Source organism: Lepidochelys kempii, chromosome 20, assembly GCF_965140265.1.
Source record: "Lepidochelys kempii isolate rLepKem1 chromosome 20, rLepKem1.hap2, whole genome shotgun sequence".
Taxonomy (NCBI): Eukaryota; Metazoa; Chordata; order Testudines; family Cheloniidae; genus Lepidochelys; species Lepidochelys kempii.
Window position 1 is genome coordinate 19,909,938 of NC_133275.1, and position 134,566 is coordinate 20,044,503.

Sequence of the window (134,566 nt, forward strand, 5' to 3'; positions counted from 1 at the left end):
ACCACCACCACCCGCCTCCTTCTCTTGGGAGTGGTGGTCGTGGAACCCCCAACCCTAGGACAAAAAGAAAAGGAGGACTTGTGGCACCTTAGAGACTAACCAATTTATTTGAGCATAAGCTTTCGTGAGCTACAGCTCACTTCATCGGATGCCACAGTATGCATCCGATGAAGTGAGCTGTAGCTCACGAAAGCTGATGCTCAAATAAATTGGTTAGTCTCTAAGGTGCCACAAGTCCTCCTTTTCTTTTTGCGAATACAGACTAACACGGCTGTTACTCTGAACCCTAGGGCAGTGCATCTCATGCCTTCCAATCGGCGGAGTCTCCTTCTGCTCCCTTCCCTCAGACGTATCATCTGGTCCCTCTCCGCATTAGTACCTGTTGAGAGAACGTGAAAACGGTTACTTACCTGTATCTGCCCTGCTGGTACATGGACGTTCCCCTTTTTTCTTCTGGAGGTCACATGATGCCAAATTTCTTCACCATCCTCCTGTCCCCGATGTGCAGCCTGCTCTGAACCTTCAGAACCTTGTGCCCATAGAAGCCTATCCTGACATCTGTCCAGGAAATCTTCAGTTTCTCTTATGCAACACAGGGTCGATACCTGTTGCTCCAGACCTTGAACCTTCTCTTCCAATATGGCGACCAGCTTGCACTTTGTACAGACAAAGTCGCTTCTGTCCTGTGGAAGAAAGACAAACATAGCACATCCAGTGCAGGTCACAATAGCTGAACACCCCCCATCCATATTACCTTCCTTCTACGAGCTTCCTCAGGAGTTGTAGTAATTACTCAGAGACTTCGGCAAGATGTAAGCCTAAGCAGGCTCTCCCCAGGCGAACTCCCAGGCAAACTCCTTCTGTTACCTGCTGTGCTGTTCGCTGCTCAGCTGGTTCGCAGCTGACTGGCTTTTTATACAGTCAGGCCCACTTAAGGCTCACCTGGAACAAAGCACTCCCAGTTCCATCATTGGATAAGAGGCAAGGTCACCTCATGGGGTCCGTAACTGGTTAAAAGATAGGAAACAAAGGGTAGGAATAAACTGTAAGTTTTCACAGTGGTAAATAGCATAAATAGCGGGGTCCCCCAAGGATCTGCACTGGGCCAAGTGCTGTTCAACATTGTGATGGGTTGTCACCCCCGGATGCAGTCTGGAAGCTGTGGGAACCGCTGTGCCCCTCTAACCTCCCAGCGGGGCTGGCCTTTCCGAAACTGCTCTGTTGGTGACTCACAGCCCCTTCAGGCCCTGTTATCACCCAACAGGGCAGCAGGTGGCGCCACACACCCAAACTGAGCTACCTGAGTGCCTTACTCAAAAACAGGCAGGAGATGACAGGCAATTTTCCAGCTCCTCCACTTTGCACTAGGGTGACCAGATAGCAAGTGTGAAAAATCAGGACAGAGGGTGGAGGGGTAATAGGCACCTATGTAAGAAAAAGCCCCAAATATCGGGACTGTCCTTATAAAATCGGGACATCTGGTCAACCTACTTTTCACCCTTGCTGGAGTATAAACCCAGAATTATACCATTTTACACTGCACAGGGATCTCTGTGAAGTAAGCTTATTAATATGTTTGCTCTCCCCTCAATGTGGGGAAAATATGCACAACACGCTGGTGTTAACCAAGCTGCGATTTTTCTCAGACACTTCACTTAAAGGCACACTGGTTTAGATTAAAACATAAAACAAGTTTATTAACTACAAAAGATATATTGTAAGTGATTATGAGTGATAGCAAACAGATCAAAGCAGATTACCTAGTAAATAGACAAAAATCACAAATTAAGCCTAAAATACGAGAAAGATTGGATATGAATTAGCAAATTCTCACCCTGGCTGGTGATACAAGCAGTCCACCAGGTTCTTTTAGCCTGGGACCAGCACTTCCCCCTGGTTCAGTCTTTGTTCCTCAGGTGTTTCCAGGAGTTCTCTTGTGTGGGGAGTGAGGCCCCTAGATGATGTCACACCCCGCCTTATATGGTGGTAATCCTTTGCCCCAAACACAGTTCCCAGCTCTGTTTGTGAAAAAATACAGATATCAAAACGAGGTTCAGTGTCCTGTGATCTGGTCACCTGCCCTTGCTGAGTCAGAGCAGCCATTACTTACAGGCTGTCTGGAGGTTCTCAGGAAGGCTGACCAGGTAGGGGATAAGCTTCTCCTAAGGTCTATTGTTTTTCCCAATGGCCTGTTACCCTGAACGGTGCCTTCACAACCGGCTGTCCAGACTGGAAGCCTTTTGCCTAGGGAGTGCTACCCAGGTGTAACCACATTTGAAATACAAATACCTAGTAATTATTCATAACTTCAGATACAAAAATGATACATGCATACAAATAAGATAATCCCATTTAGCAAATTATAACTTTTCCATAGACACTTGACAAGACATATCCTGTACAAAATGCATCATAATTATGTCATAATTGGTCGGCGATCCCTTTCTTTCACAGGTTTTATTTTTCATGGGTCCTTTGGTGACTGAAGTGTCTGACAGGTGAAGTGGTCAACCAGGAGTCCCTAGTCACAGACACACATGCAGGCGGTGACGGCATGATGGTCATCATGTGTCCCTGGACTGGGATAGGGGGGCATTTTCGGCAGCAGCAGTCATGACTGAGCAGGCCTTTTTAGGAACCCCTCTGCTTGCCCCATATGGGGAAGGGGCTAGAAAAGGTGCCCCAAACATAGACTATCCCACCATACCTGACTGGAGATTCATGTTCAGCGGGATCACTCCCAATGCGGTCGAAAAACAAAAATGTTTCTTGCAACTTGGAATGTCCATACCCTACAAGACGATGCAAAAAGTAAAAGACCCAAATGCAGACCAGCAGTTGTTGCCTGAGAAGTCTCGAGGTACAAAATCGACATTGCTGCTCATAGCGAAACAAGACGGGCAGATGAAAGCCACTTGAGGGAAGAGGGCGGTGGTTACACTTTCTTCTGGAAAGGAAAACCAGCAAGCAACAGGTGAATACATGGTGTTGGCTTTACAATCAAAAACCTTCTAGTCAACCGCCTGACTGAGCTCCCCATTGGCATCAACGAGAGCCCTACGACCCTCCGCATACAACTGATCAATAAGTCATCTGCCACTATCATCTGTGCATATGCACCAACTCTTGACATTGAAGAAGAACAGAAAGCATCCTTCTACACTGTCATAATTATATCATAATCATGCAGCTATGAAGAATATGGGGGTGCAATGTCACAAACATATTCATCAATGACCTGGGAAAAGGGGTAAACAGTGGGGTGGCAAAGTTTGCAGACAAAACTGAATTATACAACAGTTAAGTCCAAAGCAGACTGCGAAGAGTTACAAAGGGACATCACAAAACTGGGTGACTGGGTAATAAAATGACAGATGAAATTCAATGTTGATAAAGGCAAAGTAATGCACATTGAAGAACACAATCCCAATTATAAATTAGCTGTTACCACTCAAGAAAGATCCTGCGGTCATCGTGGATGGTTCTCTGAAAACATCTGCTCAGTGTGCAGCAGCGGTCAAAAAAGCGAACAGAATGTTAGCAACCATTAGGAAAGGGATAGATAATGAGACAGTAAATATCATAATGTCACAATATAAACCCATGGTACCACCTTGAATTCTGCGTGCAGTTCTGGTTGCCTCATCTCAAAAAATATATATTAGAATTGGAAAAGGTACAAGAGGAGGGCAACAAACATGTATCAGGCCAGGGGATGGAACAGCTTCCATATGAGGAGAGATTAAAAAGACAGGTTTCAGAGTAGCAGCTGTGTTAGTCTGTATTCGAAAAAAGAAAAGGAGGACTTGTGGCACCTTAGAGACTAACCAATTTATTTGAGCATGAGCTTTCGTGAGCTACAGCTCACTTCATCGGATGCATTCAGTGGAAAATACAGTGGGGAGATTTATATACACAGGGAACATGAAACAATGGTTGTTACCGTACAGACTGTAAGGAGAATGATCAGGTAAGGTGAGCTATTACCAGCAGGAGAGCGCGTGGTGGGGGGACGGACGACCTTTTGTAGTGATAATCAAGGTGGGCCATTTCCAGCAGTTGACAAGAACATCTGAGGAACAGTGGGGAGGGGCAGGGCGGGAATAAGCATGGGGAAATAGTTTTACTTTGCGTAATGACCCATCCACTCCCAGTCTCTATTCAAGCCTAAGTTAATTGTATCCAGTTTGCAAATTAATTCCAATGCAGCAGTCTCTCGTTGGAGTCTGTTTCTGAAGTTTTTTTGTTGAAGAATTGCCACTTTTAGGTCTGTAATCGAGTGACCAGAGAGATTGAAATGTTCTCCGACGGGTTCTTCAAAGAGATTGAAGTGTTCTCCCCCGCTCTCCTGCTGGTAATAGCTCACCTTACCTGATCACTCTCCCTACAGTGTGTATGGTAACACCCATTGTTTCATGTTCTCTGTGTATATAAATCTCCCCACTATATTTTCCACTGCATGCATCCGATGAAGTGAGCTATAGCTCACGAAAGCTCATGCTCAAATAAATTTGTTAGTCTCTCAGGTGCCACAAGTCCTCCTTTTATTAATCAGACTGGACTCTTGCATCTGAAGAAGTGGAGTTTTTACCTACGAAAGCTTAGGCCCAAATAAATCTGTTAATCTTTAAGGTGCCACCGGACTCCTTGTTGTTTTTGTGGATACAGACTAACACGGCAGCCCCTCTGAAGACTGGGACTGTGTATCTTAGAAAAGAGGTGAGTAAGGGGAGATATGATAGAGGTCTATAAAATCATGAAGGATACGATTCTGTCACAGAGGTCACGGTGACTTTCCGGGACTTCCATGACTTCTTCCTGGGCAGGGCTGGAGCAACCATCAACCCCGGGGCCACTGGAGCAGCGGCCAGCAGTCAGCCCTCAGCCCACCAGAGCAGTGGTCCACTGGCCCCTGGAGCAGTGTTCCCAGGGCTGAAGCAGCATCTGGGGTTCGGTCAGCCCCCCGGGGGCTGGAGCAGCAGCCAGAGGTGAGCCTCCAGCAGCATTCTGACTGTTAGTCCGGCCCCCCCAGGGTATTTTTGTAAAAGTCAGGGATAGGTCACAGGCTTCCATGAATTTTTGTTTATTGCCCATGACCTGCCCCTGACTTTTACTAAAAGTACCCATGACAGAATCTTAACCTTAAATATCATGACTGGTGAGGAGAAAGTGACTAGGGAAATGTTACTTACTCCTTCCCATAACACAAGAACTAGGGGTCATCGAATGAAATTGTTAGGCAACAGGTTTAAAATAAACAAAAGGGAGTATTTCTTCACCCAACGCACCGTCAACCAGCGGAACTCGCTGCAAGAGGATGTTGTGAAGGCCAAAAGTATAACTGGGTTCAAAAAAGTATTAGATAAGTTCATGGAGGAGAGGTCCATCAATGGCTATTAGCCAAGATGGTCAGGGATGCAACCCTGTACTCTGGGTGTCCCTAAGTCTCTGTCCGCCAGAAACTGGAACTGGATGACAGAGGATGGATTGCTCAATAAATTGCCCTGTTCTGTTCATTCCTTCTGAAGCACCTGGTACTGGCCACTGTCGGAAGAGAGGATACTGGGCTAGCTGGACCACTGGTCTGACCCACTATGGCCATTCTTGCATTCCCTCAGAGCTCTGGTGAACACAGGGGCTTTGCAGCCTACCCTGGTCTGCAGAGCATGGGAGCTGCTGGGTGCTGGGCTTCTTAGAAAATCTTGTCCCACTGGTGGGCGCTGAGCACTTTGCAAAGCCTGCCCTTTGTGCCCCTGAATATCCCTGCATTGCAGCAGGATGGGCCCGCCTTGCTGTTACTTACCTGGGTTGGTTCCACACTCAAGGAAGCCGGGGCAAGAGGGGTTCCGTGTGCACGGGGCCTTTGAGCACCAAACTATGACAGACAGTTCCCACTTTCGTCACGTCCCCTTGGGGTGGGAGCAGTAGGGAAAGGGCGGTGGGGGAGTGGTGTCCTCCCCCTGGGTCGGAGGGAGCCCTTGGCTGAAACTGAGCTTGTTCATCCTGAAGCAGCTGCTGATGGCTTCTCCCCCAGCGTCTCTGTGGGCCCTGTGAGCTGGCGACCAACAGCCCTGCTGAAACTCGCATCCTTCCGTTCCATGGCTCCAGACCCCAAACAGCAGGAGGACTGCAGGTCGGGATTGAGGGGCACTGGCAGAGCTGTGTGGGGAGGTTAGCAGGGGGCTGTGGGTCAGGAGGTCATTGGCAGAGCTGGGGGGAGCATGGGTGTAATGGCATGCTAAACTGTACTATACTGTTGTGCCACTAGGTGGCGTGTGTGTCGCACGGTTTATTAAGCTAACCTCCGCTGTACCCGGCAGAGCGTTAAAGGATTGCAAGGAAGACAGATCTTCTGTGTATCGCTCTGAGGTGGAAGCTGGGTAGCCAGCCCACATCTGGTACACTTACCCCAGGTCAATTGGCACTCCAGATCTTATGCCAAAGACAACGCTGGCCGCCAATTGTATAGTAAACTAACTAAAGGCTTATTAGCTAAGAAAAGAAAACAAAAATTATTAAGAGATTAAAGCAGGTGAACTATACACACTGGTGAGTCACAGCTTGTAATGCCAAATGGTGGCAGAGATCTCATAAACAGCCAGTTTCCCGAAAGTCTTTTCAGGGTACCCAGATTGTCTCTGGGGATCCCTGCTACACTTCCCTGCCAGAGTCCAAACAGTCCAGAGATGAAGGAGCTTTCCTTGGATCCCTTCTTATAGCTTCCTTTCACAGCAAACAAGCTGTCAGGGTCACTACCCAAGTGGGCTTTTCCTCTGATGACGGTGAATGAGGAATACACTTAGAGTCTTTGCCCTCTGGTCATCACACACAATGGCCACTTGCTTTGAAATTAGCACTTTTCTGTGAAAGTCCTTCATTAGCATTCCACAACTTCTTTGCTGGGTTATTTAGTTACAGGGCTATAGTCAGTGTAAATGTTCCCTGCTGCATCATAACAGGATACCGGGAAGTGAAAACATTGCAAGTAGCATCCCATTAGTTTTATGAAGTCTAAACCCTAAATACACTCTTCTACCTTCAACAATCACTTTGATCTATACTAATACACAAGTGAATTGGCCTGAATACACTCTGGCATGAGCTCGACTGCCAGTGTCACATTTTATACATCAGAGAATTGTGGTTCAGGAAAGAACATGTTTTCACCAGAGAATTCAAGGACCAGAGGAAAATACCGGATGTGTTATAAGGGCTCTGCATACATTGGCTGAAAAATGTGATTCTGAAACTGCAAAACATGTAAATGCCAGAGACAAGCTGGTTATTGCGTTAACAGATAAAAATCTTCCACAACAGCTACAATTAAAAGCAGATTTAACCCTACGCAGAGCTATTCAGATAGCAAAGAGTGTGAGCTGATGAGGCAGCAAATCAAAGAGCAACTTGCCAAACAAAAAACTAACTTAGAAGTGTTAAAATATGCAGTGTAAGTGCTACAAGTCATTACCATTAGACATCTGAGGCAAGGAGAAAGAACTCCCAGGCTAAGAGGGACAAATTCCAGTCACACACCAAAGCCTAACAGCCTAAATGCACAAGATGTGGAAAAATTCATATCCCTCCCCTACCCCACCACTTCTCTGCCTCCTCCCCTGAGCTCCTTCCCCTCCCTCCTGGAAACCACTATGTGCTGCCAAACAGCTGTTTGGCGGCGGGAAGCGCCTAGAGGTAGGTAGAGGAGAGGGGACGAGGCGCGCTGGGGGGGGCAGCGTGGTAGGGGAGTTTGGCGGCTGCAGAAAATGACTGGAGGGGGCAGCGGGGAGCTTGGCGGGCCGCAGCAAATAGCTCCGCAAGCCACATGCGGGCCGCCTGTTTGAGACCCCTGATCTAGACCATCCCTGACAGGTGTTTGTCCAACCTGCTCTTAAAGATCCCCAATGATGGAGATTCCACAACCTCCCTAGGTGATTTGTTCCAGTGCTTAACCACTCCGACAGTTAGGAAGTTTTTCCTAATGTCCAACTTAAAACTCCTTTGCTGCAATTTCAGCCCATTGCTTCTAGTCCTATCCTCAGAGGTTAAGAAGAGTAATTCTTCTCCCTCCTCCTCGTAACAACTTTTTATGTTCTTGAAAACTGTTATCATGTCCCCTCTCAGTCTTCTCTTCTCCAGACTAAACAAACCCAATTTTTTCAATCTTCCCTCATAAGTCATGTTTTCTAGACCTTTAATAATAATTTGTTGCTCTTCTCTGGACTTTCTCCAATTTGTCCACATCCTTCCTGAAATGTGGCACCTAGAACTGGTCACAAAACTCCAGCTGAGGCCTAATCAGCGCAGAGTAGAGTGGAAGAATTACTTCTTATTGTGATGGGTTCGGTCACAGAAAACCCCTTGGGACTGTCACCTGATGTGCTGAAATTGCCTCTGAGCCCATCTTCCCTGCCAGCTTGGGACTCCAGAACCCTGTCTTGTTGAGCCAGACATGCTAGCCTGCTGCCTGACAGACACCGGGTCTGGTCCATGCCCCCAAAGCTGCAGGCTTAACTGAAAACAGTTTAGCAGGTTACCTATCTCCCAGATGCCCAGTTCCCAATGGGATCCAAACCCCAAATATATCCATTTTACTCTGTACAAAGCTTATACAAGGTAAATTAATAAATTGTTCACTCTCTATATCACTGATAGAGAGATATGCACAGCTGTTTGCTCCCACAGGTATTAATCACTTACTCTGGGTTTCTTAATTAACAAAAGTGATTTTATTAAGTATAAAAAGTAGGATTTAAGTGGTTTCAAGTAATAACAGACAGAACAAAGTAAGTCACCAAGCAAAACAAAGCAAAACACTCAAGTCTAAGCCTAATATATTAAGAAACTGATTACAGGTAATATCTCACCCTCAGAGATGTTCCAATAAGCTTCTTTCACAGACTAGACTCCTTCCTAGTCTGGGCCCAATCCTTTCCCCTGGTACAGTCCTTGGTACAGTTAGTTCCAGCAGACATCTCAGGTGGTAAGCAGGGGTTTTCTCATGATTAGCACCCCTTTTGTCCTGCTACACCTCCTTTTATAGCTTTGGCACAAGGCAGGACTCTTTTGTCCCTCTGGGTCCTCACCCCTCCTTCTAAATGGAAAAGTACCAGATTAAGATGGATTCCAGTATCATGTGACATAGTCACATGTCATTGTAAGACCCCTAGTCTCCATTCTTCCTGCACTGTCCCACATGTACACAGGAAGGCTTGCAGGTACATAAACCATTTACAACTAATTGTCCTAGTCAGTGGGAGCCATCAAGATTCTAAACCACCATTAATGGCCCACACTTTACATAATTACAGTAGGACCTCAGAGTTATACTTCATATTTCTAGGTTCAGATACAAGAATGATACATGCATACAAATAGGAGGAATATATTCAGTAGATTATAATCTTCGTTATGATACCTTACAAGAGCCCTTTTGCATAAAGCATATTCCAGTTACATCATATTCACACTCATAAGCATATTTCCATAAAACATATGGAGTGCAATGTCACACTTGTGTCTTGCTTACAATACTCCAGCTAATACATCCCACAATGATGTTTGCTTTTTTTGCAACAGTGTTATACTGTTGACTCATATTTAGCTTGTGATCCAGTATGACCCCAAGATCCCTTTCCGCAGTACTCCTTCCTAGGCAGTCATTTCCCATTTTGTATGATGACACAAAACCTGCCTGGAGAGTGAAACTAAAGATTCATGGCAAGACTATTGACTTTAAATTGGCTCAGGAGCAGATGTCATAGTCATCTGAGAAGGGACTTACAATAACCGTCAGCCCCGCCCAGAGCTGAAGTCACCAGACACAGCCCTGACTGATCCTGGAGGTATCCTGAACCGTATGGGCCAGTTCACCACAGAAACAACTTACAAAGACAAAAGCTTTGCATTCAGAGTGCATGTGATCAAACAATCAAAGACCAAGAACCTTCTCAGCCGCAGCATGGCAGCCATGATAGACCTAGTGAGGGAGGTGGAAGAACTTGATGGCGTATTTGATGATATTGGACTTTTGCAAGCACATCCAGTACAACTCAACTTACGAGACCATGCTGAACCATACAGTGTACAAACACCTCTACCAGAGAGACCTTGGAAGAGAGTAGCTACAGATTCATGTGAATTCAGAGGACATCATTAGGTAGTCATTTTGGACTATTTCCCCAGGTAGATAGAAACCATGTAGTTGAAAGACATAGAATCATGGAAGAATCATAGAAGCTTAGGGTTGGAAGGGACCTCAGGAGATCATCTAGTCCAACCCCTGCTTGAAGCAGGACCAATCCCCAATTTTTGCCCCAGACCCCTAAATGGCCCCCTCAAGGATTGAACTCACAACACTGGGTTTAGCAGGCCAATGCTCAAACCACTGAGCTATCCCTCCCCCCGCATAACATGTCACATGGTATGGAGAAACTGAAGTGCCCGTTTGCTCACTGTGGTATTCCAGAACAACTAGTGATGGACAATGGATCTCAATTCACTCCAGCAGAATTTAAATAATTCCAAATGAAATATGATTTTGATTGTATTACTGGCAGCCCACATTACTCACAAATGAATGAAGAGGGTGCGAGAGCTATACAGACAATCAAGAAAATCCAACAGCAGGAAGATCCAGTCCCTTGCTCTTCTGAGCTACAGAGCAACACCAATCGTGGCTACTGGATACAATCCAGCACAACTCCTAATTAGGAGACACCTCAGAACTACTATTCCAGCTGTGGGACAGATCCTATCTCCAGAGTGGCTGGACATGAAGAGAGTAGACAAATCAGAGAAAAGGGCAAAAAGACTCTACAAACACTTTTACAACAGATGTCACTCAGCGACCTGCTGGGTCTAGAACCTAGTGACCTTGTTTGTGCCAAATAGGATGGGGGAACAGCAGGACAACTCCACCTAGCATAAAGAAAAGGAATTCAGCACCCAGATCATATGTGATTGAGGCCGATGTCTACAGTTTGTTCCTCAGCCAGAGCAATCGATACAGATGGTGGATTCAGAAGAAGAGGTAGACTCAAGGATTCCAAAGTGACCCCAGGCAGTTGTTGCCGCTAACGGACAGCCAGATGAACAGGTTGTTATGCGTTCAGGTTGCCCTCACCCCTCTGCACCCCAACCCCCTGGCCCAGCCCATAGCCCTGTCCTGCGCCCAAACTCCGAGGCAGAGCACCTCTCCCATTCCCTGCAGCACAGCACCCCCTACGGCCAGCACTGCCTCAGGAGAGGGCCCCCCCTTCCCTCCAGCACAGCGCCCCTTACTACCAGCATTGCCTGAGGAGAGAGCCCCCCCACACTCCCTGCAGCACAGCGCCCCCTACTGCCAGCACTGCCTCAGGAGAGAGCCCCCCCCCCCCCCAGCAGTGGCATTTCCTGTAACCATCTCCCATCTGAAGACACAAGAGCCTCTTTAGCTCCCAGCAGCCACCAGTCAGCTTCAGCTACCAGCCCCAATTCATGGCACACACAGGGGCCCCCGGGCCTAGGTGTGGGACTGGTGTTTGCCTGGGCAGGGGCAGGGTGCTGGGAGTGGGGGGGGGCCTCTCTCCTCAGGCAGTGCTGGCAGTAGGGGGCGCTGTGCTGCAGGGAGTGGGAGGGGCCCACCCCAGTGTCAGATGGCCTTGGGGAGAAGAACTGCTGGACTCTGCTGGAACTGCAGGGGAGCTGGGGGTGCGGGGGGCATCACCAAGAGGCCCCAACGGAGCCCAGGGCGCTGCATAGACACGCAGTCAGACAGCCCCGGAGTGGGGCTGGGGCCGAGACCCAGGGAGTCGCGGGAGGCTTTGGAGGGGGTGCTGCGCCCTGGTGCACACTGGAGCTGAATGCCAGGGAGAGCTGAGGCCCCAGGGAGTCAGCCCAGGGGCTGGCAGGAAGACCCCGGCTGGACTCAGGTCTGCATTCGGGGCTCGTCTACACTATGCTGCAGCGACCCCACCACAGCACTGAGTGAGGCCACTGCCTGCTCTGACAGGAGAGTATCTCCCCGTCCGGTGGCTCTGGTGACGGGAGAAGCCCTCCCATCACCGGGGTGTGTGTGTGTGTCGGATCTCCCCCCCAACCGTGTGATGTAGTTGTTCGGGCAGACATTTGTAGTGTAGACCAGGGTTCAGCCCCGGGGTGAGGGAGGTCCTTGGCCAGTAGGTGGCAGCATCCCCTCACCAATCCCCAGAGCTCTGGAACAATTTGTATAGTGGGGATGCTGAGAGCCATTGAACCAAACTGTAAATCCTGGATAGACTGGAAACCACTTCAAGCCACGGGGTGTGCCAGCACCCCTAATTCCAGCACCAATGCCGATCCCCCACCCAGCCACGTCTCCTTTTCCTCTGTAATGTGTCCGGGCAGTCGGGGCTGAGGGGGCGGCTGGGGGCAGTGCGGCGGCTGGGGGGCACCCGGGCTGTGTCCCCCATGGGCCGTGGTGGGGGCAGGGTCATTCCAGACAAATTGTGGGGGACAAGCATCTGTGAGTCCATCAGATCCTGGAGAGTCAGGAGCTGGGGGGAGCAGATAAGACCTATGAAAAGTTTGGGGGCGGGGACAACAGCAAACGCCGCCCCTGGATAGAGGGGCTCCCAGATGGGGAGTGGGGCTCTGCGGTGACACATGCCAATGGGGGGTGGAGGGTGTCCTATGCAGTGAGATGCTCACGTTTGCTGCAGCTGTGGGGTTCGGGGGGGGGGGGAGGGGGGCTCTGAGCCACCAGGCCCTGCCGGGCAGGAAGGCCCAGGTGTACATGAGATGGGAAGGGGTGCTGGGGCTAGTGAGGCCCAGCGTGAACTGACCTGCCCTGAAGGGCTCTGGCTGATCACACACCCAGTTCAGAGCACTGCAGCATTTGCCCCAGCTCCCTACTAGGGGCTGAATGTTCTTCTCTGTGGCCCCCCAGTCCCAAACCCGCCAGACACTCCCCTTTGGGCTTTGCTACCCTACGATCTGCAGCTGCATCACAGTTTGCATTGGGGCAAGGAGATGCCGCCCCGGTACTAGGCTGGCCCCCGGTACCACAGCATTGGAGCCTCTCCATTGTCTGTGGCCTCAAGCCATGCACGCCTGTATTATGGAGGGGAACTGAGGCACAGGGAGTGAGGGCTCTGTGGCAGAGCGGGGATTTGAACTGAGAATTCCCATAGTCCATGCCCGTGCTTTGACCACTGGGCTGCCCTTCCTCACCACAGGGCAGGGGCAGTGCCTGGACTGGGGTCACCATTCTCTGGGGGCAGCAGAGCTTTCTACTTGGGGGCCTGGGAATGGAGCAGTTATGAGGGGAAGGGGTCTCAATGCTCCCCGCAGGAGGGCGTTGCAGGGTGGCAGTGCTGGGGGCCCCCAAAGAGGCTGGTTTGTTCTCCAAGGGAAGCAGGCACAAGAGGCGCCAAGGGAAGCGTGGGCCATGCCAGCCCCCAGTGTGGGAGTCCCGGCGAGCACTGTTGGACCGACACTGTCACAGCCCCATGTCACCCCTACTGGAAAGCCAGAGGTGCCGGGCTCTGCAGGCGTTGCTGAGTCACTGGAAAATTTATGGGGAAGGAAACGTCCTGCCCGGAATCTGCAGAAGGAAACAGAGTTGATGCCACATCCCCTGGGGCTGGTGTCACCCTCCCGGCGACAAGAGTCTCTCATGGGCCAGCGGGAACATTGAGTCTCTTCTCCCTTGACCAGCAACACCAGGCAGGGTCATGTGGGACGTGACCCTCCACAGAGCCTCTGGGCTCAGCAAGACGGGAACGGGGGCAAGTTTTGTGCATGTGAAAGACAAACAGAGAATCCCCTGGAGTCTGGAACTCCCTGCAGCCCCCCAGCTTAGCCTAGCTCTGGGCTCCCCCTCCCCCCAGCTCTGGCAGTGCCCCTCAATCCTGACCTGCAGCCCCTGCTATCCCATCTCTGGGCTCCACCCCCCCAGCTCTGCTGGTGCCCCTCAGTCTCAACCCGCAGCCCCTGCTATCCCAGCCCTGGGCTCCCCCCAGCTCTGCTGGTGTCCCTCAATCCCGACCTGCAGCCCCAGTTATCCCAGCCCTGGGCTCCCCGCACCCAGCTCTTCTGGTGCCCCTCAATCCCGACCTGCAGTCCCAGCTATCCCAGCCCTGGGCTTCCCCCTCCACACAGAGCTCTGCGGCTGCTACTCCTCAATCCCAACCCACTGCCCTCTCCTCTCCCAGCCCCAGGCTCCCTGCCCCATGTCTCCTTCTTGAGCTGAGGCCCCTCTGCGGTTCCAGTGCTGGGCCCCTCCCGGCCCACACTGAGGCTGAACTGGGCTGTTTCATGGTGGCACCGAGAGTCCTGAGGCTGCGAGCACGCGCTGTGCTGCCAGGGTCCCTCCTGCGGTGCTTTGGGATCTGCCCTGCCCCCAGCTCTAGTCTCTGGGGGGGTCAGACTTGGGCAGACAGCAGGGGGCTCAGAAAACCAGGTGGGGCCAGGCTGTGAGCAGACGGACCCCGTCTCCCTGCGCAAGCGGCCCTCAGCCGGGGGCCAACAGCAGCTACAAGGGCTGGGGCCATGACGTCCGGGTCCCCCTCATGGAAATCAGATAAACCAGCCCTGCTCCCTTCTGCAGGCGATTCCCATCCCCCCTCCCCCGACACAGAGTCCTCCTGGATCCTCCCTCCCCCTCACGCAGAGACCTCCTGGATCCCCTCTCCCCCACATGCAGAGACCTCCTGGATCCCCCCTCTCCCACACTAAGAGTCCTCCTGGATCCCCCGCCCCTCGCATGCAGAGTCCTCCTGGATCCCCCTCCCCCGCACGCAGAGTCCTCCTGGATCCTCTGCCCCCCGCACGCAGAGACCTCCTGGATCCCCCCTCCTCTGCATGTGGAGTCCTCCTGGATTCCTCCTCCCCCGCACACAGAGTCCTCCTGGATCCCCCCATACCCTGCACACAGAGACCTCCTGGAACCCAGACTAGGGAAATCTGTTATCAAGGACAGAGAAGGGCCCAGAGGACTCACCAGATCTAAACAGGTTTCAGAGGGGTAGCCGTGTTAGTCTGTGTCAGCAAAAACAACGAGGAGTCCTTGTGGCACCTTAGAGACTAACAAATTTATTTGGGCATAAGCTTTCGTGGACTAAAACCCACTTCATCAGATGCATGGAGTGGAAAATATAGTAGGCAGAATATATATACACAGTACATGAAAAGATGGGAGTTGCCTTACCAAGTGGGGGGCCAGTTCTAATGAGACAATTCAATTAAACTTCCCCGTTCCCCAACTAAAACCACTCCAGTGCATCATCAAGCATCTACAATCTATCCTGAAGGATGATCCCTCACTCTCACAGACCTTGGGAGACAGGCCAATCCTTGCTTACAGACAGCCCCCCAATCTGAAGCAAATACTCACCACCAACTACACACCACACAACAAAAACACTAACCCAGGAACCAATCCCTGCAACAAACCCCATTGCCAACTCTGTCCGCATATCTATTCAGGGGACACCATCATAGGACCTAACCACATCAGCCACACTATCAGGAGCTCGTTCAAGTTCGCATCTACCAATGTGATCTATGCCATCATGTGCCAGCAATGCCCCTCTGCCATGTACATTGGCCAAACCGGACACTCTCTATGCAAAAGAATAAATGGACACAAATCAGACGTCAAGAATTATAACATTCAAAAACCAGTAGGAGAACACTTCAACCTCCCTGGACACACTCCATAACAGACTTAAAAGTGACAATTCTTCAACAAAAAAACTTCAAAAACAGACTCCAATGAGAAACTGCAGAACTGGAATTAATTTGCAAACTGGACACCATCAAATTAGGCCTGAATAAAGACTGGGAGTGGATGGGTCACTACAAAAAGTAAAAACTAATTTCCCCATGCTAATTTCCCCCTACTGTTACTCACACCTTCTTGTCAACTGTTTGAAATGGGCCACTGTGATTACCACTGCAAAAATTATTTTTCCTTCTGTTGATAATAGCCCACTTTCACTTCAATTGAATTGTCTCATTAGCACTGACCCCCAACTTGGTAAGGCAACTTCAATCTTCTCATGTGCTGTCTACTTATACCTGCTTACTGTATTTTCCGCTCTATGCATCTGATGAAGCGGGTTCTAGCCCATGAAAGCTTATACCCAAATAAACGTGTTAGTCTCTAAGGTGCCACAAGTACTTCTTGCTGTTTTTGCAGATCGAGACAGATATGCAAAAAACCCAAGTCAGGATACCAGGAGTTTGGGCAGACTCTATCTCACTAAGCACCCAGCCCAGACAAACCCCAAACTCTGGTGTCAAACATAGCCCCTCACAGAGTAGCAACCTTTTTCCTACCCCCAAGCTTTCGCTTCCTCACCCACCCAGAAGCCATCATAAAAATGTTTCCTTAAAACACCCCACTCAACTCAAACTCTTTAGTACCCATTACTTGTCTCCCAGGGTGTCCCAAAGTTCCCTGCCCAACCAAAGCCCAGGGGTTGTATGGTTGGGGTGACCTTTCCCACAAGGCAGACATGATATGACGCCAGGGCTCTGTGTTGGTCACAACTGGGGTAATGGTTTATTTTTAAAAGATATGTTTATAACAGACACAAAAATGCAACATAAACCACCAAACTTGGCAGGTGGAATTATGGGTAAATAACATGGAAATAAAGCTGACCACCCCTGCCATTCCCCTTCTCTCCAACATGGGGAGCCCTGAGCTGCTTGGGTCCTGGCCTTCCAGCCTCGGGGCACAGATACTCAGTGTAGCCCTGGGCCGGCTTCTTGGCCCAGGCCCGTGGCTCTCTGCCCACGCAGTGCAGAGCATTCCCCTGAACATCCCCTGCCATGTCCTGTGCTGTTGCTGAAACACCCGCATGCCCTGGGCCTGTCATGGTTGTTTCCTGCCGGCCAGGGCTAAGCCCATGATGGTGCAGTTGCTTCCCATTTCACAACACCGAGGAGTTTCAAAAGTGACAGAGGGGCCCATGACAGGGAGATGGGTGACGCTGGGGCTGGCCAGAGCCCAGGCCCCTGCTGGGCAAGGACACTCATTGGCACTGGGCCCCTCTGCCAGGAGTCCTGTGCCTGAGGCTGGCACTGTGACCATTAGGCAATGCTGCTTCTTGTAGAGTCCTGTAGCCCAGCTCCTGTCCCTTGCACTCCGATGCCTCTGGGGTAAGGGTAGGGGATCTCTGGCTTAGGCCTGTGTCACAGACTCCCAGGTCATGCCCACCCTTGGCCCAGTGTGGTCCCTGGGGGGGAACCCCCTTCAGTGTGACAGCCCTTCTCGGGGGTCCACTCTCTCACAGGGATCCCCTCCACCTCCTGGAGCCGCACCTCTCTGAGCCTTAGCACAACTGTCTCTCATCATGGGCCCCCTCCAGGGAGTCCCCTTGCTCTGGACCCCCGGAGCCCCCACTCCCAGAGGGAATAATGCAACCCCGTTCTCTAGACAGGAGTGATTCACAGCCAGCTTAACACAGGAGGGTTTATTGAGCGTCTGAACCCAGCACAGGAAACTCTCAGGGCCCTCAGGCCTGGCCTCCCTCAGCCAGGGGTGCAAGTGAGCCGGTACAGGCCGGTACTGCATACCGATAAGAACCCGCCCCGGCCCATACCCAGCCCACATTAGAGCACGGCCGCGGCCTGTCAGCGGCCCTGCTGGTAGGGTCCGTACCGGCAGGGCCACCAACGGGGGGTGCAGCAACATTAAAGCATTGCCAAGGCAAAGGACCCTGCAGCGCTTAAATGTCCCTGCCCTTTTGCCCCCCCCACCCCCAGCAAAGGGAGCAGCTGCCCTGAGGCCGGCTATTTAAAAGGGCCCGGGGCTCTTGATGCTGCTGTTGCTACTGCAGCACCTTTAAAACAACACGGGAGCCCCGGGCAGTGCGGGCCAGGTGGCCTGGAAGGGCCGACTGGGTTATGCTGCCCCCCAGCCCCGCCCCTTCTGCCCGAGGCCCCGCCCCTTCCAGGGGCAAGAGCCACCCCGCCCGTACCGGTTAAGTGTCCTCAGTTACTTTCACCCCTGCCCTCAGCACAGTACATGTAAGTCTCCCTTGCATCCAGGTGGGCTCTGATGGCTCCCTCTCTCCCGTCCTGAGACCCGGCTTTCCAGCTGGGCATCCGATATCACCGGCCCCAACAGCTCCTCCCCTGTCCTTTGTCTTCTGTCCCAGGTAAACAGGGTCACCTGGGCCTCCTCTCCACCATCCCCTCTGGCTGGAACTGGCTGGTCAGGTCACCGGGATCCTCTCTCCACAGCCCATTGTCCTCCCACTGGCCAGACCCAGCTGTGACTCCCGAGCTGGGCCTCCTGGTCACTGGGTCACCAGTCGTTGGGGTATCCGTTCTCCAGGCCATTCGCTAGCCCTCTGTAACAACAAACTCCCTCTCCCATCACCTTGTTAAACCAATAATACCCAGGGAAACTGAGTCCCACCCCCTCGGCATGCAAACCATTGAAAAAACCAAGAAAAAACCAAGAAACCCCCCCCCACTTCATCACATCTCTGCCCCCTTCGCATCTGAACTGAGAGGTGTCACTTAGCCAGCGCTCTGGGAAACTCCAGGGCTCCCCACCCGGTGATAGCATTGGCATTCCCCCTCCCATGGACCACCTCCATGTCATAACCCTGGAGGAGCAGGCTCCATGTCAGCAGCTTGGCATTAGCCCCTTTCATTTGGCGCAGCCACGTCAGGGGCGAATGGTCAGTGTACACAGTGAAGCACCCCCCAGATAGATCTGGCTGCAGGTTTTTAAGGGCCCACACCATGGCCAGGCGTTCCTTCTCTATGGCCGCATAGTGCTGCTCCCGGGGCAGCAGCTTCTTGCTCCAGTACACAGTGGGGTGTCTCTCCCCCTTAGTATCAGTTTGCTTCAGCACCGCACCCAGCCCCATGTCTGAGGCGTCGGTGAACACCAGGAAGGGTTTGTTAAAATCCGGGTTTAGCAGCACTGGGCTTTGAATGAGTGCCCCCTTCGGTGCACAGAGAGCCTTCTGGCACTGCTGGGTCCAGACCATGTTGTCCGGCTTTCCCGTCCTACAAAGCTCCGTGAGGGGAGCTGCCAGGGAGCTAAAGTGGGGCACAAACCTCCGGTAGTATCCTGCCATCCCAATGAAAGTCTGGACCTGCTTCTTACTCTGGGGAGCGGGCCAGTCCTTGATTGCCTCCACTTTGGCCGGCTCCGGCTTCAGGTGACCGCTCCCCACCTTGTGGCCCAGATATGACATCTCTGCCATCCCCACTTTGCACTTTCCAGCTTTTCCTGCATCCTGGAGGTGACCCAGCACCCCCTTCACCTGGGACACATGGTCCTCCCAGGTTTGGGTAAATACACAGATATCATCAATATACACTAGAGCAGGGGTTCTCAAACTGGGGGTCAGGATCCCTCAGGGGGGTCATAAGGTCATTACATGGGGGATTGCGAGCTGTCAACCTCCATCCCAAACCCCGCTTGCCTCCAGCATTTATAATGGTGTTAAATATATTAAAAAGTGTTTTTAATTTACAAGGGGGGGTCGCACGCAGAGGCTTGCGATGTGAAAGGGGTCGCCAGTAAAAAAGTTTGAGTCCCACTGCACTAGAATAAAGTCCTCCATCCCCCTTAGTAACTGATATACCAGGCACTGGAAGGTGGCAGGTGCCCCCTTGAGACCAAAAGGCAGAACCAGGAACTCGAAGAGCCCTACTGGGATGGCGAAGGCAAACTTCACCCTGGCCTCTGGGTCCAAAGTCATCTGCCAGTAGCCTTTGGTAAGATCCATGCTAGTGAGGTATTGGGCAGCCCCCAACTTATCTAGGATCTCATCAATCTTAGGCATGGTGTAGGCATCGGACATGGTGATGGCATTGAGTTTTCAGCAGTCCACACAGAACTGGATCGACCCGTCCTTCTTGGGGACCAGCACCATGGGAGAGGCCCAGGGGCTGGAGGACGGCTGGATCACCCCGAAAGCCAGCATGTCTCCAACCTGCTCTCCAGATCCTGGGTTGTTTTCCTAGTGACCCTGAATGGGGAACACCTGATGGGAAGGTTGGCTCCCGTCTCCACCCGGTGAACAGCCAGGTTAGTGAGCCCAGGCCGGCTGGAGAACAGCTGCCGGTGTGAAGGCAGCACCTCTCTGATCTCTGCCTGCTGGGCAGGGATTAGCTGGTCTGAGAGGAGAATTGATTCCAGCGAGGGGTCAGCCCCTACCTCAGGGAGGAGTCCCACCGGGGGATCCTCTCCCTTCTCCTCCCACTGCCTACACTCAGCCAGCCCCAACTTCTCCCTGGCCCAGTATGGCTTCATCATGTTGACATGGTGCACTCAGTGGCGGTGTGCCCGGATGGACAGTTCCATTACATATTTCACTTCATTTACCTGTCTGATGACCTTGAAGGGGCCGTCCCAGGCAGCTTGCAGCTTGTGCTTCCTCATGGGGATGAGAAGCATCCCTGGTCCCTGGTAGCATAGGAGCAGCACGTCGGTTGTACCAGACCTTCTGCTTCCTCTCTGCCCTTCCTAGGTTTTGCCTGGCCAAGCCCATGAGCTCCGTGAGCTTTTCCCAGAAGGTCAGTGCATACTCCATCAGAGGAGGTCTTCCTCTCCCACTCAGCCCTTATCAAGTTGAGGGGTCCCCTCACTCTCCTCCCATACAGCAACTGGAACGGGGTGTGAAGAAGTGGGACTGTTCTTAATGTTTCCTCTGAACAGTGTGGGGGTGCCTCAGTTTCCCCTATGCAGTTCTTAAGTATGTAGGTGGTGGGGTAAGGGTGTATGATCATTGCAGAGCCCTAGAGGGCAGGTGTGTGCAGGAGTCTGGACACAGAGAATGGCCGACACCCTGTTTCCTGGCAGCTGATGGCCTGGGGCCTTCCCCCCTGCAAGGTGAGAGCTAAAGGGTTGGAGAACAAAGGAATCAGGTGACCTCCTGGCCTGGGAAAGGGACAAAGCCCAGAGGAGGAGGGGCTGGAGGGAGTTTCAGTTTGGGGCTGGCTGGGACATGGAGTGAAGTGCAGGCTGTGGTTGTCTGGCTCACTGCCCCCCAAAATGGACCCAGCTGAGGGGTCCTGTTCTCTGCACCTGCAAACTCTGTTTTAGACCATGTTCCTGTCGTCTAATAAACCTTCTGTTTTACTGCTGGCTGAGAGTCACGTCTGACTGCGAAGTTGGGGTGCAGGGCCCTCTGGCTTCCCCAGGACCCCACCTGGGCGGACTCGCACGGAGGGGCAGAGGAGGCTGAATGCTCCGAGGTCAGACCCAGGAAGCTGTGTGAGCTGTGTGTCCTGAAGACAGGCTGCTCACAGACAGGAGACTTCCCCAGAGTCCTGTCTGGCTTCATGGGGAGCAGTTCCAGAGCATCGCCCAGGGACTCTGTGACATGGGGAAAACCCTGTGGATTCCTGGGGCACTTCCCTGTATGTGAACAGCAGGTGGGTTAAATACTTCTCCCAGTCCTGTGGGTGCTGGTCCATAAAGGTTTTCAGCATCATCTTTAGGGTCCCGTTGAACCTCTCCCCCAGCCCGTTGGACTGAGGGTGACACGCCGAGGCCCAGGTGTGTCGGACCCCACACTTCTCCCACAAGCACTGGAGCAGGGTTGATATGAAGTTGGACCCCTGGTCTGTAAGATCCTCCTTGGGGAACCCCACTCTGCTGAAAATGGTGAGCAGCACCTCTGCCACGGTGTCTGCCTCCATAGACGACATGGCCTCAGGGTAGCACGTAGCGAAATCTACCACCACCAGAATGTGTTTCTTCCCCAACTGGGTTGCCCTGCTGTGGGATCCTGCACCGCTGTGGCCAGCAAGGGCCCTCAGCTTCTTTAAGGAGGGATCCTCCTGCGGCTTCATCTGGAATTCAGCTCCTGGGTTTGAGGGTACAGCCCTGGTTGGCGGTGCCTCAGTTTCCCCACCTTGGGACAGAGGCTCCAACCCAGCCCTGTCAAGCCCTACCTTCAGTGCTTCGATCCCACGTCCCTCGCTGGCACTGGAACCAGGTAAGGACCAGGGAGCTGTGAGTGCCATCTGGCCAGGCCTCCAAGTCAGGACCCATTAGCACCTCGGTAGGCAGGTGATTGTGCACCACAACCTCTTTGGGTCATAGAATCATAGAATCATAGAATCATAGAATATCAGGGTTGGAAGGGACCCCAGAAGGTCATCTAGTCCAACCCCCTGCTCAAAGCAGGACCAATTCCCAGTTAAATCATCAAGGGTCATCATCAAGGGTCCCTCCTTAGCCCCTGATTTCAGGTGTATCCTCACTACAGGCACCTTGCGGGGGGCCCAAACACTCCTCTCAGGGTCACATATGCATCGGGTGCTCACTGGTCTGGGTCCATCACCTGGGGCCATGCCAGTGTCACCTCTGTGCCCATGTCCCAGAACCCAGGATGCTCCCTCCCCTGACCTCAATGGGGATGACGTGGCAATTGTTCCCCGGGGCCTGTCCCACCCTCACCCAGTGGATTGAGTATGGGCGCTCTGGACCTGGAGCCCTGCCTTCCCTTGCTGTCCTAGCCTGGCTGTCCCCTCCCCATGGCATAACCCTATTCATTGCGGCCCCCTGGACTGATGGTGCCCCCTCTCGGTGGGCTTCCACCCAGTTGACACCCCACGGGTTCTGCTTGCCTGCCATTTCCTTCTTCTTCAGGCATTGCGTCACCTTGTGTTCTTTTTGGCCATAGTAATTACATTTCAGGTCCCTCAAGTCCCACGACAGGGGTAAGCCCACCCGGCCTTCATGGGCACCCCTGAGTTGGGCTTCCTGGAGTCCCACCCTTGAGACATCTCTGTGTGACTCCCCTTCTGAGTCCCCAATGTGGGGGATCCCCCGATCTGCTGTCCACAAACTCATCTTCCAGTGCCCCCGCACTGCGCAGATCTTTAGGCTTCTGGTCCACTAACCAGATCTTAAGGTCTGGAGGGCAGATGTCATACAGCTGCCCCAACCCTACCAGGTTACACACCTCCTCTGCGGTAGTGGCCCCTGTGCCCTTCCCCCACTTGCGGAGATATTCCCCCAGCAGATTGGTGACCTCCTTGTAGGTGACCCTTGGGGTCTTGCGTACACCCCGGAATCGTTTCCTGTATGCCTCGGGGGTCAGTTCAAATTTCAACAGCAAAGCCTGTTTGAACAGGTCATAGTCCCCCCTCGCCTTTATGGCCTGGGGACCCAGCAGGAGGGTCAGAGAGTGGAGCCTGTCTGCTGGGTCAATCTGGTTCAGATCACAAGCCTTCTCAAAGGGTCCCCCTGGGCTGACTGGGGAGTCAGGTCCAGTAGACTCCTGGCTGCTACATGGACTGCCCCCACGACTACTCCCCGGCTCTCTGGGCACCCTGGGAGCCCCCCTGGGATCTGGAGCCTGTTCCTCAGACTGGTCATTCTCTACAAGCTGAGCCATCAGCTGCTCCTGAGAGACCCTCCCCATGCTCAGCCCTCTCTCCCTGCACAGACGTGCCAGGTCCCTCTTACGGAGCGGGGTATAGGACATTCCTGCGCTGGTTCATTCAATTCCCTCGTTTTATCACTGGCAGCCACTCCCTGCAAAGTGCCTGCGCTCACAGCCAGCCGTCTACAGGGTGCATCCGCCAACCATCCTCTGCTACCACGTTGTCATGGACTCACAGGTCATGCCCACTCTTGGCCCCATGCGGTCCCTGGGGGGAACCCCCTTCAGTGGGACAGCTCTTCTCGGGGGTCCACACTCTCACGGGGATTAAGCCCCTTCGCCTCCTGGAACTGTACCTCTCTGAGCCTTAGCAGGCCTGTCTCTCACCATGGGCCCCACTCTCTCTGGACCCCAGGGGCCTCCACTCCCAGAGGGAATAATGCAACCCTGTTCTCTAGACCAGCACGACTCTCAGCCAGCATAAAACAGGAGGGTTTATTGAGCGTCTGAACCCAGCACAGGAAACTCTCAGGCCTGGCCTCCCTCAGCACAGCACATCTAGGTCTGTCCCGCATGCAGGTGGGCTCTGGCGGGCTCCCTCCTCCCAGCCCGGAGATCCCTCGCTTTCCAGCTGGGCATCCGATATCACCTGCCCCCAAGCTCCGCCTCTGTCCTTTGTCTTCTCTCCAGGTAAACAGGATGGCCTGGCCTCCTCTCCTCTCAGCTGTCTTTTGTTCCCCACTGGCTGGAACTGGCTGGTCAGGTCACCAGGGTCCTCTCTCCGCAGCCCATTGTCCTCCCACTGGCCAGAACCCAGCTGTGACTCCCAAGCTGGGCCTCCCGGTCACTGGGTCACCAGTCGCTGGGGTATCCATTCTCCAGGCCATTCGCTGGCCCTCTGTAACAACAAACTCCCTCTCCCATCACCTTGTTAAACCAGTAACACCCAGGGAAACTGAGTCCCACCCCCTCTGCATGCAAACCATTGAAAAAAACCAAGAAAATCCCCCATTTCATCACAGCCTGTTAGTAAACTTGGAACGCAAGAATCTCATTCCCCTCCTCTCCCTGCCCTGTGCAATATGCAAGCCTGGGGACACCTCTCCCCACCCTGTCAGCAGAGAACAAAGGGGTGGATGCAACTCGGAGCCTTGTGCAATCTCTTTGGGCAAGTCCAGGCCACCCATGCAGCATGGTGCAGCGACGCTGGAGCAACACACGGAGGGAGGGAGGGGGGCTAGAGCTGACTGGAAGCTCATAGGGGCTGGGGGCGCCAGGCAGCTCATGCAGATAGTGGGGGTGGGCTGAGCTGGGGATGCTCTGCCAGGTTGCGTGTGTGAATCTCACTCCCCAGACATTAGGGGACACCCAGCAACAGGGCCCCTGCCCCACAGAGGGGAGCTCCAGGGGGCATTGCGGCTGCTTCAACAGCCCCCCCGCCCCATGCATACCGTGTCATGCCCCTAACGGACCCTGAACCTGACTCACAGCAGCTGCCATCTCTGGTTGTGGAGGTGGTTCCAGACTTCAGGGGCTCTATGTGGGGGCAAGTGTCAGGCCTCGGGCGGGGAGTGGGGGGTGGGCTGTGACTGGGGGTTCCAGGCCTGGGGGCAGGCTCTGGTGGGGGTCAGGTTACAGGTCTTGGGGGCTCTGTTGGGGGGTCCAGGCCTGGGGCGCAGTTCCCTGCACTGGCAGAATGATGCACGGGGGTGTGTGGCTGGTGCAGAGGAAACAGGTCTGTGGCCCGTGCCCTAGGGGTGGCTAGGCAGGCACTGCCATCTCTTGCCAGGGGCCCAGGCATCAGCAGGCAGTGGAGAGAGCGGGCTCAGCCCCTGTTTGCTGGCTGCATGGGCCCAGAGTGAGCCCCCAGCCGGTGATGACCCCTGAGTTGCACTAGAGAGGAAGGAGGTGGGACTAGCAAAGAACTTTGGTGGGGGCTGGGAGGGGGGTCCTGAGAGGCAGCAAGGAGAGGGAGGTGATGGGGGTCCCAGCAGGATCCCCAGGGGAACGGCCCTGGCTGGGCTGAGCTTCCCGCTGGCTCAGAACCAGGTGCCATCCCTTTGGCTTCAGCCTGTTTGTGCCCGAATGGACGTTGTGCTCCCGAGGCCACCTCACAACTGACACACCCCAGCCCTGTGCCAGGCATTGTTCCTCAGGGCTGCCACCTGCCCTGCAACCCCTTGCATCAGCCTGCCTGGGGACTGGCAAATCAGGGCCATGTCTCTCTGTCAGCCTGGGGCGGTGGGGGTGCTTGGCCTTGGGGCCCAGCTCTGCTCTGGTGGACCTAGGGGCCAACCTTATCCCACAGTGAGTGGGGCAGGAGCCTCTCCCCATTAATCATCAGGGCAGGAGTCCTCTTTGTGGATAAAGAGGCAGCAACGGAACAGGATCTAACTCCAGTCCTCCCTCCCTCCCCGCGCTGCCCCAGTTCCCCCCCCCCCCCCGCACAGCCCCAACCCCCATCCCTCTGTGGCCCAGCCCTGCCATGGGTCCCATTCCCTTCCATATTTACTCTCCGTCTAGAGCTGACAGTCCCACACAAAGCAAAGGCTCGCCATGGCTCCCTGCCCCGGGGCCCATCCCCCACAGCGAGGCACTGTGGTCGGGGGAGAGGCAAGCCAGTCCACACCTCCCCCCGCCCCAGCCCTTCAGAGAGTTTGGGGTTCTAGGCAGCACATAACCAGCTGGAGGCCCCAGGCTGAGGGCAGAGCAGTTGGTATTGCCTTGGGGTGGGTTGGACCTAGAAAAACCCAGGACCCCATTAATATCCTGTCAGGGTTCCCTCCCCACTCTGAACTCTGGGGTACAGATGTGGGGACCTGCATGAAAGACTCCCCTAAGCTTATATTCCACCAACTTAGGTTGAAAACTTCCCCAAGGCACAACTTCCTTTCCGTCTCCTTGGACAGTATTGCTGCCACCACCAAGTGATTTACCCAAAAATTCAGGAAAGGGTCACTTGGAGTCCCTAGTCCCCCAAAATATCCCCCCAAGCTCCTTCATCCCCTTTCCTGGGGAGGCTTAAGAATAATATATCAACCAATTGGTTTTAATGTAAGTACAGATCAGACCTTTTATCTTTAGGACACTAAAATCAATCAGGCTCTTACAAGAAGGACTTTATTATAAAGAAAAAAGTAAAAGAACCTCGGCAAAATCAGGATGGAAGGTAACTTTACAGGGAAATAAAAAGATTTAAAACGCAGAGGACTCCCCTCTGGACTTAGCTTCACAGTTTTAAAAAACAGGAATAAAACTACCTCTTAGCATAGGGAAAATTCACAAGCTAAAACAAAAGATAATTTAATGTATTTCCTTGCCCTTGCTTACAATTTTTGTAATCTTCGATGAATCATTTCAGGTATGTTTCAGGAGATGTTTTACCTGCCTGGTCTCTCTCTCTGCGTTAAGAGAGAGAACAAAAAAAGAGAGCACAACCCCCCCCCACCCCCGATTTGAAAGTATCTTCTTTCCTTATTTGTCCTTTTGGTCAGGTGCCAGCCAGGTTATTTGAGCTTCTTAACCCTTTACAGGTAAAGCAATTTAGTACAGCTTCCCAGGAGGGATTTTATGTTACCCTTATCTCTGTGTTCATGACATATCCCCTCCCCTTCCCATCCCCTCCCCACACTTGGTGCTTGGATACGCACATAGCCCAGACCTATGGTTGGCCCCGGCCCCAGGCCTCCCCACCCCACAGCCAATGGAGGGCTTGTTCACTGGCTGGGAACAGGCAATGCAGCCAATACTAGACACACAGGGATAGAATCATAGAATCATAGAATATCAGGGTTAGAAGGGACCCCAGAAGGTCATCTAGTCCAACCCCCTGCTCAAAGCAGGACCAATTCCCAGTTAAATCATCCCAGCCAGGGCTTTGTCAAGCCTGACCTTAAAAACCTCTAAGGAAAGAGATTCTACCACCTCCCTAGGTAACGCATTCCAGTGTTTCACCACCCTCTTAGTGAAAAAGTTTTTCCTAATATCCAATCTAAACCTCCCCCACTGCAACTTGATGGTGGATGGATCTGCTTATTGAGGTAGTGATAGAAAAATGACGAGGTGTAAATCAGGAACAGACAATAAATAGAGCTGGGAAGGCAGGGCCCAGCCAGCCTCCACCACCTCACCAGGCCAAGGATGGTGGGTAAAGGGACAGTCCACGCTAGCACTCTGCGAAGGCAGTGCAGAGCCCATAACTGGCGGCCCATGTGGGGCAGGGCTCAGCACCAACCTGCCCCTGCCACCCCCCTAGAGACAGGGCGGTGCTCTTGCCACCAGCAGGAGGCACTGGGGCAGGGCAAAGCTTGCATCTGGCATGAGTCTGTGCTTGGGTCCAATGTCCTCCCCTGGGGCAAGACAGGATATGGGGTCCCCCAGGGGGGCAGGGCAGCACCAAGGCAGCTTTCTGATCTGGGGCAGCCCTGCCCCCTGCGACCCCAGCCCTCAGAGGCACCGGAGGCGGCGCGAGATGGTGGAGATCACACGCGTGTAGGCCTCGCGGAACTGGCGGTTCATGGCGGCGTACAGCACGGGGTTGATGCAGCTGTTCAGCCAGGTCAGGTTGGCGGACACCATGTGCAACCATGTGGGCGCCCGGTTCTTGGCATCGAAGATGTTGAGGAGGAGGAAGGGGATGTAGCTGAGGACAAAGAAGAGGAAGACCACGAAGCACATGCGGGTGACCTTCCGGAACTCCTTGTTGCTGTCCTTGGGCTGGGAGGGCAGGCTTTTGAGCTTTTGAGCTGCGGGGGCAGGAGCAGGGGCAGGGGCGGGGGCAGGGGCGGGGGCAGGGGCTGGGGTGAGGGCTGGGGCTGGGCCATTTTCCGTGACCAGCGTCTTGGAGGTGTGGCCCTGCTCCGAGATGCTGGAGGGCTGGGAGACGCCCGTGTCCACGCCGCTGTCCAGCTCCACAAACTGGCCTGGAGTGGCCAAGCTGGCCCCAGCGACATAAGGCCCCTTCAGGCTGGCCTTCTTCAGCTTGTAGCGGTCCATGGCGTGGGACGCCCCCTTCACCTTGCGGTGGATGAGGAAGTAGAAGATGCCCACGCAGCTGAGGCCCACCACAAAGTAGAAGGCCATCAGGATAGTGCTGTAGGGCCGGCCCCTGATGCGGTGGAAGCTGCAGGTGCAGACCTTGGGCACCAGCACGAAGACGGGCCAGAGCGGGGCGAAGCTGGCGAAGCCGAGGACCCAGGCGCCCAGGGCCACGAGCCCCACGCCCAGGCGCGAGAAGACCCGGTTGAAGAGGGCTGGGTTGGCAATGAGCACGTAGCGGCTGACGGCGATGAGGCAGAGTGTCAGGATGGAGACTGAGTTGGAGACGAAGAGCAGCATACCAAAGACACGGCAGAAGCTGGGGCCGGCCCGCCAGTGCAGGTGCAGGTAGGAGTCCACGGAGAAGGGCTGCAGCACGGCACAGTACAGCAGGTCGGCCAGCGTCAGGTTGACGATGAGCAGGTTAAAGCGGGTCTGCACCTTGGCGTCGGCCGCAAAGGCCAGGAGGGTCAGCACGTTGCCCAGTGTGCCCACCACGGTGACCACCACGCCCCAGCTCACGGCCACGTAGCGGTACCCCACGATGGATGCCTCATAGCATGAGAAGTTATCCATGGTGATGTTCGCCATCGTCTCAGGGAGCGGGAGGACCGGGTCTCGGGGAGGGGTCAGGTCCTGGAGCACAGTCTTGGCCTAGATCCTTAGCTTCTAGGAACTGAAGTAAAAGAAAAGGGGGTCAGGCAAAGCACAGCCCCCTGCCCCAGGGCCCCTCCCTGCAATGCCCCTGCTGAGCCAGAATCAGCCACACATTTAAAGTGTCTCCCCCATCTGGGGAGGCACAGACAGGAAGGACATCGCATAGCTGTGCCCCAGGTCACCAGGGCTGGGGGCACCAACTGGGCTGGGCCAGCTGGGAAGAGGCAGCAGGGCAGGACATCCCTGTGCTCTGTTTGCCAGCCACAGCAAAACCCAGGCCAGGGCATGAGTTAGGGTAGCCAGAAGGCTCCTGTCCCTGCACCCCAGCTGGCTGGGCCCTGGCAGCCTTGGGTCTGGGGAGGGTGAGCTGCTCAGCTCAGGTCCAGCTCAAAGGGAGCTGTAAGCAGAGAGGGCTGGGAGAGCTGGGGTGGAGGTGAGGAGAGGCAGGACGGAGGAGTCGGGGGCAGGGAGGGCAGAGAAAGGGGGCACAGATCCTCCTATTAAAGTATCTGGGGATGGAGCCCATCCTGACTCATAAGCATCGGGCCACTAGAAACATGGAGGTCTTTCCTGGCTGCTATAAGCTGGATTGGCCTCCCCCATGGCTGGGACCCAGACCCCTCCCCAGGGCCCCACCGCCCTGACATGGCTGTATAGTTAAAGAGGCAGCACATCCTATTGGGCGGCCATGGGGCTGGGACTTGGGACCAGCTCCATTTCCAGCTCTGCCACTGACCCGCTGAGTGCCCATGGACATGTCACTTTCCTGCTTTGTGCCTCAGTTTCCCCTCCCCCTTGTGTCTGTTCAGATTGTGAGCTCTGGGGGGCAGGAAGTCTCTCTCACTCCATGTCTGTTCAGCACCTGGCCAGGGAGGCTGTGATGAAGTTGGGGATTTTTGTAGTGTTTTACATGAATAGCGTGTGTGTGCCTCAGTTTCCCTGTGTGCTGCATGTTTAACAAGGTGGTGGGAGAGGGTTTGTTGTTGCAGAGGACCAGGTGTGACCTCACGTAGCAGCCGGGACCCCCCAACAATGGCCTGCAGATGGGGAACCCTAACAATTGGTGACTAAGAGGCCCACCCCAGCTTGGCAGTCAGCAGATTCTGACCAGTGGGAGGACAACGGGCTGAGGAGAGAAGACCCCGGTGACCTGACCAACCAGTTCCAGCCAGAGAGAGGGCCCCAGCAACTAATTTACTTGGGACGGAAGACAAAGGTCGGGGAGAAGCTGTTGGGGCTGGTGATATCGGATGCCTCGGCTGGAAGGAGGGGGTCTCTGCGCCAGGAGGAGGGAGCAGCCAGAGCCCACCTGCATGCGGGACAGACTTAGATGTGCTGTGCTGAGGGAGGCCAGGCCTGAGAGTTTCCTGTGCTGGGTTCAGACGCTCAATAAACCCTCCTGTGTTACGCTGGCCGAGAGTCACTCCGGTCTAGAGAACAGGGTGGCATTATTCCCTCTGCGAGTGGAGGCCCCGGGGGTCCAGAGCGAGGGGACTCCCTGAGGGGGCCCACAGCAGAGACAGGCATGCTGAGGCTCAGAGAGGTGCAGTTCCAGGAGGCGAAGGGGCTTAACCCCCGGGAAAGAGTAGACCCCTGAGCAGGGCTGTCGCACTGAAGGGGGTTCCTCCCAGGGACCGTATGGAGCCAAGAGAGCACGAGTCCTGTGAGTCCGTGACAGAGGCCCCTGTTGTGATGCACCATTTCCCCTCCAGCCACAGCCCCGGGCCCCACACTGCCCCGGGTTGGGGAGAGCAGGGAGCAGATGCTGGATCCTGGGCAGGCCTGGGCAGGACCCTGGAATAATGCACCAGTGAGCGCAGGCCCCTGGCAGCCTCCCCGAAGGGAGATCAAACACGGCCCCATTCTTTCCACCCTGGGTCTAATTGGGGCGTTTCCACGGAAACCGATGTCTCAGATGTCTGCAGAGCAGACCTGGCTCCGCATCCCTGGGCATGCCGGGGTGTCAGGCTACCTGGGGGGAGCCCCATCAGCCTGGACCCAAGCGCCCTGCTCACACGCTCCAGTGAATGCACAGGAATCTGCACCCCTTTCCCCGGAGGGCATCATTACACGACCCCCCTGCCCCGAGCTCACCTCGTCGGGTGCTGCACAGACGCAGCCTGAGACAGTCCCTGCCCCCAGAGCTCAGTCTGAATAGACACAGGGAAGGGGGCAGGTTCTGTGACCCTCTGGGGAGGAGACATGCTCCCTGGCCTGGGGGGGTTCTGTCTCCTAGCTGACGCAGAGGACTCGGGGCTGGCACAGTGTAGGAGACCCCAGCTGTAGTGCAGCCTACTCCAGATCTCGCTCTGGCCTTTGCTCTGCAGCCACCCCGAGACCCGGCCCGTTCGCCCCACCGGGGCCCGCTGGCTCGAGTCCAGAGGGCAAAGCCCTGGCTCTGTGGTGGTGGTGGGGGGCATGGCCCCGAGAAGGATTCAGTGAGCAGCAGGGACTGGTAACAAGGATCCTCGCTCCGTAGGAACAGCCCCACTGAGCCCAGAGCCGCGTGCGAAATGGACCAAGCATCATACGGAGAAGCCCAGCTGGCTCTCCGGAGCAGGCTCAGCTCACACCCCAGCTCAACTAGCCTGCTTGGCAGCCAGGACTGGGGCCTGCTCCCCTCACACCAGCTCCCATCTGGGTGCGAAAGGCCAGATTCCCATCTCCTCCCTCAGTAGCCCCCTTAGCCCATGAGTCACCGCACTGGGGACGTCATGGGCCCTGGGCACCCTGAGTGCTGCCCCTTCCCCAAACCCGATGAGCCGCAAGGAGCGGAGGACTCTGGCAATCAGGCAAAAGGCCTAGGAGACCAGCCAGCCCCTCTCCCTCCCACGGACCCTGTTTCCTAGCCACCCCATAGCCTGCCATCAAACCCGGTGCCTGCCCTGCCTGCGCCACCCTCCCTCGCCCCAGGCACGGTGCCCGCTCTGGCTGCAAGAGTTCCCCCGCAGGGCTCCCAGCACCATCAGCCAGAGCCGGTCCATGACCCAGCCCCTGCACAGATCTGATCAGCGCCAATGCTGGCTGCACACCGCCCCCTGCTGGACCACCCGGAGGCACAGGGGCTGCACTATGGTGAGCCCAGCCCCGCACGGCTAGGCGCAGACCATCCGGGAGGGTCAAAACCTTACCAAGCCGAGGGGCAGATGTGTCCAGCTGTGCTTGGAGCGATCTGCCGGCACAGCCTCGTCCGCCAGCTATTTATGGGCTTCACGCCCCGGCAGCAAGAGAGAAAAGCCCTGAGTTGCCAAAGCCGGTGAGGTAACTTCCTTCTTCCTGGGTGCTGGCGTGAGCTGCAGGGCTGCAGGCTTTGGAGAGAGGAGATTGAACACAGCAGCTGAGGTTGGGGTGGAGGCGTCAATCACAGCTGAACACACAGGGCTCCCGAGAGCACCAGGGCAAATGCACTGTGTTGGATTGGCGGCCTGCATGGTCCCTGCCAGAAGGGGGTGCCGGGGGGCTCAGGGGGCTGGTGCTTGCAAGGGGCCCTGGCAGGGGGCAGGGCAGGGCTGGGCTGGCTACGAAGGGGTTCAGCGCTGAAGCGGCTGCCTGCGGACACCCCGTGGCTCTGCCTGACTCCTGGCTGTGGGCCTGCTCTGGCAGGGTCCCCACACGGGGTTACCCTAAGGTCTGGCCTGCCCCAGCAATCACACAAGGGCCTGGCAACGAGCCAAAGCCCCAGCCCTCCCTCCACACCCCACGCCGGGGGAAGGTGAGATGTGGCCCAGCCAGCCCTTAGCCGAGTGCCGAGCCCCCACGTTAGACTGGCCCATTACAGAGCCTACAGGCAATTGCTCAGGGCTCTGCCCCGGAGGGGGCGGATTCTGTCTGCTGGGGGGCAAGGCTCCCCTCCTGCGGAGCCCCTTACTGGCCCCCTCCCCAGCCATGGGGCTGCATGGGAGGGGGCAGCAGGGTTGGGAGTTATTTGAAGCCCTGTCATGGAGTTGTGGGGTTGCCAAGGGGTGCCAGCTGCCCCCCAATTGCTGTCAGCAGCTCTTGTACCCCCTTAGGCCAGGGTTCAGGAGCTGCCACGTCCCGAGAGCTGACGGGCCAGGCTCCCCCAGGAGCATCTGCAATTGGCAAGAGGCTCCAAGGTGCAGACACCCCCAGCAACCCCGGTGCTCAGAGCCAGGCTTCCCCTCAGGGGAAGAGAGACCCCATTTCTCCAGCCCCACCCCCTGCCAACGAGCCCCAGCCACATGGGTGCCAGACACCACAGCGCCCATGGAGCTCAGCAGTGCCACCCGCTGGCAAGCCCCAGCCAATGAGTGGCTGGGCAGGGCAGCTCCAGTGCCCTCCGCCAGCAGCTGCCATTCACACACCTTGGTGGTTAGCGCCAGCAGGGGGCAGCGCAGCCTGCGAGCCCAACTGGTGTGAGTACAAGATCCAGGGCGGCTGTTGGGTGGTTAGAAGCAGGGATTGGCACCCAGGATGCCGGGGTTCTATTCTCTTAGAGAGAGGCAATCAGGACTCCTGGGTTCTTTACCCCACTGACCAACCCCAGGCGAGTCTCTTCCGTCTCAGGCCCAGCTACCCAGCTGGCTCCCAGGGGCGAGACACAGCGGGCACTCTGCCACTCATGCCAGGGCTCAAAGCGTGGGAGAAGTGCCAGTGAAATAACCCACTCAGCAGCAGGGGAATGGTGCCCAGAGCTGGCTCCCAGGCCTATGCTCTAACCATTAGGCCGCCAGCACTCACAGGAAGGTCCGACAAGAGCTGTAAGAACCAGTCAGAGACCCTTGGGGGAGAAGGGCGAAGCGCTGGTGTCCCTGGGAACTCCCCCAAGGGATGTGAGAGATCCCTGACAGGGAGCTGAGCACCCTCCCACCCTGCCCCCTACTTCCCTTCCCTTGTGGAGCTGAGCACTCCCTGCCCCCCACTTTCCCTTCCCCTGTAGACTGAGCACCCCTCCTCCCGACTTTCCCTTCCCTTGTGGAGCTGAGCACTCTCCACCCCACCCCCCCACTTATAGCTCAGTGGTTTGAGCATTGGCCTGCTAAACCCAGGGTTGTGAGTTCAATCCTTGAGGGGGCCATTTAGGGATCGGGGGCAAAAATTGGGGATTGGTCCTGCTTTGAGCAGGGGGTTGGACTAGATGACCTCCTGAGGTCCCTTCCAACTCTGATATTCTATGATTCCCCTTCCCTTGTGGAGCTAAGCACCCCCTGTTCCCCCCCACTTCACCTTCCCCTGTAGACTGAGCACCCCCTCACTTTCTCTTCCCTTGTGGAGCTGAGCACCCTCCACCACACCCCCCACTTCCCCTTCCCTTGTGGAGCTGAGCATCCCCCATCCTGCCCCGCCCTCCACTTCCCCTTCCCTTGTGGAGCTGAGCACCCCCTACCCCACCCCCACCGCTTCCCCTTCCCTTTTGGAGCTGAGCATCCCCCATCCTGCCCCGCCCCCCACCTCCCTTTCCCTTGTGGAGCTGAGCACCCCCATCCTGCCCCCACTCGTCTGCCCCCATTTTATTGCCCCATGGGCCATGGCTCTTAGAACAGAGCCTCGAGGGAGGTGGCACTTGGAGCTCATCCACATGGCACAGCAGCCCTTGGCCAAAGGGGCATTGCAGCCGGAAGGGGCCCGTCTCTGCAGGGTTTGGTGCGGGTGACTGGTGATTTCCCAGCATGCACTGGGGCACTAACCCACACGCTGCCCAATGCATGGCTCAAGCTGGGTTTGCCATAGCTGAGGGCACCCAGACCACTTCCCCCTTCAGTTGGCTGCACGGAAATCCAGCCGGCCGCATGCTCCAAGAACTTCTCCCACTGCTCTCCGCCTGCGGTTCGCTACAGGCCTGCTGAGTTCTCTTTAGAGAACTGTTTTTAACCAGCGGAAACTCTTGGGCTCCCAGATGAATTAATGCCAGTAAAGCACAGATTTACACAACACATTAACCTGCGGAACTGCCTGCCACTGGGACTCATTGAGGCCAAAGTAGCACGGTTCACGGAAGGGCTCCATGTGGATGCTGTGGACATGCACATTTACGCCAGAGATTTGGATATAGCCATAAACCCTCGTGTGCCAGACCCAATTTTTCCAGGGCCCTCAATCGGCTGGGACCCCTGGGCATGGGCCCTGTTGGCCCAGTGGCTAATCCACCGCCACTGCCTGCAATGCCCACCCCACTCCACAGGCCATTGCCGGCTTCTAATATTAAATGCATGGGAGCCTGCAGTCTTCCTCATGCCACAGGGAGCCCACCCAGGGGCCCTACCATGTTCAGCGCCCACCCGGGGGCCCTGCCACATCCAGCACCTGCCACATCCAGCCCTGCCAAATCCAGCACCTGCCCGGGGGCCCTGCCACTGTCAGCGCCAGCCCAGGGGCCTGCCATGTTCAGCACCAGTCTGCACGCCCTGACTTCGGGGGCTGGCATTCTACCTTGTTGCTGGTAAATGCTCAGTGGCTGCATCTTGGGCACAAGCTCTAAACCCCCATGTGGCTCCGGCCTTGATTTATGCTGTTGCTATATTCTGGTTGTCTGTAGTGAGCCTCTCTGGGGCTGGCCCATGTGAAGGATAAGCGCCTACTACTGCTGCTAGCTGCGGGAGTTACTCTGCTAGCTTATTAGGGAGCATGGTGCCCTAAGGGGCTGGTTTGGTCCCCACTAGTGACCCGAGCTGGGGGGTTTGTGTCACCAGGGTATCCCTTCACGTGGGCTTTGGGGCATTCAAGCGTCCGATTGGCTGGGGAGATCTGTAAGGCTTTTCTCCAGGCTGTCCCCCGGCAGGGACGTGAGGGTCCCAGGGAGTTGGGGGCCTCCCCTGTGAGGAGTATCTGGGCCTAGGGGAGCATCCGCAGGGCCCAGCAGAGTTAGCGCTGGATCTGTTGGAGGGCCCGGCCTGCGGCTACATTGGCTTTGTTTTTATAGAATCATAGAATATCAGGGTTGGAAGGGACCACAGGAGGTCATCTAGTCCAACCCCCTGCTCAAAGCAGGATCAATCCCCAATTTTTGCCCCAGATCCCTAAATGGCCTCCTCAAGGATTGAACTCACAACCGTGGGTTTAACAGGCCAATGCTCAAACCACTGAGCTATCTCTCCCCCCCCTTCACTGGGGGCACCAGCCTTTGCTGACTCCCCCGCATGGGCAGAAGGCTGGTTCTTCTCCGGACTTTGCCCTTTGCAGAGGGAGCTGGCGTGGGCCTGGTGGGTCGGCCCAGAGTGCCGGGAGAGGCTCGCGTGCTGGGGGGGGGGGGTCTCAGAACCTGGGGAGGCTGCATTTCTTTATTTGCCTTTGAGTTGGCATGAGGGGGAAACGGAGTAACATAAACAAACCCAGTGCTGAAGTGTGTCTGTCCGGCCTAATCCAAACGCATTCCACAGTTTGTGCCACGTGGCACTGGGCTGAGCGCAGCATGGGCCCCGCCCGAGTCCAGCTCCGAGCTCCCCTGACCCCCCAGAGCCCCCCGGGGGCCAAACACAGCACAGGCCCCGCCTGAGTCCAGCTCCTAGCCCTGCCAACCCCCCAGAGCCCCCCGCGAGGCTGAACACAGCGCGGGCCCCTCCCAAGTGCGGCTCCGACCCGCCCTAGGCCTCCCACGCGGCACTGGGCTGAGTGCAGCATGGGCCCCGCCCGAGTCCAGCTCCGAGCCCCCCGCAGGGCCGAGCGCAGCACCAGCCTTGCCAACATCCTGCTCCAAACCCCTGCCCCAGCTGCCCCCCCAGTGCCACCCCATGGCTGCTCAGTGTAATAAGTGTTTTCACGCCCTTCCCCCAAACAGCTCCGGCTCCCCCAAGCTACAGCCTGGAAAAGGACACGCTGAGATTGCTGGCAATGGTGGCAAGGCCCTTGGGGTGACCACGCAAAGGCCTGGCCAATAAGAGCAGACCCTGGCTTCCCCCACCGCCCCATCTGCCCACATGCTGTGCCCTGAGCTGCCCCTACCCCATCTCACACTGCTCCTGCCCTGCAATAACCCCCAGCCCACATGGCCCCATGCCCAGCTATGGTGGAGGGGACTTGCCCGGCCGCAGGCTGAGACGTGAGGTAGGAGGCAGCCCTGGTCCCTGAGAGTGGTTCGCATCTGATGGCCACTCAGCAGCAAGGAATGGGGGAGCGGGGTGCCTCAGGCCAGTTCCAAGCCACCAGGGCATCAGGGCAGGTCCTGGGGCCTGGCTGGCAGAGATGCCAGGACTGAGTGGGCCGCCAAGGCTCTCTGGTGACGGCCCTAGTGACGGGCCGAGATGGGAATCCCGCCGTGGGTCTGTCCCAGATCAGAACCAGCAGGTTGGAGGTAGTGGAGGCGTTTGGTTTTGAGACCGTCAAACCGTTAGCGCAGGAACCAGGGACCAGCCGCTCCCCGGGCAGGACGTGCTGCCCACGGAGATCAGGGATTCCTCTCACATTTCTACGGGTAACATCTCAGCCAATTAATCCGATCACCCGGCGTGTGACAGCTAGGACTCCCCAGGAGAACGGGAACGGGAACGGGGATACAAACCATTTGCACTGGGAGCATTTGGCCTGTGAGGAGCTGAGCGGGCCAGGGCTTCAGAACCGCAGGGAACAGTGTTTCCTTGTGCCCATCCCCGGCTGAGGCTGGCACATCCCCAGGGACCCTGCATGTGCCGACGCCTGCCTGTTCCCGGAGCCCTGCCGGCCGCCTGCCCTGTCCTTTCGGGGCCCCCCCACAGTCAGAGCGTTACCCCCACATGCCAGCTGAGAGCCTGGGACCTCGGGTGGAGCCAGACTCCATGCTAGCCCAGCCCTCCAAGTGGTGTCTCTGCAGAGGGCTAGGGGTGAGCCGCACCTCACCTGGGACTGTCAGCCTCGCTCCCCCTCCGGCCTCGACCCATCAGCTGAATCTCAGGCTGTGGCCAGTGCCCCACACCCCCGAGCAGAGCTCGCAAGCCCACAGGAAGAACACTCCTGTGGTTAGGGCCGGAAATCAGGGGACCTGGGCTCTATTTCTGTCTGCATCACATGCTTCCTGCTTGACCCCTGTCCAGCCACCTCACACCGGGAGCAACTGAGCATGAGCTCAGCCCGGTGCCCAGATGCTACAGCGATGGGCCACAGGACAGCCTACAACAAGCAGCACTCACCATCCAGCTGGGGCATTTGCCTCCAATGACAGCATGGGTGCCCCCTGCAGATGCCGCCTAGGAAAGCACCTCCAGTCCCAGCGCTGGGCCTCCCCTCTGTGCCCCCCAGCGTGGGGCTGAGACGACCCGATGGCAGGCACGGTGCTGTGGTAGCTGCTCGCACCAATCTCAGCCAGCGAGGGGTGTGGCAGGGGAGGGGACAGGTTCTGGCAGAACTGGAAAAACCACCCTGTGGGCTTGCCATGCCCAGCTCGGTTCTAGGTTTAATTGGAACCCGGGGCACCTCCCAGCTAGGAGCCCTGCCCGGCCCCTGGCAGGTGGGGCTGGGACCAGGCACTTCCCATTCTGCAGAGGGTGAGCCGGCTTTCTTGCCTCTTTATGGGACAGAGGCCACAGGTTGTGGCTTTTTTTTTGCTTGGCTTTTCACCCAATAAATCTAGCTCCTTGTTTTCCCAGGACTGTCAGGGGACAGCTGGAGAACGGGTGGGGTTCTGGCCCTGGGGCAGCAGGAGCCAAGGTGGGCAGGTTTCACTCAGCATCAGCCGTTCTGCTCTGTTCAGGGGCTGCGCAGTGTCAGCTGTGATTTAACTCAAACGCCCAGTGCACAGTGGGAGAAAAGATCTCTGTGATAAAGTCACCGAAGGGTGGGGCATGCCACGGGCCTTCATCACAGGGCCCGTGGGGCCCAGGGGGCGGTCGAACCTTTAAATTGTGCTCTCTACTATCAACGTATATGGTTTTGGGGGGCAATGCTCCTCAATCGACCCCAATTCTCCCCATGTTTTGGAGGCTGTCTTGACAGCAAAAAAAGTCCTCTGGTGGCCACGTTTGAGAAACACTGGCCCAGTGGCTAAAGCAATGGACTGGGGCTCAGGACACTGGGTTCTAGTCCTGGCTCTAGCACTGGCCTGCATGGGGAGCTTGAACGTCACTTCCATTCTGCGTGCCTCAGTTTCTCCAGCTGTACAGTGGGGATAATGATTGTGTGTCCCACTTGGAAAGCGCATTCAGACAAGAGCTCCGGGTTGTTATTATAATTCTGCCTCATCATGAAGCCACCCAATTGGGGCCCAAACCCCACTGCCTTTCTCTGGCAGAGCCCTTTAAATAACTGACCTGGTGACTGTCCAGCCTAGTGGCTCTGTCTGGCTGGATCGGTGGTGTTCATAGAATCATAGAATATCAGGGTTGGAAGGAACCTCAGGAGGTCATCTAGTCCAACCCCCTGCTCGAAGCAGGACCCATCCCCAACTCAATCATGCCAGCCAGAGCTTTGTCAAGCCGGGCCTTAAAAACCTCTAAGGAAAGAGATTCCACCACCTCCCTAGATAACCCATTCCAGTGCTTCACCACCCTCCTAGTGAAAAAGTTTTTCCTAGTATCCAACCTAAACCTTCCTCACCGCAACTTCAGACCATTACTCTTTTGTTCTGTCATCTGGTACCACTGAGAACAGTCTAGATCCTTCCTCTTTGGAACCCCCTTTCAGGTCATTGAAAGCAGCTATCAGATCCCCCCTCATTCTTCTCTTCTGCAGACTAAACAATCCCAGTTCCCTCAGTCTCTCCTCGTAAGTCATGTGCTCCAGTCCCCTAATAATTTTTGTTGCCCTCCGCTGGACTCTCTCCAATTTTTCCACGTCCTTCTTGCGGTGTGGGGCCCAAAACTGGACACAGTACTCCAGATGAGGTTTCACCAATGCCAGATAGAGGGGAATGATTAGGTCCCTTGATCTGCTGACAGTGTTCCTACTTATACAGCCCAAAATGCCGTTAGCCATCTTGGCAACAAGGGTACACTGTTGACTCATATCCAGCTTCTTGTCCACTGTAACCCCTAGGTCCTTTTCTGAAGAACTGCTGCCGAGCCATTCGGTCCCTAGTCTGTAGCAGTGCATTGGATTCTTCCATCCTAAGTGCAGGACTCTGCACTTGTCCTTGTTGAACCTCATCACATTTCTTTTGGCCCAATCCTCCAACTTGTCTAGGTCCCTCTGTATCCCATCCCTACCCTCCAGTGTATCTACCTCTCCTCCCAGTTTAGTGTCATCTGCAAACTTGCTGAGGGTGCAATCCACACCATCCTCCAGATCATTAATGAAGATACTGAACAAAACCGGCCCCAGGACCAACCCTTGGGGCACTCTGCCTGATACCAGCTGCCAACTAGACATGGAGCCATTGATCACTACCCGTTGAGCCTGACAATCTAGCCAACTTTCTACCCACCTTATAGTGCATTCATCCAGCCCATACTTCTTTAACTTGCTGGCAAGAATACTGTGGGAGACCGTGTCAAAAGCTTTGCTAAAATCCAGAAATAATACGTCCACTGCTTTCCCCTCATCCACAGAACTAGTTATCTTGTCATAGAAGGCAATTAGGTTAGTCAGGCATGACTTGCCCTTGGTGAATCCATGCTGACTGTTCCTGATCACTTTCCTCTCCTCTAAGTGCTTCAGAATTGATTCCTTGAGGACCTGCTCCATGATTTTTCCAGGGACTGAGGTGAGGCTGACTGGCCTGTAGTTCCCCGGATCCTCCTTCTTCCCTTTTTTAAAGATGGGCACTACATTAGCCTTTTTCCAGTCGTCCGGGACTTCCCCTGATCGCCATGAGTTTTCAAAGATAATGGCCAATGGCTCTGCAATCACATCCACCAACTCCTTTAGCACTCTCGGATGGAGTGCATCCGGCCCCATGGACTTGTGCTCATCCAGCTTTTCTAATAGTCCCGAAGCACTTCTTTCTCCACAGAGGGCTGGTCACCTCCTCCCCATGCTGTGCTGCCCAGTGCAGTAGTCTGGGAGCTGACCTTGTTCGTGAAGACAGAGGCAAAAAAAGCATTGAGTACATTAGCTTTTTCCACATCCTCTGCCACTAGGTTGCCTCCCTCATTCAGTAAGGGGCCCACACTTTCCTTGACCTTCTTCTTGTTGCCAACATACCTGTAGAAACCCTTCTTGTTACTCTTAACATCCCTTGCAAGCTGCAACTCCAAGGGTGATTTGGCCTTTCTGATATCAGTCCGGCATCCCCGAGCAATACTTTTATACTCCTCCCTGGTCATTTGTCCAATCTTCCACTTCTTGTAAGCTGCTTTTATGGTTTAAGATCAGCAAGGATTTCACTGTTAAGCCAAGCTGGTCACCTGCCATATTTATTATGCTTTCTACACATCAGGATGGTTTGTTCCTGCAACCTCAATAAGGATTCTTTAAAATACAGCCAGCTCTCCTGGAATCCTTTCCCCCTCATGTTATTCTCCCAGGGGATCCTGCCCATCAGTTCCCTGAGTGAGTCAAAGTCTGCTTTTCTGAAGTCCAGGGTCCATATTCTGCTGCTCTCCTTCCTTGTATCAGGATCCTGAACTCGACCATCTCATGGTCACTGCCTTCTGTCATAGTGCCATGGCAGAGCCCCTCGTAATGCAGCCGAGCCTAGGCCCTGCCCTGTGCCACAGAGTTCGACCCAGGAAATGCAGCCAGCCCAGGCTCTGGGAGCCAGCCTTCACGCAGACTGGCCTGATTGCCACAACGGAAGTGACCAGATCTGGGTGGTGGTGTCAGGAAGAAGACAGCTGGGACACCCAGGGCAGGGACCTTCCCCCAGCGATTCCTGCTTCCAGCCCTGATCTGATGGTCGAGCTAGAGTGTGTTCTTTAGAAAGAGCTGTGCAGTCTTGAGCTGAAGACACCAGGGGCAGGAACATCTACTCCTCAGTGACCTTGGATTGGGGAATGACCCCCCCAAGAGTGTCGCAAACTGTATGTTCACGGGACTTCTGCTGGAAAGCGGCTGCTTCTGGGGTGGGGGCAGCTTCTGGGATCCCTCTAATTGGAGGGCATTGCTGGGGCCTCGCTTGGCAAGAGGGATGCCTGTTCTGCTGCATTTGAGCACGTGATCTCTGAAACCGGCTGTGCAACACCTCGGGGACTGTGGGTCCTCTCCAGCCAGGCTGAATGCCAGCTCTGCTCCTCCCGCCCCGTGAGATGCTTGTGGCTTTTTGTTCCTTTGCATTGGCACAAATCGAACCCACAAGGGTTAATCGAAGGGTCGAGGGGTTGGAAAGGCAGGACCTGAGTCTGCCTCAGAGGGGCCAGGGCTCCATGGAGGCATTCCAGACGGACATCAGAGCCAGGGAGGCTAGAACAGAACCAGGCCTGGGAGGTGGGTAAATAAGCATCATTAGCTCCATTGTACCAATCGGGAAACTGGAGCACCGAGAGGGGATGGCCATACAGCTGAGATGAGAACCAGAAATCCTGGCTTCCAGGCCCCCACTTCTCTAACCATTAGACCCACTCACTTCCCAGAACGCAGAATAGAACCCGGGTGTCCTGCTTCCTAGCTCCCCTGTTCAAACCACTAACCCCTACTCCTCCCCCCAGCTAGTGGGATGTAATTCATCTGTGTGAATGCTGGCCCTGGCATGGAAGTGCTCCTCCAGTCCCAGGGTGGGCAGGCTGCCTGGGCATGCAGCTGAAATGAGTGATTGATGGGGCCTATAGATCCGGTGTCTCCACCAGGTGCCAGTACACACAATTTACGAAGCAAATGAGCAGGGGCAGGCTGGCTGACAGGCCCTGACCCAGCCATGGGTGGGGGAAAGGGGGGGGGGGGGAGAGGGGCTGGCACATGGCCCCACTGTGGCTTGGAGACACAGGGAAGGGCGTATGGGCTCCATATGCCCTGAGAGACCCACACAGCTGGCTGGAGATGAGGGGCTTTGATCACAGGGGGCAGGGGCTGGGGAGATGCTGATGCTGGGTTTGTGGGCTCAGAAACTGGAGTTGGGTGGGGGGCAGGAGCAGGCCAGGCCTCTCCCCACAGGCAGGACCAAAAACAGCTGCTCCCACCTGATGCCCGCTTGGCGTGAGTCGAGTGCGAGGGCCTCAGCCTAGCTCCTGATGAGACAGGGGCCCCTCCCGGCACTAATCACCCACTGCCAAGAGGCCAAGGCCTGGCTGAGCTGGGGGTGGGACCCCCGGGTGGGTCCCGGCAGGACAGGGCATGAGGGAAGACTGGGGCTGTTGTGCCCACAGGCCCCAGGGCAGCCCAGTGTCACCAGGTGGCACTCATGGCCCATTGCTGGGTCCAGGCTGTGGCACATGTGTCCAGGCCCCTTCACTCCCTCTGGGGCTGGGCTGGGGAGCTGCCCCCATTCAGACCTGTTCTCCCATGACTGGGCGGGGGGGGGGGGGACGGGGGACGACTCAGCCCCTGGGCCCATCCCCCAGGACCGTGGTTGGAGGGGGAGCCCTGGAGGGGCCTGGCTATGAAGGTGGGGAGGGGCAGGGGACGTCTGTATGTACTGTGGGGGAAGGGGTTGGGGGCATTGTCTGGAACACTGTGACAGCGGGGGGGGGGGACAGTTCTGGTTCTGACCTGGGTGGGGCGAGGAGTCTCACAAGCCCTGAGAGCTGGGGGGAGGGGGCTCTCTTTTCCCTGCAGGTGCTGGTGCCACCTGGTTCTTGGCCTGTGTGGGAGGGCGGTTCCCCAGGGTCCCGTCCCTGCTCTGGGGCCATCATTGCAGAGCTCAGGAGTCCGAGCTCACAGCCCTCCCCCCACTTCCGCCACACTCTAACCCAGTAAACTCCACTTCCGGCCCTAAGCACTGGGGAAGAACCCAGGAGTCCGGTCTCCGCCCCCTGCTCTAACCACTCTTCCAGGCTCCTTCCTCCCTAGTGCGCTCACTGGGGCGACACTGCCCCTGCGCCTTGGGGTATTAGTGCCGCCCCAGGCACTGCTGTCAATGTTGTATAGGGCAGCAGCGCCACCTGCTGGAGGGGGCATGAATGCAGGGCCCGGCTTTTAGGGCAGAAGCCACCAGGTGCCCATGTCTTTGCGTGGCCCTTAGAATCAGGGCAAAGGGGCCAGCACCCGACTGGGGCATAAGTGGGAGGGAAGGGGGCATGGGGAGGTGGGCACTTCCCAAGAGACCTCCAGTGTGGGGCATCTGGTTACTCTGGCGGCAGCCTGGTGGGATCAATCCCTGCCCTGTCTTCCTGGTCTCACTCCCTGCCAGCTAGGCTCCTTGGGGGGGAGGGTCTCAGAGTCAGTCCCAGCCTCCACCCCCCAGGGCTCTGCTGCCATCCTGGGCTGCTGAGCGTCGTCTGTCCCCTGAGTGCCAGGGTCATGCCCACCCCATCACAGAGGAGCCCCAACAGGACACTGCCAGGCTCTCCAGCTGGGCCTCTGGCTTGTATCTCCTGGGCCCCACTGTGTGCCTCCCAGAGGGGGGGCATTGCTGCCCCCCTGCTCCCCAACCAGCCAGTGGAGCTAGGAGGGTGCCAGGGGCCAGTGTCTCTCTGCAGCCTCTCTGGGGGGTTGTGACCAAATGCCCTAGGCACCTGCCCAGCTGCACCCCTGCCCCTAGGCACAACCCACTGTGGCCTCAGCACCCTCTAGGGCCAGGTGATCCTGCCAGGCCTGGAGTCACATTCCTTCCCCCACAGGCAGGGTCTGGCCTTGGAGCTTAGAACGGGCGCAATGTGCCCGCATGTCTGGTGCTCAATGGATGCAGGGACCGGCCATGCCATGGGCAGGGATCTGTGTACACAAGGCAGAGCCCAGAACCAACCAGCAAGCACCATTCAGACCAGGGCACCAGCCACTCACAACCCTGCTTGTGGGAGGGGAGTGGGGGCTAGTGGTTAGAGCAGGGGAGGCTGGGAGTCAGGACTCCTGGGTTCTAGCCCCAGCTCTGGGAGGGATGTGGAGCCTAGGGGGTAAAAGCAAGTGGGTGGTTGGAGGGAGAGGGGCTGGGAGCCAGGATTCCTGGGGACTGGCCCCAGCTCTGCCACTTATCCTTGGCCCAGTCTCAGGCCTGCTCCATGCTCCCTTAAGCAAGATTAAAGCTCCCACTTTACTGCCTGGGGCTGCTGTGCTTGTGGGGATGCTACAGGCCAGCTCCTCTGCTCCTTGCCTCGGGGGAATCGGGCATTGCCCCACAGAGCCAGCAAGAGCTGAACCGGGCTCAAGGCCCAGACAGGACCCCAGCGTCCTGGCCCTGCCAGGTGCAGTGCAGGCTCCTCGCTGGGGACCATGGGGCCTGGGCCAAATTTGTCTTGTGGCTCCCAGTGCGTGGGTTACTCCTTCACCTCCTGTACTGGGGCTGGGGGCTCCTGGGTTCTAGCCCTGGGTGGGTGCAGCCTTGACCATAGAATATCAGGGTTGGATGGGACCTCAGGAGATCATCTAGTCCAACCGACTACTCAAAGCAGGACCAATCCCCAATTTTTACCCCAGATCCCTAAATGGCCCCCTCAAGGATTGAACTCACAACCCTGGGTTTAGCAGGCCAATGCTCAAACCACTGAGCTAGCCTGTAGAGTCCCAGGGAGCTGAGTGGGGGTGGGGTGGAGTGCCGGGGGGGGCGCTATAGGGCACAGGGGCCAGAGCAGTGACAGACACACACAGCTAACCTGGGTATTGTGGAGTCAAACCTTGAACTTTATTGTTGTCAGGGTGCAGGGGGCTCGAGCGGAAACACATCAGTGTCACGGCGAGAATCCAGCACAGGACGGACAGAGAGACATTCGGGGTGGAGGCAAAGCCTGGGAGGGTGGTGGGGGGCGTGCAGGATCTCACCCGAGTGCCCCGCGGAGGACAGTGCTTGGCTGAGGTAATGCAGGGAGCATGTGCCCTGGACCCCACCCCAGCAGAGGCGCTCATCAGGCCTAGGGCCCCCCCCCTTGTCTATTGCTTTTGCTTTATCACAGTTTTGCTGGAGGGGTTGGGAACCGCAGGTGTGAGCTCGGGGGCCTCTGATGCTGAGCTCTAAGCCGGTGGGGGCAGGGGTACAGGCAGCGTGGGGGACTCAGGAGCCCTGGGCAGGAGCAGGTGTCTGGCCTGGAGCCTAACCCCAGCTCCCTGCCCCCAATTGTCCCGGGGTGCTGAGCTCTGAGGCATTCCTCCCCCGCACAAACCGTGGGCTGGAGCGGGGGGGCGTGCAGGCAGCAGTCAGCCCCATCAAGTGCCTGCCCCACAGCTAAGGAGATAGAGGGGCAGGACCCTGACCATGCAGCGCGTGGCCCAAGGGCAAGATCAGACCCCAGCCAACCCCTTGGTGGTGGAAGCTGGTTCGAGCCCCCATCCTGGGCCTGGAGCGGACGTCCCTGGCCCCACAGCTCAGATCAGCGTCCCCTGCGTCAGCTGAGACCAGCGTCCCACAGGGTCAAGGGGGCCATGGAAGCTGAATCTCTCCAGACAATCAGAGGCCTGCCGAGGTGTCATGGGCCCTGCACTGCTGGGGGCGGAGGGCAATTCTCCTCCGGCAGCCACGGCTTTGGGGGCAGTGACTGTCACCCAGCGGGGGGTGCTAGCCTGTCACACAAGCCCTTTGCTGGGGGACCACCAGGCACCAAAGGGGCAACCATGGGGACCAGGCCGGGGATAAGGATGAGGGGCTGTTTTGGTATTACCCCCCACATACCTGGCACTGCCAGCCCTGGGCATTTAAGGAGTGTCTGGGATTTAATGGCTGGGGGGCCTAGTGGGGGAGGGGAGGAGGGCTGGTTAATCTCCCGGAAATGACCTGGCCTCTCTGGCTAAGGCTCCCGCCCTGGTCAGGCTGCTGGCTCACAGCCCCCCTCTGAATGGCTTCCGGTGGCCCCGTGGGGGGGGTGGGGACATGCTGGGGGGCGGCCGCCATGGTAACGGCATCACAACAGCCCTGTGCAAGTCTGCGTCTGGGGCAGCAGTTTTCCAGCAGCACTTGGAGCTCCCCTGGGCACCCCCCACCTCTCTCCTGGGCACTCTATCCCTTCCCCTGCCCCCCGATGGGCACCTCCCATCCCATCCCTACACCCTGCCCCCACGAGGGGCACCCCACACATCCCTTTCCCTGATGTGCCCCTGTCCCCCCGATGTGCCCCCATCTCCTCCTGTGGCCCGTCTGCACCCTATCCTTTCCCCTGGCACCTGATGGGCACCCCATCCCTTCCCCTGGCCCTCAAGGGGCACCCCCTATCCCCTGCACACTCTAACCCCAGCCTCTCCATCCCATGTATTTGAGCTAGGGTCTGGCCAGCAGATCCCCTAACATGGGCGGTGGGAGGGGAGGTGTCCTGGCTGGAACTTGGGGTACCACTTGCTCCCTGGCACAGGGACCCCCACCCCCCTCCCTGTTGGGGTAGCAGGGGCCCCACGGCAGGGCAAAGGGTGATTCAGCTTGTGCCCATTGCCTGGGCTGAGCCCCTCAGGCCATGGGGCAGGGGGCATGGCCAAGGCCTAGCGTGGGCTGCAGCCCCAGGGAGGCGACAGCCGGGTACCCAAGCCACCCAGGCTGGGTTCCCCTGCTTCACTTGGATCAGACCCCCAGGGTCCAGCCGGGGCTCTGCCCCTGCAGCATCCGAGCAGGTGCCCCACAGCGTGCTGCTTGGGGGGACCCCCATCTAGTCCTACCCCACAGGGCGGCCAGCCCCAGCCCCCCACCCTGCCAGCTGGAAGACCCCCCTCATTCTCAGCACAGCTGATAAAATCATCCAAGCTCGGGGCTTCCCCTCAAAGGCTGCGCTCACGTCGCCCACTCCTGGCCCCAAGGCAGGGGGCTCAGGCCAGGCCCAGCCAGTGGCTCTGGGGGGGAGGGCGCTACCTCTAGACACAATGCTCCTGCTCCGAAGGGCAGAGGGGCGGGTGTGGGGGCACAGTGTGGGCCGCAGGCTGCTGGCCGGGGGCCGTGGTGGGCAGTGGGAGGAAGCACGGGGGGGGGGGGCGCTATGTACATGGGGTGGCCCAGGCCCCAACGTTATTGCAATGGTGTCCGTTCTCCTGGCGGGCCGGATGGGCCGCGAGCCCGGGGTGGACGGGCATCCCTGGGCTCCCAGCTTCGCGCCTCTCAGTGCAAGTTGACATGGCTTGTGTGTCTGGGGGGCTCCCTGCCCCTGCGTGGATCCTGCTTGGGGGCTGTAGGGAGCCCCCCAGCTCTGGGAGGGACGGGGGTGCCTCCCCACAGAGAGATACAAAAGAGATTGCTTGCGATCAGTTCCCTGAGGTACAGGGGGACCTTCCCCCCAATCTGGGGTCACCCCCCAACCTGACACTCCATGGAGTCTGACGGGGGGGGCTTCTCCCTTCCCCCGTCCTTCTCCCAAGATTCAGATCCCCCTCCACCCTTGGTACTAGGGAGAAAAGAGCAATGAAGGGGGCTGTGGGGGTCCCCTCGGCCACTTCCCCGGGGGGCCCAGCACTTGTGCAGAGTTGGCTGGGTCTGGGGGGATGGAGCTGGGGGGGCAGGCGGGGGATGGGCTTGTCCCTTTTCTTCTGGGGAAAAAGGATCCGAATTCCAGTTAAAAAGCCACAAACGAAAGGCCCCAAGCCCCGCCCAGCCCCTGCCCAGCCCCGGTAGCTTGGGCGAGCACCAGGCGGGTCCAGCGGAGGTGGGCATCGAGGGGCACGGCGGTGGGCATCAGTACGGTGAGAAGAGGATGGGCCCGTGAGCAGTTCTGATGGGCCCCGGGGCCGGACGCAGCAGCGGGTGCGTCAGGGGGGGCCCTTGCAGGAGTGGGGGCGTTGGACGCAGAGTCAGGGGGGCAGAGGCCGCGGCTGCCATCGCGGCCGCCATGGCTAAGGGGCTGGGCAGGAGTCCGGCCGCCAGCGACTTCGGCAGGTCCTTGGGGAAGGCCAGGGGGCCCTGCAAGAGAGAGAGAGGCGGGCTCAGGGGGCACCCACAGAGAGCGCCGGGTGTGGGGGGGCACAGAGAGTGCTGGGCTGAGGGGGCACCCACAGAGAGTGCCAGGCATGGGGAGGAGGGGCACCCACAAACACAACACCGGGCTGGGGAGTGCCCACAGACAGAGCAGTGGGGTGCCCACCCATGGGAGCCGGCCAGGACAGGCCAGGGCGTACAGGGGGCCATATTTGTCAGCCACCCTCCAGCTGCCTGCCCACTGCATCCATCCGTCTATGGCACCCATCCGTGTCCGTGGCTTGCAGAATACCCGTCCGTCCATCCGTCCATCCATCTGTCCATGGAATCTCTACCTCTAACTACCCGCCCTTGCTGCAGTGCTCCTGCCCCCTCGGCCCCTGCACTCCTAGGAAGCTCCAGCCCCCCTCGTGACCAGCCCCAATTATCTATGCGGTTGGGCCCAGCAAGGTGAAGGGAGCACCCCCCAGCCTCTCAGCTCACCCCCACTCCCACCCCCCAGCCTCTCAGCTCTCCCCCACCCCCACCTCTCAGCTCACCCCCACTGCCCTCTGCCTTTCAGCTCACCCCCACTCCCATCCCCCGCCTCTCCGCTCTCCCCCACCCCCACCTCTCAGCTCACTCCACCACTGTCCTCTGCCTCTCAGCTCACCCCCACCCCGCCTCTCCGCTCTCCCGCACCCCCACCTCTCAGCTCACCCCACCCCTGCCTCTCAGCTCACCTCACCCACTTTCCCCAACCCCCGCCTCTCAGCTCACCCCCCCCACTCCCCCCCGCCTCTCAGCTCACCCCCCCCACTCCCCCCCGCCTCTCCGCTCACCCCCAGCTCGGCTGAGCTGCGCTGCTTCTTGTGCCGGCTCAGCAGGGGGTTGGGCTTCCCGGCTACCCCATCCCGGTGTCTCCGGCTGGAAATGTGCTGTGGGGGGGAGGAGAGAGTCAGAGCCCTGCCTTGAGCTGCTAGACCCTGCTCCCCTCCCAGAGCTTGGCATGGAACCCAGGAGTCCTGGCCTCAGTCCCCTGCTCCAACCACTAGACCCTGCTCCCCTCCCAGAGCTGGGCATGGAAACCAGGAGTCCTGGCCCCAGCCCCCTGCTCCAACCACTAGACCCTGCTCCCTCCCAGAGCTGGGCATGGAAACCAGGAGTCCTGGCCCCAGCCCCCTGCTCCAACCACTAGACCCTGCTCCCCTCCCAGAGCTGGGCATGGAAACCAGGAGTCCTGGCCTCAGTCCCCTGCTCCAACCACGAGACCCTGTTCCCCTCCCAGAGCTGGGCATGGAAACCAGGAGTCCTGGCCCCAGCCCCCTGCTCCAACCACTAGACCCTGCTACCCTCCCAGAGCTGGGCATGGAACCCAGGAGCCCTGGCCTCAGCCCCCTGCTCCAACCACTAGACCCTGCTCCCCTCCCAGAGTTGGACATGGAACCCAGGAGTCCTGGCCCCAGCCCCTGCTCCAACCACTAGACCCTCCTCCCCTCCCAGAGCTGGGCATGGAAACCAGGAGTCCTGGCCTCAGCCCCCTGCTCCAACCACTAGACCCTGCTCCCTGCCCAGACATGGGAGACCGGTCTGCCACCACCCCACATGCCCTGGGGGTAGGGGCTAAGGGGGAGGAGTGATGGTGGGATGGGGAGGCTGGGAGGATATGGGGGTCCCCAGCAGTGCCCCACCTGTTTGAGCTGGATCTCCGAGTTGACCTTGACGTTGCAGATCTCACAGTGGAAGGTGCGCTCCTGAGCATTGGGGTCCTGGCTGCCTGGCTCCCCGCTGGCCGTGGGGCCCAGCCGTGGGTATGCCTTGATAGGCCCCAGTCCGCTGCGTGCCTCCAGGATGGTTTTGTGCTTGGTACCTGGGGGGCGGGGAGGGGAGTAAGGGGGACAGTGGTGGGAGCAACCCGGCCCTATGACCAGTGCTCCCACCCCACTCCCCACAGCGCCCTCTGCTGGGAATGGCTGGGGCTGGAGGAGCAGGAAGCTCCTTGTACAGCCAGTGCTCCCGTCCTGCTCTCCACAGCGCCCCCTGCTGGAGAGGCTGGAGCCTTGATTAGTTTCACTTTGGATGGGCTGAGTTTGCTGGCTCTTTGCTGGACCAATCAGAGGGCAGAAGCCCCCTCCCCCCGCCCCGTCTTGGCCCCGTGCTCAGCTCAGACACAGCCAGTGGCCCAGGCCGGGGCAAGTCCCTGGGGCTAGGGCTGCTTGGCGTAGCACGGATGCTCCCCACAGAAAGTCCCTGCTCAGGAGCCTGGCTGCCGCCCCTCGCACGCCCAGTACAGACCGGGCTACAGGCAGGGGGCACGTGGGGAATTCCCTGGGCACTCTCTGAGGGGCGGGAAGCTGGTCACAAATGTCCCCTGCCCAGCTCACTTGCCCCAATCCACAGCTCACCCCACTCTGCTGTCCCAGCCCTGGCTCCCCACACACACAGTTGTGCCAAAGCCCCCCAATCCCGACCCGCAGCCCCCTGCTACTGTAGCCCTGGCCTCCCCCACACAGCTCAGTCAATGTCGCTCAATCTCAACCCACAGAGACCCTTACTAGTTGGTGTGCCCGCAGGATAGATGGGGGCGGGGTACGGCTGTGAGGGGGCGGCTGGATGAGCTGATGTGGGGGGCTAGCTGCACAACTGGGAGGTGGCTGGATGAGCAGGGTGTGGCTGGATGAGCTGGGGGGGCTAGATGAGCTGGGGGGTAGCTGTATGAGCAGGGTGTGGCTGGAAGAGCTGAGGGCGGTGTGGGCTAGAAGAGCCGGGGGGCTGGACGAGCGGTGTGCGGCTGGATGAGCTGGGGGGGGGGGGGCTAGACGAGTTGGGGCATAGCTGGATGAGCAGGGTGTGGCTGGATGAGCTGGGGGGGGGGCTGGACGAGCTGGGGGGGCTAGACGAGCCAGGGCGTAGCTGGATGAGCAGGGTGTGGCTGGAAGAGCTGGGGGTGGTGGGGGCTAGACAAGCCAGGGGGGCTGTATGAGCGGGGTGTGGCTGGATGGGGCTAAGCAAGCGTGGGGGCTGGATGAGCTTGGGAGGGGTGGCCGGAGGAGCTGGGGGGGGTGGCTGGACGGGAAGCACGTTACAGCTGGGCAAGGCGGGGCCGGCTGGGCTCACTGTGGCCCTTGCTCTGTTTTTCCAGGGCTGGGAGCTGGCGCGGGGCAGGAAATGCGGGTCCCCTGGGCTTCGGGAGCTCAGGCCAGGGCCCAGGCCCGTCTCTCTGCCAGGCTCTGGAGGCCCAGCCCCGGCTGCTTCTGCAAATTAGAGGCTCCAGCAGCTGGGCATGCTGGGAAATTCCAAACTGGTAAAGAAGGGCTGGGGTTGCAGGACTCAGGGAGAATGCTGGGGGGGTTGGAATTGAGGGGCATTGGCAGAGCTGGGGATTGGGGGGAGCCCAGGGCTGGGCTAGCAGGGGTTGCGGGTCAGGATTGGGGGCACTGGCAGAGCTGAGGGGAGCCCAGGGTAGGGCTAGCAGGGGTTGCAGGTTTGGATTGGGGGCACTGGCAAAGCTGGGGGATGGAGCCCAGGGCTGGGCTAGCAGGGGCTGCGGGTTGGGATTGGGGGCACTGGCAGAGCTGAGGGGAGCCCAGGGCTGGGCTTGCAGGGGGCTATGGGTTGGGGTTGGGGGGGCATTGGCAGAGCTGGGGGGGGTGGAGCCCAGGGCTGGGCTAGCAGGGGCTGCGGGTCGGGATTGGGGGCACTGGCAGAGCTGAGGGGAGCCCAGGGCTGGGCTTGCAGGGGGCTATGGGTTGGGATGGGAGGGGGGCACTGGCAAAGCTGGGAGGGGTGGAGCCCAGGGCTGGGCTAGCAGGGGTTGTGGGTCAGGATTGGGGGCACTGCAGAGCTGAGGGGAGCCCAGGGTAGGGCTAGCAGGGGTTACAGGTTTGGATTGGGGGCACTGGCAAAGCTGGGGGATGGAGCCCAGGGCTGGGCTGGCAGGGGCTGCGGGTCGGAATTGGGGGCACTGGCAGAGCTGAGGGGAGCCCAGGGCTGGGCTTGCAGGGGGCTATGGGTTGGGATTGGGGGGGGCATTGGCAGAGCTGGGGGGGGTGGAGCCCAGGGCTGGGCTAGCAGGGGCTGCGGGTTGCGATTCGGGCACCAGCAGAGCTGTGTAGGGAGCCACATAATTACATAGAGTTCTGCCCTAGGGCATGTGCCCCGGGGCTGCTCCTGGTCTGGGAAATGCCCAGGTTTCCCTGCTGGCCCGGTGCTGCCCTGCACCACCCTGCTCACATCCCTGCTTGTGGAACCTTGGAGCTGTTTCAGAAAGGACCTGAACTTTGCTGCGCAGCACCGTGCGGGGCGCAGCACCGTGCGGGGCCCAGCCCTGGGGCAAGGCCACGGTTATTTTAGTCTCTAGAAACACGGCAGCATTGTTGGGCCTGGCAGCACCCGGCAGAGCAGCCCCCGCAGGACGAGGCGCCACATGGCCCCTGCTGGCACAGCCCAGGGTGGAGCCCCCGCCCCCCAGCCCTGTACCTTTGTTGTGAGCCTCCAGCTGCGACAGGGAGTTCACGGCCACCTTGCAGAGGGCACAGTACAGCAGCTTCTTGGCCTTCTCCTCGTCTGACTTGGAGGCCGCCCCTGGCCCCACGCTGCCGTTGCTGCTGGGCACAGAGGTGTCGGCGGGCGCTGATGCCACACCCCCCTTGGCCAGCGGGCCCCTGGGCTCCTGGCTCGCTTCGGCAAAGGAGGCCTGGTAGGGCGGCATGGCCGGGACCGGTGATGCCAGGTAGGGGGGCTTGAAGGGCGAGGTGGGCGCTGAGGGTACTGTCACCCCCAGCCCGTTCTGCGGCTCGGCTGCAGGAGAGGAGAGAAAGTTCAGAGCTCGTGTGGGGTGGGGAGCCAGGCAGGACTGTAGGCACAGCTGGATCCTCGGGGTCTGTGCCCCACGGTAGAAGGGTAGAAGGGGTCAGCCCGCTGGGATGCCTGGATGCGAGATGGGGACCAGGGCAGGCTCAGCAGCTGTGCGGCAGGGAGAGGACTGGCTGCAACCTCTGCCCCCTGCATCCTGCCAATCCCTGAACACCCCACAGGTCCCTCCCCCAGAGACTGCCCATGAGGGGCCAGCTGGGGTTGGGTGCAGGACAGGTTTTGGGGCACCAGGCTGGACCATACATGTCCGAGCCTGGGCTCCCGGTGCCCTCGCTGTGCCAGGCACCTTGGCTTGGAGGGAAAAAAGGGAGAAGAGACACGTACGTGCAGAGGGGCTCCAGGGCAGCCCAGCTGCTAGTCCTGTCCCCCCAGCCATGTCCTCCCCCTCCCCATTCCACAGCCCTCAGGGGCCAGCGGGGCCGTGCCTGGGCCCTGGCAAAGCAGCTGTGAGGTCTGGTGGCCAGGAATGAGCTCAGGGCAGCCATGTGGAAGAGCTGCCAGCGGTGGGGGTGGGAGGAACTTGCTCCACCACTGGGGCACAGGGCCCTGGACCCATTGCATCCATGGGGGTCTCTGCCCCCCAACTGGAACCCCTGCATGGGGGCATGCCAAGAGGAGGGGGATGAACCCTCTGCCCTCACTGGCATTCGGGGGCACCCTAGGAAGTGGGTCAGGAGCATCGTCTCTGCTCTGCAGAGGAGGAAACTGAGGCAAGGAGAAGGGAAGTCAGGCAGGAGCAGAGCTAGGAACAAAACCCAGAAGTCCTGGCTCTCTTGGCTCCCCCCTGCCGCTAACCACTAGACCCCATTCCCCTCCCAGAGCCAGGGATAGAACCCCACCCCCGCCCCCATTCTAAGCACTTTCCCACTTCCCTCCAAGGGCCAGCCTGGCTCAGGGTTCCTGTACCCGGCCCCGAGGAGCTGGGACCCCAGGACCAAGCCCATGGGCCTGGCCTGGCCGGTCCCCTCCTCCCAGCAGGCTGTGTCAGTGAATCCCAGCATGCATTGCTCCATGGCGATGCCCATGCCCCCGGGCGCATTGGAGAAATGCCCAGGTTTCCCAGCTGGCACTGGGGCACACAGACATCCCACTGTTGTGCTGCCCGTGGCGACAGGCCCAGCGATTGTCCGGGCGCAGAGATCAGCCCCAAAGCAAAGCCGAAGGTGACGTCCCCAGCCTAGGGGCCTGGAGGGCACAGACCCCTTGGTGCCGGGAGGAGGGGACCCCTGGGAACCCTTTACAGTGAGAGGGGACAGACATTGGGCCCAGCCACCTCTGCTCACACACGTTCCCCATGCTGGGTGCCAGGGCTGTGGGGAACAGGGCCTCCTTGGGGGTTCAGCCCCTCCTAGCCCCCTGCGACTCAGAAAGGCTGGGAGCTGCCCAGCCCGCTCCAGGCAGCGCTGCCGTGGGAGGGGGACGGGGCGGTGCTCAGCATGGCTGGGGTGGGGTGGGGGGGTCAAGAGCCATGGCGACGGCGGATCAGGTCTGGGACTGAGCGAGACAGACAGACGCTGAGCAGGAGCCGGTGCCAAGGGCAGGGCCCAGCAGCAGCGCAGACGTCCGCCTTCCTCGCTCCCCCACCAGGGGCTGCTGGCATCCGCCAGGGTCCAGGGGCCGACCTGCTGCCTCCAGTACAGCAGGGTCCAGCAGAGGCTGCCAGCGCTCTAGGGCTTTACCTCCCAGAGCTTCCCCCGCACTGAAATGCAGCCACCTCTGGGGTGGGGCATGGCAGCTGGCTAACAGTGCACAACAGGCTGCCAGGAAGTGAGGACGGATGCTGGCATCCACAGGGAAGTGCGGGGGGCTCGGACGAGACGGGCTGAAGAGACACTGGAATCTGGCCAAGACACGGGGGACTCTGAAGAGGGCCAGGGAATCTATTATGGCCCCGAGCAGTCAGGACACTACAGCTCATCCCAAGGATGGCGCCTTCCGCAGCCCAGCGCCCCTTAGCGCCATGCTGGGATCAGCCCTGCCTGAGGCAGAGCGCCCCTGCTGAGCCCCTCCTCCCCGCTCCCTGCAGCCCAGCACCCCCGAGCGCTATGCTGGGGTCAGCCCTGCCTGCGAGTGGAGAGCGCCCCCTACTGAGCCCCCCACTGCTCCTTGCAGCCCCTGTAGTGTTTTGCGGTGGGCTCCCGTGCCAGCCCTGCCCCTGCTCAGCCTGGCCGCCTGCCTGCCCCACACCGCAGAGGGAGGGATCTATCACTTAGCACGGCTGGGTAATGCCATCGATCGGCTCCGCGAACGAACCTGCCCAGGCCATGGCAGAGCCCACAGCGCCTTCAGACGGGCTCTCCCGGCTCTCCTGGGCCCAGGTTGCCACAAATACAGCCCCCCCAACAGCTAGCCTCCCCCCCCCAGCGTTGGCCCAGTCTCCTTCCCCCCCAGCCCAGCCCCCCCCACTACCTAGTCTCCCCCCCGCACTGGCCCAGCCCCCCGCCCCACACACGCCTAGCCTCCTCCCACGCTGGCCCAGTCTCCTTTCCCCTCAGCCCAGCCCCCCGTATGACCCTCCCCATACCTAGCCTCCTCCCACGCTGGCCCAGCCCATGTCACCCTCCTTCCCCACCTCACCCAGCCACCCCATACACTCCCTGCCCAGAGCTGCCCCCCCGCCCCCCCCAGCACAAGGCCCAGAGTGCGATTTCTGCTCTATAATTCATGGGGCCCCATTAAACTTCCCCTCCGCCCCAGTTCCACTCATGAGGAAAGTTTCCAGACCCAGGGCACGCAGGGCAGCACGGCTCCGGTAACCAACTCACATGGGGTGGGCGCTTGGAGCCGGCTGGAAGCACCCATGGGCCCACTGGGGTCCCACAACTGGGGCACTAGCAGCAGGGGGTGATCCCTCCTCCCCCCCAGCCTCCCTGTGCAAGGAGCTAGGGCAGAATGGAGCAGGGGCTGGGCCCTGTCTGGGCTCCCACACCAGTTTATGGGGGGTGGGCAGAGGTTTGGGGGGAGATCTGCTAACACTGGGGTGCTGCCAGGAGGGAGGAGAGTGACTCCACAGGGGGTGCCCTCCCCTCCATCCAGGATGGCCCCAAACCAGGGCAGACATGAGAGCACTTGCCCCACAGCCCTGCCCTTCCTGCCCCGCAGCTTTGCCAGTGCCCCCAAGTCCCCTGCCATCCCAGCCCTTGGCTTCCTGCCCCCAGCTCTGCCAGTGCCCCCCAGCCCCCTGCCATCCCAGTCCTGGCCTGGCCTTCCTGCCCCCAGCTCTGCCACTGCCCCCCAGCCCTCTGCCATCCCAGTCCTGGCCTGGCCTTTCTGCCCTCCAGCTCTGCCAGTACCCCCCAGCCCCCTGCCATTGCAGCCCTGGGCTTTCCGCTCCCAGCTCTGCCAGTGCCCGCCAAACCTGATGCCCCCGGGCCCCTCTGTTGCAGCCTAGTTTGCTGTTGGCTCTAAGGATGGGATGCTGAGGGGAGAACAGGATCTGGATCCGGTCTGTCCCCTCCCTGCCGCCCCCATGAACACGGCGCCAGCTGCAGGTGCAAGCCGTGACCTCAGCCTTGGCAGTGGTGTGGGGATGGGCAGGGGTGTGGGGGGGAGGGCACGAGTTCATTATCCGGTAGCACCGCAGAGCCAGGCTCTGCAGAGCCACCCGGCTTCCGCAGAGCCACCCGGCTTCCGGGCACCACACAGCTCCATTACCCGCCTGTTGCAACTGCAATCAATTTTTAATTTGATGCTATTTAATTAGCCGCCTGGCTCGGCTGACGAGCCAGCTTGGGTTTCCACTGCAGAGGGAGCTGCCCCAGAGCTGGACTTGGAGGATGGGCGGGGCTGCCCTATGTGGGGTTGGGGATGGGATGGAATTGCTCCCTGCTCCCAGGGCACCGTTGCTGGGCACCACTGAGCCGCCGACGTCCCATCCCAGAACCAGCCGCATTCCCACCCGTCAGTGCAGGCTGGCGGCTGCCGCGCAGGGCACTGCTGGGACTGCCCCCAGCCCTGTGCCAAGAACAGGTCCTCCCTGAGGCACTACTGCTGTCTGGGGCAGGATCCCCCAGCCCCCCAACCCCAGGGATGCCCCATTACCCCCTCAGGCCCCAGCACAAGACCAAGGGGGTGGGGAAGGTGCTAAGGGGAGGGTGAGCACAGTGTGTGATCAGAGCTCCCATCTCCCCGCCGGCTGGTGGGGACATGGTTGCCGAGGCCCCAGGGGGGAAGTGGGAAAGGCCTGTGGGGGGCGGGGGGCAGGGATCACCTGGCTTGTCCGAGTCGCTCTCACTGACGCTGGACATGGGGCTGCCCACGGGTCCCTGCTTGTCGCCCTCGCGGGGCCCCGACTCCTTCTGCCGCGTCTTGGCCGCCTCCATGCCCTTGACGCGCCGGGCATGTCGGTTCCCCTTGTAGTGTGCCTCGGCCTGGCTCTGCGGGAAGAGGGGGGTCAGGGCGCCCTGGGAAACCCCGGCAGAACGGCCCCCACCCTGCCCCCATCCTCCCTTGCCCTGCCCTCCAAGCTCCCCGGGCAGTCCCCCACATCAACCCCCAACCTGACACTTCCTCCACAGTGCGGGCCCCACATAAACCCCTGACCCTCCCCCCAGAGTATGCCCCCCCCACATCAACCCCCGACCCTCCCCCACAGTGTGGCCCCCCCAACACCAACCCCCGACCTGACACTTCCCCCACAGTTCGGCCCCCCCCACATCAACCCCTGACCTTCCCCCCATAGCTCCCTGACCTACCCTTCCCCTCAGCAGCCCCCCAATGCTGCCTACAACACACACCCACCCAGTTCCTTGGCCCCCTCACCCCCACAACGGCTGACAAGTTCTCCCCCTCCATCAACCCCCCTCCATGGAGATCAGGGGCTGGTACCACTATCACACCCCATCTCACTTCATGCACATCCCCCCAGGGGCCAGAGCGTGTGTGTGTGTGGGGGGGGGGAGGCGAGGAGTCCGGGGGGCCCTCCCTGCAGCCAGCACAGACCCTTGGGCCCCTTGGGGCAGAATGGGCCCCAAACGCCCCCAGCTGGCCACACCCCATCCTCAGCTCCAGCCAGCTCAGTGCCTAGGGCCTGGCTCAGCACCGTGGGGGAGCAGCCCCTGGCCTGCAGGCAACACAGCACGGGGCTGCGGAGGCGCGGGGGTGGGGGGGCATGGCCCTGGGTCAGGAACACACAGCTCTGCCCCACCCAGCCCTGAGTGTGTGTGACCCAGACGCGCCAGCCCGCCTGCCACCTCCGCCAGCTGGGCAGTGTGGAGAGGGGGGGCAGGGACCCACTGTCAGAGCTCAGACCCCCAAGGACACACAGACGGGGCGGTGCTTCCAGAGCCACAGGCCAGAGGGGAGCATTGGGAGTAGCCCCCCCCAAGGGTCCCGGAAAAGGGCCAGAGAATCCACACAACTCATAGCTCCCCACTACCCCAGTCCTGGGCTCCCCTGCCAGTTCCATGGTGCCCCTCAATCCTGACCTGCAGCCCCCTGCTTTCCCATCCCTGGGCTCCCCCTGCCAGCTCTATGGTGCCCCTCAATCCCGACCTGCAGCCCCCCACTACCCCAGCTCAGGGTCCCTCCCCAGTAACTGGAAGCAAGGCTGGCTGGGGGGGAGGGGTACACAATTCCCTCGCTCAGTCATTGCTGGCAAGACCCTGCCATGAAGGATCCCAGCTGGGAGCTCTGACAGCCTGGGGCAGGGGAGGGTCCAGCACATTGCAGCCAGAGCAGCTCCTGCCCCCATGCAGCTCCCCACTGGGGCCTGGAGCACTCCGCAACTGGGCCAGAGGGCAGAGCCTCGGGATCTAGTGGATAGAAAGGGGGGCTGGGAGCCAGGACTCCCGGGTTCCATGCTCTGCTCTGGGAAGGTGAGGGGCCCACTGGTTAGAGCAGGGCAGTGGGAGCCAGGAGAGGGAATGACTGGGGTGCTGCTAACGCCCTGGGGTGGATGTGCTGCCTTCACAGCACCCGCACATGGTAGAGGCTCTTGCTGCAGCTACGCCCAGTTTGGATTCTCTTCTGCTTCTAACGAGTCTCGTTGTTCTGGGGCTTGCTCCCGGGGCGCCCTGGGAGATCCCCTGAACCCCACCCTGCCCAGCTGGAGAGACATGGCCCTCCCCAGCCACACTGGCTACCAGAGCCGGCAGAGGCCACCCAGGGGCAGAGATGGGACTGTCCTGGGCATGGGACAGAGAGCTGGGAGTGTGGGGTGCTGAGGAGGAGCGCTGGGCTGTACACTGCTCGGAGGGGGCGCTGGGGGGGAGCGCTGGGCTGAATGCTGCCCGGAGGGGGCTCTGCGGGGCAGCACTGGGCTGTTCCCTGCCCGGAGGGGGCGCTGGGGGGGAGCGCTGGGCTGTACCCTGCCCGGAGGGGTTGCTGGGGGGGGAGCCCTGGGCTGTTCCCTGCCCGGAGGGGGGGCTGCGGGGGGAGCGCTGGGCTCTACCCTGCCCGGAGGGGGCGCTGCGGGGGCAGAGCTGGGCTGTTCCCTGCCCGGAGGGGGGCGCTGCGGGGGGAGCGCTGGGCTGTACCCTGCCCGGAGGGGGCGCTGCGGGGGGGGGAGTGCTGGGCTCTACCCTGCCCAGAGGGGGCGCTGCGGGGGCAGAGCTGGGCTGTTCCCTGCCCGGAGGGGGGGTTGCGGGGGGAACGCTGGGCTCTACCCTGCCCGGAGGGGGCGCTGCGGGGGGGACGCTGGGCTGTACCCTGCCCGGAGGGGGCGCTGGGGGGGAGCGCTGGGCTCTACCCTGCCTGGAGGGGGCGCTGGGGGGGAGCGCTGGGCTGTTCCCTGCCCGGAGGGGGCGCTGGGGGGGAGCGCTGGGCTGTTCCCTGCCCGGAGGGGGCGCTGGGGGGGAGCGCTGGGCTCTACCCTGCCCGGAGGGGGGGCTGCGGGGGGAGCGCTGGGCTCTACCCTGCCCGGAGGGGGGGCTGCGGGGGGAGCGCTGGGCTCTACCCTGCCCGGAGGGGGGGCTGCGGGGGGAGCGCTGGGCTCTACCCTGCCCGGAGGGGGGGCTGCGGGGGGAGCGCTGGGCTCTACCCTGCCCGGAGTGGGTGCTGCGGGGGGGAGCGCTGGGCTCTACCCTGCCCGGAGGGGGGGGCTGCGGGGGGGAGCGCTGGGCTCTACCCTGCCCGGAGGGGGGGCTGCGGGGGGGAGCGCTGGGCTCTACCCTGCCCGGAGGGGGGGCTGCGGGGGGGAGCGCTGGGCTGTTCCCTGCCCGGAGGGGGGGCTGGGGGGGAGCGCTGGGCTGTTCCCTGCCCGGAGGGGGGGCTGCGGGGGGAGCGCTGGGCTCTACCCTGCCCGGAGGGGGGGCTGGGGGGGAGCGCTGGGCTCTACCCTGCCCGGAGGGGGTACTGCGGGGGGGAGCGCTGGGCTCTACCCTGCCCGGAGGGGGGGCTGCGGGGGGGGAGCGCTGGGCTCTACCGTGCCCGGAGGGGGGGCTGCGGGGGGGAGCGCTGGGCTCTACCCTGCCCGGAGGGGGCGCTGGGGGGGAGCGCTGGGCTGTTCCCTGCCCGGAGGGGGGCTGCGGGGGAACACCCGGCTGTAGCCGCCCTGGCAGAGGCTGCTTCCGGCCGCACTCAGCCTTGTTTATTTATCCCAGGACTCAGCGCCCCCACTCCACATGGGGTCACAGCCTGAGATGTGGCTGCAGGCACAGCTGGGAGACAACAACAAACCACAGCTCAGCTAATCCCCAGCCACGGGCCAAGGGCCCCCGGCACAGCCCCCCCGCCCCCAGCATGCAGCGAGGCCTGAGGACAGCGCTGCGAGTCCACAGCCCCTGGCTGCTACTGGGAGAGGGACGAACCCTGGGGCACTGCCGGTGCCCCTCAATCCCGACCCGCAGCCCCTGCTATCTCAGCCCTGGGCTCCCGCCCCAGATCTGCCGGTGCCCTTCAATCCCGACCCGCAGCCCCTGCTATCTCAGCCCTGGGCTCCCCCCAGATCTGCCGGTGCCCTGGTGCTGCTGGCAGGCCGTGGGGCTGGCCATGGGACTGGCTGTGGGGCGTTGGTGCCCGTGGGGAGATGTCACCCGTTTTCGGGTCATGTTTCCGAGGGTTTAAACTTCCAGTGCCTTGTGCCAAAGGACAGCTGTGGCAGCAGCCGCCCCCATCCCCCACTGGGACTGGCACCCTTCACCCTGGTGGATACCCGCTGGCCCCACACTGCACCCCCGGGGGACGAAGGGCTCTAAGTGCATCCTGCGGGGAGGAGATCCCCCTCCCGCACCTCCTCTGGAGCGGCCAGCCGGGGGCTGGGAGCAGATCCTGGCCTGGCTGCCGGAGCAGACAGGAATAACAGCTGCACTGACGCAGGACAATGCTGCGGGGGGGAGGGGGGGCGAAATCTCTCCTGCTGAACTAGGTCTGCACAGCTGGCCTGGGGCAATGCAGGTAAAGTGGTGCCCAGCCTGCAGGGGGCACTGCTAGCCCCTGGTACCCTACTCCCTGGGCTCTGCCCAAGGGGCCCAGCCTCGGACGTGCCTCGCCCCAGCTGGACCTCACCACCAACCCACTCCAGCCCAGCTCGAACCAGAGAGCAGCAAATAACCCCGCCCCCGAGACCCTGGCCCCAGGGCCAAGGGCCTGACGCAGTGGGGAGCGGAGCCGGGGCAGGGCTGAGCAACAGAACAGAGCCCAGGGGTGCTCGGAGGGGTGGGAGCTCAGCAAGGTGCGCTTTCCCCTCCCAGTCAGTGCTGACCCCGGGGTGCTGTGCTGGGGGGAGAGGGCTCGTCGGGGGCTCTCCCCTCCTGGTCAGGGCTGACCCTGGCGCTAGGGGGCACTGTGCTGGAGGGAGTGAAGGGTGGGCTCAGTCGGGGGCACTCCTCTCCCTGTCAGTGCTGACGCTGGGGCGCTGTGCTGGGGAAGGGGGCTCGTCGGGGGTCTCCCCTCCCGGTCAGTGCTGAACCCAGTGCAAGGGGGCGCTGTGCTGGGGGGAGGGGGCTCGTCGGGGGCTCTCCCCTCCTGGTCAGTGCTGACCCTGATGCTAGGGGGTGCTGTGCTGGAGGGAGGGGGCTCGTCGGGGGTCTCCCCTCCCGGTCAGTGCTGAACCCGGCGCAAGGGGGCACTGTGCTGGGGGGAGTGGTGCAGGGCTCGGTCAGGGGCTCTTCCCTCCCAGTCAGTGCTGACCCCTGGGCCGCACCCTGACTGCTCCCTGCATGCACCCCCCGCACCCCCCCCCCCACGCTGCCTGCCGGACAGCACTTTCCGCACGGTCCCACAGTGCTCCTGGGCAGGGCAGGGTGACTGTGGATCCGTTACAGGCAGGGAATGTCAGGCCCAGCGCGGGGCCAGCACCAGCCAAGGTCACGCTGAGCCAGCGAGAGAGCTGGGAAGAGAACCCCGGTGTCCTAACCCGTGAGCTTCCACCAGCCAGCGTTCCCCTCCCAACCTCCCACCACCCTGCTGGAGTCTGAGGAGGTGGAGCTGAGTGGTTAGAGCGGGTGAGGTGAGCCAGGACTCCTGATCCTATCCTTGTTCTGTCACTGAATTCCTATGTGCTCACACACGAGCCACTCACTCTGTGACTCAGTTTACCCCCTGGAATGAAGGAGGGATCAACAGGGCCAAAGGAACAAGGATTTAGAGTGAGCCCCAGGGGGAAGGTCAGTGTCAGACAGGGGCCAGGCTGTAGGGGGAGGGGAAAGGGTCTGACCCCATCCCACCCACTAGGGAACACACAGGACAGACAGACGAGCTCTCAGCAGCTCCCACGTCCATTGGTGGTCGAGGAGCCAGCCGGGTCTGAACAGTCCCCTTCCTGGCCTGGCGCAGCTTGGCCTGGCCCGCCCCTCCTGTGAGACCCAGACCAGCTCTGCCATCCCCCACCTTGGGTCACGTCCCTGGGGTCCAAGCAGAGCCGAGCCCTCATCAGCCCTGTGACCAAGCGGGAAGTTTGGGTAATATTTTTAAGAAGCTGAGCTGTGCCTCAGTTTCCCCTATGTGCAACACTGCTCCCTAGTGATGGGGGGAGGCCTGTGTGCTCTCAGGGCAGGCTAAGATGCAGGTGGGTATCACCGAGCTGTCTGGGCCTTGATCTCCACCTCAGGGCAAACCCAATTGCCGTGACATGGCCACCTAGCAACCAAGGCCCCAGAGAGAGACGGACTCCCGCCTCTGCAGAGGGGGCTGAGCCCCTCCCGCTCGGGAGCCCAGGCTGGGGCTAAGTGCTGGCTGCTGCAGGAGTGGGGGGGTTCAGGGGGTTCTGAGGGGCTTGGGCTGCCCACGATGGACTCTGCTAGCCAAGGACCCCGGTCCAAGTGAGCCAAGAACCCTGCCTGTGTGGCTGCGCCGGCCGGGCATCCCTGTGGTGCTGGCCCACAGGGTGAAGGCCCTGAGGTCCGCAGTGAAGCCGTGTGGCTTGCCCTGGGGGAAGAGTGACACCCTAGGGGTCTGGGTCACTGAAGGGGGCCTCCCGGAGACTGGTCCAAAGCTGGGGCCACAGCACCCAGCTGTGGATCTGCGATAGGTTCTGGGTCCAGCTGCCTTGGGGCTGGCGATCCCGGCTCATGGGGCAGGGGGCCTTTGCCAGGAGCTGATGGAGCAGGGGACTCACCTCTGAGTTGAAGCGGATCTGGCAGACGTTGCAGGAGATGACGGGGCGCCGGGCCTTGCTGAGGGGTGCACCGAAGGTGTGGTTAATCACCGCCTTCTGCACTGGATCCATCTGTGGGGAGAGTGATGCTGTGAGGAGCCACGGGAGCCATGGGGAGCTGGGCACCCACAGAGCCCTGGGCACAACTTTGGGGGCTCTGCCTGCCCCACCCTGGGGGGTCTCCTCCTGCAGCAACTGGGGGAACTGCTCCCAGGGAAGCTGGACTAAACTCCCATGGGTGGGTCTCTCTCTCCAACAAGAAATATCACCAACTGGGGCCCTGCTGACCATTCATAGAGGGAGCTCAGTGACCCACCCCAGCTACCCCTGGCCCCACCTCCCAGCTCTGCCAGTGTCCATGGGGCAGGGTGGTAGTGGAGCAGGGGATGCAGCCAGCAGGCCAATGCATGGAGGGAATGGACCCCCGGCCCCTCCCACCACATGAGCTCCAGGGGTCGCCCCATTAGCTGGCAGAAGCAGTAGGCTGTTACCTGCCTAAACATTAGAAGACATTCAGCCAGCCGGTCCATTCATCATCTGCAGACAGACTGCTCCCTCCCCTGCCCATGTTGGGCTCCCCTGCCCCCTGAGCAGCGTACAGCCCAGCGCTCCCCCGACAGGGATGCACGGAGTCTCTGTAATGGGCCAGCCCAGCCCCTAGATCCAAACAGCTCCCCCGCGACCCAGCTCCACCTTGGGCCCCTCCCTCGCTCCTGGGGGAGCTGGCAGTTCACCCTCCCTCCAACCACAGCCCCCGCTGGCTGCTCCCCTGGTACACATGCTGGCTCGCTCGCAGCTTCCCCTTCCCCAGCCACTGCCCCCTTGCCCCAATACACATTGGCAGCTGCCCCTCCCCCCCAGCCACAGTCCCCCTGCCCTCCCCCAATACACACGCTGGTAGCTCCCCCTCCCCACAACCATGGCTCTCCTGCCTCCGATACACAGTCTGGGGGCTCCTCCTTCCCACCCAGATACACACCCTAGCACCCTGCCCTCCCCAAAGCCTCCAACCTAGCACCTTGCCCGCCTCAGCACCCCCAAGGGCCCAGCTCTGCCCCTGCTGATCCCCAGTGCCACCAGCCCTGCCACCTGCGCTTCCCCAGCCCCACCACTTTCCATTTGCTGCAGTAACTGGCGCATATTAAAATTCCAGCTGCAAACACATCCTATGATTGCAGGGAGCGGGGGCGGGCGCCAGTTGTGGGTGCCGGGAATGGGGATGTGCCAGAACCGGGGGGCTGGCTGCCGAGATATAGGCCCCTGCAGGGACCCCGCTATCTCACCCCCACCCCAGGGCAGCCTGCAGCTCCTGATGCTGAAGTCCGGGATGGGAGCTCAGGAGAAGGCCTCGGTTGGCTCAGTCCCCTCTGGGAAGCAGGGTCGCCGGGCAGGGAATGGGCAGGGAACATGCAGCCGCCCCAGCCCTGGAGGAGCTGGTAGGGGCTGGATCCAGCTCCAGGCTGTGTCTGATGGGAGGCCGGACTTGCAGGGTGTCCCCACAGATCCTGCGGGCCACTTCCCTCGCTCCAGCATCCCAGGCAGGCTCACCTGCCCCAGGGCCCATCACCTGCCCTAATCCCCCATCACCCGCCCTGAGGCCCCTCACCGCTCCAGGGCCCATCACCATCCCTAGTCCCCCATCACCCGCCATGGGGCTCCTCACCTGCCCTCGTCCCCCATCACCCACCCCACGGCCCATCACCTGCCCTCGTCCCCCACCACCTGCCCCTGGGCCCCTCACCCCCCAAGTCTCCCATCACCCACCCTGAGGCCCCTCACCCACCCTAGTCCCCCATCACTTGCCCCTGGGCCCCTCACCTGCCCTAGTCCCCCATCACCTGCCCCGGGGCCCATCACTGCCCTAGTCCCCCACTGCCACCCCAGGATGTGCTGACACCCAGGGGTCTGGGCCCTGCTTGCAGGTCAGACTCCTCCCAACACACTCTGTTGGGTGCCACGATACCGGCTGCCCCAGAGGGAGGACGGGTCGCACAGTCGGTCAGGGGTACAACTAGGAATAGAACCCAGGCATCCTGCCCCCAGCCCATCCTCTGCTCTGACCATTAAACCCCACTCCCCTCCCAGAGCTGGGATAGATCCCAGCAATCCTGACTCCCAGCCCTCTGCTCTGTCCACTAGGCCTCACTCCCTCCTAGGGCAATGCCTCAGTCCTGGGAGCACCCCGAGACCCATTGCTTCAGCCCCACACATCACCGTGCACTGAACGCGCCACTTTCCCATTGGCCGTATTTTGTTTATTCCAGCTTTTACCCCGAATGATTAGCGAATGCAGCGCTCTGGGTGGTGACAAAGCCGTGCGACGCTGACTGGCTGGCCAAGCGCCCCCCACCCCTGAGCCCAGCGCTACCACCCCTACAGAGCCTGGTCCTACCACCCCCCACGCCAGAGCCCGGTGCTACCATCCCACCCCCCAGAGCTCGGCCCTACCACCCCCCCCCCCCGAGCCCAGCGCTATTACCCCTACAGAGCCTGGTCCTACCACCCCCCCATCCCAGAGCCCGGTGCTACTATCCCACCCCCCCAGAGCTCGGCCCTACCACCCCATCCCCCCCAGAGCCCAGCACTACCATCCCCCACCCCAGAGCCTGGCGCTACCATCCCCCCACTCCTCCCTGAGCCCAGCGGTACCATCCCCCCCACCCCGAGCCTGGCACTACCACCCCCACAGAGTCGGGGGTGGGGGGCACCTTGTGCTACAGGTAGATATTCTGGAGGGCAGGGATAGGATACAGAGGGACCTAGACAAATTGGAGGATTGGGCCAAAAGAAATCTGATGAGGTTCAATAAGGATAAGTGCAGGGTCCTGCACTTAGGACGGAAGAACCCAATGCACCGCTACAGACTAGGGACTGAATGGCTAGGCAGCAGTTCTGCGGAAAAGGACCTAGGGGTGACAGTGGACGAGAAGCTGGATATGAGTCAGCAGTGTGCCCTTGTTGCCAAGAAGGCCAATGGCATTTTGGGCTGTCTAAGTAGGGGCAATGCCAGCAGATCGAGGGACGTGATCGTTCCCCTCTATTCGACATTGGTGAGGCCTCATCTGGAGTACTGTGTCCAGTTTTGGGCCCCACATTACAAGAAGGATGTGGAAAGACTGGAAAGAGTCCAGCAAAGGGCAACAAAAATGATTCGGGGACTGGAACACATGACTTATGAGAAGAGGCTGAGGGAACTGGGATATTTAGTCTGAGGAAGAGAAGAATGAGGGGGGATTTGATAGCTGCTTTCAACTACCTGAGAGGGGGTTCCAAAGAGGATGGATCTAGACTGTTCTCAGTGGTAGCAGATGACAGAACGAGGAGTGATGGTCTCAAGTTGCAGTGGGGGAGGTTTAGATTGGATATTAGGAAAAACTTTTTCACTAGGAGGGTGGTGAAACACTGGAATGCGTTACCTAGGGAGGTGGTAGAATCTCCTTCCTTAGAAGTTTTTAAGGTCAGGCTTGACAAAGCCCTGGCTGGGATGATTTAACTGGGGATGGGTCCTGCTTTTGAGCAGGGGGTGGGACTAGATGACCTCCTGGGGTCCCTTCCAACCCTGATATTCTATGATTCTACACCTCCAGCCGTCTCCAGCACTACCATCCAGCGTTCTGTGCCAGGGACCCCCAACCCCCTGGGGGCCAGAGGTTACATCCCCTCCCAGCATGACTAGGCCAGCCCCCCAACCCTCCTTCCTGCACACATAGCCCTGTCCCTCCCACTTCTGAGCACACACAGGCCTATCTTCCCCCACCCCCCTGCAGGCATGGACCTGTCCTGCCCACATAAACCTCCTCTGTCCAGCACACCCCAGCCTGCCTCTCCCCCAGCCTACACCACAGCTTTCGCCCCACGGCTCTCACCCAGCACTTCTGACCCACCCCAGCCTGTTCCTTGCTCCCCCTCTGCTCCTCACCTTCTCAACTGCCTGCTTACCCCCCTCCTCTGCCTGACTCTCCCTGATCCACTCCCTGGGGAAGGAGGGGTCCCGCTACATACACCCCCCGAATTGATTTTAATGGACTTCCACAGTACTAGCTACCTCAACCCCCCCTTAACCCCATGCTGAAATGCATCTGTTTCAGGGGTGGGGCACAGCCAGCGTGAACCGCACACAGCATCGCTGCACAACAGACTAGGGCAGGACATGAAGGATAGTGACGTACCTAACTGAAAACACAGGGGGAGATGGGATGTACCCACCCAGCTTGTTCGGGAACACACAGGGGATCTGCAATGGTCAGAGGTGACTGGTGCCCCGCTTTGACAACTCATTTGACAACTAGCAGCCCTGAGCCCCATACTGGGACACTGGGTTCAGCCCCGACTGTGAGGGCACAGCGCCCCCTGCTGAGCCCCTGCCCTGCTGCCTGCAGCCCAGCGCCCCCTGCTGAGCCCCCTACGCATTGCCTGCAGCACAGCGGCCATAGAGCTGTGCAAGGTTCAGAACTGACTACAATGGGAGAGCGCCCCCCTGCTGAGCCCCCACCACACTCCATGCAGCACAGCGCCCCCCAAGACTATACTGGGTTCAGCCTTGATTGGGAGGTGAGAGCGCCCCCTGCTGAGCCCCTGTCCGGACCTCTTCAGCACAGCGCCCCCTGCTGAGCCCCCATCCAGCCCCCTGCAGCACAGCGCCCCCTAGCACCTCACCATGTTCAGCTCTGAGTGAGGGGAGAGCGCCCCCTGCTGAGCCCCCAGCAGATGGGTTTTCCTAGCTCTCCCATGCAGGCAGGGATGCCAGGTGCCCTGCTTAGCTCATGAGCTGCCCGTGGAGGCTGAGTGGCCCCAGGAGCTGGAGGGGCTGGGGCAGGCGATGCACTCGGCTCCCTGCAGTCGCAATCTCCCCCATGCTGAGCGCTGGAAGGTCACCAGGGCAGCTGAGCCATCGCGCTCCCAGCCAAGCCGGGCAGCTGTTCCAGCATTCGCTAGCGCGAGAGGAATTTCCCTCCTTGGCCCTGTCCTGCCCTTCCCAGCAGCCCGGGAGGAGAGGGGCTGCTCTGCTGCTCACGTGTGGCGAGGGCTGGAACTCAGGGCCAGCCCCGGCTTTCGGGACAGAGCCGCGGCCGGCCTGGCTCCTCTCCTCCCCAGCCCCTGGGAGCTCGACTCGCTTCACAGGGCAGCTGTTCAAACAGCTCCCAACAGCACCCCCACCCACTTTAGGACAGGAAGTGAAGAAGTTCCGGAGCCAGCCGGGAGGATGGGGGTGGAGTGCTGCTCTCAGAGCTGGAGTCCAGCCTCTCCCCAGGGTTCACACCCCAGCGCTGGGGAGGGGGAGCAGCAGCATCCGTGTCTGCACAACCAGAGCTGGGGATTTAAGCCTCAGCTGCAGCCCCAAGTGGTGGGCTGGGGTTGGCCTGGCTGGGTCACCAGCACCCCTCTGAGCTCCCGCTCAGCCCCCAGATCTGGCCATGAACCCGGGGATCCAGCCTCAGGAAAAGGTGCAGACAAAGGGGAATGGGGGAAGGCTGGCCCAGTGGTTAGAGGGCTTGCCTGGGCTGTGGGACAACGGGTTCAACTTCCTGATCTGCCACAGACTGCCCTGGTGGCCCTGGAGACTCAGGCAGCCCCTCTGGGCCCCAGCTCCCCTCTGGGACATGGGGATGACAGCCCTGGCCAGCGTAGCCCAGTCCTATCCTGCCCTGCCCAGCTCAGGTCCTGCCCAGCCCAACCTCACAGGAGAGTTTGGGGATAAAGCCTGTGATGCATCCAGATGCCACAGTGACAGGGGCCATAAGACAGAACTGAACAAAGCACAATTCTGTACTGTATGGAGGACAATGCCCCCGGCCCCAACCCAGGCTGGGCACACCCTCATGCTCACACCCCACCCCACGCTGGGACCCTCACAGCCCAGATCCTCCCCGACACATCCCACCAGCCCCACCCATGTTCCTTGTAACCAGATAAGCAGCTGCGACCCAGAGACCTATTAACTAGGGCAGGGAGGCGGGCAAGGAGCCAGGACCCTGGGTTCTATTCCATGCCCAGCAGGGGAGGGAGCGCAGCTTTGTTGTTAGAGCAGGGATGAGTCAGGACTCCTGGGTTCCCTTCTTGCCACTGCCCTGTTGTGTGACCCGGGGTGCTGGCTGCAGGGCCCCATGGGGCGGCTGACTCTGGAAAGGAGCAACGGGTCGGATTTGGCCAAACTCAAAGAGAACGTCTGTGGCAAACCCAGGTCTCCTAAACAGACAGAGGAGCGCGCTAGACACAAGGCCACCCTTCCTCTCCGAGGGGAGCACAAGGGGAGCTGCAGGGCAGCCTCCACAAGCCCCCACAACAAAGCCTGGGTATGGGCCTAGCACTCTCTGCGCCAGGACCCAGAGGCCGTCTCGCTGCAGGCTCCTGCAGTCCTGAGCCGAGGGCGCTGCCTACGGGCACGTTTCCCTCCCAGCTCCATGCAGCCCTGGGCGGTAATTTGCACATGCCCCCTTGGCTCCCTGGCCACCTGTCTCCTAGTATTTAATTCCCCCCACCCCTCCTCAGGTCCTGCTGATGGGCAGAGCCAGGAGCACTGAGGGTTAACCACGGCAGGCAGATTTCCACTCAGCTAATCCGGCACGGGGCTCCCACAGCAGACTAGGGGGCGCTGAGCCATGGGGCACAGGGCCAGAGCGAACATCTGCACGCTCCCTCCCAGGGGATTAGGGGGTTTATCTGGTCAGAGGCCACACCCAGCCCACCCTCCCCGACACAGCCAGCTCCCCATGGATCGCCCCTCCCAGCACCCCCACTACAGGGTGCTAGTTGGGGTGGGGGGCAGAGACCAGAGATTTCTGCCTCCACCTCATCTAGCCTTGAGTTGAGGCAACCAAGCACCCCCTGTGCCCCCACCCACCAAACTGGCCCCCGTCCCCCCCCAGCCAGCCACAGCCCAGGCTAAAACAGAGAGAGCTGGGGGGGGGGGAGGGCAGCAGCCACAGTAATGAGCCTTGTATGTTCCCTGCAATGGATCTTTGGCTCCGCTCCGCTGCACCCCACAGAGCCCCAGCTCCACTCCCCCTGCCCCACGGAACCCAGACCTGCTCCCCCCCACCCCGCCGAGCCCTGGATCTGTTCCCCCCACCTACCCTGCCTTGTGGAGCCCCAGCTTTGTTCCCCCCACCCCAGGAGCACTAAGGCCTCTGCCAGAGTCACCTGCACTGGAGGAGGGAGGTGCACTGTCAGTCCGGTGCAGCCTGGAAAGGTGACTTTGGGAGCCTGCAGATCCAGCCCATGCAGTGGGGCCGCTCGGGGGTGAAAGGATCTGGCCCTGGGGGAGGGATGCCCGCTGGCTGCTGAGGGAGAAGGATGCATGTGTGGCAGCAAAGCCTGGAGGCCCCAGACCTGCAATGCAGGGAAGGGAGCAAGCTCTGGGGCTGCCAGGGCCCTTTCACACCGACTGCAGCCTCTGGGTGGGGATCCCTGCTAGCCCACACCCCCAGGGCCGAGCTCCCCACACAGCTTTTGGCCCCTCGGCTGCACCAAGCCCAGCACCAGCTCCCTCCACTGGGGGCCCTGGCCCTGCTGCTCCCAGACCAACATCCCCTTCGGCCAGGGTGAGGGAACCCTGGTAAGAGGGGACCATGCCCATGTCCTCCACGTTCCAGTCCAAGGTCACACAAAGCCAGTGGCAGAGACAGGAAAGAGTCCTGACATGGCCCCTGTCCTCACCACCAGCCCAAACTGGAACAGAACTGGGTCCAGGAGCCTTGGCACCTCGCCAGCCTGGCCAGCAGCGCGGGGACACGCTGTTCCCGCTGTGCCCCTTCCCAGGGCCGAGGCCAGCCAAGGGGTGCCGAGCTCCCATCCACCCTGGGAAGGCTCAGCCGCTCTTCCTGGTCCGTCCCGCAGCATGGAACTAATCCCCGCCCCGTTGTCAGTTCTGCCCTAAGCCACTGGGTCACAGCCTCCTCCCCTGGGCAGACGAGGGGCTTACCGAGAGTCTCAGCCCCCCTTGATCTATAACTGTCCTGCATGCTCCAGGCCCCACCCAGGCATTACCAGCCCCAAGCTGGGACTAGAACCCAAGCCCTCCAGCTCCACAACACAGCAGCAGTAGCAGGCCCAGCCTCTAGAGGGCAGCACATCTCCTACATACACAAGCTGGGATATCACAGGGACCCTACCACTGGGTCCTGCACAGACCCACCAGGGCTGGGCTGCTCCCATCATTGGCAGGATGTGTCAATGGCCCAGCCGGGGGCAGTCCCCTGGATGCTAGTATCACAGGGGCAGCCAGCTCCCACAGCCCTGCCCGTCTTTCCACCCACCCTTAGGAAAGGAGCCATGTCCTTCCGTGACAGTGAAATCCAGCCTAGGGCTCAGAGGGTCCTTCCTCTCTCTAGCCACGACGGCCCAGTCCTGGACTCGCTCCCATGGGAAAGCCTCCTGCCACGTCTCGATTAGCAGCCAAACACTTTCAAACCTCACTGGATGGGCATAAGAGCTGGTGCCCGTGCCATCATGCCGGCCTTGCTGTCCCCCCATCTCCCCGCCTAGCCTAGCAGCATGGCCCAAGTCCCGCACACAGCCCTAGGGCTGGGCTCAAACCCCCTCCCCGCCTGGCCCAGAGCGCCAAGGGGGAATTTTCAATAATGTTTTTAGGAAGCCCCTGTGTGCCTCAGTTTCCCCTGTATTTCACATGGCTACTGAGTGGGGGAAGGGACTGTTTGCTCTCAGGGCAGGCAGGGAGACCAATGTCACTGGCGGCCTGAGTTGGGATGGGTCATTAAAAAGGACTGGCCAAGGCGACCCCTCATCAATGATGAATCTGTGAAGACAATGGCAAAGCCAAACACCAGGACGCTGACTCCCAGCACCCCAGGGAAATGGATTCCCCGCCTCACCCCAGGGAAGCTGGGCACAGACCCAGCAGAGAACAAAGGACAGCGAAGGTGTGTGGATAAGAGTTGGCTGCTGGAAGGAGTTGAGGCTCTCACCAAGGAGGGCAGACTGACAGACAGAGCCTGACCTACAGCTTGGCGGGACCCCTGGCTGAGGACTACAGGGGGTCCTACTGTAGGGGACACAGCTGGGCTGGGGGAGGTGATGGAGGGGCGTCCAGCCCTGAGGTGGGGACCCTGCTGCACCAGGAGCTTGGCTCAGGTGGAGTCTCTGAGCAGAGCTCAGAGGGCAGGAGGGCTAGAGCCCTGACAATCCGTCTCAGGAGGCTGGAAGGCCCTATGGCTGCCCTGGAGGAAGTGAGATGTCCAGCACATCAAAGGGGTCCCTCCAAAGGCCTATCCCAAAGCTGGGGTGTAGCACTGATCCTGGGATCCGGGACAGGCCCTCACAGCACTTTGCAAATGGGGAAGCAAAGCCCTGTACTCTGACGCCAGGAGGCTCCATTACCCTCTTGGGACAGATGAGGAAACTGAGGCACATGAAGGGATGAGCGCATGGTCACAGCATGAGCCAGGAACAGGCCCCAGGAATCCTGACTCCCAGCCCCTGCTCTAACCACTAGACCCCACCCTCCTCCCAGAGCTGGCAATAGAACCCAGGAGTCCTGACTCCCAGTCCTGTGCTCTAGCCATCTAGCCACTTCCTGGGCAGTGGGAAGAGACAGGCTGGCATGGGAGGGAGAGCTGGGTTCACTTGCTTTAAAGGAGCGAGGCTGAGCTAAGAGCTCCCCAGGGGTAATATTTGAATGCGCTATCATTGGCTGGTTTCTCCCACATGGCCAGGCCTGTCTTTCTTGGTCAGTGCCTGGTGTGGGCACCCCGAGTGGATTAGCAAAACACAATTCCACACGGTGGCACAGGCTGGTAGAATCATGGCATGCCTGGGAGGCCCCCTTTGAATCCTGCCCCTGCCTGCTCTCCCAGAGGCTCCCCCTCTCCTCGCTGCTGCCTGCAGAGCTCCACCCCAGAGGTGGCTGCATTTCACTGGGGCGCAAAGAGCCACGAGACCCTTGGGCTCTGGCGAGATTTCACAGGCACATTAAACCAGCCCATCTCATTATTGGCAGCCCTTGGGCTTCCACAGCTCGGCAAGATCCACAGGGTCCTGGAAGCGTGTGACAATTCCCCTCCTCCCACACTCCCACCCAGCAGAAAGCCAGCCCTGGGAATGGGGGCAGCAGAATGGAGGCCAGTGGCATCCGCAGGCATCACACAGCCTATAAAGCATGGTGCTGGCCCAGTCAGGAAGGGGATGTAGCTACATCTTGTCACCGACAGCCAGCAAGCAACTCCCCAGGGCTAGTACATAATGGCTTGGAATAAACCCAGAGTCAGGAATAGCTCCCCTGGCGCTGACCCGTCTCCCAGACTGGAACGGGGCAGCTCCTTTCATGTTCCTGGCCACGATTAGATGTGCTAATGGCTCTGCCCGAGTCATCCCCTGCCCCTGTTCCAAAGAAACCAGCCCAAGGACTTGGCACTGCTGCACTCTGCATTCTCTGTCTGCTTCTGTCCCCAGCCCCTCTCGGCGCAAGAGCATCCTCCACTGCAGCTCTGGAGCTGCGGCTCTGCATCGCTCTGCCTCCTCACCTCTTCCCCTGGCTGTCTGTCCAGGCATATCCTAACAGCGCTGCCTGGACAGGAGCCTGGGTAACAGGCAGCGTGAAACCACAGTGCGGGAGCAGCAAGAGGCGGAGCTGGGAGCCCGGACTCCTGGGTTCTTTTCCTGGCCAGTCCCTTCCCCTCTCTCTGCTTCAGTTCACCCCACCTCTAAAAGCAGGCGCAGCAATGAGGAGCCAGCAGGCTGAAGCATTGGAGCTCAATTACCAGTCATGCAGCGTTCCGGTTCTCAGGAGCCAGAGTCGGGGGAATTGCTGCCAGCAAGCAGGGACTAGGCCCTAGCTGGACGGGGCAAAAGAGAAAGGGCTGGTTTATAATGGCTCCTTCAGGGGGTGTGTGGAGCTGGGGGGGTCTGCTGAGTTCCCCACACAGCCCCCGGCTGAGGGGCATGAGCCATCCCCTCTGGGGGTGGGGAGGGGAATTACCTCCAGAGCTGCCAACTCTCAAGAGCTTTAGCAGAGACACCCGGCTAGCAGAGGGCTCTTCGCCCAGATAGGCTCGCACGGCTGCCTGAGAAAGGCCCCTCTTGGCAAGTGCTCCCCACAAGACCCCTGCGGTTCCGCTTTCACACACAGTCCCCCCACCCCCAGCACGTTCCTCACGCACTCGCCTCTGAGAGCTTCTGTCACTGTACGGAGCAGGAGGCTGGGAGCCAGGATGCCTGGGTTCTAGTTTCACATATGGGAAGGGGAGTGGGGTCTAGTGGTTGGGGAAGGAACTGGGAGTCAAGACTCCTGGGTTCTGTTCCCAGCTCTGAGAGAGGAGTGGGGTTCAGTAGCTAGGACAGGGGATCACTATGCTCAGGGGGTCCCAGGGATGGATTTCCAGAGAGGTTGAGCCCCCTTGTAGCTGGGATCTTGTGGGCTCAGCATCCCTGACAAGCCAGTATCAGCTGAGTGATCTCGGGTGAGTCCATCTCTGTGCCTCAGTTTCCCTAGCTGTAAAACAGGGGCAATTCTCCATCTGCCTGGGGGCTGCAAAGCAAAGCCAGTCACCACATGTTTCCAAATCTCCCACAGCCCCTGGTAGGCAGTGAAAACCCACAGAGGGCACTGCAAAGGAAGTGGAACAGGAGAGCACCCCCTGGGGCTTCCTGGGAGTCAAAGGTACCTCCCACCACCCAGCCACCCGCCTTTGGCTGAGCAGACACCAAACCGCTGGGCTGGTCCCAGATACAGCTAGGGACCAGCTGCTGGATGCTGTGATGGGAGCTGGGGTGGCTCAGCCACGGGGGGATCCCTACCTCTCTGTGGGAGTGGGGCGCTCCGCTCAGGGTAGTCTGCAGCGCTGGTGCAGGAGGGCCTGCCTGGCGCTTGGAGGTCCCCATGGAGGGAGCCCGAGCAGGGTGTGGGGCGGTGACACCCCCCGGGGACCCAAGCACAGAGGAGACGGGAAACACGTTCTGCGTCTCAAAAATACATTAGCAAAACCACCATCAGGAAAGGGGGGGGGGCTGCGGGAGCCAGGGAAGGGGGTGCAGGGGGGCTGCGGGGAGCCAGGGGGCGCTGCAGCGAGGCAGGCGGAGTGCAGTGTGCTGCGGGGAGGGGGACGGGGGGGCTGCGGGACGCGGAAAGGACTGCAGGTGGATGCGGGGAGCCGAGGAGGACGGAGCGGGGGCCGGAGAAGGGCGCGGGGGTCCGACCGTCCGGCCTTGCGGGGCTGGGCAGGGACCCTGGGGGATGAACGCACAGTGGGGGGGGGATCGGGAGCCGGACGGCCCGCACCCCCCGTCCGAGACACCTGCCGCCCCCCGGGGCAGCCTCCGGCGAGGCGGTCCCGCAACGCGTCGCGCCCCCTTACCCCGCCCCGGCGGGGGCGACGCCACGCTCCCCCAGCCCCGGCGCTGATCCCGGCCGAGTCCCCGGCGCAGCCCGGCAGCGGGCGGAGCCGCCGGCCCGGGGCGGAGCGAGCAAGAGGCGCCCACCCCGGCGCGCCGCCAAGCTCCGCTCCGCCCGTGGAGCCGGCCCGGGCCGTGCGCTCCGCCCGGGGGGCACCTGGGGGCAGGGCGGCGAGCGCTCAGCCCGGTACAGCCCCAGGGGCACAATCCGGCGGGGCCGGGCGCTTCCATCCGCCCCCCGGAGCTGCGCTGGCTGGGGAGGCAAATGACCCAGCTGCCCCGGCCGCATTTGAACCGGCCCCTGGTCTCTCTGCACCGCTGGGGGCCTGAGAGCCGCAACGCCCCTGGCCCTGGCCCTGGCCCTGCCCCAGCCCCAGATGGCGGCTGGGTCCTACCTGCCAGGCGGGACTTGGGTTAACTGTGGGGACGGGGGTCGGGACTGGTGCCCATGGCAGCAGGGTCCTAGATGGCTCAACCCATTTCCCTGAACACTTTGCCTCTGGCCTTCGCCCAGCCTGGGCAGCGCCAGCCCCCAAGGGCCTCCTTCCTTCAGGCTGGAAGAGCCAAAGTTCCTGTTCCCTACACTCTCCCCTCCACCGCTGACCCACACGGGCCCCCCCTGCCATGCAGCAGCCAGAGACAGCAGGGGACCCGGCGCTCCCCCCAACGCGCTGGAACAGGACGGGCCTGAGGCTCTCTGTGGCCCCTCTGCGGCGTGGTGCAGGCCACTCCTGCTGGGGTGCATGGAGCGGGGGAGCCCAGGTGTAGCTAGCGCAGCTGGGCAGGGAGCCGGCTGGGTGCCAGCATGATCTAAGCAGGCCCTTGTGGAAGCCAGGCGTCTGCTCCTCCAACCGTTCATATATTATTGTAATCTATACATAACCGCTAATGTGATGGGCCTCTGATCTACAGCAACAGCAGTCCCTCCTGTGGGCTGAGGCCTGATGAACACATGCTTCTCCCAGCCCTCCCTGTGAAGGGCTGGCTGGTTCCCCACACCGAGCCAGGGGCTCCCAGGCCCCAGCGCAAGTGAGAGAGACAGGAAGGGTCCTGGCTGCCTAAAGCTGCCGAGCTGAGCTGCCCCATCCCCAGCTGAGTCAGGAACTCGGCAGCACCCTGCTACCTGGCAGACCACTGATGCTGTGGGGATAGGGGAGTTAGCAACAGGCAGGTCCTGCTCTCAGATGGCTGAGCCATCCCCAGGGCCATCTAACGGGCACCAAGGTCCCCCCTCTCCCCCCACACATACATGCTGACTGACCAGCAGGGAATCCAGTTTTCCATGATAAAAAAACCCCAAAATTCTCCCATTAAAAAACCTCATAAAAATCTGTGTTTTTCTGCAATTAAAATGAAACACGGAACTTTGCTTTCCCTACCACAATATGGGGAGGGACCAGTGGAACCCCATGAACCACATTTGTCTGATCTAAGGGGACAGGGTCCAGATCGGATAATCAAAAATTTGGATGATCCGGAGAACTTCAGCCCTGGGCCACGGGGCTCCTGCTGTCAGCCTTGCGTGGCAGGGCTCGGGCTTCACCTGACAGCCACAGCGCAAACCGAGCTGCCCATGGCCCAAACCCTGCCACCCAGGGCTGTCAGCCCAAGTCTTGTTGCCCAGAGTCGGGCTGTGAGCCCCAGTTCAGTGAATACAGGGAGCCAGCTGATGGAGACTCGTTAAACAGCGTTCAGAGGTTTCTCTTTTTTCACAAACTGTAAAAAGCCTAATTCAGCATTTTCCCATGGCACTCAGCTGTCGAGGCTCCCTGCTGGTCAGCCACAGCCCAGCAGCGCTCATGACACTCGTGCATCAGTGAAGGGCTGTTGTGCAGGCCCAGTGAAGTGCTTATAGATGGAGAGTCCTTCTCTGCACCAGGGCCGTAGCCACGGGTGGGCCTGGGTGGGCCGTGGCCCACTCACTTAGCATCCAGGCCCACCCAAAACAGGACAAAAGCCCCCCCGAATCCACAGACTGTGGGGGAGGGAGTCGTCCCAGGTGGGGGGGTGCCTCGTCAGGGTGGGTCTGGGCAGGGCTAGTGCTGGGGCCGTAGACCAGAGCAGCAGCGCACGGTGCTGGCAAGAGAGGGATGCGGCCAGCTGGGCGGACGAACACCGAGCCAGGGTCAGGAGGGGTGGCTGGAGCTCAAACCCCGGTGGGTGCGCCCCGCAGCCTGTGTGCCCGGGGCAGCCTCATCTTCTGGTGCCTGCTAAGTGGTAAGGACCTGCTAGAGGGGGTGTGGGGAGGCAAGCCCCCCATCCCTCCTGCTCCCCTTCATTGCCTACCCACCTGAAAGTCAAGGCCCACCCAGGTTTCCTGTCCTAGCTACACCACTGCTCCGCACAGCCCCTAGCCTGGAGCAGAGCAGCCAACTCCCAGCCCTTCTACAGACTGTGCTCGAGTCTTCTCCACCCTTCACCACCAAGGCCCCAGAGCCCCCCTCTGCGACGGAGGCAGCTTGCTCCCCCAAGACAGCTGAGGGGCTGGACAAGGTAACTTCAGGCAGAGCTGGGAGAGAGCCCAGCACTCTAAAACAGCTGCACCCACTTTGCCACGCTGCCTTTCAGGGACAGCTGCCACATTATGTGCTTGTCTACCCCACGTGACGACAGATGGATTTCCGTCCCTTTCAACTGGCCAGATCGCATGGGGAGGTTTAGGAATCTGCCGCTGGGAGTTGTCCTTTAAGTTGAGTGGCAGTGGCTTGAGCTTTAAGTGCCAGAGAGCCCAGGCTCGTGCCTTGCAGAGGACCCAGTCCCATTGTTACACTCGGCTATGGAGCCTTTAACCAGTAGGCTGCACCCTGCTGCCAAAGCCAGGCAGCCTCGGCCCCAGCCTGGTCACAAATACCTGTGTGCAGCTGGGGTGCTGTGTGGTTTGTCGCCTTTTCTAGGATGATCCTCCTCTCTGATCCCAGCACCCAGCTGTCTGCAGCGATTCTCCTCCAGAAGGTGGCAGCCCACGGGGCTGGGCCAGGGAAGGGTGCCCATTCAGGGGAGACAGATGTAAGAACGGTGCCTGTGCTTTGGGGAGGGTTGTGTTCAGAGGTGAGGTCACTGTTTGTTTTACTGGTGTATTCTGAATGTTTTGGTTAATGGGCGCCAACTCGTTCAGAAGAGGGAGGGGCCCCTCCTGAACTGTTTGCTGGGAGGAGATGGGGATCAGAGAGCCCGGCCTGGGCCAGCTCCCCAGAGAGCAGAACCAGATTTAATAAATGTGTCTTCCCTGAGAGCCAGCTCTGTGCATGGGGGAGGTCAGCACTGTGGGGGACCAGCTGCCTTGGGGCGTTGCTAGTAAGCCACAGAGCCCCAGGCCTGCTGGTCACCGCCTGGATCAGCCCAGCGCAGCAGGGATTATCGAGGGACATTTGGCAGCAAGGTGGGCTTGGGGAGGGTCTCGGCTCCAGCTCCTACATCATAAACGCCCCCCAATGCTTTGAACTAACGGACCAACTCAGCCGGGAGCTGCTGGGGCCATCAGGGAGGCAGAACTGCCCCCGACCTGGTCCCCTGCAGGAGACGTTCCCCATTTATGCCCATATGCAAGTTAGGTGCAAATATACAAACGTTCTTCTTACATAAAATGTTGCCCAGGGAGCTGCCCTAAGCTTGGCAGCCAGGGACAGCAGGACGCTCCTGTCCCCAGCTGCAGGAGTCCCAGTGGCCCCTCCCCGTGCTGCAGTCCTGTGGCAGGGGCTCCTGTGCCTAGTGGAGCAGCAGCTGCTGCATGGTTATGGTGTCAGCAGTGGGCTTGGGTGCGCTCCGCTCTCTGCGCTAACCCTATGGGCAGACGACCAGCAGCCTCCGATCCCTGGGCCTTGGCCACCCGACACAGCCACCTCACATCCCTGCTCTGAAGCTGGGCCATGTCACAGATCCACAGCTCGGTGTTTGCCTGGGGCCCAGGCTCCCTTCTGCCTTCCCACTTACCTGGGGTTCCAAATGGATGCCAGACCCACCATTTGTGTCTGTTGAACATTGCCTGTGCCACACTCACCCCAGAGGTGGCTGCATTTCAGTGGCGGCTGGATGTAAGCTATGGAAAGGCCAGCAGAGTCCAAAGGGAAAGGGACAGACCTGAACTGGTCGCTTTGGGAACTGCCTTTAAAACTTTTAAAACCAAACCCAAATGACCCCAGAACACAGACAAACACTCCAAGACCCACCCCAAGCAGCCCCCCAAAAAGGAGAGACAGACCCAGTAAGCTGCCCCAGCTGCTGCTGATCCGTATGATGTGGAAGAAAGATGCCCAGAGACAAGGGTGATGGGCAACAGCAGGCCCAAGCCCTCAGGCTGAGTAAGTTCTGCAGCCAGTTTGGAGAGCATGGCAGGGCCTTCTGCTTCGTGGGGACCCTAGGAACAGATCCAGCACAATGTCCCCAGCCCTGCCAGTGCCCCTCACTCCTGAACCGCAGCCCCCACCTCAACTATTCCAGTCCTGGCTGGAGCCCTCAAGGGAACTGGGCTTTGTGAAATACTCAGCAGTGGATGTTCTGCCCCAGTGCCAAGCAGGGCTCTGCACACACTGAGCCAGACACTGCCCCAGGTGCACTAAGCTGGGAGCCAGATGGCCTCAGTTCTGGTCTCACCTCTACTGACTCCTAGGGATTCTTCTGCACAGTTCTCAATATTCACCAGCACCTTCTCCCCCAAATATTAGACCCCCATTTTACAGAGATGCTCATAGTGAGGTTACACAAGGTGAATTTAAGCCAACTGGTGACCGAATCTGAGTCTCTTATTACAGCAGACACAAGTCTTATCCACTCAGCCCCATAACCTTTCAGATTAACTGTGCCAAACATGCCTGCTTCAGTTATCCCACCTCTAATCAGTAAAGCACTCTCCTCTTCCAGAGCAAGGGATAGAACCCAGGAGTCCTGGCTCCCAGCCCCCCCTGCTCTAACCTACTAGACTTGACTGCTCTCCCAGAGCCACAGATTGAACCCAGGAGTCCTGGCTCCCAGACACCCCCACCCCGTTTTAACCCACACTCCCTGCCCAGAGCCAGGAAAAGGACCTAGGAGTGCTAATGCCAAGCCCCCTGCTCTAACCCACTAGTCCCCACTCCCTGCCCACAGATAGAACCAAGTTGTCCTACTCTCCAGTGCTCTCCAGCTGTCTAACAAACAGGTGTTGGATATTTTTTGCTCATCTTCAAACAGGGTATTTGAAGGGGAAGCGAGATTGCCAAAATCCCTTCTCCCCGAGTTGCCCATCACCACAGCATCTGGGCCCTCATGTCTCTAAGGAGCTAATTTCCAGATGGCGGGCATGATAGAAAGTGCCAGCGCTCCCCGAAAGGAGAATGCTTGTTTGGGGTCCCATGGCTGACACTGCGCCCTCCTGGGACCACCTTGCCCCACAGACCTGGACCAGGCTGGGGGGCAAGGGCACCCTGGGGCTGGCAGAGAGAGAGCTGTGAGGTCAACCCCAGCCCCAAGCTACTCTAGGACAGAGGGGTGAGGCCAGCCAGGTATGGTGGGCACACAGCCCTAGCCCCGCTGCTCCAAAGGGCACTCATCTCCCCAGCACCGACACAGACAGTTAGACAGACAGACACTGGCTGCCTCCTGTGTCTATAAAATGCCAGGGTGGCTAGTGGGCCCTGGCCATGGCTTCCCAGGCCCTTCAGGGTTCTAGGCCAGCGTTATCCCAGGGAGGGGACCTTTCCCTGCTGTCGGCTGCCCCCTCCCCGTGGGGCGGAGCCTGGGGACAACAGCGCTGTTGGGAGCCTGGCTCCAGTTAATGGGTGTCATGAGCGGAGCGTGACCCAGCGATTTCCCATCAGCCCAGCACTGGGTATGTGCCACTGCAAAGCTCTGGGGGCCTGGGTGAGGGGCCCTACCCCAAGCCCAGCCCAGGGCATGTGGTGCCAGCAGCACCTTCCCCACAGCTGGAGTCTGGGGGCCTGGGTGAGTCTCTGCTAAGGGGGTGCAGCTGGGCCCCCAGCTGAGGCTAGGTCTATGGGCCAAGCCTGGCTGGGCTGTGAGGACAGGGCTCCCCGCAGAGCAGGCCGGTGAGATGAATGCTCATAACCATCCCAGTCATGGGAAAGGCTGAACAAGGGCGACCGCGACGCGGATTGAACTCCAGGGCGTGTGAAGATCCCGCCTGGGACCCGGAGTCGCGTGGCCTGGAAACCAGCCCCGCAGCGCTGGCGTGTCGGAAATTAGGCCTAAGTGGTGGACAAATGAATGGGAGCACCAGTGAGTGCCCCCGCCACTCCCTAGTGTTAGGCTCCTTAAAGGAAGAGTCTTTGGAGGCCAGGGGTGGGGCCAGAGGAGTAGCCGGATGGACGTGACCGCACCAAGAGCTGGCTGAAAGGAGAGGAAGGGGCGAGCAGTGCCATCCTGGCTGCCAAGGGACCCACCAGCACCCTGCCGACCCTGACAGACGCCCCCAGCAGCCCTGCTCTCGTGTGCGCTAAACACAGGCGGGCGGACAGTGGGCGGGCGGCACTTCAGGCTCCTGAGCCCTCCCAGCCAGTGAGTATGAGCTCGGGTGGCTGGCCTGAGTCTCTGTCCACCCTGCTCGTTCACACGCCAGCGCAAGTGGGTCTTCCTGGGCCGGGGGCTCGTGGACACACCCGGAGAGGGACCCACTGCCTGACTGCCCGGGCCAGGGGCTCGTGGACACACCCAGAGAGGGACCCACTGCCTGTCTGCCCGGGCCAGGGGCTCGTGGACACACCCAGAGAGGGACCCCCTGCCTGTCTGCCCGGGCCAGGGGCTCGTGGACACGCCCAGAGAGGGACCCACTGCCTGTCTGCCCGGGCCAGGGGCTCATGGACACACCCAGAGAGGGACCCACTGCCTGTCTGCCCGGGCCAGGGGCTCGTGGACACACCCAGAGAGGGACCCACTGCCTGTCTGCCCGGGCCAGGGGCTCGTGGACACACCCAGAGAGGGACCCACTGCCTGTCTGCCCGGGCCAGGGGCTCGTGGACACACCCAGAGAGGGACCCACTGCCTGACTGCCTGGGCCAGGGGCTCGTGGACACGCCCAGAGAGGGACCCACTGCCTGTCTGCCGGGCCAGGGGCTCGTGGACACGCCCAGAGAGGGACCCACTGCCTGTCTGCCTGGGCCAGGGGCTCATGGACACACCCAGAGAGGGACCCACTGCCTGACTGCCTGGGCCAGGGGCTCGTGGACACGCCCAGAGAGGGACCCCCTGCCTGTCTGCCCGGGCCGGGGGCTCATGGACACGCCCAGAGAGGGATCCACTGCCTGTCTGCCCAGCCAAGGGGCTCATGGACACGCTGAGAAGGGGACCCATTGCCTGTCTGTCGAGGCCGGGGGCTCGTGAACACACCCAGAGGGGGAGCCCCTGCCTGTCTGCTCGGGCCGGGGGCTCGTGGACACGCCCAGAGAGGGACCCCCTGCCTGTCTGCCCGGGGCCGGGGGCTCATGGACACGCCCAGAGGGGACCCCACTGCCTGTCTGCCCGGGCCAGGGCTCATGGACCTGCCCAGAGGGGGGACCCACTGCCATCAACACCTCCAGCTAAATCCCAAACACCACATGGGACATGAGACTTTGTGTCTCCCCCCCCCCACCCCCCGCACACCCCACTGCCATGTGTCTCTTTCCCTTCCCCATTATACTGCTCCTCTTTTCTCACCTCCCTGTTTACTGTCTGGCTCATCAGAGTCTGGCTTTGCTGCCAAGACGCTATATTTTGCAACACGGCTGCAAGCCTGAGCCCAGGGGAAGAGAAGAGCAATGTCCCAAGTTTGACGGGTCTCGGCCTGGCTCATCAGCCCGTGGGCCAGGGCGTAACACTGCAAAGGAGAGAGACGCTGCTGGTCTCCTTCCCCTCTGTGGGCGTTTGTTTTGTTTTGTCTGCAGGGAAACGGGATGGACTTTAACAACAGCATCAGCAGCTCCAGCCCAGCTCAGCCAGCGGCTCCATCCATCCCCCCAGCTTCCCCTCCAAGGCCAGTTACTCCCATGGCTGGTCCATCCAGGAGCCTGCCAGTCAGACATGGGTTTTCTTGTCACCGCCTCGCTGAAGGGCCGGGGCCGGGCATCAAGGGGCACTGGTCTGAGAAAAGCCTTTAATACCTTACAGCTCAAAGGCTTTCACTGGCTTTTCTTCTTCCCCTGGGCTTTCATACAGACTTCCCGGGCTGTTCTGGGGGCGTTTGCCATGGCACTGCCCAGCTGAGAGCTCTGATAACCAAACCGCAAACCGTGTCTGATGTTGGACACAGACTGGGGCATGGTGACCCCTTGCACTCATTGAACCCATATATTCCATTTAAAGTAATACAACAGCACCCCCTGGGGGGCAGGGGATGTCAAGGTATGGGCACCCCGATGCAGGGGATGTATAGGGTATGGCACCCCTGGGGCAGAGGACATGTGGGGCATGAACACTCTGATGGGGGAGGGGTTGTGTGGGGTATGGGCACCACCTGGGGGGGGATGCATGGGGCATGGGCACCTAAAACCCTTGGTAAATCCATCCCTGTCTGTCCGTGAGGCCTGGGCAGGGTTTGGCGGGGATCTATGCTCTAACACTCCCCCCCAGCTGTAACTCTCAGAGCCCCCAGCCCTACCCCGGGTCAGGATCCTTGCAGGGGCACCCTGTCCCTCCCCGCTCCCCCTAGGTGCATCCCCATCTCCCCTGCTGTCAGGGGTTCCCCCAGCCCTTGCCTACCCGGACAGGGGGAGGGGAAAGTGGAGAAGTGAGGCAGAGTCCTACCCGAGCCTGCAGGGCAGGGCATGGTGGCAGCCAGGGCCTTACCGTGCTGAATCCCGGGAACAGGCCCACGGCTGGCTGCGCCTCCATGGGGAAGGGCAAGAAGTGCTTGATGTCCAGTGGTGGCTGGATCATGGCGGGGGGCGCGCGCAGCATGGTGGGGAGCGGGGCTGCCCGGCTCAGGCTCCCTAGACAAGAGACAAGGAGAGAGCGTTAGGAGCAGCATGGGGGGGCCCGGCGGGAGCCACGTCTGCAGTGTTTGTGTGGGGGGGGATTCCCATCATCCGCAGGGATCCAACATTCAGCTCCCAAACCACAGGCCTTTGGAGCAGAGGCTGCAACCTGCAGCTGGACACCAGGGGGTGCCAGGCTCCCACACATGCTAAACAGCCTGGGGCACAAGCTCGCCCTGGGGTGATGGCCTGGCCCATAGGTGCTGGAACTGGGGGGGAGGGGGATGGCCACACACCAGGCTCAAAGTGGTTTCCATCCTAGCCAGGGTTTATGCTTTGGTTCAATGGTTCGCAGCCCCCCTGGCCTGACCCGCTTGTGGAGGGAGCCCCCAGGACGGGGCAAGGGACTCTGGCCTGGTTGACCCAGGCAGGATCCAGGCCTGAGCCCCGCGGGCCAGCCTCCAGCCTCCTGGGCCAGTCTGTGCCAGGCCTGGGAGCGGCTCCCTGATTGCAGCACCCAGGTGCATTGGCCACAGGGCTGGGGCCAGCCCTCTGGGTGCAGACCCGTGCTCCTCACTCCCCCACCAGCGGGCAGAGCCTGGCCCAGCCCTGAAGGGACTCAGAGACCAAGAGGGAGTTAACCCCGAACATGCTGGGCTTTCACAGCAAGCCAAACAGGCTGGGAGTCGGGACTGAGGGGCACCGGCAGAGCTGGGTGTGGGGGACCCCAGGGCTGGGATTACAGGGGACTATGGGAAGGGGCTGAGCAGCACTCGGGGGACAGTGCACACACGTGTGTAAGCGTGCATATTTTTCCACTTGCAGGTGAACATGTGTGGCGGGGGACACGTGCCCATCTGAGTGCAGCACAGTCTGGGAGGGCCAGGGCAAGTGGCACTCGTCGGGGTGTGGCCGGTTGAGAGGCGCCCGTCTGGACAGGGCCGGGTGAGAGGCCTGTCTGGGTCTGTCCAGGTCTCTTCATCTCCAGAAAGACCCCGTGGAGCCGAACTCTTTAATCCCCTCCCCTACTCTACACAGACACCGCAAGGCTCTAGGCTCCCATCCCCACTTCCTGTCTTGGTGGCGTGGTGCCCCCTGGTGGTGGGACAGGGCAGTGCAGCCCTACTCATGCCTGCTGATACGGGCAGGGGCTGCTCTGGCTGAGGCTGTGCTGGGAGTCTGGTAGGGCAGAGAGCGAGGGACCTGCACCTCAGGCCACGGGCCAGTGGAATGATCTCCCAGAATGTACTGCAGCAGGCCAGCCACGCTGTACACATGCTCCCGCATGCATGGCCATGCACCCTGACACACGACGGGCCCGCCTTGCACACGTGACGCTCGATGGCCCCCCCTCACAACTGTGTGCTCTGGCACACACTGTGACGTTGCATTCTATATGATTTTATGAAAGTATGCTGTGAGTGTGAATATGATATACACTGTTCTCAGTGGTAGCTGATAACAGAACAAGGAGTAATGGTCTCAAGTTACAGTGGGGGAGGTTTAGGTTGGATATTAGGAAAAACCTTTTCACTAGGAGGGTGGTGAAACACTGGAATGAGTTACCTAGGGAGGTGGTGGACTCTCCTTCCTTAGATATTTTTAAGGTCAGGCTTGACAAAGCCGTGGCTGGGATGATTTAGTTGGGGATTGGTCCTGCTTTGAGAAGCGGGTTGGACTAGATGAGCTCCTGAGGTCCCTTCCAACCCTGATATTCTATGATTCTATGAAAAAAGAAAAGGAGTACTTGTGGCACCTTAGAGACTAACCAATTTATCTGAGCATAAGCTTTCGTGTCGGATGCATCTGATGAAGTGAGCTGTAGCTCACAAAAGCTTATGCTCAAATAAATTGGTTGGTCTCTAAGGTGCCACAAGTACTCCTTTTCTTTTTGCAAATACAGACTAACAGGGCTGTTACTCTGAAACCTATGATTCTATGATGTAACTAAAATATGCTTCATGCAAAAGGTCTCTTGTAAGGTATCATTACAAAGCTTACAATCCACTGAGTGTGGGCATCCTATTTGTATAAATGTATCACTCTTGTATCTGAAATTAGAAATATGAAATATAACTCTGAGGGCCTATTGTAATTATGCAAAGAGTGAGCCATTAATGGTGGCTTGGAATCTTGATGGCTCCCATCAGCCAGGACAATTGACTGTGGATGCCTCTGTTTGCAGGACGGCCTTCCTGTGAGTCAGGCTGGGAGGAATGATGGCTTGGGATCATGTCACCTGAACTGGAATCCATCTTTAACCTGGTGTTTTTTCATTGAGAAGGAGGGGTGGGAACCCAGAGGGACAAAGGATTCCTGCCTTGTGCCAAAGATGTATAAGGGGGTGGAACAGAACAAAGGGGGCTGCAATCATGAGAAATCCCCTAGCTACCACCTGAGCTGGAACAAGGGCTGTACCAGGGGAAAGAATTGTGCCCAGACTAGGAAGGCGTTCAGTCTGTGAAAGAAACTTATTGGAACATCTCTAATGGTGACGTTTTTATCTGTATTCAGTTTGATTAGACATAGATTTGCGGGTTTTATTTTATTTTGCTTGGTAATTTACTTTGTTCTGTCTGTTACTACTTAGAACCACTTAAATCCTACTTTCTGTATTTAATAAAATGACTTTTTACTTATTAATTAACCCAGGGTGTGTATTAATACTTGGGGGGAAGGGTAAACAGCTGTGCGTATCTCTTGATCAGTCTTATAGAGGGCAAACAATTTCTGAGTTTACCCTGTATAAGCTTTATACAGGGTAAAACGGATTTATTTGGGGTTTGGACCCCACTGGGAGTTGGGCATCTGAGTGTCAAAGACAGGAACGCTTCTGTAAGCTGCTTTCAGTTAAGCCTACAGCTGTTAGGGGACGTGGCTCAGACCTGGGTCTGGGTTTGCAGCAGGCTAGCGGGGCTGGCTCTGACCAGGCAGGGCACTACCAGGGCAGGAAAGCAGGGGCAGAAGTAGTCTTGGTACATCAGTTGGCAACCCCCAGGGTGTTTCTGTGATCCAGCCCGTCACACGCACCACACCCCAGCAGCAGCCCCATGCAGCAGAGGGGCCTGGTGGAGGGGAGGTAGCTGCCCTACAGCTCTGCAGGTGCTCTGCACTTTGGCTCAGTCGCACCTGTGCACCTTGGGAGGGCAGCTGGGCCTGCCCCTGAGCGCAGCCCCAGAGGGTATCTCTGAGCTTGTCTTACCAGTTACCTGGCAGAGAACGGGGGCACCAAGGCAGAGAGGCTGCAGGGCCTCCTGGCATTGCCAACCCCTGTGGGCAGGTCCTGGTGGCAGGCCAAAGGGTCCTGCAGCGATTACTGATGGGAGCCCAGGCCCTGGGGGGCAGAGGAGTGGCTGGCAGTGCCCCTGGCAGCACAGCTAGCTGAATGTGTCTGGGGAGGTGGGATGGGGGTGGGCAGCCCCCTTGGTCCGGGCTGGGTCGAGCGGGCTGTGCTGCTCAGGCAGCCGCTGTGCAGGGGAAATGCCTGCCCCAGTGCAGCGAGATTAGAGCTGCAAAGCCCTTTGCAACTCTACCCCGGCTCCCACCCCGGAGTCCCAGGCTCAGGGTGGTGTCTCTGTCTCGGGGGCATCCCCTCCCCTCCTAGACCCTAGCATCACCAGAGAACCCCCCATCCCCTGGCAAGGCCTGGGATCTGCCAGCAAGAGTCAAACCATCACGGTCAGTTTTGCTTCCCTTCCCTGGACAGTTGCAGCCGGCGCTGGGCTCCCAGCACCATGGGGGGCTCCAGGACCATGTTTCCTCTGATCAGAACCGCCCGGACGAGCAGCGCAGGCGCGGCCCCACCGCAACCCCAAGCGTCACATGGCCCTGAGCAGCACGAGGCTGATCTGAGGGGCAGGGCCAGGCTGCCCTATGACATGGGGCTGGAGGGACAGGTCCCACTGTGCCGGGGGAAGCACCCCCACAGGGCTAGCCCAGCACCCCTAGGGGAGCCCCCAGGAGTCCTGCATGAGGGTCTGCCCACCCTCCCCCCCCGACAGACTCAGGCCAGCTGCTGGGCCCCGCCCCACATCATAGCTCCCATGGCTCCCTACAAGGGGTAGGGGTAAGGAGCATTATTACCCCCATTGTTCTACTGGGACACTCAGGTGGGGGCAGCATCTCACACAGCAGAGAACCCAGGAGTCCTGCCCCCAGCCCGGCACCTTACCCATGTGAGCACCAGCCCCATCAGAGCAGATGGGAAATCCCCTGGCCCACCTGTTGTCAGTAGAGGGCCATGTGGGCACCATGGCCTGGCTAACAGCCCGGGCCAATCCTGAGCAGCAGGGAGGGGTCGGGGACACAAGCGGGGAACCCAGCGCAGCCGAGGAAAAGGGGGCAGAGGATGGGCTGGAGCTGGAGCTCATGGGGTGCAGAGCATGGTGCCTTGAGCCCCATGTCCCCCTGCCCCTCAAATCAAACCCAGGGGCTCATTTAGCCCACTAGCCCCCTCCTCCCCCACCCAACCATACCCCACCAGCCCCATGGGCCCAATAGCTCAGTATTTCCCTTCCACCACTAATGCCACAGATCAGATCCTTCTCCCTGAGTACCCACTGCTCCCCTGCCTGCCATGCCCATGCCAGCAATGGGCCCATCTAACCTGGAGTCCTCCCCTCCCCTGCGCCCTGCCCCTCTCCACTCGAGCACAGCCCCATCGAATCCATGCTGGCTCTGGTACAGGGTGCAATCCCCCCTGCCCCGCCCCAGTTCAGTCAGGGAGCCAGACAACGACCTGGTTTCTGATCCCCCATCTCGGGGGCACTGGAGTCAGCAGAGACCTAAGGGACTGAGCACGAGAGCCTAGGGGTGGAGGTTAGGAGAAAAGTCCCTGAGACAATAGGGGTCGGGAGAAAGTCCCCAACGTTGGAGGGGAGGGGCGGGAGGGAGAAAGGCCCCAAGGCTGATCTGAATTCCCACCCCAGCACTCTCGCCCCCTGTCCCTGCAAACCCCTCCCTGTCCCCCGGGGTTCAGCCGCGAGACTGATGGGTTGTGAAACGTGACGGGGCTGGGAGTGACCTGGCCCGGACTGAACATGCTGCAGACCCAGGCACCGAGGTCCCTGCAGCAAACCCTGCTGGGGTCTGTGAGTGGGCGCCTGTGCCGGGCGCTGCACGTCCACACCACCGCTAGCCGGCCTGGGGGAACAGACACTCCTGGCACCCTCTGCAGGTAAAGTGGAGGCGGCGTGCGCCCATGCGCCTACCTGCTGGCCAGCTAATCTGCATATGCTGCTCTCTGGCTCCCCTATAGGTAAATGGGGACACTGAATGGCTCCCTGTATTTGCATCCAGGTCATCGTGTCATAAAGCGCCCCGAACTACCTGAGTGCCACGCTGACCCTATGCTGCTGGGTAGGGGGGACGGGTACGAGAACATCCTGCAGGTTAACCCAAAGGGAAGTGGCCACCCTATGCTGGGAGGCCGCGGGGGGAGGCAGAGTGCCAAGCCTAAGGCAGTTTTTCCTGATGTGGCGGGGTGCTGCAGAGTGGGCAGCTGCGAGCTCCCTCGGGGGGGTGGGGGGCATGAAGCATCCCACAGCCAGGCGCTGAGAGCAGCAGCCCCTCCAGGAACAGGGGCTCCAGCCCCCGGCTCTGTGGTTGCACCACAGAGTGCGACGGGATGGCCAGGTCTGGGATTGGAGAGAAGCGGGTGTGCAGGGAGGAGGCCACGCAGCGGAGCTGGGTGATGGCAGTTAATGGCAAAGCCCTCATAATCCCGCACATTGCTGGGCTGGGCTGGGGGTGAAATCGGGGCTGGGAAGCTGCTGGAGCCTCCAGCCAGCTGGCGTGGCTGCTGCTTTAGCTCCGAGCCGGCTGAACCTGACCAGGGGCCTAAGTGTTAAGTTTTGAGAACTCTGGATCTGAAAATCGGGGTGGGAGGGGAGAGGGGAATTGAGCCACCTGTTATTGGAGGGGCTGCTGCTGCTATTAGCACCTGGCTGCAGTGTGCCCCCTTCCCCGCCGACAATCCCACCCACTGAGCTCAGGGTCTGGATAGACAAGATGAACAAAGGAACATCTTTCTCCCTAATTCCCCCCCATGGCAGCCAGGGAGCTCTGTGCCCCCCTCCCCATGCGGCTCTTCGGCTGCGTCTCCAGTGGGGGGAGGTCGGCCAAGCCCAGTGGACCGGGGGTGGGTTTTCACTGGGAGCTTGGCCGAGGTAACCTTTCAGTGCAAACCAAGCCCTAGAGAGATTCAGTGACTTCCTGGACCCAGTCCCCCGAGCCCAGCACAAGCCCAACCTGCCTCTCTCATCCGCACTGTTTTCATCCTGCGAAATCTCACTGGCTGGTTACCCCACAACAAGCTTGTAAAATCTCCTCCTTCAGTGGCTCGGCCAAGCAAAGATAACAACCTACTGCCACTGCTGCTGCTGCCAGCTAGCAGAGCCACTCCTGCAGCTCCAACAACAGAGCCCTTGCTTCTAGCCCAGCACCCAGATTCAAGCGCAGCCAATGACAGCAGGTTACACTCACCCTGGGCATCACAGCCACCCCAGCGGCCAGCCACATGACTCCCCTGAGCACTCGCTTCTCAGCCCCAACAGCAAACGCCAGAGCCCATATAACCTCCCAGCCCCTGGGCTGGGCACAGCAGGGTTGGATCCGCTTTTGCAGGCCTGAGAGATGCTGCTTCCCTCCAGCTCCTACTCACAGCTCAGCTCCTGCTGCCCACAAAGGGGAACTGACTCCCCCCGGCCCCCGCCTCTGCACAGCACCTCCCAATGAGCACAGCGGTGGGGGCTGAGCTGTGCTCATGGGTGGCCCCCTCGATGTGCAGCCAGGGCATACACAGAGCAGGGGGCTCCCTCCCTCATCAATGGGCGCTAATTAGTCCCTGTCCTTAAGGTAACAACCTTTCTCCACCCCAAAGCACATTCCACTCAGGGATCTGCACTATTCTGCAGCCCCCTCTGGGGTGGAGCATGACAGCCACTGATCCATCCGCAGCAACACCCTGCAGGGACAGAGCCAGGGGTGCAATAGCCAGAGATGGAATCTGCACCAGCTGCTTCCCTTTGAAGGCACCTCATGAGAGCGGACAGGGGCCAGGACTCGGAGCCCCGAGCCTGAGGGGGTTGCCCATCCCCCATAGATGCAGCTCCTGCGGCAGTAGTGTGGGAGTGTGCGGTGGCCGTCACGGTGCAGAGTTCCTTAGCCCAGGCTAGGTGCTGGCACACGGTGCAGACGCAACACCAAAGGCCTGGGTGACATTCGGAGCTTCGTTTGCTGGGGGCAGGGGGAGCAGCTCCCTCCCACCCCACACAGAGCCACCCCACCCTGTGCTGTCGGGATCCATGCACAGTGCAAGTCACCCTTGGCCTCAATGGCTGAGCATGAGAGGCAGAGACATGGGGGACGTTCTTCTACCCTGAACCAGGGGCCCTCCCTGGCAGGGCACTTTGAACGTGGCTGGGCACAGGAACAGCTGCTCTCGGGAGGACCTGGTGCTCTGGCATCACCACAACTGGGGAACACGGCCCTTGGGTATCTCTTAGGAGAACTGATCCCTGCTGATCCCCGACCCCACTCTGTACAGCACAGCGCCCCCTGCTGACACCCGCCCTGCGCCCTGCAGCACCATGCCCTCTACGGAGCCCCCGCCCCACTCCCCGCAGCACAGTGCCCCCTGCTCACCCCTGCCCTGCTCCCTGCAGCACAGCACCCCCTGCTGAGCCCCTCACTCCCTGCAGCACAGCGCCCCCTGCTGAGCCCCTCACTCCCTGCAGCACAGCGCCCCCTGCTGAGCCCCTCACTCCCTGCAGCACAGCGCCCCCTGCTGAGCCCCTCACTCCCTGCAGCACAGCACCCCCTGCTGACCCCTCACTCCCTGCAGCACAGCGCCCCCTGCTGAGCCCCTCACTCCCTGCAGCACAGCGCCCCCTGCTGAGCCCCTCACTCCCTGCAGCACAGCGCCCCCTGCTGAGCCCCCTACTGGCTGTGCCCCTTACAGTCTGCTGGGTCAATCCAGTGTTTGTTGGGCTCTGGCCGGGGGAGCTGCCAAAGGGGCAGCACAGCCCCCTCCTCGATCAGGTTGGGTGCCAGCAGCTGCCATGGCTCAGAGCAGCTCTGCGGCTGCTGGGGGTGGCACGTTGGCGAGATGCCTGGGGGACTGAGGGCCTGGGACACAGCTGGGGAGCGGAGCAGATACTGATCCAGGGCCCCCTCTGAGACACAGCTCTCAGCCCCCCCAGCCCCCCCAAGTGCCCCCTGCCCAGCTCAGAGCCCTGCACCAGCACAGGGCCCAAAGGCAGCTGTGGCTCTGCCCCACAGTGCCACTCGGGGAGGCAGGAGGGGGCTGGCACATGAGCCCTGTCCAGACCCCCAGGCAAAGCCCCCTCCACCAACGGTTCCCCTCTGGGGGTGGGACAGCTAATGAGACCAGCTCCCCTAAAGAGGCGGCTCGATGCGTTAATAAAAAATGACACCACAATTCCCATGGGGGCGGGGGTGGGGGGTGGCAGCTCTGACAGGGTCTCGGAGGTGAGGGAGCAAGGCTGGGGCTTGGGACGGGTCTCCAGGCTGTTAGCTCCCCAGAAGGTGAGGGTGGGTGTGATGGGCAGGGCTGTCCCCAAGTCCCAAGGATGGGCAGAGAGTGAAGGGGTGGGTGGGACTCCTGGGTTCTATCCCCGGCTCTGGGAGGGGAGTGGGGTCTAGTGGCTAGAGCAGGGGTGCTGAGAGTCAGGACTCCTGGGTTTCGTCCCCAGCTGTAAAATGTGCTAGGCACATCCCTGCCCCTCCCTGTGCCTCAATTTCCACTCTGTTGCAATGGCCCAGCTGGAAGATGCTGGGAAGGGCCCCATTGTTGCTGTTCACTGCTTCTTCTCCCACCGCTGGCACCAAGTGCCCCTTGCAAAAGGGGCTGAAACCATCTCCCGCCTCCCCGGGCAGAGACCCCGTCACGCCGACACATGCATCCGCTGCACCAGCACCAGTTCCCCACACACTGGGTACCACCCAAGCCTGTCAACCTGACAGTGCCAGATACCTGAGTGCAGGGGGCACAATCTGTGACCCCCAGTCTGCATCGGAGACAAGTCTGCAGAACCCGACCTGCAGCCCCCTGCCATCCCAGCCCTGCCCCCCAGCTCTGCCATTGCCCCTCAATCCCGACCTGCAGCCTCCTGCCATCCCAACTCTGTCCCCCCAGCTCTGCCAATGCCTCTCAGGCTAAGCCACAAGTGCCCCAGCATCTCCAGGCCCGTGTCTAAACTGGGTCATCCCCACCCCTGGGGGTCACTCCCCTTGGATCAGTGACGAGGCTCCAGGCTGGCGCTGCCCCCGCCCTGGGTATCAAGGAGCCATTCATCAGTTCTCCTAGCAAGACTCAGTTGCAGGGACTCGGCCCTACCCGGATGCCGGGGTCCCTGGCACTGGTCACCAGGGAGCTGTCACTGAGGCACGTCTATGCCCCAATGCCCTGTAACCCCTGCAACCAGGTGACCCCCTGCTGGGCCAAGACCCTGGGACCGGCTGCCCCACACCCCCCAGCCAGGAGACGCGCTTCCCCAGGGCCCTGGCCCCCTGCATGGGCCCTACCACTAGAGGGTGACAGGGGTCCCTTCTCCCATGCTCAGTGCCAGCGTGTTACCCTAGGGCGCACTGTGGAGACCAGGCTCCCCTCCCTCCACAGCCCAGACACTGTAAACAGCCCCCCAGCCACCAGGGAGGGGTCAAAGAGCGGTATGGGGGTAGGAGAGACCTGATCACCCCTCCCCCACAGCACCTCCCCTCCCTCCTGCACTGCTCAAGCTAGAGCCCTGCCCCCGGCCAGCGCCCTGGGGTGACCTCCGCCTCCCAGCCCCCGCCCTGCCTGTCCCTCCAATCATCCTTGTGACGGCTCCAAGCAAAGCAGTGCTGTGGGGCGGCCAGGCTGGGGGGGTCAGCCTAGGTCCAGCTACCAAGCGTGGCGGGTGCTGAGCTGAGCAACCCTGACAGGCATGACAGGAGACTCCAGACGCCCATTGTCCAGCTAATCTGCCCACTCCCGGGCCAGGCACCGAGCGCTTACCTGCGCAGGCCGGGTCCCTGCTGCTGCCCCCGGCGCTGGGTCTGGACAGGGCTCGGCTGGGGACAGAACCCGGTGTCCCCTTCTCCCGCCCGCCCGCAGCCGCCCCTCCTCCCCGGTCGCTAACGGGCTTTGGGAACAGCAGCCAATTAAAGGCGCTCAAAAGTGGGGCAGGCGTGCGGCGGGGGGGTGGGGGGGGCGGGGAGCCCGGCTTAGGAGAGGCGTGACGGGAGATGACAGCTCGGTTCCCTGGCCCCACAGCTGCCCGCGTGCCGGCTCCCACAGCCCAGCGGGCAGCCTGGCATGGACACGCGGTGGTGGGGGGCACTGATTCCATTGCTGCCCAAGCCCCACACAGCACGGACATTGAGGGGATCAACTGCAGAGCCAGGGGCAGAGTCGGGGGCTGGGAGCCAGGACTCCTGGGCTCTCTCCCTGGCTCTGATTGGGAAGTGGGGTCTAGTGGTTACAGCGGGGGGGTTGGGACAGGAGCCAGGACTCCTGGGTTCTCTCCACAGCTCCTGCTCTGCATCTCCGTGGTTGATATTCCGGAGAGGCCACACCAGTGTGTGGGAAGCAAGTTCAGTTCATGACCTTTTGCAGAGCCTGCCCCTCCCCCACCCCAGAGGCCTCCCTTCTCCTGCTCCTGCCCCACTCAGGCAGGGCGGTGGGGGGACACTTGCGGTTGCTCAGGGCAGACAGAGCTTGCAGGGGCAAGGGATGGGAGCGATCCCCGTCCAGCCAGCTGCTCGAACCTCCTGAATCTGCGCGGTGCTGCCCCTGGGACCAAACTTCCCGGAGTGGAGGGAGGAGCAGGGGAATTGCGAACTCAGGCCAGAGCCCGGGGGTCCCAGCTCCTGCCAGGAACGGCCATAGATCCTGTGGGGCTGAACAAGCCCCATCCACACAGCACAGCCCCCTTGCCAGAGTCCTAATGCTAGGGGAGAGCGCCGGGGAGAGCGCCCCCTGCTGATCCCACTCCCTGCAGCACAGCCCCCAAGTGCCCCACTGACTGCCAGGGGAGAGTGCCCCCTGCGGAGCCCCCAACCCTGCTCCCTGCAGCACAGCGCCCCCTAGTGCCCCACTGACTGCCAGGGGAGAGCGCCCCCTGCGGAGCCCCCAACCCTGCTCCCTGCAGCACAGCGCCCCCTAGTGCCCCACTGACTGCCAGGGGAGAGCGCCCCCTGCTGAGCCCACACCCTGCTCTGTGCAGTGGCCAGCTTTGCCCTGGGAGTCTCTACTCCGAGCTCTGTGGCCCGTCCAGGCTCACACCCAGCTCCTATCAGCCCCTCCCCCGTGAGGCTCTCTGCAGATTGCGGGCCTGAAGGACTCTGGTTCTTGGGTTTCTCTAAGTACCCGTTTTGTGGGAATCTGTGCCCCCCACCCCTCCCCGCTTCCCCCATGGCCCCCCACATTCCCCCCCCCAACGGCGGGGCTGTGCACTTGCTACGTTCTTCAATTGCATTTTGTGGCCAAACATGGTGTACTCCAATTCCTGGCTACAGCACAGCTCTACAGGCACTCCTCAATCCCGACCAGCAGCCCCCCATTATCCCAGCCCTGGGCTCCCCCCTCAGCTCTGCCAGAGCTCCTCATTCCCTACCTGCAGCCCCTCAGTACCCCAGCCGTGAGCTCCCCCCCAGCTCTGCCGACACTCCTCAATTCAGACCCACAGCCCCCCTTAGTTCACTGCATTCTCTCCGCCCTGTCCAGTCCTAAGCAGCTGTTCAGAGATGTTGTGAACATTAAATTGCTGCTCTATATCACCCCAGAGGTGGCTGCAGTTTGCCAGTGTGTTTGTGCCTTATCCAGTAAGTGCTTTGGGACCCTTTGGGGGCAAGGAAATGGGACCACCTGTAATACATGCAGGCTCATTCGGGCCCTCACGTTTGTACCTTATGCCACCCACCGCACCTCGGAGCTTCCCGGTGACAGGCGGGTCAGAGCCAGGATCCTCCTGCTCCCACAGACCAGGTGACAGAGGAATCCCCATTGCTACTGGGTGTACAGGGCCTATGACACGCAGCAGATGTGAATCCCACCAGCAGGGGGCAGTGGAGCTCCCGGACACACCCTGGTTGTGATTTTACTTCCAAGGGTGGGGAACATCCTAGGGAATCGTAACCATGGCGACCTGCATGGCCTTGCCCAGAGGAGCCTGTGAAGGTGCCCCCCAGCTGACCTACAGCCCTACCCCCGCAGCCAACTCCCCCAGCTCACCCCAGTTCTGCCCCCCAAGCCCTGCCCCCCAGCTCACCCATGATCTGCATGTCTCTGGGTGGGGCAGCTGGTGGGGATGCAGGGTGCGCCCAGGGTGGGGTGAGGAGGACGCAGGCACCAGGCCAGGCTGCCGGGTATGACGCCTGCTGGAACGCAGGGCCTGGGGGTGAGGATGGACGAGGAGCTGGGGTGGCGAATGGCTCCTGCACTGCTCAGCTTTGCCCTCAATCACAACCCACAGCCTCCAGGGCTCCCCCCAGCTCTGCCAATGCCCCTCAATGCTGACCCACAGCCCCATGGGCTCCCCCCAGCTCTGCCAATGCCCCTCAATCCCAACTCACAGCCCCCAGAGCTCCCCCAGCTCTGCCAATGCCCCTCAATCCTGACCCACAGCCCCATGGGGTCCCCCCAGCTCTGCCAATGCCCCTCAATCCCAACTCACAGCCCCCAGAGCTCCCCCAGCTCTGCCAATGCCCCTCAATCCTGACCCACAGCCCCATGGGGTCCCCCCAGCTCTGCCAATGCCCCTCAATCCCAACTCACAGCCCCCAGAGCTCCCCCAGCTCTGCCAATGCCCCTCAATCCCGACCCACAGCCCCATGGGCTCCCCCCAGCTCTGCCAATGCCCCTCAATCCCGACTCACAGCCCCATGGGGTCCCCCCAGCTCTGCCAATGCCCCTCAATCCCAACTCACAGCCCCCAGAGCTCCCCCAGCTCTGCCAATGCCCCTCAATCCCGACCCACAGCCCCCAGGGCTCCCCCCAGCTCTGCCAATGCCCCTCAATCCCGACTCACAGCCCCCAGGGCTCGCCCCAGCTCTGCCAATGCCCCTCAATCCCAACTCACAGCCCCCAGAGCTCCCCCAGCTCTGCCAATGCCCCTCAATCCCAACTCACAGCCCCCAGAGCTCCCCCAGCTCTTCCAATGCCCCTCAATCCCGACCCACAGCCCCATGGGCTCCCCCCAGCTCTGCCAATGCCCCTCAATCCCGACTCACAGCCCCCAGGGCTCCCCCCAGCTCTGCGAATGCCCTCAATCCTGACCCACAGGCCCCAGGGCACCCCCACCACTCCTCTGCCAATGCCCCCCACGACACAAGGACACGCTGAGCGCAGGACCCTGGCTCTGGGTGGGGGGTGAATGGGCCTTTTTCCCTGCTGTGGAGCCCCCCTGCCTTTCATCTCCGCCTCACTGCCCCCATAGCAGGGTCTGCGCCGTCCCCCTCCACCCACTCCAGGGCGCATGAAGCATGGGGGGCAAACACAGGAGACCTGACGCCGCAACTGCTCAGAGGGACTGTGGGGGGATCATTGGGGAGAAGGCCACAGGTTCCCCCCTGAAAGCAGGTTCTACTCCTCTGCCAATGCCCCTCAATCCAGACCCGCAGCCCCCAGGGCTCCCCCCAGCTCCCAATGCCCCTCAATCCCGACTCACAGGCCCATGGGCTCCCCCCACCACCCCTCCCTGGGAGGCACCCCTCCTGAGTCCCCAGCTTCCCCTGGCCCCGCTCCAGAGCTGGCAGGACTCCCCAGCCTGTGTGGTGCTGCCCTGACTATGGGAGAACCCCCGACCCTGCCTGTGCCAGGCCCCCGCTCACCAACCAGGCCAGCGCAGTCTGGGCCCAGTGCCCTCTCGCCTCCCTGTGGTGCCGCGACCCACCACAGGGCCCAGCCTGGGGTGCGCACAGCCCTGTCTGCGCCTGAAACAGCTCTGGTCGGAGAGGTGCCAGCCCGGACATAGGGCGTGGGACCTGACTCCCAGGGGCAGAGCCCGCCAGACCGGGGCAACAGCTGGAGCCCCCCTCAGCTGGGACCAGAGGCTCCTAGCCCAAGGGTCCTGCTGGCAGAGGCCCCAGGGCTGCCCCCAGGGGATTCCTGCTGCACCCACAGCAGATCTTAGAAAAAAAACATCCCGGCTACACAGGAGTATGGCCAGCACCAGCGACTCCTTCACAGCCCAGGGGAAATTCCCCTCCCTGGAGGAAACTCACACGTCAGTTCCTGTCTGATCAACTTTCAGCCACTGGAGCTTAGGAAGAACCCAGGCGTCCTGGCTCCCAGCCCCCTGCTCTAACCACTAGACTCTGCTCCCCTCCCAGGGTCAGAACCCAGGTGTCCTGGCTCCCAGCCCCCTGCTCTAACCCCAGACTATCACATTCCCCTTTTTGCTGCTCTCCCCCAAGACCCTCCCCATGGCAGTGCAGCCATGTGCACCAGTCACACGCTAAGGCTGGCAGTGCCACTTCGCTCCCCTACCACCCGGTCTCTCCCTGGCTGGCAAAAGGTGCTGAGTGAAGGGCCAGTGCTTGTGGTTCTCCCCCGCTCCCCAACCACAACCCCCATGATGGGGGGAGGGGCTGTCAGGGCCCCACTGCCAGTCAGAAACAGAAGTCCCAGGATGCAATGGGGCACCATGCATATTAAGAGCGAGGGGAGAAGCCGGAGGGCTGTGGAGTCACCCGAGAGGCCCAGAAGAAATCCCTGGGTCCAGCCCCCCTCCCCCATTAGTTCCGATCGGATCTCTGGGCCTGACCCACTGCACCCCTATGAGCCAGGCAGGTGGGGAGGAGGGGTCACAGCACCCCCCCAGCACATGCCCCGACCTTGGGCGCATCACTGCATTTAGGGCTGGAACCCTGTGGCTGGCCGATGGGCACAGGAGGCGTGGGGGGAGGACCAGGAACCGTCCCCCCGGAGCCAGCCCAGGCACTTGGTGGTGCACAGTGGAGGATGGGAACTGGTGCCCAGTGTGGTGGGGTGGAGTGAGGACCGTCCTGGCCCTGCCGCCCCTTATGTGCGAGCCCAAGGCCAGCCCTGCTGCCCACCCGCGATGCCCCCTCCCCTAAACCGCAGCCTCTGGGCATGCACGAGGCTGGGATGGGGGGCTGGGAGTGGGACTCCTACCACTGCGGTCTGGGGATGCCCAGTCTGGATTGAGTGATGTGCGGCAGGGCCCAGGCCCCAGGGCTGCCTGGCTGGGCATGATGTCCACAGGGTGTGGGGTACATAGCACTTTGGGGGATGCTGTGCAGCAGCCAGCCCCAGCTCACTCATGCCCCCTTCCTCCCCAGCATGCCAGCAGATTTGGCCCTGGCTCAGTGAACCCCTGGCCCTTCCACATAGCAGGGTGGGCTCTGGTGCGAGCTCTGGTGCATGCCCTCCCCACCCCCCCACCCTGATGCGCTGGCCGCCGAGAGCCTGCTGGCCCCCCTTGCCCATCCGGCTAGGCCCGTCTCTGCGCAGCCTGGGAGCAGCCGGGCGGAAAAGACCCTGATTGTTCCTGACAAACTGGCCCCATTTCTCCGCTGCCAGCACGGCAGCTGGCAAGGGCTGGGAGCGTGGCTGAGAGGAGCAGGAGCGGCTCCGTCACCATGGGGGGCTGAGTGGGCACCCAGCAGGCAGCGGGATGGGGTGGGGGAGCTGCTCGAATCGGAGACTCCCCCAGATAAGCCTGTTGCCCAGCCCCCCATGTGAGCCCCCCAACTTCTCCCGGAGGAGCCCGCTCCTTGGCATCAGTCCCCCCGCCCCGTCTGAACGTCAGCACTGGGGCAACCCCCTCAGCCAGGCTCTTCCATGGGGTCTCGTAGGCCCTGAGTGAGGGGGCGTGTGCCATGGTGGGGCTGAAGGCTGCGGGGGTTAGCAGGCATCAGCCTGGTTCCGGCACTGGGCCCAGAGCAAATGCCTCCCCAGGTCAGCAATGACGGCTCCCCACACCCAGACCGAGCCCCGGTTATACCCTGGGGACACAAGGCTGGCCCTGAAGTCCGTAATGCTGCCCCCTCCCTGGCCTGCTCCGCCCAGGGCATGGCTCGCTGGCACTGCAAGGCCTCATTACCCGCCCACCCCACCACTCGGGTGCCATTGCCCCCTCAGGCCCACACAACCAGAGAGACCTGCGATCTGCCAGGAGACTTGGACCCCAGGCAACACCCAGGGGATACTGAACCCAGGAGTCCTGACTACTGCTCCTCTCCCCAAGCCAGCAAGGGGACACCGGAATCCTGCTCCCAGCACAAATCCCCATCAGGGCCAGTCCCAGGAGTGGCAACCCCAGCTCTGTCCCCCCTTGGGGCAGGAGGCAGAATCCCCCCCAAGCCCAACCAGGGCTCTGCTTGCTGTCCAGACCCCGGGGAGGGGGAACTGGGAGAGCAGGCCCCTGGCTATCTATCCTGGGGGGCTCTGTCTCATCCCTTCTCTCACACGACAGACAGGCCTGAGGCCTGGCAAACTCATTTCACAGTCACCTGCTGGAATCTGAGCACCCTTGTGCCCCAGGGAGCTGCGGGGCTATCCCAGGGATCAGCCCTAGGTTCTATCCCCAGCTCTGCAAGGGGAGTGGGGTTTAGTGGTCAGAGCAGGGGGGCTGGGTGTCAGGACTCCTGGGTTCTATTTATGGCTCTGTGAACTTGGGTGCATTCTTCCCCTCTCTGTGCCTCAGTTTCTCCTCTCGTCTGTGGGGTGATATCCAGCTGCCCCTTGGGGGCTGTTGATATCCCTGCCTGTGAACGGCTGGGTGTTCCTCAGGGGAAGGTGCCAGGGGACCCCCAAGTTTTGAATTGCCCCCGGCCAGTGTCCAGGACAATGTGGCCCTGGCAGATGCGTGTCCGACCCTGCAGCAATGCAGCTGGGAGCAGTTGCTGCTGTGGGGGCTGAGGGCAGCAGAGCCATGACAGGGCGGGGTCTCCCTGTCCCTAATGCCCTGGTGTGATACCGGAGCCCTGGAAGCCGACTGCCCTGCCCCAGCAAGCCCTGAGCCTGCGTCTCTGCCACAGGGCCACGGGTCTCCCCCGCCCACAGTCAGGCACAGCCACCGGCAGCTGGACAACTTCCCAGATCTGATGCCTGCCCAGCCAGGGCTGGAGCCCCCAGGGCCCGATGAGAGACTCACTCGCTGGGGCATCTGGCACTGCCCGCTGGGGGGAGGGGGAGAGCAACGTGGTGCAGGAGATCCTGCAAAAGAGAAAGTTCCCAGCTAAGTTCCCGCAACTTCCTCAGGCCCTGAGCCAGGCTGGGGGTGGAGGGCAGGGGATGGGGCTCTTGGGGGCCTGGTGTGGGAGCCATTGGGGGGATGGAGTCCTTGGGGGGCTGGGGCTCTTGAGGGCTGTGTGTGTAGGATAAGGGGTCTGTTCTGATTTCCTCAGGATCCCAGCAGGGCCACAATTCCAGGGCAGGTGTTTGGCCAGTGCTTGAGCCCTAATCCCCTCTTGGACCCTCCACACAGCGAGGCCCAGAGGGAAAATCCTGCTGAGCCAGGTGCTAATTGGGAAGGTCTCAGAAGGGTTGCCAAGGCAGCAGATGATGCCAAGTGCCTGGAGGAAGGTGACCCTCACCCAGCTGGGCCTGCTCAGTACCCCCAGGCTGGCACCGCTACTGGCTGTGCCATCAGCCTGCCTGGAACTGTGTCCTGCAGCGCCAGTGTGGGGTGAGCGCTGGGCACCCCATCCTGTGGGGCTGGAATGGGGATCCTGCCCTAGGACAATGCACATCCCCCCACTCCAGAACTCAGCCTCCTCCAACACCCCACCTTCCCCACCAGCTCCAGTACAGCCATGTCCCCTCCAATCCCTGTGCCCCCCAGGTTCCCAGCACCCCTGCCAATGCCCCAACATCTCCAGTGCCCTCTGGCACCCCTACAGATGCCAGCATAACTCTCTAGCAAACCATGTGCCACCTCTCTTCTGACCCACTAGACGATAACTGTCCGCTGCTTCTGCCAGCCAATGGAGTTGCTCCTGTAGCCTGAGGGGCGGCGCAGGAGGCTGGGGGGCAGCAGGTTCATTTCCCCCGTGGTGCAGGTGCCAGGCAGTGGCTTGGGGATGCACCAGAGCTTGGCCTCTGTCCAGCCAGGATCCCCGGAATGGTGCCAATGGCCCAGGCAGAGGCACCAAGAGGAGTCAGCAGGACCCATCCGGCAGAGCTGCCCCGGGGCCGGGCCTAGTGCCCACTACTGCCCTGGTGTTGCTGGAGGCAGAGCCGCTTCCCTGCCCCACGGCCAGGCCCCCACCAGAAGAAGCAGGATTAACCAGTTCCCCTCCCCCCTGCCTAGAAGACCCCCAATGACTCTGTGACGAAGCGGGACTGTTCTTAATGTTTCATCTGAATATTGTGGGGGTGCCTCAGTTTCCCCCATGCAGTTCTTAAATATCTAGATGGTGGGATAAGGGTGTATGATCCTTGCAGAGCCCTAGAGGGCAGGTGTGTGCAGGGGTCTGGACACAGAGAATGGCCGACATCCTGTTTCCTGGCAACTGATGGCCTGGGCCCTTCCCCCCTGCAAGGTGAGAGCTAAAGGGTTGGAGAACAAAGGAATCAGGTGACATCCTGGCCTGGAAAGGGACAAAGCCCAGAGGAGGAGGGGCTGTAGGGAGTTTCAGTTTGGGGCTGGCTGGTGACAAGGAGTGAAGTGCAGACGTGGTTGTCTGGCTCACTGCCCCCCAAAATGGACCCAGCTGAGGGGTCCTGTTCTCTGCACCTACAAGCTCTGTTTTAGACCACGTTCCTGTCATCTAATAAACCTCTGTTTTACTGGCTGGCTGAGAGTCATGTCTGACTGCGGAGTTGGGGTGCAGGGCCCTCTGGCTTCCCCAGGACCCCGCCTGGGCGGACTCGCTGTGGGAAGTGCACGGAGGGGCAGAGAGGATGCTGAATGCTCTGAGGTCAGACCCAGGAAGGTGGAAGTTGTGTGAGCTGAGTGTCCTGCAGATAATCAGCTCACAGAAAGGAGACTTCCCCAGAGTCCTGACTGGCTTCGTAGGGAGCAGTTCCAGAGCATCGCCCGGGGACTCTGTGACAACGGTGGCAGAGGTGGGATCTACTGCACACTGCGGATGGCGCTTCCTGCAGTAAGTGACTGGGGAGCAGTAAAACGAAGGGGGAATGACGAGGACCAGGCCTGCTGAAGGCTCAGAGAGGAGCGGTTTCAGGGGGCGGTTAACCCCTGGGAGTGTGTGACCAGCGAGAAGGACTGTGCAGTAATGGGGTCCCCCTGGGGACTGCGGTGAGCAGTCTCAGGGGTGGAGGAGCCTGCGACTTGGCCCTGGGAGAGAGAAGGACTTTAGTAGTAATAGGGTTCCCCTGGGGATTGCAGCGAGCGGTCCCAGGGGTGGAGTCTGCAGCTCGACCCTGGCAAAGAGGTGGTGACCTCGAGAAGGGCTGGCACACTAGAGGTTCTCCCTGGAAACCATGGGGAGCTGAGAGCACACAGACCTGTGAGTCCACAACAACTTGGGAAGAGCAGAGTGATGGCCTATCACCATCTCCTTAAGAAGGATTGCAACCCTGTGCAAAAAGAGAGGGTTGCACATTGGAAAGTTCACCAAAGCACAGTTAATTGTGCAGCTGGAGGAGGATGACCGCTCTAAGGAACAGATTCCTGACCCACATGGGGCTATAGCAGGATCTGGGAGCAGCTGGAGTAGTAGCCAGGCATCCCCAAGACTCCTGTCCCTGACCAGACAAGGGTCTTCACGATCGGGTTCCCCATCGGGGCATTGGAGACAGACAGGATTGGAGCTGAGTCTGAGAGAGCAAGAGGACTGTGAGAGTCAGCGAGAGTCCAAGAAAGAGCTGCAGAAGCAGCAGCAGCATGAACTGGCGGTGGGGGAGCGGAGAGGCCTAGGGGACCTCCCAGGGGTGAGTGGGAAGAGACCCCGGGGTGCCAGTTCCGCAGGGAACCTCGAGACTAAATTGCTGCCCCTGGTTAAGGGGGGCGGGATGTGGATGCCCACCTCACTGCCTTTGAGCAGGCTGGAGATTTGAACCAGGGGGACCCTGTGGAAAAGCCCCGGTGTCTAGCTCCCTTGCTGTGTCCCAAGGCCATAGACTCTGTCAGCCAGATGGGTGGGGAGGTGGACAGGCTCCCACTCCTGGTCCCAACCTATATGTCTGTGTGGAGTTTCCTGGGGCCAGGCCCCTGAGACTCCCAGTGGGAGCAGAAGGTGATGGTCAATGGGGAGACATTCCTGGGGTGGCGAGATCCTGGGACAGAGTGAACTGTTGTCAGGCCCTGGGTGGTGCAGCCTCAGATGCTGAGGGGCTGTGTGAGTATCCCAGGGATGAAGCCCCTCGTCCTCCCTATGGTCCAGATCCCTGTGCAGACCCAGGAGGGGTGGGGCTGGCTGGTCGTTGGGGTTCTCCAGGAGACCAGCTGTTGTGGGGTGACTGTCTCTCTTTGGGACAGGATCCAGACCCTGCTCCTGTAACTGCGGAGGGTTTGAATTTGTATCCAGGGAACCAAACGGTGGAGAGGGAAATGGTCAGTGAAAATGCAGATGACCTGGCTGGCAGGGGGGAGGAGCCGCTAGGCTCAGGGTACCTGCCTGCCTGTGACCAGGCCCCTGGGGCTGGGTGGGACAGAGAGATGCTCCCCGCCCCCTTGCACACCGGAGAGGGGGCTTATGCTGGCTCTGATGCAGTGAGGAAAGCAGCGAGATCACTGCCTACCCCCACTGGGACAGCAAGGGCAGTGCTGAGCACAGTGGGAGCCGAGACCCCAGCTGAGGGAGGGGAGACACAGGCAGGGCAGGGTATCTGTTGGGAGTGGCAAGGTGCTTGCTAAGGAAAGTCTGGATGAGTCTAGGCAGCCTTGTGAGCTGATGGCTTTGTCTAGTCAGCAGTGTGGGAAGGCGAGGAGAGTGGAAGATGAGTGTCCCTGTACCTTACCTTGTTAAGGTTCTTGTTAAACCCTGGATTTGTGCTGGAAATGGCCCACCTTGATTATCATCCGATGAAGTGAGCTGTAGCTCACGAAAGCTCATGCTCAAATAAATTGGTTAGTCTCTAAGGTGCCGCAAGTACTCCTTTTCTTTTTGCGAATACAGACTAACACGGCTGTTACTCTGAAACCTGTATCTTACCTGTTAGCTGGGTGGAGAATTGTGACAGTGAAAGAAATGTGCCTGTGTCTGTCAGGGGTATTGACTTGCCTATGGAGGGAGCTACCCCGGTCTCCAAGCAGTTGTCTGTGAACAGCCTTGTGTGCTGGGACCAGGGGAATGAGATCCCAAGCTGTGTGTCTGGGAAAGGAGAATGTGTCTCTGGCTCTTTGTCTGTGGAGCAGACAGAAGGAGCCTTTCAGCCTGTGATGGTTGAGGATAGTACAGTTGTCTCAGAGTTGGTTCTGGATTCAGCTAAAGCCCAGGAAGGGAATGGTCTTAAGTTTGTGTCTGCTCGGGAGAATGGCCCTGCAACTAGGTCGCATCCAATTAGTGTCTACGTAAACTCCCAGAGACCAGACAATTCTGGTGCTTGTATTTTGCCTCTTGCTAGTGTGTTGTTGGGAAAGGGTGTAGCAACCCTGTCTAATCAGGGTGAGATCCTAGCCAGGGCACAAGGAGAGCATAAAGGTGATGTGATTGTGTTACCTACTGAGGGTGTGGAAACCTTTGACAAGAAGGAAAAGATTCCTGAACTTGTGTGTAGCAAAGGGAAGGAGAATGCTTCTAACCTTTTATCTAGGGAGTCTGTCAGTTTGCCTGAAAGGGGATTGTGTAGGAATCTGCCGGATGGGCCAGAGGTAATTCTGGATGTAAGGGAGACCCAGAAAGAGTCTGTTGTTGCTCAGGAAAGTGTTCCTCTAGAGCAAGCCCTAGGTGAAGAGGGTAAGGGCAGAATTTCTGTGAAGAGTGAATTGTTGCATAGAAAAGCCCCTAGGGAAAGGAATCCTCATGGTAGTCTTTGCAAGCAGTTTACTGCAACTGAAGGGTGTGAAAGGGATTTAATCAAGAAAGTTTCAGTTCCTAACAGCCAGAAATTTTCTGTTGTGACTGAAGCCACTGACTTCCCTGTTGAAAGATCCAGTGTGGATAGCTTTGAGAAGGTCTCAGATGGAGTGAAAGCTGTTAAGAAAGTTAAACAGTCCTATAACCAAGTGGCTGTGTTTGGCCAGCTCGTTGGGGAGACAAGGTTGTTGAGAAAGGGATGTCTCCATGCTAGTTCTGTAAGTGAACAGTATGTGGCCCAGGTCAAGATGGGGGCTCTTAAGCAAGAGAGCCCGAATTGCAGGCCTCCAGACAGGAGCGCTGGGAGAAGACCCGATCCCAGTTTGACCCCCGGGGGTTTTGGGGTGGCAAAAGGGCACAGGCCGCATAAACCTTCCCACATACAGCATGCAAGTGCTATCGACCACCCCCAACCTAAGGGAGGGCGTGAAACTGGAAGGGCCTGGTGTAACTCTCACCAAGGAACAGGAGAGATGCTGGGGCATCCATGGGAACGTTGGTGGCTTCGAACTTCCCCAGGTCACCGGCTAAAGTGACCCTGCTCAGTTTAGTCTTGAAGGGGGGAGAGATGTGACGAAGCGGGACTGTTCTTAATGTTGCCTCTGAATATTGTGGGGATGCCTCAGTTTCCCCTATGCAGTTCTTAAGTATCTAGGTGGTGGGATAAGGGTGTATGAGCCCTAGAGGGCAGGTGTGTGCAGGGGTCTGGACACAGAGAACGGCCAACACCCTGTTTCCTGGCAGCTGATGGCCTGGCCCTTCCCCCCTGCAAGGTGAGAGCTAAAGGGTTGGAGAACAAAGGAATCAGGTGACATCCTGGCCTGGAAAGGGACAAAGCCCAGAGGAGGAGGGGCTGGAGAGAGTTTTCAGTTTGGGGCTGGCTGGTGACAAGGAGTGAAGTGCAGATGGGGTTGTCTGGCTCACTGCCCCCCAAAATGGACCCAGCTGAGGGGTCCTGTTCTCTGCACCTACAAGCTCTGTTTTAGACAATGTTCCTGTCGTCTAATAAACTTTCTCTTTTACTGGCTGGCTGAGAGTCACGTCTGACTGCGGAGTTGGGGGGCAGGACCCTCTGGCTTCCCAGGACCCCGCCTGGGTGGACTCGCTGTGGGAAGCGCACGGAGGGGAGAGAGGATGCTGAATGCTCCGAGGTCAGACCCAGGAAGGTGGAAGCTGTGTGAGCTGTGTGTCCTGAAGACAGTCTGTTCACAGAAAGGAGACTTCTCCAGAGTCCTGCCTGGCTATGTAGGGAGCAGTTCCAGAGCATCACCTGGGGACTCCGTGACAGATTCCCACTCCCACCCTCCCCCAGCCACTCCCAGAGACCCCCCAACCCTCTGCAGATCTCAGCACCTCCCTTCCCCAGCCATTCCCCCACTGCCCGCACAACCCCCATCATAGAATATCAGGGTTGGAAGGGACCCCAGAAGGTCATCTAGTCCAACCCCCTGCTCAAAGCAGGACCAATTCCCAGTTAAATCATCCCAGCCAGGGCTTTGTCAAGCCTGACCTTAAAAACCTCTAAGGAAGGAGATTCTACCACCTCCCTAGGTAACGCATTCCAGTGTTTCACCACCCTCTTAGTGAAAAAGTTTTTCCTAATATCCAATCTAAACCTCCCCCACTGCAACTTGAGACCATTACTCCTCGTTCTGTCATCTGCTACCATTGAGAACAGTCTAGAGCCATCCTCTTTGGAACCCCCTTTCAGGTAGTTGAAAGCAGCTATCAAATCCCCCCTCATTCTTCTCTTCTGCAGGCTAAACAATCCCAGCTCCCTCAGCCTCTCCTCATAAGTCATGTGTTCCAGACCCCTAATCATTTTTGTTGCCCTTCGCTGGACTCTCTCCAATTTATCCACATCCTTCTTGTAGTGTGGGGCCCAAAACTGGACACTCCAGATGAGGCCTCACCAATGTCGAATAGAGGGGAACGATCACATCCCTCGATCCGCTCGCTATGCCCCTACTTATACATCCCCATCCCTCCCACCCCCTCCGGATCACTGCACAGCCATGCGGTCCCAAGGCACACAATCCCTCAGCAGTTCCACTCCCCAAATCAGCCCCCCCCCCCCCCCCCACACAAACACACATACCTGGCCCAGGGAAGGCCCTGCCTCGCCTGCCATCCAAACCAGCCCCTCACCACAAAGGCCCCACTCTGGGATGGGGAGTCAGCACCCACCAGATGGCAGCACCATGCCCCAGGGGCGGAGGGGGCAAGAGCAGGGGTGGGGTGAGAGGAAGCAGCAACTGGGGTTGGGAGCCAGGACTCCTGGGTTCTATCCCAAGCCCAGCTCACTGTGTGCCCTGGGAAGACTCCTGCCACCGTGTGACTCAGTTTCTCCCTTTGTGCCATAAGGGTTAGTGATGCTGACACACTTGCGAACCTCAGGTGGGTAACAAGCAGCACCATGTATCCCCTGCAGGAGGCACTCTCCTGCCCAGATCACAAGCAGCCTTCCCAGGTGGCCTTGCATGGAGCTGTGCCAACCACCTTGTGGGGGGCCTGGTGCCCTGACCCATCATGGCCCCAGCCCTCCTGTGCCCCAATGCCATGGCCCCTGCACCAGAGAGACAAGCTCCCAGCTCTCCCCATGGGAGAGGGGCTGCCCCTTCCGGCTCCAGACAGGCAGTGCTGTGTGACCTGACTAAGGAGCATGGTGCCCCCCGATGGGCCATGGCTGAGCTACAGCCCACAAAGCTGGGGCAAAACTGAGCCAGGGGCCCCCTTGCTGCGGGCCGTGTCTCACTGGTGGCCTCTGGTGAACGGCTCCAGTGCGGGGGCAGATGGTGGCTCCTGGCCCTCCTGCTTCAGGCCCCGCAGACACCAGCAGGGGCCATTCATTCAGATTCACGCCCCAACTTGGGCAGGCGAGGCTGAATGGCTCAGTCCAGCGTGGACCCTGGGGCATGGCCCCACGGATTCAGGCCCTGAGCCGCTGCCTGCAGGGAAATGACATTCCCTTCTCCTTCGTCAGCTCCTCCCTGCCAGCGCTTTCTCTGGCATTGTCTGTGATGAGCCAGGGCACCCCCAAGAGACAAGCTGGGTCACCCTGGCGGTGAGGGACTTGGGGGCAGCGAGCCATTGAGGCCATTAACAGCAGCTAGGAATCTGTGGTGCAGGGCGGGTCCTGAGCGCGGGGGGCTGGCACCCAGGGATGGGAGCCTCCATGCTGGCTGCTCCCCAGGCCCAGCCACACGGGGAGGTGGGATCTGGGGTTCAGTGCCATCCCTTCTGGAAGTGGCAGAACTGGCCCGGCCCCAGAGCCGCAGGCATTGTGGCAAAGGGGCAGCCATGCTGCAGGGCGAACTGCCAGGCTCAAAGTCGCAGCCCTGGCACGGCACGGATGATTTGGTGCCAGTGACGATGGGAGGGCACCACAGTCAGCCACCGGGAACCAAGCTCTCCCCAAGTACCCAGGTGGGCCTAGCTCAGCCCAGCCAGGCTGGCCTTCTGGCTGCTGACAGTGGAGGAAGGAACTGAAAAGGGAACCCATCAGCACGACTCTGCTCAGAGATAAAAATAACCCATTAAGCCACAACAACCTGCTTATATAAAGGCCGGCGGGTGTCGCGGTACAGCCAAGAGCAACCGGCCTCCAGTCGGGGGTGGGAAGAAGGGGGAGGGGACAGACTCAACAACCAAGCCAAGGTCCCTCGGTTCCCACTCCCCACAGCACTGCTTACCGACTTCAATGCCACATCAAATATCTAGCAACCCTACAATAACATTGCAGTGCACACAGCCCACTGAGCACCCTACCAAAACTATCCAGTGAGTGACACCCACGCAGCACCCTACAATAAGAATCTAGTGTGAGACACCCACTGAGAACCCTATCGTAACAATCCAGTGTGTGATACCCACAGAACACCCTACCAAAACAATCCAGGGTGTGACACCCTGTAGCGGAGTGGTCACCCGCTCCAGCCTTAAAACAGCCCAGGAGAGGGCTATGGCTGGGAGCAAGCAGTTCTCAGGCTGACTGGGGGAAGCAGGCTCAGCTGTGGCCACATCCCAGTCAGGGCTCAGCTGGCCCTTATAAGAGGGCCGTGGGCCAGGAGCAGAGAGTCTCCTCTAGCTGTTGAGTGAGATGGGCCTGGCTGCTGGGGAGTGGACCAGGGTATCTGAGGTGAAGCAGGGCTGGGGAAGGCCAGAGGAGCTGGGAGGCTCCAGACTGGAAAACCTGCAGGCCTGGCAGATGGCCTAAGATAGGTACCGGGGTTGCAACAGGGCAGCCCATGGGTAGACTGAGGCAGCAGGTCCAAACCCCCTTGCCTGTGATGACTGGCTTACACACTGCAGTCCACCCCCATGTGCGGGGGCTCAGTGGTGACTGGCAGTAGCCAAAGACTGAAGCAAGGTGGGGATAGTGGGTGGGGGTTCTGTGGGGAGGGGAGACCCAGAGACTGTGGGGGTACTGCCAAGGGGCAGCACCCTGGGAAAAAGGGGCACTGGGGTCTGGGAGGGAAACGGGGGCCAGCGACAAGTGGGACACCAGCCTGCAGAAGGTACTCTGGAGGCTGGAGGAGCTAATTCCCTGAGAGACCAGCAGGAGGCGCCACAGGGGTGAGTCTCGCCCCATGACACACCCACTGAGCACCTCGCGGAGACAATCCAGTGTGTGACACTCACTGAGCACCTTACCAACACAATCCAGTGTGTGACACCCACTGAGCACCCTACCAAAACAAACCTAGGTTGTGACAGCCACTTAAGTGCCCAGTGAGTATAGCCTAGATCAGGCTTGCCTGCCACACGGAGCCTGGAGAGGGGGCTGCAGCCCTGGGCCGGGCCAAATACACGGAGTACAGCGCAGCCCGGCAGGGAGATTTCACTGTGCAGGGAACAAAACGAGTTTCTTGGGAGGTTGCAAACCCCAAGTGCCCCTGTAATGCCCCAGGGTCACGAAACCGTGGAACCGCAGAGATGGGAAAATGGGCAGAGTCAAAGTAACCAGGCACAGCTCCCTCCAGTTCTCCGATCCACGGCCCCCTGCCAGCACAGCCCAGGGCTCTCCCTTTCCCCATCACAGAGCTCTGCCCATGTCCCTCAGTTCCCACCTGCCGCCGCCTGCTAACCCAGCTGTGGGCTTCCTCCCGCTCCTGCACAGAGCTCTGCCGGTGTCCCTCAGTCCTGACCCACAGCCCCCCTAATGTGCCAGTTCTGGGCCTCCCCAAAGTGGCTCTACCAAGGCCACCCACTTACTAACTCATGGTCCCCCCACACCACATAGTTCCACGGAAGTGCCCCCGTCTTGCCCTGCAGCACCCCCCGCGGGACCCTTGGAGCAGAGACGTGCCCCCGGGACGCTGAACCCAATAGGCTTGGGTCTGTTTACAGTGACTGGAGGTGGGCACACAGCCAAGGCCTTTAGTCCCCAAAACCAGCCCAGGGCCCGTCTCCCTCCGCCCACGTGCCCTGTACTCCCCGCTTCCGCTCTGCCCACTCAGCACTGAAGCGACCATGACACCTGCTGAGCGAGGGGTCCCGTGGTCCCTGCCCGGCTGACACCACAATGGGCAATGGCTGGCAGCCAGGGGAGGCACTCATGTGGGGCGGTGCAGTGTTCGGTGCAGGTCCCCACCCTCCCCCAGGGGTGTCCTCCCCCACCATGTCCCAGCCCGGCACTCCACAGGGAGCTCTCCGCACCCTGCTCCTGCCGCCAACGCCCCCAGGCACCAGGCAGGCAGGAAAGAGCATGGTTGTTTGTTCTTGTTCTAACCTGCTGGGGTTCCCAGCCTGCTGCCCCCCATGGCTTTGTTTGGTCTCACCCCAGTACGCTACATCTCCCCAAATTCACCCCTCCTGCGCACCCCCCTGCCAACAATGTACCAGTTCTGCCCCCCTCTCCCTCCTGCTAGCCAAGCTGGCCCCGCCGTGGGGGGGACCCTGCTCATACACATGAACATAGACAGACAATCACACACACAGACATGTTGATACACTGACACAAACACATGCTGACACGCACACACACTCTGCTTATTCACACCGAGTTCTTCCACACCAACGGACATATTTGATACCCTGTGCTGGACAATCTAATATGGCCTCACCCCCTCAATCCTGACCATCAGCCCCCTGCTTGCCCAGCCCTGGGCTTCCCCCATCCCCTCCCCAGGTCTGCCAGTGCCCCTCAATCCCGACCCTGCCGTGCCCAGCTCCTCCTGCCTGGCTCAGCCGCTGTTCTCTGCCCAGCTGGGTGTCTGCATGTAGGTAATTCCTTGGGTAGCTCCCCTTGCCCCATGCTACCAATCCCAGATGCTGATGAGATGAACACGGCCCTGCGAGCCTTGGGCTCCCTCCCCATTATGGGGCCCTGGGGATGGGTGCTGGTCTGCAGAGTTGGGGGAGGGTGTTATGGTGCAGCCAGGGCAGCATGGCCGGGGAATTGGGCTGGGATCCCTCAGACCCTGGGGCAGGCGGGGTCTCAGGGTTAGCAGGGGCAGTCCCCCCCTCAGCCTGCTCAGCAGAGGGAGACGGGGGGGGAGGAGGTGCCACTCCATGACTTGCTGCATGCCCAGCTCCTCGTCCGGGGCCCAGCACTCCCACTGGTTATGGGAGGGGCCCTGCCATGTGCTGGGGGGGGTGGTCTCCCACCCTGGCACAGAGCAGCTGAAGGATGGGGCACTGGTCCTTCCTCCAGCTCCCGCAGGCGCCAGCCCTGGTTCTGTTACCACGCTCGGCCTCCAACAGAGACACCTCCCCAAAGCCTGCCAACAGGAGCGATTCTCTAGGCTTCCCTAGCGAGTACGCTTGGGGCTGAAACCGGGTTGCCCACCACGGTCAGCACCCACCATGGGGGACGCTGCTGGGCCCCTGCAGTCACACACGCCCCCCCAGGGGGGGAGCAGTACAGTGAGCCCAACGCAGCAGTTTAGCATGGTCCCATGTCCAACAGCAGAAAGGCTGGCATGGCAGGGGGCAGAACGCTCCTGGGACAGGCCAGGACACGCCAGGAACGCCAGCTCTGGGCAAGGCGCTGTGGGAGCAGCACGGGCCACGGACGCCCAAGTTTCACATCTCATCAGAAAGCTGGTTCTCTCACCAGGCCCCCTGCTGTGCCCCCGCCCTGATCCCTGCAGCATGAGGCCCCCACCATGCCCCTATCCTAGGGTGACCAGATGTCCCGATTTTATAGGGACAGTCCCAATATTTGGGGCTTTGTCTTATATAGCCGCCTATTACCCCCTACCCCCATCCTGATTTTTCACACTTGCTGTCTGGTCACCCTACCCTATCCTGACAGCATGATGCCCCTGCCACCCCCACCCTGGTCCCTGCAGTACGAGTCCCCCACCAGGCCCCTGTCCCCATCCCCACAGCATGGTGCCCCTGCAACCCCCCCACCCTGGTCCCTGCAGTATTATGCCCCCTGGCACCATGCTGGAACCTTGGTGTCAGCTGGGCAGGACCTGGGGGTTCCCTGGGTCTGCCCCTGGAGCAAGGCCTGCAACAGAGTCACAGGCAGGAGCAGGAAGTGGGGTGGGACTGGGGGGATCCCCTCACTGCAGCCCCACAGCCATGCCAGAGCTGAGCCCTTCTCCTCGGGCTTTGTGCACCTGCCTAGACTGATGGGGAAGAGGGCTGGGAAAGATCATAGTCCAAACCCTGCCGGGCACCGCCAGCAAGAGTCGCCCCGTGGTGGGACTCCCTGCACTGCCACTGAGCACTGCCCTGCAATGGGACCCCCTGGCACAGAACACCACCCGGCAACGAGACCCACCGACACAGCCACCAAGCGCCACCCCCCAACGGTACCCCTCACACGGCCACCAAGCGCCGCCCCAGACACACACGCTCCTCATACCACCCCGGGCACTATCGCCGAGCACCGCCCCGCCACGGGACCCCCCGGGCGCTATCGCCGAATGCCTCCCTGCCATGGGACCCCCCGGGTGCTGCTGCCGAGCGCGTCCCTGCCACGGGACCCCCCGGGTGCTATCGCCGAGCGCCGCCCCGCCACAGGACCCCCCGGGCGCTATCGCCGAATGCCTCCCTGCCACGGGACCCCCCGGGCGCTATCGCCGAGCGCCGCCCCGCCACGGGACACCCCGGGCGCTATCACCGAATGCCTCCCTGCCACGGGACCCCCCGGCGCTATCGCTGAGCGCCGCCCCGCCATGGGACCCCCCGGCGTTATCGCTGAGAGCCACCCCGCCACAGGACCCCCCGGGTGCTATCGCCGAGCCCCGCCCCAACACGGGACCCCCTGGGCGCTATCGCCAAGCGCCGCCCCGCCACGGGACCCCCCGGGTGCTGCCGCTGAGTTCCTCCCTGCCACTGGACTCCCCAGGCGCTGCCGCCGAGCACCTCCCTGCCACGGGACCCCCCGAGCGCTATCACCAAGCGCCATCCCGCCACGGGACCCCCCGGGCGCTGTCACCGAGCGCCGCCCCGCCACGGGACCCCCCGGCGCTATCCCCGAGCACCGCCCCGCCACGGGACCCCCCCGGGTGCTGCCACCAAACAGGATCCTGGGAGTGTCTCTGGCATCTACCTGGGAAATATCTGGGGCTCTGCCTGAGTCCATGTCACACGCACAAGGGAGTCAGAGGTATGAGACCAAGCACTAAAAGAGAGGGAGGGTGACAGGAGGTGGGAGAGAGCGAGCAAGCAAGAGATGAGCCCAGACAGACAGCCCCAGGCACAGGGACAGCCCCGGGCATACCCAGTCCCAGCCCAAGTCCTACTGCAGGGCTCTCGGAGCGAGCTGAGAGAAGTCTCGGCCCAGGGGTCCACCTCAGCTGAATCAGGTGCTGTGGCCCTCCCCCACCTCCATGTTGGGGGCCCTGGTCCCCTCCCCACCGCAGCCTTTCTGGGCTGGTTCCAGCCAAGACCAGAGCTGCCAACAGGGCATTTCTCCCGGCATGGCCACCCCAGCCATCCAGAGCAGGGGACCCCACTGACACCATTAGAGCCGAGGGGAAGATGGGGGAGGTTGGGGCCCAATAGAGCCATGGGTCGGGGAGCTGACCTAAGAGTCTTTGGGAGCCTGGGGGGGCCCATCCCCCCGCCCGGGCTCCTCACAAATAACAGCTTTTGACACAGCCAGGGCAGGGGTGAACACAGACTCAGCAGCGAGGGCAGCGCCGGCTTCCGGGGGTGGAGGTTACAGACTCCCTGAATGCCCCCTTCCAGCAGCCCCCATAACCTCTACAGATCAGTAAGCCAACCCCTGCAAAGGACTCGGGGGGGGGCTTTGTCATCCGCAAGGGCCACTTCCACCCCCTCCCAAACCTCCCTGCAACTGACGTGAGATACAGCGGGACTGAGGGGCACTGTCTGAGCTCAGGAGATGGGGGGAACCCAGGGCTGGGATAATAGGGGGCTGCGGGTTGGGACTGAGGGGCACCAGCAGAGCTGGGTGGGTGGGTGATGCTGGTTTATCACCTGCCTGCTCTGTCCCTCGTTCTGACTGAGCTTATGGGGAGAGGGGGATGATGGGAGGCAGAGGGACAGGATGGGGGCAGAGGGATGGGACATTTCGGGGGGAGAGGGACGGGATGGGGCACGGGGATGGCACAGGGGTGTCAGGGGACAGAGGGACAGAGCAGGGGCAGAGTGATGGGGTGCCGGAGGGCAGAGGGATGGGATGGTAGGTGCTGGGGGGAGAGGGATGGGACGGGGGCAGAGAGATGGGACAGGGGCAGAGGGATGTAACAGGAAATGCTGGGGGGCAGAGGGACATGACAGGGGGCAGAGGGATGGGGGGTACCGGGGGATGGGATGGGGGTACTGGGGTAGGGGGATGGGATGGGTGCAGAGGAATGCGACAGGGAGTGCCGGGGGGCAGAGGGATGGGGGTACTGGGGAGCATGGGGACGGGACAGAGTCAGTGGCTCCACACTTCAGGGGCTCCTTTGCTTCTCACTCCTGACTGCTGTGAACTTCATCTGGGGCGCTGCTTCTGCAGGCCAAGCTCCAGGCCTGCCCCCCCCCCCCGCTCCCAGGACTAGGGAGTGATGGAGCCTGTAGCCCAGCCACCCACAAGGCTGGAGAAGAGCATCTTCCACCCCTCCCTCACTTCTGCCTCCCTCCAGAGGTGACAGCATCTCTGGGTGGAGGCTGCTTTGGGGACCCCGATCCTGAGGTCACGGGGGAGGGGGGCTGTGCAGGGACAGGGAGGATGGAGCCAGGATCTAGGTCAGAGATGATGCTTCAAGCTTCAGCCATGAGGGGCACAATCCGCCGAGCACACCCCCCCCCCCGCAGAACCAGCAGCCCCCGGCGGGTCAGGGCAGCCAAGGGACCCCCCCCCCCCGGCACAGCTGCCAGAGCCTGGCCCGGGGGGGCGAGGGGGAAAGGCAGGATCGTGCTAAGTAATAGCCTTGGAGATCAGATAGGTCTGACCGCCCCCATCCCCTTGTGCCCCGCCCACACTCCCCACTCCTCCAGTGCCGTCTCTCCAGCCCCGATATCCCGCCCCCCCCCCCCCCCCCCGGTCACAGACACACACTGGAAGCAGAACTGATCTGAAATGACAAAAAGTTCCATATTGTGCCCCGGAGGGCTAAGGCGGGGGTGGGGGATGAGATAGGAGGCCGGGGGGGGGGTAGGAAGGAGGGAGCAAGGGGAGGGGTATGGAGCAGGGGAGATGGGGTAGGTGGTAGAGTGGGAGTCCGGGGGAGGCGGGGTTTAGACTGGGGGCAGAGGAGGGGGCAGGCAGTGGGGTAGGGGAAGGAGTGAGCGTCCGGGCGAATTCCGCACAACTGTCCCCCCCCACACGCCCCCCAGCTCTGTGTAAACTGCCCCCCTCCCAGGGAAGTTTCAGGCCCGTCCGATCAGCACCATCCCGGGGGCGATACTGCCCCCCTCCCCCAGCACAGCGGTCCGACAGGCGCCGCGGGTCCAACCCCCAGGCTGGGGAGTCACGAATCGGGCCGGATCAGAGAGCTGGGGAGGGGGTCGCCGGCACACGGACGGACGGACAGACAGAACATCCACTCACCCAGAATCATCCCGCGGGCTCCGGGCGCAGCCCCAGCGATCCAGGTGTGTGTGTGGGGGGGGTCAGGCAGCCCCAGCGATCCAGGTGTGTGTGTGGGGGGGGGGGTCAGGCAGCCCCAGCGATCCAGGTGTGTGTGTGTGGGGGGGGTCAGGCAGCCCCAGCGATCCAGGTGTATGGGGGGGGTCGGCCAGCCCCAGCGATCCAGAGGAGCGGGGCGGGCAGCCCAGCGATCCGGGGTGGGGGTCAGGCAGCCCCAGCGGTCGGGGGGGCGGTGAGGGGCTCTCCCCGGGCCGGGCCGGGCGCGGATATGGGCAGCGGGGTCCGTGCACAGAGAAGCCGAAGCCGCAGCACCAACAATGTGAGCCCCGAGCAGGCAGCGCGGCTCCTGGGCAGGGACCCCCGGGGCGACTCGCCTGCCCGGCCCGCGATTGGCTGCGCTGCCAACTCCAGAGCCAATGGCAGCGGCCAGAGCGAAAGGAGCAGCCAGCGAGCGGCGGGGGCCGGGCCGCCCAGGGCTGCGTTACCCGGCAGGGCCCAGGTGAGCGAGCGCACCTTGCCGTGCCGTGCCGGGCCGGGCCGTGCCGGGCTGGGCTGGCGGAGACCTGCCCCCCGCCAGCCGACTGACACCCACTGCGGAACAGACAGACAGACACACACACACACATACACACACTGTGTGACAGATACACACCCACTGCGGGACAGACAGCCACACACTGAGAGACAGCCAAACGCATACTGCAGGACAGACACACACACTGCAGGACAGTCACACACACTCTGAGAGACAGTCACACACGCACACACACATTCAAAGACAACCTCCCCCCCCACCACCACACACACACTGTGGGACGTCCAACTATACACACACACTGAGAGACAGCCCCCCACCCCCCCCCCCCACACAGTTATGTTGAGACAGATAGACACACACGCTGTCTGTCAGGCTCCCCAGTTTGCCACCCCCTTTCAGGCACACACAAAAAGCTTCATGCTTTGTTTGCCCCCATCTGACCCATCCCCAGGTCAGGCCAGAGTCCCCGGATACCCAGGATGTATTGAGGGAATCTCAAGTCCCTGAGCTGGAGTGTCTGGAGTATTCAGTGGGATGGTGCATGGGCACGGAGAATGTATGGGGGGGTTGGTGTGTCGGGTGGAGGATGAGGTATGAGGTGAAGTTGGAGGGTTGGTGTGTTGGGGATTTGGGGTATGAGGAGTGGGGGAGGGTTGGGGTATGAGGCGTGGGTGTGTGTGTTGGGGGTTGCGATATGAGGAGCAGGTTGGGGGGTTGATGGGTTGGGTTGGGGTATGAGGAGTGAGGGGTGTGTGTTGGGGTTTGTGGTATGAGGAGCAGGTTGGGGGGGTTGGTGTGTTGGGGTTGCAGTATGAGGAGCGGGTTGGTGGGTTGGGGTATGGGGGTGGGGGGTTGGGGTACGCAGCGCAGGTTGGGGAGTTGGGGTCTGAGGAGTGGGGTGGTGGGTTGGGGTATGAGGAGGGTGTGTATTGGGAGTTGGGGTATGAGAGTGGGTTGGGGTGTGTGTGTTGGGGGTAGGGGTATGAGTAGCGGGGGAGGGTTGGGGGAGGTTTGGGGTACACAGAGTGGAGGGGATTTGGGGAATAAGGAGTAGAAGGGGGTTGGAGTGTGAGAAGTGTGAGGTGTTGGGGTATGCGGAGCAAGGGTGTGTGTTTTGGGGTTGGGGTACGAGGAGTGGGGGAGGGTTGGGGTTCACAGAGCAGTTTGGGGGTGGGGTTGGGGTTGCAGTACGAGGAGCAGGTTGGGGTTTGGGTGTGTTGGGGTATGCAGAGCGGGGGGATGCATGTTGGGGTATGGGGAGCAGGGGAGAGTTGGGGTATGAGGAGTGGGTGTGTGTGTGTGGGTGGTTGGGGGTTCGGGTCTGAGGCGTGCAGGGGGTTGGAGTACGAGGAGTGTGTGTGTGTGTGTGTGTGTGAGAGAGAGAGAGAGAGGTTGGGGTATGAGGAGTGCAGGGGGTTGGGGTATGAGGAGTGCAGGGGGTTGGGGTATGAGGAGTGCGGGGGGTTGGGGTATGAGGAGCGTGTGTGTTGGGGGTCGGGGCATGAGGAGTATGGGGGGTTGGGGTATGAGGAGTGTGTGTGTGTCTGGGGGGTTGGGGTATGGGAAGTGGGGGAGGTTGGGGTATGAGGAGCGTGTGTGTGTGAGGGGTTGGGGTATGAGGAGTGGGGAGGTTGGGGTATGAGGAGCGTGTGTGTGTGAGGGGTTGGGGTATGGGAAGTGGGGGAGGTTGGGGTATGAGGAGCGTGTGTGTCGGGGGTCGGGGCATGAGGAGTGCGGGGGGTTGGGGTACGCAGAGCGAGGGTGACCTGGGCTGTCCTCCCCCATAGCAGGGCCTTCCCTCCAGACCCGAGCCAGTGGTGAGTGCCTGGAATACTAACAGCAGCCGCCAGCTCTGATCTGTCTCAGCACATTGGAGGCGAGGGAGCTTCATGCGGCAGCTGTCCTGGGAAATCAATAACGGCCCCAGGAGAGGCGCGGGGCTGGGCCTTGGGGGGGCCGCAGCCTCTGGCAGGGCTGGGCTGGGGGCGCACTGGGGTCATGGAGAGGTAAGGGGGTGTGTGTGCAGGATGTGTGTCTGTATACATTTGTGTGCATGGCTAGAGACCGTGTGTGCAGATGTGTCAATGCCTGTGTGTGCACATAGGTGTCCATGTTGTCCTGTGTTTAGGAAGCACTCTGTACGTGTGTCATAGCAGTGTGTTGTTTGTATGGTTGGGTTGGGTGTGTATGTGTGCGTGTACAGTTGCATGTTTATAGTCGTGACTGTACCTGTGTTAAAACACGAGTGGGTGTGAGCGTGCACACCTGTATGTGTCTCAGTGGTTCTCTATTAACGGGGTACAGTCAGACCAGTGTGTGTGCACCTGTATGCAGACGGCTGTGTGATTCTTTCGATGCCTGTTTAAGGGGGTGTGTGTACATGCAGGGCAGGGGGGTTGCAAATGGTTGTGTAGATGTAACCGTGTGTGCACGTATACCTGTTTGTGTATGGGGGGACTGTGTGAATGTGACTCTGTGTGTGTGTGTGTGTGTGCGTGTGTGGCAGCTCACCTCCTTCCCTCTTTATAAAGTAGCTGCTGGGTCCAGCACTCACTGAGTCATTCCACCTTCCCTTCCCGCCCCCCCCCCGCCCGCCCGCCACCTGCCCATTGTTCCCTCCCCCGCCCTTCCCCCCCTTTGCACTTCCCAGCCAGATTTGATTTAGGTTTCTTTGTTTGGTTTGTTTTTTTAATATTAGCACTGGGAGAAGGCGCTATATTCCACACCCCCCCCCCAAGTCTTAGCCCATCACAACCCCTGGAGACTCAGCCCCCCCAATCCTCCCAAGAGTCAGTCCCACACTTCCAAACACACACCCCTCTCCAGACACATAGCCACATTTACCCAGTCACTAAGGAGCCATCCTGGTATCTCTGGGTCCCTGCAGGTTTGGGGGGGACAGTCTGTGCTAACCTCCCCCCCCCCATCTTACTCTTAGCACTAAGGAGTAAATAGAACAAAATGCAGGTCCTGAGAGAGGAGAGACACTCGGAGAACCTCCCCCACCGTAAGCACCAGGAGCAAAGCCTGAGGTTTAATATCCCTTCCCACATTTTTGCTAGGATCAGCTAGTCCAACTTTGAGAGACAAGGTGGGGGAGGTAATATCTACCCCTGGACCAGCTTCTGTTGGTGAGAGAGACCAGCTTTTGAGCTACACAGAGCTCGTCTTCCAACTCTGTACAGTCGTATCCACAGAAAAGGCCAGTCCCGCCTTGAATCTTGCTCAGTTCTTGACCTCTGAGTCTCCCTGTGGCAGTGAGTTCCACAGATTAATCCCACCTTGGGAGGAAAGTTTTCCCCTGGATCAGTTCTTTATGTTTCATCATGTGTGCTCTCCTTCTCATGCTGGGAGTCAGGGAGGACAGAAGCTCCCCTCCCTCGGCCTGTCATTACTGCCTGCACTCCAGCCCCTCTTCTTTCTTTCCCTGCTGGGGAAGAATAGTCCCAGCCTTCTCAATCTCTCGCCACATGGGAGCTTTTTCAGGCCTCAGCTCATTCTCCTCGCCTGTCTCAGAGCCCCTGCAGCAGGGCACGTCCTCACTAGTGATGTGGACATGAGACCTACCAAACTCATCTCACCTTGGCGTCCATCTCCTGGAGCGGGGTGGGCTGTGCAGCAAACAGCACAAGTCACTCACGGCGGCAGCCGCTGCTCCTCCTGCCACATGCAACATCACTGGGGAAAAGGGAAAATGTGCTGGCATATTCAGGTCACCTCGGGCCCCGATCCCACAAAGACTGAGGCACGTGCTTCAAGTGACAAACAAAGGCAAGGGGGCGGGGCGCGTGCTTAGAGTCAAGCGGGCGTGCAAGGGACAGCAGGCTCGGGCTAGGCTGGCCTCCAGACTGGCCGTGTCGCCAGGTCTCTCCACCGGGCTGACAGGGCTCAGTCTGGAACCGCACAGGAGGCAGCTGCTTGCCATTGACTTCTGGGGATGTGGGACTGGGCCCTAGCCCATCCAAAGCCATACCCAGCGGAGAGAGGAGGAAAGCTTTTGCCAGCTCCTAGGCATGTTCATCTGAGCATGGCGGAAAGGTTGTCCGGGGTCGGAGGGCGGGTTGTGAGGCAAGGGGGTGCAGTGAGTAGGACCCTGGCCTGACACCTCGACTCTAGTCCTGGCCCTTTGGCTTTCCCACTCTCTGCATCTGTCTGCTCCATTCCTGCTGGGGGACCTGCATATCGCCCAGCACAAGTGAGGCCTCGGGGGAGGGGGTGCTACTGTGCCAAAAGCACCAATTAATCCTGCCATTGACCAGTGTATGATAATGCCCAGGGGGCAGGGCCAAGGTAGGGCAGATCCTGGCTTATTTCAACAATAATGATCCAGACTCTGATGGTTATGGGTGATGCAGGGCAGGCAGGATAGGATCCATCTCACTCCCACACAGCTGGGCCAGTCACTGCAGAGCTACTGTGGGTAGTCTGTGCCCCACTTAAAGATGCCCTGTCTCAGAGGGGCGCCGCATGGCAGGAAGGGACCACGTGGGCCGTGCCACCTGTCTCTCGGCACCTTGAATGGCAGCAGAGCTGAGCGAGGTCAGGTCCGTTCCTGGCAGCTCTCTGCTGCTTTGTAGACGGGCGCTTTACATGCAGGACCTGTTGGCATCCCATGGATGAGTAACAGGCGGTGAGTCATCCCAGCTGTGAGCCGTGCTTGCCCCATGCCCCCCACCCTGCTGTATAGTAGCACGTGCAGGGGGCGGAGTGTCCCTGCAGCCATTCAGCACAAGATATTCAAGGATCTCAGTTAACTTTACAAGCTAATGAATCCTCCCAGCTCCTGGGAGTTAGGTCTGGATCTGGATTTCTGAGGGGAGGGGAAACTGAGGCAAACAGACTCAAGGTCACACAGCCAGTCTGCGACAGAGCAAGGAATAGAACCCAGGAGTCCTGCCTCCCATTCCCTGTTCTAATCAGTAAACAACACTTTCCTCCTAGGGCCCGGAATCCTGACGGTTCTCCCCCACCCAACCTACGAGACCCCACTTCCCTACCAGAGACAGGGTAGAACCCAGGAGTCCTGACTCCCAGCCTCCCCCTGTCCTGCTGCCTTATCCCACTCCCTCATTTCCAGTAACTGGGACTGGGGTTAGAGATTAATTCCCTCCTCTGCCGGCACCAGGCTCCAGCCCTCATCAGCGCACAGGCCGGAAACACACTGCATGTGTCACTAGTCTGCTGAAAGCAGGGCCTGAGCTAGTCTGGTCCTTCACCTGGGTTATCATGGCTGCCGTGGGTACCTGTCCCAGGCCGCCATGCTGCAGGGATCCCTCCCAGGCCTGCCAGCTGGGGGCTGAGATTGACAGGCTGCGGCACAGCCCGGAGCCAACCTGCCAGCTCACGGGGTGGGTGGAACATTGCAGGGCCTTGTCATTGCTGTGCCCCATGTCCTCTATCCCCTCCTCCCCAGCTTTGGCCTGAGCTCTGGCGCCCAGTGAGGAAGGGGCGCAGTGGCACCTGGGGGCTGCAGCAGAGGCTGGGTTGTTACTGCTGGGAGCCCCCAGGTGGGAGCAGATGGAGGATTCATAAAGCACCTGGTGCCAGACAGTCTCCTCTCCCGCCCCAAACGCGCCCCGACCTGCCCGAGGCAGGGAAAGGGTGGGGGGAGGGGATCCTGGCCAGCTGTGCTGCTGAGGCCTCCTTCCACGGAGGGTCCACTCCCCCTGCCCCGGGCTGGGTTGTGGGGGCGGGGGGGGGTCTCAATCTTGTTTTAGGAAAGCTGAGCCGCCTGCCCCCCGCCAGGCCTGTGAGACTCATGAGACAGACAGGGAGTGTCTGAGGGGAAGTGCCAGGGACATGAGCCAACAGGCTGTGCCCCCCCCCTCGGAGGTCAGGATCCCATTCTGTGGCAATGGGGGGCACACAGTGGAGGAGGGGCTCCCTCAAGGCCACACAGTGAGTTAGTGTCAGGACCAGAACCCAGGTGTCCTGGCTTCGAGCCCAGGACTAACCCCCTGAGGCTGCTCCCCAAACCCTGTACCTAGTGTCGGGCAGTTACCCCAAGCAAAGTGGGTGTGAAACTCCCAGGACCTGCTCCGGAGCCTGGTGTCCTAGGTGGCACTCTGAGTCTGCTACAGACAGGCTAGGAGGGACAGCGCCCTGGGTATTCTGGGCAGTTGTGATGGGCCCCTGATGTCTCCCCACATCCTTCGGGGCCAGCAATCCTATGGCTGCAGCATTATCCTGTCCCTGAAGCAACTAAGCTGCAGGGTGTCTAGGCCTGAGCTGTGTCTGGTAACATGCCAGTAGCATGTAACCAGCTGCCCTGCCATGACCACATAGTGCAGACCAGAGCACAGGAGCACCGGGAGGTGGGGGGAGGGCACACCAGGCTGGGTGCTGGCCTGGGACTCAAGTGAGCCAGCTTCAGTTCCCTGCTCTGCCACAGGCTCCCTGGATGACCCACGGTGTGTCATGTGGCAGTGCTGGGCCCCTGCTCCTGTCTGCCCCCTGGGGTAACAGCCCTGCCCCTCTCCTGGTGAATGCATTAGAGGGTGCAAGGCTCAGGTGTAGGCACATGGGGGCTGGAGAAGAACCAGAGGGTCTGGCTGAGGCTCAGCAAAGAGCCCCTGGGCAACTTGACCTGCCCTCCCCATTCCCTGCGGCAACCGCTGCTTGGGGGGAGCGGCGCTTTCCAGGCATAGCCCTGCCCTTGCCTGAATCCTTCCTTGCTGTCAACAGGGCGATGCCCCGGGTAGCACACCCGGGACTGGCTCTCTGGGGTCTCCGGACCCTGCCAGCCCTTCTACTCTTCATTGGTTTTCTTTCCTGTGAAATCCCCAGTGTGTCTTGTGACTTTGAGGCACCTTCCCTCCCACTGCAGCGGGAGGTTCGGTTACAGCTGTGGATTCGGTTACAGACCCAGGCAGGCGGCCGGGGGAAGCTGCTGCAGGGTCTGCTCCTCGGCCCCAAGCGCCAGGACGGAGAGTGGGAGCTGGTGTTCAGGCTCCCCAGGGGCTGCGTGCATTGCCCCATGGAGCCAATAGGCGCCCCATGCCTGGGCTCCTGGGGGGATGACACTGTCCCAGCTCCATGCACAGGGCCAGCTCCTCTGGCAGCGTGGGCCCAGGCTGGGATTCCTGCAGACCCCAGCCTGAGGGGCACCAAAGCAGGGATCTACTGGCCCCGCCTCTGCCTTTGTACAAGGCTGTTCCATGTGACAATGGGGGTCTCGGGCAAGGGGGTGGGCTCTGGATGTGCCCCTCGTGAGCATGAGAAGTCACCCCCTACCTGGGCTGTGGCCCGCTAGAGGCTACAGACATTGCAGCCTCCCAGAGCCAGTGGCCCCCTGGCTTGGGGGCAGATTTTTTGCCAATCACCTAGTGCCCTCCAGCCCTACTGGGCATCCTGTGCTGCCCCGCTGAGGCTAGGAGGTTTGCAGTGAACAGATACAGAAGGGTGGGCAAGGCACATATCCCCAGGCTGCAACCAGCATTGGGGATCCAGCTATGTTATGGGGCAGACACAGGATTCTTAGCCCATCAGCCAAGGTCCAGATATGTTTGATTCTGCAGCACCTGGAGGGAGGGGAGGGGAATGGAGCACCAGCTGATCATTAAAATCGTGTCTCCCGAGCGGCCCCTGCTGAGCCCCTGCCACTAATCCTGTCAGTGCCCCTGGGGTTCTGAAGCAAACCCACCCTCACGTCAAGGCTTGAGCACAGTCCCTGCCCCGCCCCACCTGTAAATCCTCCCTGCCCCCGCCCCAGTACATAAATAGCCCGGCTCCAGCATTTGTCCCTATTGATCGGCTAAAAGAGAACTCGGTTTCCGGCTGCCAGAGCCAGCAGTGGCTGCAGCTGGCACAGCTGGCACAACGGGCTGCTGAGAGCTCCTGCCAGAGGCCAAGAACACAACAACGGACACTGCACAACCTGGGGCACTCGGCGCAACTCCTCACTTTGTGCTAGCTGGGAGGGCTGTAACCCTGGAATACGGACCACGCCAGGGCACCAGGTGACCCCAACCTGGTGCCTGAGAGCCCCCCTCAGAAATCCACCCCACATGGCACCTGGGCACCCCCCTCAGAAATCCACCCAATCTGGCGCCTGATCGCCCCCCCTGTAACGAGGCTGGTTCTGGCAGGACCCAACTGAGAGTGTTAATTCAGGATAAATTGCTTAAAGCAGGGCAGTTACAGCCCAAGGCTGGGGTTTCTGTGCACACCAAGGCAAACCAAACCAGCCAAACAGAGAAGACTTCGGTTTTACCCCACTGGCTAACCACAAGTCACACAAGCAATTCCCTTAGACACTCCAGTTTCCTGGTATCCCCACTAGTACCACTCGTTATGGGGACAACTGGTTATGAAAACCAATACCCCAGAAAAAGAAAAAAGATTCTCTCGATCCCAAAGGACCAAGTCCAAGACCCAGGTCAATATACAAATCATATCTTACCCACAAATCACGCTGTTGCCAGTCCTTTAGAATCTAATATCTAAAGGTTTATTCATAAAAGGAAAAAGAGATAGACGAGAGCCAGAATTGGTTAAATGGAATCCATTACATCCAGTCATGGCAAAGTTCTTGGTTCAGGCTTGCAGCAGTGATGGAATAAACTGCAGGTTCAAATCAAGTCTCTGGAGCATATCCACAGCTTGGATGGGTCTTTCAGTCCTTGGTTCAAAGCTTCAGTGTAGTAAAGTCCCTCCAGAGGTCAGAAGCAGGACTGAAGACAAGATGGAGGACCTGTAGCAGCTTTTTATAGTCTCTTGCCATGTGGTCTCTTTCTTTCTTTGTCCCAAAGACAAGCTGTCCATCACATGGCCTGGGAAGACCTCGGAGTTCTGTCCATAGGCAGGTCCCTGCATGCCTTGCTGAGTCCCAAGGCGTGTCTGCCTTCTCTCAATGGGTCAGTTGTATAGCTGATGGTCCTTAATGGGCCATCAAGCAGGCTAGGCAGAGCTGTCACCAACTTGTCTGGGGTGTCACCCAGAAGCATAGCACAAGTTTGGAATACAGACAGTATAGAGTCAATACTTATATCTTTAAATACAAAAATGATACATGCAAACAGACAGCATAATCCTAACCAGCAAACCATAACCTTGTCTTAGATACCTTATTTGACCCCCTTTATACAAGATTTGGTGCCACTGCAGGACCTTGGTTGCAACAATGTTCTATACGGTCCCAGTTCAAGTCAATAACGTCACGCCCCCCTCAGAAATCCACCCAATCTGGCGCCTGGTGCCCCCCTCAGAAATCCACCCCTCATGGCATCTGGGTGTCCCCCTGCTCAGAAATCCATCCAAGCTGGTGCCTGGGAGCCCCACCCCCCTCAGAAATTCACCCCCACCTGGTACCTAGGAACCCCCCCCCCCCGAGAAAATCCACCCAATCTGGTGCCTGGGAGCCCCCCACTCAGAAATCCACCTGAGTGCCCCCCCCCCACAAATCCATCCAAAAAGGATGTTTGGACACCCCCTCCCCCGAAATCTGCCTCATGTGGTTCTTGCCTCAGTGCTTTGTGAAGCACCCCAGCTAGGTTACCAGTTACCACCCGGCTGGTATGTGACCGGCCTGGTTTTTTATGGAGTTGCCAGTTGCCAGACAAATAATTTAATCTGCCAGTTTTTTCACATGGGTCTAAAGATTCACATTGTTCTCACCATACACTGAGCTAGCTAACAGTAAAAGTGTCTGTGTCCAGCTCAAGATGCTGCAGTGTTCCCATCCCACCTCTGCAGTTTAAGCCATAACAGATCTAAACCCAGCAGCTGTCTGGCCACTGCCAAACCTGGGGCTGGCCAGAGGAATTGCCTACGCATTGAAGTCGTCAAAAGTGAGCTCTGCATGAGCTGCCACCTCAGCTACTCCTGTCTGGAATTCACACTGTTGCTGTCAAGAATAAGGAATTGTTGGGAAAGGCAAAATCAAACGGCAAATGCAAAGTCAAGGAAGAGACTTGATGGATTTTCTTTACGGATAAAGTTCCAAAACGTCCCCATGCGAGGATATAGTTAAAACATAGGGTCAAGGCAGTTTGGGAAGAAATCATCTCAGTGAAGTCGGACACAAACAAAGCAGCTTGGAGCAACAGGACCAAGGTAAGAGAATGATGCTATTAATCTTCTCTGTGCCTGTTATCTCTCAAGATACTGTAAGTGGCTGCTGAAGCGAGTGGCTTGGTGGGGTTGTCTTGTGGTTGGGGTTGCTGTGGGCTTGCCTTGTGGGGCGGGGGGGCAGGTTTTCTTGCATTTCAAAGGGGGTAGTCCTACCCCCAGCCTGGCATGGAGGTGCCAGCTAGCCCTGAGCGCCTTCCCTCCTCCTGTTGTTGAAAGTCAGAGCCATTTGTTTATGGAGCGGGCACGAGGGCGGCACAGCCCAGGGCCCGCAGTGGAGGGAGCTGGTGTAATTAGCTGATTATAGTCCACCCCTGCCAGCCCTGGCATGGCCCAACCACAGGGAGCAGCCACTGTTTACACTGCTCATAACCAGCTCTGCCAACAGGCCGTGGCGAGCGGCAGGGCCGAGCTGGCCCTGGGTGGCGCTGGTCCCTGAGGATCCACACAGGGATTTGGCCCTCCTCCCCCTGCCGCCACTTCAGGCGCCTCGCTCCAAAACATAGATCCCTCAAAGCCCCGCTCAGCTGGCAATGGACCCTGCAGGTGCCTGAATTCCCTAGTTGCCGCCAGTAACATCCCTTGGGCGCCTACATCTCTGCCACGTGCAGGCACAGAATGGCCCAAAGTCCTGGTGCTGAGTTCACACCCACGCCCTGATGGGAATCTCCATCTCAGCATTCTGCTCAGAGGCGCTGGAGGAGAAGGTGCTCCCTTCTCCCAAGAGCCCATGGCTGGAGCATATACCCAGCATGTGGGAGACCTCAGGGACACAGCAGGGATTCGAACCCAGGTCCCTGCTTGGCTCAGGGTGGAGCACTGGGCTGGGGCCTGGCTGTGCTGTCACTCATACAGGGGTGCCCCATTCAGCCTGTCGGAGTGACTCCCACCCCATGTCACAGGGTCAGGCCCAGGTACTCTGGGCCAGCAGGAGCCACAGTGTCTGACTTAACGGGCCAGGCCCGGCCTCCCACATGAAACCCCCCCGATTTCCGAGTCAAACCGGGGACACGCGTCAAGGCCCTGGGGCTGGCCTGGTCCGGGGGCCGGGCGCTGGCTCCTGACCTTGGAGGGTGATGTGATCCCCAGCGGGCGCAGGCTCATCTTACTTATTAGCCAGTGGGTATTAATAATGCAGGCTGGGCTGTGTCGTGCTCTGTGGCTTTCTGCTAATTTGCTGTTCTCACCCTTTGTGTGTGGGGCGAACAGGACTTTAATGGATGTAAGGATGAGAGGGGGAAACCTGAGAGCCAGCTGCGCGGCTCAGCCTCCCCCCGCAGCCCTATCAGAGCTGCCATCAGGGCTGCCTTGGGTTTCCACGGGATCAGGGAAATTTGAGGACCCCATCCCCCCGGCCCCGCTCTCTCTTCACACCCTCCCTGCTCTGTTCCTGTCCCTCCCACGGGCGCTTTGTGCTGATGCCAGGTGGAGGAGAGACCATGGCTCTGAGGGGCTGTGGCTGCATTTGACTATCTCCGTGCATGCGTGTGCTAGCTCCAAGGTGTGCATCTGCATGTTTGTGCGTGTGCGTTTCCACATGCAGGGTTGGGGGAGCTGCCCCCTTACCCAGGAGTCCAGAACTGGAGAGACTCAGACCTAGAATGAGGCCGATGGGCAGCCACTGCTGCTGGGCTCAGGGGTCAGGATCACACTGAGCGTGTCCTGCCTGATACCTGGTTCCCCCTGCTACTGCTGCAGATCCGTGGATGTCAGAGCTGGTAACTGGAAAGCCCTGAGGGGCTGGGAGGGGAAGTGGGACAGGGTCTGGCCCAGCCTTCCACCTCCCCTCGCTGGTGGTTCCTGCACAGCCCAGGACTCCGGGCTCTTGTTGTCACTGTTGGCACTGTGTGGCCTAAGGGATCCCAGTCTGAGAGGGCAGGGAAGCCCCGCAGTCCCTCTGAGCCACCCAAGGGGCCCTGAATCCGAGCTGGAAACCTGTATCCAAACTGGCACAAACTTCCCAGCCCACAGCTCTGGCCTAGCTCCAATAATGATATTGAAGGCCCTACTGTAAATCGAGTGACATGTAGCTCCTAGGGGTGTTCCATAGAAATGGGACACAGGTGAGCTTTATATACAGACTCCACCAATAAGGGGAGGGGCTATAATATACTACAGGTTCTGTCCACAATGGGAGGAGATTCAGACCCCGCCTATGAAGAGGTGGGGCTATCGTGCCATTTAAAGGACCTCACTTTGTTTTTCTGCCCCGGGTTCTTTATGGAAAACCATTGTTTTTTTGTTAGAAAAATGGGATGAAAAGGGGGCAAGGCAGCCAGAGGTGCTGCTGGATTAACCCTTTCCTGAGCTGCCCTGGCTGGTACCAGCCCCTCAGTCTGTATGCCCCAGGGCTGGAGCAGTTCCCGTCTCATTAGCTGGACTATGAGAAGTCATAAGACCATAAGAACTGCCCTACTGGGTCAGACCAAAGGTCCCTCTAGCCCAGTATCCCGTCTTCCAACAGCGGCCAAGGCCAAGTGCCCCAGAGGGAGTGAACAGAACAGGCAATCACCAAGTGATCCATCCTCTGTCACCCATTCCCAGCTTCTGGCAAACTGAGGCTTAAGGACACCATCTCTGCCCATCCTGGCTCATAGCCATGGATGGACCTATCCTCCATAAATTTATCTAGTTCTTTTTTGAACCCTGTTATGGTTTTGGCCTTCACAACATCCTCTGGCAAGGAGTTCCACAGGTTGACTGTTGCTGTGTGAACAAATACTTCCTTTTGCTTGGTTTAAACCTGCTGCCCAGTCATTTCATTTGGTGGCCCCTAGTTCTTCTGTTAAGTCCAGTTTGGCTCTGGATCCTGTTGCCCCACCACTTAGGGAACTGGCTCTGGAGTTTGGGCTCAGCCCAGGGACAGGTGAGACTGGCATGTTGCGTTCCTGATGCCAAGGGGCAGTGTCTGCCAAGCGCGCCCGTCCAGGGCTTTCTCCTCCCCATTTCCAGGCGTTTGGGTTTTGCCCCATCAGGAAACAAAAGAAAAACCCGGATGTGGCTCCTTCCCCATTTACCTTGTGGTGCCCGCCAGGGCTGGGGGGCTGAGAGACCCCATCGCCCCCCTCAGAGCACTTACGTCATGACAGCATCGTGCACTGTCAGTGGGGCGATGCAGGGGACATCACTCTGCCAGGGCCTGAGCCCCCTGCTCCCATATTATATATTATATATATTATTATTCATATAAAAATATGTCAACTTATTAAAAATACAACAAAACATTACATAAGAAATGCAGCGATAACATGGATAAATAAAAACAAAGATACTTACCCAGGCATAGCAAGGAAGAGAGAATTAACAAAGGGGTAAAGGGTCAACATAAGAAAAATTTTGATGGAATTAAAATATTACAAAATATCATAGCGTCATAGACTCTTGCGTCTATGACATCACACTCAGCTGCCATGGTGTTGTCTGGGACATCACAAACCTGGGTCCATGACCTCTGCCAGGCAGTAAACAATCGGAGCCAACAAAGCTGCGGGCTCCAGCCCCACCCTGCACATTCACCGATCGGGGCCGGAAAGGACAGGGATGTGGCAGCTTTGCCAGAGGCATTAGTGGCTCTTTGGTGAGGATGCTGCAGAGACATCCTGGGATGTGTCCTCCGGGCTGCTGGAAGGGCTCAGGGAGGTGGGGCTGGGCAGAAGGGGCAGCACAGCCCCAGCCTATGTGCCTGGCTCCTGGATGAGGAGCAGCTGGGGCCCAGCCCTCAGATCACCAGGGACTGCCCCTGTCCCATCAGGCCTGGAGCTAGCTGTGGGGGTCCCAGCTCAATCCCTGCCCATCCTCTCCGTACAGCCCTCCCCCAGCTCCCCACTCCCCCCAGTATAGAGCCCAGCTCAGGGCCCTCCTGGCCAAGTCCCCCTGCTCCCGACCTTTCCTGCTGCAGCCATGGCCCAATGCTCCACCAGAGCTAAGGAGCCATCCAACCCCAGAGGACAGTAGAGAGCGCAGGAGACAGAACTGTCCTGGGAGCTGGGCCCAGACTGTGGAACTCCATGCCACTGGAGAGCAGGCAGTGTCTCTGCACCCAGGGCAAATGGCGAACCTTAGCTCAGTGAGCTTCATGAGTTCATCACAGGCACAAAGCACACAACACACCTCATACACAACACATCCATGTACACACATGCACAGAAACACCCCCCCCACACACACACACTACACAGACAGACCCTCAGAAAATACATCCCACACATCTATGTAAACACACACACACACAGCACAGACCCACACAGCCAATATGACAACAGCCACACAACCCATCTACTCACCCAGGCACAGCCCACACAATGCACACAGCCAGCAAACAATACCCACACAACACATTCACTTACACATCCAGACACAGAGACAAACACAAAACCATCAAACCAACAAGGACAAATTATGCGGCACACCTTGCAGGGGCCGGGAAGGCAGGGAGGTCACGGCACCAATTGTTGCTATTCTTGTTTGTTAAACACCTGGGAGGTGCCAGGTGCTCCAGTGATGGTTGTTGACCTCAGACTCTAGACTGATGGGAAAGTGCAAGAATCACGCGTCACCCCCCAAAATCATGAGATTTAAAAAAAATTAAAATGATTTGATTGTATTTTTCAGCTCTTGCTAAGGGGCCTGCACAAGCTTGGGGCCCCATTGTGCCGGGGACTGCACAGATACAAGGCAAGACAGGCTTGGCCCCACAGGGCTCCATCAAGTGCAAAGCACGGGGTGAGTTTGAAAAGGGTAGGAGCTGGACCTGAGTACCACCCACTCAGCTCACAGTGAAGCCAGAAAACCCCCTTGACAGGCATGGGTTTATAATCCCTGCTGAGCTGGGCTGAGTCAGTGACATACAGGGGCTCGTTAGCCACAACAAGGCAGTCAGTCCCGTCAGTGCTGATGTTCCATCTTCACAATTCTGGCTTTCAGGAAAGATGTGTTTATTAAACTCAGTTCTGCCCATCACGGCACGTACGTAGGCCGGGCCTCCCCTTTCTGCTCACATGGGCACCAGCTCCTCAGTCTCCAAAAACGCTCTCAGTCAGCCACACCCTGTTTTTAAAGCAACAACCCTAGGAACAGAGCGTGGTGGTTCCAGAGAGCCCAGCCCAATATAACGATACCCTATATGGGTCGCCAGTTGTGACTGCATCTGAGACCTTTGAATGGTGCTGCTGGGCCCTCGACCATTGAGATAAGAACCAGAATGGAGTCTAGATAAAGGCACAGAGCAAGCTCTCCCAAGAAACACAGCCACAATCTAGCAATGCAGCATTTCTCCAAGCACTGAAAACTTGCTCGCACACTTAAGAAAAGGCACTTGGAACACACATGTCATGGTGCCACCTGGAGATGCTGCTTTAAATAACAGCCAGCCCCAAGGAAACCTGGACTCATAAAAGGGTTGTAGAGGATACAGCTGGGCGGGCCTGAACTCATGGCCTATCTTACGTGTGTCTTCGTCCCCAACATCACCCACAGCTGGTGTTTCTGCCTCCTTGTGAGGCCTTGCTGAAACCGTGGCAAATCTGCAGTGCTGCAGATTATGTCAAGTGGCTCCTGTGGCCAGACGGACAGAGTGCGCCCATGGGCCTGCCCCTCCCCTCTGCAGAGTGCCACAGATCCCTCCCCATCCAGGAGCCTCTCTGTGCCACTCTGAGATAGCGCGT

At 59.9% G+C, this 134,566-nt stretch overlaps 2 protein-coding genes across 5 annotated transcripts; both read right to left on the reverse strand.

Annotated features, from left to right (window-relative positions):
* Nucleotides 1-26,436: 26,436 nt before the first annotated feature.
* On the reverse strand, nt 26,437-32,188 carry GPR84 (G protein-coupled receptor 84). Its single transcript, XM_073318489.1, has 2 exons — nt 32,156-32,188; nt 26,437-29,043 (listed from the first exon to the last, which is right to left on the reverse strand). The coding sequence occupies exon 2, from the start codon at nt 28,956-28,958 to the stop codon at nt 27,777-27,779; it is 1,182 nt and encodes a 393-aa protein (XP_073174590.1). The 5' UTR covers nt 28,959-29,043; nt 32,156-32,188; the 3' UTR covers nt 26,437-27,776.
* Nucleotides 32,189-45,512: 13,324 nt separating this feature from the next.
* ZNF385A (zinc finger protein 385A) lies at nt 45,513-118,315 on the reverse strand. 4 transcript variants are annotated; one of them, XM_073318602.1, is made up of 8 exons: nt 118,259-118,315; nt 85,175-85,359; nt 64,079-64,189; nt 57,794-57,959; nt 53,188-53,508; nt 50,400-50,578; nt 49,551-49,646; nt 45,513-48,714 (listed from the first exon to the last, which is right to left on the reverse strand). In XM_073318602.1, the coding sequence occupies exons 1-8, from the start codon at nt 118,266-118,268 to the stop codon at nt 48,490-48,492; spliced, it is 1,293 nt and encodes a 430-aa protein (XP_073174703.1). In that variant the 5' UTR covers nt 118,269-118,315; the 3' UTR covers nt 45,513-48,489. The 4 variants fall into 4 exon arrangements, with proteins under 4 accessions (XP_073174703.1, XP_073174704.1, XP_073174705.1 ...); XM_073318603.1 differs by lacking the exons at nt 85,175-85,359; nt 118,259-118,315 and adding an exon at nt 75,869-76,042; XM_073318604.1 differs by lacking the exons at nt 85,175-85,359; nt 118,259-118,315 and adding an exon at nt 74,833-74,926.
* Nucleotides 118,316-134,566: the final 16,251 nt, after the last annotated feature.

Bases quoted from the DNA above. Each gene is read 5' to 3' on its own strand.
- GPR84 (XM_073318489.1), bottom strand. From the start codon at position 28,958: ATGGCGAACATCACCATGGATAACTTCTCATGCTATGAGGCATCCATC.
- ZNF385A (XM_073318602.1), bottom strand. The intron at 57,960-64,078 runs GTGAGTCCCCTG...CTCTTCCCGCAG, and splicing joins AGATCCGCTTCAACTCAGAG to AGCCAGGCCGAGGCACACTA. The intron at 50,579-53,187 runs GTACAGGGCTGG...CCCGCCCCCCAG, and splicing joins GCTGGAGGCTCACAACAAAG to GTACCAAGCACAAAACCATC.